At 44.0% G+C, this 144,179-nt stretch overlaps 1 protein-coding gene across 5 annotated transcripts; it reads right to left on the bottom strand.

Moving 5' to 3' along the window:
* Nucleotides 1-35,430: 35,430 nt before the first annotated feature.
* LPAR1 (lysophosphatidic acid receptor 1) lies at nt 35,431-113,686 on the bottom strand. Of its 5 annotated transcripts, XR_012584883.1 has the most exons (6): nt 113,560-113,686; nt 112,975-113,150; nt 89,564-89,732; nt 77,246-77,993; nt 36,858-37,214; nt 35,431-36,776 (listed from the first exon to the last, which is right to left on the bottom strand). XR_012584883.1 is itself a non-coding variant. In XM_074569613.1 (5 exons), exons 3-5 carry the CDS (start codon nt 89,621-89,623, stop codon nt 36,913-36,915), a joined length of 1,110 nt encoding a protein of 369 aa, XP_074425714.1. In that variant the 5' UTR covers nt 89,624-89,732; nt 112,975-113,150; nt 113,560-113,686; the 3' UTR covers nt 35,431-36,912. The 5 variants fall into 5 exon arrangements, 4 of the variants coding, with proteins under 4 accessions (XP_074425714.1, XP_074425715.1, XP_074425717.1 ...); XM_074569613.1 differs by having other exon boundaries at nt 35,431-37,214; XM_074569614.1 differs by lacking the exon at nt 112,975-113,150 and having other exon boundaries at nt 35,431-37,214; nt 113,560-113,632.
* Nucleotides 113,687-144,179: the final 30,493 nt, after the last annotated feature.

The raw sequence follows: 144,179 nt of genomic DNA, 5'->3' as shown, positions 1-144,179 counted from the left end.
GTATTGGATTTTGCTTGCAAGAAATAAATCCTGCCAATGAAAGGGACACACTGCCCATTTGGAAGCATACTCTGACTCAGCAAGACTTGCACAAATATTTTTCTTGGACTGCTACCATGCAGTCAAGTAGCTGCTACTACACATTTGCCCTTTTATGCCACTCCAGACAAAGGATTATCTGTTAGGAAGAAGATTTTCAAAATAACTTGAGATACAATGTTAGATTAAAATCTTACACATGAGATATCTCTGTGTCTACAATAAAGTATCTCTGTCTACAATAAAAAATAGGCCCAGTTCATCCTTTTGGGGGATACTCTCTGGCTTACTAGCAATCCTTCTAACTTTCCGCAGAGTTTAGAGCGGCTGATAACTGTTCACTGCTCCTCCCAGCACAGGAATGAAGGGGCATCCAACTTAACAATGAAGCAAAAAATCTTACACAGTGCACAATTACATGCACAGGAGGCTGCAGGTGGTAAAAAGTATGAACAAATTTAAAGAAAAAAAAAAGGGATTGCACAAATTCACACAAGGAAGGCCCACCAATTTTCATTAAATTTGATGGTTTCAAGACTTACAGCGCTGTTTTCTAGAAGCTTTTAGAGGAACACAGATCAAAAACCTTACTTTATGGATGTAGGTGTGACCTGATCTGATGCTTTTCTTAAAATATCTGCTGGCAACTGTTGGAGTCAGGATACCAAATGTCTGACCTTCCGACGCCTGATTTATGACTTCTATTGTGAGATTCATTTGCAAAAGGGCATGGGTTGTAAAATCTGGGTTCAAATCACAGATGTCTCCTACCTGAAGGATATTTTGTTGGTTCGAACTTGACAGGCATGCAACTGGAAAAAAACATACATTAACTTTCTGTTCTTCTGTGCAGTGTTTTGGTGCCTCTTGGATAACACTGACGGATAATACCTGCCGAACCAACATTCGAGCACCCTTCAATAGGCAAATGCATTATGTGGATTTGCAGGGCCAAGGGGATCATCAAAACTCCTCCTGGTGTAACTTGACGTGTTGCTGTCCACTGACTTGTGTCAATGATTTTTGAAGCCTTCATCATGTTTCCAGTTGACAAAGATGCAACAGTACTAAAAACTGAACGGAAATAACTGTGGGAGCCGTAATGAAAAATAGACTAGAATCATAGAATCGTAGAATCACAGAATGGTTTGGGTTGGAAGGGACCTTAAAGATCATCTAGTTCCAACCCCCTGCCATGGGCAGGGACACCTCCCACTAGATCAGGTTACTCAGAGCCCCATCCAGCCTGGCCTTAAAAACTTCCAGGGATGGGGCATCCACAACTTCCCTGGGCAACCTGTTCCAGTGTCTCACCACCCTCGCAGTACAGAATTCCTTCCTAATATGTAATCTAAATCTACCCTTTTTCAGTTTGAAACCATTACCCGTCATCCTATCATTACACTTCCTGATTAAGAGTCCCTCCCCAAAGATACTCCCCTCCCAAAGAGTTCCCTGTGTATCTCTGTGAAGATACAGTGCAAGGGGCCAAGCTTATCTGCAGAGGCAACTGCTAAAGGCCAGGGCTGAAGTCCTACAGCTGCCCGTGTAGTGCCTGTACTGCAATGGGGGACTCCGACATGGAGATCCCACTGCGCCGGCTGGGATTGCACATGACCATTTTCCAAGTTAAAGCAGAGGTTTGGAGCCCTCTCCTCTCAGCCAGCCATAGCGGAACATGTCCTGAAAGCTGGATGCACACCCCACCGGCTTGTGGAGTCTGGTCCTGTCCCTAAGGTTACCCCTGCCATGGACTGATTTGGTGCACCGACATTTCAGGATCAAGTGATTTTCTTCCCATAGATTTGGCAACGCCGTTGCTTGTAAAACACCGACACAGCATTCAGCAGTGGCATTTCTCAGCAAGTGCTGTTTCCATTCACTCACAACCAGCTATCACTCCCTGCTTCAAATGGTTGTGGCCAACTGCGATTCTTTTGGTTCCAAACCTCAAAACCGTCGACATAAGCAGCTGGCTGCCTCGTCTCCCCTGGGCAGGTCTTTTTCCAAGGAAATCCATGATTCAGATGCAGATGTCTCCCTGGATCGGCAGGCAGCTCCACCCACAGCCAAGAAAACCGGCAATCCCAGCGCTCACTGCCCCAGCGAGGATGTGAACCCCAGCGCCGGCACGGACATCCCCGTGTTTCCAGAAGCCTCTTCCCATTCATTTTGGGCTCATCGCTTGTCTGAGCTATAGGAAGGAGAATGGCTTGTAGGCATGCCATTTTCGTAGTGAAACCATTCTGCTGCAAACCTGCCTTGCAGAGACGCTGTGATACTGCAGGACGACACCCGCGACGCACCCCAGGACAGGGATGACTACTCTTGGGATAGCTTTTCTGTCCTTCCAAGGGAATGTAATTTGTCCTGGCTGAGCAACAATACACATTTTGATGCTGTTACCAAGTAACAGGCATGGTGGGATACAGCCGGGATCATTTCCTGATCCACTTCATTTCCTGGGGAAGGAAAAGTGGGGCAGAAGTATGAGACTCGTCCTTCGCCCTTCCCCTGCACAGCCAGTGCTGCTTGCTGGCCCTTGACGCCGAACTTCCCTTGATTTTAGTGCCAGCAGGAGAATTTTTCTTGCTCAGGGCATGCGTGAAAATGCCACCCTCACTGTTGACAGCGAGATTTTCGTAACGTCAGTGGTTATGCAAGGCAAAGATTTGTAACATCTATGCTGATGTGAATCCAGACAGTTTTGATCACGTTAACACTGCTTTTTGAGTTGCTCCATATTCCTGCTGGAGTTAGACAAGAGTGATCTGTGCCTGACCTCCCCTGGTAGCTTCCCGCCTGTAATTAGAGATCTCCCGGTGACAAATTTGTGCTCAGATCCAAGCAGTTTGACAAATTCCGGATATAGTAATTTCTGTCAAGCTGGGAATCCAAATAGCCCCATGCTGCCCCTGGAATGTCTTTTGGGGGATGCATACTTTTGGTGGCAGATGGGCAAGGAAAATTTCCCTCCTCCCTCTTTGCCCTTTCCCCTTGCCTCAGAGGTACTGTCATAAAGAATAGACTCCTGGCATTCACTGCCTCGCTGAATTAACAGGTTACAGTGAGGTCTGGGGAAGAGCCCTTCCTGTGAGGTTTGTCTTCTTTAAAATCAAATGTATGTTTTGATACAGTCAAAACACTGCCGTCTGCCACCTACACCAGAGCAAGTTCACGCTGTGGGGATCCCAAGCCAAAATGACAGGAGGAATTGCATGTCCCCTGCCTCCCTAACGCGTGTTACACAGCATTCATCCCTGCAGCAGATGGGGAGCAAGTGGGAAAAACAAGGAGACCTAAAGCACCTTTCTAGGTCAGGTAGTTGTCGCCTAAACCTGCGGTGGTGAGAAGGGGAAGCTGGAACCTGTGGCTCTTATCAGGCAAACCATCAGTCCCACGACCTACTTGAAAGCCAGTTCTAGGACAACTAGAGGTATAGTGCTGGCCCCATAGGAGACCTGACAGACAAAGGGTGCTGGGGCCATTGAGACACTTTTCCCTTATTTTTACCTAGGACAATTCCAGCCTGAATGAACAAGCAAACGGGTGGCCTTAGAGCCATGGTGAGTAGCCCAGCAATGTTCAGTGAAGCATGGATTTGTCTAAAAACCATTTTCCTAATTCTGTCCAAACAGAGGCATCAAACATACACCCACAGTAGCATAATGGAAATATTGCGAGACCCACCACAGCCAGCTCATTATTTGAGGCTCATACAAAGCCGGATAGTCTGTCTGCTGGTGAGCAAAGAGAAACTCTCTACTGCTATTGTGAATGGGTCGGGATCAGCTAGTAATTAATCCCTGTTGTGTGTTTTGTATGAGCTGCTGAGAGCTACTTCGGTGGAGCCAATAGGTGAGAATATTTAACGGAGCTTGCCATAGGGGTGTGTGCAGTTTATCCCTTTCCGAGCACAAAAGTTCAATGTTTGACACAGATACTTGCCCATAAATATCTGACTAGGAACGAAAAACCTCTTACCAAACAGGATAGCTTTCTGAAACGTGCTCTGCCATATTCTTCACTCTGGTCTTGCTTCTCCCCTTCACCCCCCAGTCTTGGGTAAAATACAGGCAAAAATAGGGTACACGTCGTTAAAACTATCTATTATAAGTAGCATAATGGGATCTGATCCAGCTTCTATTCAAGTCTGTTGAACAATTACCATTGACCTCACTTGGGAGATGGCTACAATCCACAGCAAACTGTAGTTAAGTTGAACACAAACCCAACCATTCATAAAACAATGAGGAATGCCACGATGGCTGTTTTTCCCTGGTGTTGGCATCTTTGGGGATGCAAGACAATAAACGTGCCTGAACCTTTCTGGGAGAAGTTATTTCACAAAGAATTAGGCCCTTTCATGGGCTCCTTCTTCCAGGAATGAGCCAGCTTCTTCCATAGAGGTACTGTACTAAATCAGCTAGATTGAGCCTGTGCTAAAGCAGTGTTTGGGAAACTGTCTTGGAGGCAGAGGTTGAGGATTTCTGTTGCTCTCTTTCACTCCTGCGTATATCACTTTACTGGCAGTTGGCACTGGCTGTCCCCTGGCTTTCTCTGAACAAAGCAATGACAAATTTCTGCAAGTGTCCTGGGGTGCAAAGCATTGCTGTTTGATGAATAGTGGACAAAATTAATATTGCTGCAGACTTGGAAGCAGTTTGGACCACACAGGTTGCAACATTGCTAACAGGCAGCGCTCCTGGCTGGGCACCTTTGTGCTGTCTCTGGTTCAGTGTTACTTGTCTGAAGGAAAGAGGAGAGGGGTAGGGGGGGACTCAACTCATCGGTTCTCACAGTGATTGCCCAGAATTTTCACAGTCCTGACTAACGGAGACCTTCTCCCCTCTCCTCCCTTCAGATCCTGAGAAAACAAAGCAGTAACTCGCATGACTCAATGCCTCCTCGAGTCAGGCTGCTTCCCTCTCCTCCCTACCCTCATTGCAACAGTGAATTGAGGACAAGGCAAGGCTAAGCACTGCATGCAGTAGCACTGAGGTTTGTGGAGGCTGAGACATGAGTAGTCACTAGCTCTTGGCTGTATGTAAAGCTACAGGTCGCATCTCTGTCAGCTGGAAGCACAGAAAGTTAGAAACTCACAGAAGAAAAAAAATCCAACCAGAAATCACCTGTGGCCCTCCACAAGGTATTAAGAAATGCCAGGAAGAAATAAGTTCCCCCTCCCTCCCCGCCTCCACCCTAAAAAAAAAAGACAAACATCCGAACGAGAGTGTCTATAACTGCTGATCTCCACGGCTTGTGCAGTGGAGTGAGCAGGGGGTCAGATGAAAGAGAAAGCCATCCAGGTGTGAAGAAGAAAGGTCTGGGAAAGTGACAACACGTTTGTGGAGGTCGGATGTTTTGGCAGGGGTGTGTGTCTGCTCTTTAGGGCATGCTGCTCTGCCAAAATATGATGCACACTCAAATCGCAGCCACAGACTATGCTGCCACAAGGGAGAAGACAGCACAGCATATTTTTCTGGGAGGAGAATCGAATCAGAAGAGCCAGAAAAGCAAAAGCCATGAGGTAGGAGCTGACTGAAGGTCATTTACCAGTTCCCTCAGTTCAGTTCTCCTTGCACACACCCTGCGGAGGAGACAAAGCTGACTGTCGGCTAGGCGGTACCGCTTCCAGGAGGGGAACCATAAAGGTTTACAGCTTTCATTTCATGCTTTGTTTATGGACCACAGTTTTCTTTGCCAGCACATTTCGTGTGTCTGTGTGTGTGCTCGCAAGCTTGAAGCAATGCCTGCCAACTCGAGAAGACTTGGGCCACATGCAGCATCTGTGGGCTCTCAGAAATAACAGCCATTGCTCTTCGGAGCAGGGAATTAGCTCGCAAATATTTACAAGACTGTCAGTTACCGGGACGCAGAGCTGTTAGCGAGACAGTTCTGATCAAAATGAGGGAGGCGGGGGTTCAGCATCCATGGCTAATCTAGACTCATAATTGCCAAGCAAAACCATTTATGAGCACAAGGAAAGCAGTTTCCCTCCCTCTGCTTCACAAATAAAGCAACAGCGTACATTGGAGGAGGGCTGCAAAATCCAGCACTGCTTGAAACATGACCCTTGAGACTGCCTTTTTCAATTTAAGCATGCCTCTTTTTTAGAGGGGCTAAATAACTTCTCCCCACACCCTCATGCGTTTTAGGAAATCAAGCCTGAATACATCAGCTTAATCATCACCCAGCATCACAGATCACACATCCCTGTCCCCACTCAGGCCAGTACCAACAGGAGACACCCGAAGGTGACCCTGGTGTCCTGACTCACTACCCTTCCTCCTAACGAGGAGATGTGGCCATGCCGAGCATCTCCTGTAGGGGCAAAAGCTGCTCTCACCCTCCCCTTGGAAGGGTGGTCCAGGGACTCAATAGCAAGGCGTTTGTATCTCTGGGCGAGGGCTTGCTCCTAATCTCCCTTGGAGCTCTCTGTGGCTGGGTCACATCTGCAGGCACTAAATCAAGCCTCTAAAGGCTACATTGGCCTTCACAGCACCAGAAATTTGCTGCTCCAACCTGGATGCTGTCCTTGTCTGAAGGAGCCAACTTGCACGCTTGGAGGATAGGCCCTTGGAAAAAGTAATGCTTGCTTCAAAATTTAAATGGATTTTTATTTTTAAGAGGTCATGGATTTTTTAGTAGAAGTTTAGTGTTAAGAATAAGGAGGGGTTTTTTTGTATTTTGTTTTTTTTTTAATGACCATGTGGTAAAAGACCTCAAGGCTTGGCACAGTGTTTTGAACTAGAGTACTCCACATCAGTAATCCAAGGGATAGAAAGGAAAAGAAAATATGAGCCACAGTGGTTAGGTGAGAGACTCCAGCCTATGAGGAAATGAAGGGGTTGATATGGAACATCTCATCTTCCCTGATCCAATCCACAGGAGACACCAGCAGAACCCAAAGGTCCAGGAGTGTGGGCTGGACGGGACTGCAGGAAGCTCAGCAACAGGGATCAGCAGGGACTTGGAGCTCCTGGTTTGGTCAGAAGTTCACAGCTTTGTCAGACGTGGAAAAGCCTGAGGCCTGTGACTAATGAACGGCGCTAAGGTCCATCGCTCCATTTCCAGTTGTTTCTCTTCTCCTGCTTCTTCCTTAACATGCCTTTTGGCCCAGCATGTGGCAGTGGCTTGGGCCTTGTTCTGACTGACCTATTTTGGGGCACCTTCCCTTATGCAATGCTCCAGGTATAACCCTGGAGCACCCAAGGCTCCACCCACATAGATTTAATTGTGGGGTCAGGACTTGAAGACAAGATTTCTTGGAGAGAGCCAGCCTCTTACTCTGTGTATTTGCAGCGCTCAGCTTAGTAGAGCTGTGATCCCAGTCAAGTCTGGGCATGGGATCATGCAACAGTGGTACGAGAGCAGCAGCCTCTGGGTGTATATTATCCAAAGGCACTCTGTAGAGTAAATCTCTCCACCCATGGCTCATGTTCAAGAAGTGTTTTGGTCTGTACTTCTGCACATTTTTGGGTCTATGTTGAAAGACTTTCAAGTCACGCTCTCTTTGCTCGTTGTTTGGCTCTCAGCTGTCAGCTACATTTAAAAGTGGGGACAGATGCAGCTTTTTTAAGTTTCCCTCTGGCTCTTGCAGGGCACAGAAACTCAAGGTGTGCCGGGAACAAAGAGACTCTGCCAGAGGAGGCTGAAAATCCTGAGTCCTGCTTAATTTATACTGCCACATCCACCCTGGGGAATTTGTGAAGCTTCACCACATTTCCTCTACCCAGCCTGTTGTGAGTGAAGAGCGACACTCACACTCATTGCACCTGTGACCACACAAGAGACTCTGATGTCCAGTGAGACGAGACAAGAGAGATGCCCAGCATCTCCAGGCTGTCTGATGCAACAGGAACAGAGGCAGCCGGTACATGAGATTTTTGCCAAAGATGTCAATAATGTACCTGATCTTGCCCATGCTGACCACCCCTGTGGCAACTCACAAAAAGCCTGTCACCAGCAGCTCTGCTGTCCTACCAGATGCTGCAGAGGTGAACATCTGCAGGGCCAAGTCCTAACACAGCTTGAGTGACGGCACGCAGTTCCCTACCTCCTGTGGCATCCACCCCTCCAGCCTGGACGCGAGTCCTGAGGGCATGTCAGCCCCTCACTTCACCACTGAAATCTTCCTTTCCAAAGCTGTGTGCACACTGTGCTTGCTCTGATCTGGCGGTGAATTATAGACACCAGTAATGACTGTTTTGTTGGAGGTCAGGATTCTCCAGGAGGAAAACGGAGGATGCCGAATGATGAGACAGACGCCAGCACATGCTTTTCACAGTTCTTGATTTGCCTCACACTATAAAAGGTGAATAGTGGGGGACTAATGAACTCCGAATTTGATAACTGATTTGGGAGATAAATTTAAAAGTGGGAAAAATAATTGTGGAAATATATGGAATATATGGAATATGTGGAATAAAAGTGGAAAATAATTAAGTTATGATAAAAAATGTGAAAATATTTTACAAAAATCAGTGCTGCTATGCAAGGATTCACTAGAGTGTTACTTCTTTGCTGAGGGACAGAGGAAAAAATACTACCATTTTTGGTGAGGACTCAGCCTTTTGAAGTGTAAAACAGCAGGTCTCTTTACAATGTCATCTGCATTTGCAGTGTTCTTGTAGAGACAGAGAAAGATAAAACTATACACATGAAGGATAAAACTAGATGTCTGAGAAAACTGCTGAAGAGCCATGGTGAAAGCAACAGATATTTTGCAAAAAGAAGAAATACCCGTAAGCAAGATATGCACTTCCTTGAAGGGATGCAGCCTAATTTCACTACTGTGTGAGGACCTACAACAAAACAAGCAGGGCAAAATGGGACTTACCAAAGTGCTCTGGGACTAGAGGCTTTTCAAATGCATGCTCATGTTTGTCTCGATCACATGTAAATAAAAGTGCTTTTCTGAAATGAAGAAGCAGCTTTATAACCCAATGACCTAACGTAACCTTTACATTATACTTCAAAATATCACCATTTCCTTATCACCGGCCTCAATTCTACTGCCCTTCCCTACTCGACAAAACACAGAAATGCATGTTTATTTTCATCCATGTGCTTAGATGCTCTGCTGGAGCAGTACAGAGCCTTAACTGCTGGGTTGAAGCTGGCCTGCACAGGGACTGCTGCGACACCCCGGCACCAGGGAAGCCGGCAGGGCTTTCCCCATCGGCTTTTGCAGAGATAGGAATTCTCTCCAGCGCCCCATGGGAATCACTCAGCGTGTGAGGGATCAAGCTCTTTAACAGAAAATGGGAGCTGAAACGTGGTGCTCTGCCCATTTGGTTCCTGAGCACTCCGAGGAAGCTTTTGTGCAGCCTTTGGCCAGATCTCCTCCATTTTCCCCGCAGAACAGCAGTCGGATCATGAAACTGTTGGCAATATTATGTCCCTAGAATTTGCAAAAGCTTCCCTGCCTGCTCTCTGGAGGAGGAATGCCTCCTGTAGGGTGAACTTAAAACTTTCACACGACAGTGTCAGAAACTGCAATATATATTCTATTTAAGGCTGTATTTGTACCAGGTTAGCTTTATTAAAGGGCTTAAGAAAGACAAGGTAGAGGTAAGAGTCCTAAGAGGACAACCTGGTGTCACACAAGCCTTACTCCCCCTTTCTGCACCAGTAACTTGCGCTGACTTCCCAAAACAGAATAAAAACCAGAAAATAACTGGTGTTCAGCCAGTACTTTTCCCCTAATTAAACCATATCTACAGAGTATAGAGGCACTGTAGGATTTGTTTAAGAAACAGGATCTCCTAAGGTCTGTTGCTGAAACACATGTTTCTGAAACACGTTTCCATTACAGGTCATCATCTGTGTGTGTAACTTACAGTGTCCCGCTTTGTCGGCAGGCAAAAACTCGGGAAGATACATGCTTCCCTTCATTCACATGTATCTGGTCAAGTTCTTCCCAACTCCTTTTTTTTCATTGAAGATGTCATAGAAATTTCCAGATCAGCTCCTGCTACAGGTGGGAGAGAAACTCTCACCGAAAAACAAAGTCAAGATCTTCCTGCATTATTCAGTGCAAAAAAGAAGGACCTCTCCCTGCTCAACACATGAAGCACTGGAGTTCCTGCAGGCACCACTCCGAGAAGCACAAGGCCTTGCAGTCCTTGCTCAGCAGGTCCCACATGTGGCCAAGCGATGGCCATGATGCCAGAGGAGGGTCACAGCCTTTGAGACATGACATGCCTCAAACAATGGGGACAATGTCTTTTGTGCAGAGGAAGTACATCTCCCGGAGGGGAACACGTATTGTTTTTCATGACACAGAAGATGGAAGCTGTTACAAAGGTTTGGCTGCTGAGTTGCTCATGTTTGCAGCCCTGGACGCCCTCCGTTCCTCAGCTCCCTAGCCGCTGGCCAAGGAAGGCTTGTGAATAAACAATTAAACAATATTGTTGGGGGGAAATTTTCCAGGAGTTCTGTAAAACATTGTGGTCAGCTGAAAACAAAACAAGGCCCGCTCCCTGGCAGGAGATGTTCAGGACATTGGAGGATTGAGCCTGGGCTGAGCCAAAATAAATCCCAAGGAGCAACAATAATTCAGCAACCTCGACACTAAACAACAGTTTCCTTGAGTTTATCCCCTTCTGTGGTGTTACTGCCTTGGTGTCCAGGTCCTGAAGAAAGCATTTTCTCAGAGACCATAGTTCAAAAATATTCTTCAAAAGTAATAGACACCTCTTCACCTCTCACAGCGTTCAGGACCACACACTACTGCAAGCTATTGGAATGCCTCCAAAGACAGGAAAGAAGAGCTTCGGCAACGCTGTTAACTGCAAATTTTAAAGCTTTGCTGCTATTACCTTAAGAAAACAGTAATAAACACCCCATCTACAAGCTGCAGAGAGAGGTTGCCCCAAGCCAGCGCTTTAGGAGAACCCTCTTTGCTGCTCCGTAACAAACCCCAGCAATGCAAGGGCAAGCTAGTCTGTCCATAAACAAGTCTGTGAAGGTACGAGTTGGGTCTGGGAGATTCTTCTGTTTGGCTCTGCAGACTACCACAGAGCTACCACTGATGTGGGGATAGTGCAACGAGCTCAGTTTAAAAGCACAGACAGGGATTTTCAAGGCAGCTTGCAAAACCTGACCGCCTAGCTCTCTGCAGAGGACAGGGGATCCGAGTGAGCAGGGATCAGACCATGGAGCAGGTGATGAAGTAACCTCCCCATCTGGTTTCAAACACAAGGCTCCCTGTTCCTTCCATTTCAGATTACAAATTTAGGAAATGCTGGTGTTTAAGTCTTAAAGCCTGCATCCTAGATATCCCTGGGATAGATCCCAGCATTTGATTCAGTCGAGACATGAGCTCTGAACCTTCTTGTGACTGAAAATGCTGGAAGAATGCTAGCATACCTGGAGGAGGGTCAACCAGGAGGCAAAAGTGCCCTAAAGGTATTTTTTTTAACTGTTCATGGCTTTTAATGCAATGTCATGACTTGTGCATGTTTGAGTCTAGAATTACCGCTAAGCTTTGATACCAAAGCAATGCATTCAACCCCTGGTCTTCCAAAAATATTGTGTGCAACAAGCATGGTCTTTGTTGCTTAGAAGCTGTCCTCCCACATCAAAGCTCCAGCATTTAACCACAGATACAGTTGCACGCTGCAGGGTTTTAATGCTGAGTTTCACACCACAGATTTTTAATGTCTCCATGTATTCCCTCACTCGGTTCTTGAGTACCTCATGGTATGCATCTACTGTTACACACGATCCATTACACACAAAGAGTCACGTCAGAGCAGCCATCAATATGAAATCACGAAATGATGGAGAAAGAGGTGACCAAAGATCCCTCCAAAAGTTGACACAACTACTTTGGGACAGAACAGAAGTGCACATTTATTTCCTTGCCAGAGGATTAAGTGAATCAGAAATAAAATCAAGTTCACGTCACACTTTAATATGCTGAATGATTTAAAAAGACGTAACAAGTTCACACACTCAAAGCCAACTTAAACTGCTGGGCTTATATTGACAATTGTGTTAAACTGAAACAAAATGTAAAAAGCAGCAGGTATGAAAGAAATTGTTTGGGCTACTGCTGAAAACCTTGAAGAGTTGAAACTTTATTCTTTCTGGAAATGTACAGCAATGACTGCACCTCACCCCTCCTGGCTCTGCCTGAAGTGTGCGTTATTTCTGACTTTGTGCAAGCTAGGAATATCACTGAAAGCTACTCTCTCAGATTATTTCATTCCATCGATTTCCAGTTTTAGCCATAAGCAAGCCTTGAAAATTAAGGAGAAAAAAAAAGAGAAGAAATTGACTATTTTTGATCCTGAATGTAGTGCAGATTTGGAGAAGCTGAAAATATTGGTGCAGTGCCAAAAGGGTCCTTATTTCAGCAAAAGGCACTGGTCCAGACCTGACCTTAAGGGCATTGGGCCCAATCCTGTTGCCACTTAAAAAGAAAGTGTCTTATCTTTGCCAAATGCAAGCAGACAAATCCATGGCAGGAGCACTGAGATAGGAGAAAAATAGCAGGATATGTTCCTGATGGAAATGGAAAATGGTTGAAAGTCTGTGCACACACATAAACTGATATCTTCCTTTTTTGCTTCTCCGTCTCTTGCCTAAGGCCAAAATAACACAATGATCCAACTGGCAAATGGATCCCTGCTCTGTCTTTCAGTGGCAACAAACACAGACATCCTTTATCCAGAAGGTCTGACTTAAACGATAGGGCAGTCAGCAAAGCCAGCCAGGGACAGTTTTTGAAGACTGTGTTACAAAATAAAAAGATGAATGTATTAAGCAGCTTGGGAAACTTCACAATTGGCAAACTCCACACAGGAACTTACCACATGTTTTCCAAGAAAGAAAAAATATACACATATCTCCCCCTACAAAAGCCAGCAGCTTTATTGCTGCCTGGCTGCGTTGCACCAAGCCGGCACGGGAACGAGCTACGGCCATCGATCTGCTCGCTCCGCTTTGCACCGCGCTTCCGCGTGCACAGTGTGAAAATGAAACAGGAGAGGGAAAGTGAAATCCAGAGGTAACAGCAAGGAGAGGTAAGATATGGAAAAGTTAATGGAGCAGAAAGGTGTTGAAAGGACAAATGGCAAGGGTGTCCTGTTCCACCAGGCTCTGTAACATGGCAGATGGCTCAGGATCTCTATTATATTATTACAAGCAGATCACATGCAAGGGCTGGATCATCCATCCTGAGCAGCTCGATGCTTCATACTCCTTGGCCTTGTCTGTGCAAAGATTGTTTTTTTTCTTCTCTTTGGGTTTCCTGCTGTTGCTTTTGCTGATGTAGTTCAATTTCTGACAGCAAGAGAAAACACACTAGCACATGGCATTTAACCATCGTCCCAGCTAGATCTTCACCCTAAAGATTTAGACAGTGACTTGTTGGCCAAATCCCAGCTTTCACAAGACATAAGTCACGTCAGAGTGCATCGTTTGCCTGATGATTTGGATGTATTTGGATGAAGCACCATATATGGTGAAAGTGGCAAGAGAAGACGCTACCATTTCCAGGTTCTCCAAGCCCCGAAAAGCTTTACTGGGAAAAATACAACTGGAAACAAAAAAGACCATTATAACCCAATGTGGAAGTTAATGGTCTCCTGTATCCCCATGATTTCCAGGTGCTGGTGCACCAGAAACGTGTGCAGACCGAAGGGTGACGTGTGCCTGCTTTGTGGCTGGAGAAGCGGGCAGGGGCAGTGTGCAGCTGACACACCAGGGTCTCCTTCTTCAAGGTCCGGATGCAGAGACTGACCAGCTGTGGATGACGAGTGACACGCAGTGGAGGGGTCCGTGAGCAGAGGGGGGATGAAAGGCATGGTGTGGCTTAAAAAAAAAAAAAGCACCATGCCTCGTGCTGAACTTGAGAAAAGCCACACTGTGCAGCTGTGGGACCACTCCTCAGCAGTGCCCCTGAGCTTTCAGGGAGGGAAGGGACGGTGAACAAACAAAGGAGTCAGAAATAGACGGGGGAAAAATCCCCAATGCCTTTCTCAAGAGGAATTTTAGCTGAGAGCAGCATGAAACAAGAGTCCTCTCGTCAGTTTACAGTTGAACGCAAGACAAGTAGGAGGAAAAACCTGTCCCTTGCCTGCTCCCCAAAGAGGCCCAAGCACACCTCTCCTCCCAAACTGCAGCCCCCGTGCCAGATGTGCTATTAACTTCTCCCTCACCACAGTGGGTCTCTGAAGGTCCTCCCTGGCCAGCTGCATCCTTGGTGTTCTGCTGTGCTAACTCAAGATAGCTAGTCCGTAAAAAGCTGTAGTGCACCCAGCTGTGCATAGAAAAAGGTGGAAACTAGTTTACCCCCAAACACCTCTTCATGAGCTTTCCACAGAGAGTTTTCTAATAATCTGAACTGATGTGCAGAAAATCTGATGTCCTAATTGTGTGCTGGGGTTTTTCCTAGCTTTGTGAGCCAAGCTGTGAAAACTACCTTGTTGCCTTCTTTTATGTTCTTTCCTTCTGCGAAGATGGTCAGTCTGCTTTTACTTCACTGCAGAGGAGTGACTACAAGGCAGGGTAGGTTTAATGAGTTAGTCAGAGTTCAGATGCATTTTCCAGCGGCAGGGGCAGCTGGTTTTGTCATCTGGAGGAGAGTGTATCTGCTCCTGCCTCGGTGCCTGTCGGGCAGAGCGCCCCACCACTCCTGGCTCCGCGTTCTGCATTGCAACTGGCTGAAAACATCTCCTGCTTGCTGTCTTCTCATGACTATGTTGCCAATTTTCTCTTTCTTTATGGAAATTTTTTTTTCCTCTTTTAGAATAACTGGGGTTGTGAGATCGATTTTGCCTTCCTTGATCAGCATAAATTGTAATTTCCTTGGAGAAAGCTCCTTTGAAGTCAACGAATTGTGCCATGATCTCCAAATAAGTAGAGGCAGCAATTGCTTGCTGCAAAACTGGGAGTTTTGCAGATGAAGAAGGTTCAGAACTAAAACATAGGTCACCGTTTTCATTGAGGCTTACATACAAATAACTTACAAAATGTTATTAATGGGGGCTTAATAGATTGCCTTAGTCACTGGCAATCAATTTTTAAGGAGTCCAAAGGGGAACTCGTTGCCTGTAGCCATCATTAGTTCAGACTTACCTGAAATCCACCATGACATACATTAGGCATGAAACATTTAAAATATTGCATTAGCCTACAATAAACCTTTTCCAGCAGAACTTTCATGCAAGTTATGACTGAAGCTGTTCCAGAGTGCATGGTGCCCTTCCTGTCTGGACAAGTATTTAAAGTGTCCTGCAGAATGGACCTAGGCCGCTAGGATGACACAGGAGAAGGTGAGCTACCTTTCCTGTAATGTTCTCCAGGATAGTACCTCAGGTTTGGGAAACTGAAAAGTGACTTTGATGGGGCTGTCTTGATTTATAGGAATTGTGGTTGTAGCCCTGTAGAATTTTTTCACTAAGAGGAATGGGGATTATTATTAAACCTGCTAATGATTTCCTCAAGTTTTAATTTCAAGGCATGTGGCTCTAAGGAACAACTTGGTATGGGGTCATTCTGGTTTTTTGCCTTCTTCAGAGTCACTTTGGGAACAATTTTTCATCTCTGCATATGGTTGTACCACTGTAACATGATAAAATTCCCATACCAGTTCTTCACTCAGAAAATTTATTTCTGACTACAGGGCCTCTGTGACTAGTCAAAAATTCCTCCCAGAACGGTTTTGTGGAAAACAGTTGCCAGCTCAGAGAGTTTTGATTCATTAACCAGACTGTTGATGGAAGTAGGCTGGGAATAGTCTTGAATGAATTGTATGAAATAACCCCCAAACTTTCCATATTATTTGAACAGTCCCTGTGTGCACACAGACACCCTTCTTCTGCCTGGGACGGCAGGAGTGACTCCATATCTGCAAACAGGACAAGCTGGTTCTCCTTGCCCATGTCACAATTACCAGCTCGTTCAGTCCCACTAAAACCAGTACAACCAACTGCCACAGATGACCAGGCCAAAGGAATCTGATAAATGGGAGGATATTTGTATTAGCATTTACACAGCTATTTCTTCTGCTGTTGCTGCCTCTTTGTTAATAGCATACAGCTACAGAAAAGGAAAGTTTATGAGCTAGAAAAGGGAGAAATTCTGATGTGCGTGAACAAAATGAACAGAGCACTGTGAAAAAAGGGGAAAAACAAATGGCCAGGAAATACACATCTATCATGTATCTTCTCAAACTCATGTTAACTGCTCCCCACAGTCCTAACTTTGTTTTTTCCAGCAAGATTATTTCAAGTTGTGGAATCCAGAGAACACCAGAAAACATCTTGCCTGATTCATGTATTCACTGATCCAATAGACGGTTTTATAATTGAATCAATGTCCTTGGAGGAGTAACTGTATATTTGTCCAAATGCATTTTAAAGGGCTTAGCAACAGATTGAGACAAAACTTCATATGCGACGCTCCACACCACCAAGTATGCAGCTCATGAGTTTAGCATGCCATTTCTCTGACAGCAGATTTCTTCCCTCACTTTAACATGCAATGATAGGCAGATCAGAGCCTCCCAGATATTTCTTTCTGTAGGGTGGGTTCATTTAGGAAAAAAAAAATATAAAAATTCTGCTATGATCATTACACATGTGCAAAAATCCAAACTTCTATTTTTTCCTGCTGAAGCAAATTCTCAAAACATATCCCTTGACTCTAACCCAACAGATCTAAATTTGCTGCAAAATTCTTAGTGGTGCCCAGGGGCTTTCTGTAAACTTAGGACTTTATGGTGCTAGGTGCTTCAGAACCATGCAGAAAAGAGGAAGTTTTTGCCCCACATCTATGACAACATGCGACTGGTGGGGGGATACAAGAGGGCAGGGAGAGAGAGGAGAGAGCAAGATAGCAATATAAGTGTGTTTTCATGCAGACAAGTGCAGCTGACTTGTTGAGATTGCCATCAGAAGTCAACTTTCTGCAGATGTGTTTCTTCCTCGTCACGCAAACTGCTTCTGCTCTCCTCCTGGCACTTGGACACAAAGAGATGCTGAGACTGGATGTTCCTGAGGAATTAAGCTTGGGACATCCAGAGCTACAGTCGAGAGCTTCTCTCACCAGCCTGAGAGGTGAGCTCAAAATGGAGAGAGGTGTACCTTAAGTAGAAGTTCTGAAAGATAGTAATATTGGGTATTGCTTCATCTTCAGGTCCTGCTCTTGCAGATGGTGTGACCCCAAAATGGAGGAAATTTGCTAAGGGGAAGAAACATGGAGGAGCATTGGTCAAAGCAGGTAATGCAACACGGAGCAGAACTGACTGGAAGAGCATTGCTAAGTCAGGAAGCGCTTGGGAGATGAGAAGCATGGTCAAAGAGAGATGAAGAGAAGGTCAGGTGGAGAGGGAAGGGCCTTGTTATTTGGCAGCAGAGATGAAGCAATCAGCATCTCCAGCTCGTGGAAAGTGAGGAATTCTCCTCTGTCTTTGTGGAGGACACTTTGCATCTGCGATGGTCAAGCTACCTTTTAGCTTCCTTGAGTTTTTTCCAGGCAGTTAGATTTTTCCAGATCACCCCTAGATATTTTTCAGAGAAAAGGTCACTTAATAACACCCCTTCTTGCAATAATCCATCCCACAAGAATTTCCAATAATCCCTTGGCTGTCGCATTGCTGAAATATGGATTTTCCAGCCGCGGGAAGACTTGTTAAGGCAAGCAGCCCCAAATCCTGGGATAGCTTTTTACAGCACAGCTCACACACCTATGGTGCTTTGCACAGTTTCCTCAGAAGCACGTTTTGATTCACTTCAAGATAATTTAGAAGATAGGCTAGATGATTAATATGCCTGTTCTGGACACAGAGCTAAGATATGCAATGTTAATGGATTTCCAGACTCCCGTTTCACCACAGAGACATGACAGCTGTGGATGAAGAGATCCTCCTGCACCAACACACAAGGTCTGGTGTGCTCCTCACAAGCTCTGCAGGCATTACCATCTAGGGTGACTGGCATCCAGAAACATGCTCTATAAAGTGCTTTGGGCCCCCCTCTAGGGTGCAAGGACTTCTCATTGGAAGAGGGTGACATTTTCTCCTTGCTGCACTGAGATCTATTTTTTCCTCTTAGGTGCCCCAGGACAGATGCCTGCCTGCATTTCCCCTTCTTCATTCTGCTGGTAGATCAGATTTCAGTTGGGATTACAAGCATTTCCCGACCACTGGTGTTTGGGTTGTCTTCGCATAGGAGTTAAAAGCTATTTCCATCCCATAGTAGCCAATGAATGACACTTTTAAAAAAGAAAAAAAAAGAAAAAATAAAATTCATTGTGCTGGTTTTGCTGTTTTCCTCTCCTGTAGTGGAAACTGTCATTCCTTCTAGGGAAATGCAGCTGACACGCTGTTTCCATGCTTTTGTTTGTTAGTCTTTGTGTTTATGGCTTGCAGAAAGGGCTGGATCTTTGGCCTTATGCCCTTAAACCCTCTTGTTTCTCCTGCATGGTGCAGACCAGTGCCATGGACCCTGGCATGGCAGAGATGGAGCAAGGTCGGGTCCGGCGGGTGTGCTCTTGGGGCCCCCTCCTCGGGCAGGGAGATCAGCCCCCAGGGACACGGCATCCAACCAACAGTACCACATCTCCAGCACTTCCACCCACAGGGGCATCAGGAGACCTGTGACCAGCGGCTCACACAGCTCCTAGAAATGCTGCTTCTGGTTCACCCACAGCGATGTATGAGTCTCCCAGCTCTCCAAGTGCTACTGCTTTTAACTACCTTTTAGCCACCAAAAGCTCTTTTTCCAGCCAAACCTTGAGAAGTGTCATTCTGAAAGGGATTGCTGTGTCATAAATCATTAGAAAATACAGTGAATGAGACAACCCCCCCAGTTATCCACGAAAAGGCAAATGAATGGCACAATCAGTATTGGCTGCTTCTTTTTTCTTCCATTTGTCAGGTTTTTTTCTTTTCTTTAGCTTTTGAAAAATAGTGTGCTGCTTGGATGATCTCCTCTAGGCAATGATCACATAATACTTTTTAAATTGGCTAGGTGTAGGGGTTTATTAACAGTGTTACACACCAACACATAAGAACACTTTAAGGTGAGTTATCGTATCAGCTGAGGTTACCAACAGGATTTTGGTCTCAACACATTGTTTGAGCTCAAGGAATTCTGTCAAGGCTTTGTATATTGCCAGAGGCTCAGCACTGGCAGACAACCAGCAGGACGGGATTTGCTTAAAGATCACCAAGACTTAGGAGTGATGCCTACAAAGCAGAGTGGCACAAGAGTGATGTGCATGAAGCAGGAAGACAAATGCTGCCTTTCAGCAAACAGTGGAGCTATTCATCTTAGACACTGGTTGGTCCCCTCATGGTGAAACTGCTTGTACCTATCTGCTCACCTTCCACTGAAAGACTGGCTCTGAGTAGGATTTTGAGGGGACATCATCTCCTTTTTGGCAAACCAAGAAGAAATGGACCAGCAACTGCATTTTTGCTGCTGTTTGGGTTTACATTAGTGAAACCTTGGCTTTTGTGACTACCACTGAAGCCTACAGCGTCATAACATATCACTGGCTACAGATAATCAGAGCATGGAGCATGGGAATTTGAGAACTGCCCAGGGTTGGGCTAATTCTTTTTCTGAAGCCATCGTGAATTTTAGCATCGATTTCAGAGACAGTGTTATGGAAAACGACACCTCAGGAACTATAAGGAAGTTGTTTTAAACAAATGCATGAGAAAGACATTCACCTGGGTGCAAAAAGCATATGCACTGGTTTGGAATATCCAAGGCAACAGTTCTCAAACCACTTTGTAGTAACACCACTCCCTGGATCAGACACACAGAAAACTCTCTGTCTATGAGGGCTCTGCTTTCAGTTTCCATTTCCTCTTTACAGCCCCCACACTTCCTTTTTCCAATAATTTCTCCCTTCCTGCTTTTAACACCTCTCCATACTGTGAATGTTGTCATGCCATCCCTTTCCTAGAGTCATCATTCAGCTCAGTTCTAGTCTTCCCACATCAGCTACTAGTGCTCATTCACAAAATAATAAGAAATGCAGTCAGCGCTCCTAGCGTGTCTGTGCTAACATATGATGGATCATTTCTGGAAAGACCTCCAGCAGCCCGTCCTCATCCAACTACGTTACTTCTATTCACTCTCAGAGTTTGCTGTTTGTTGCTTTGGAGTTTGCTAATGGCCAGTGGTGAGAGCAGCTCTGGCTCCTCAGCCCTCCTGCTGCAGCTGGAGATGGGAGAGGCACTTTCTGAGATTTGTAAGGGCTGGCGATACACTGGGTCCTGCCTTGCAGCTCCTAGGAATAATCCTTGGAGGTCAAAAATGCTAGGTATTTTCTAACGACAGCCCTGTCTTCATGCCTGGAGCTGTGAGCATTCCCCAGCTGTTTAAGATCATCCCTTTTGGCCAATAAAGCATATGCCAAAAGCATCCTTCAGCTGCTCTCCTATACATTCCCTAAGCTTTCCACTCTCCCCACCACCCCATGACCTCTGTTTATTATAAACATCACAACACAGTGAGGATTTTTGCACGAGGGAGTGAGTTGCCCCTTGGCAGATGTACAAACTTTGCAAACACCTCCTGAGAACAAAGACAAATTGGAGGCTTTTTTTGAACAGGTGACGAAGGGACTTACACGTCAAACACTGCACCTATATTTCTGGTTGTCCTCATTTTCACTCTTCTTTTGGATGTCAACTTATTTGCTGAAAAATATATATCCTAAAGAAAATCACTTTGTCTACCAGTGTAAAATTTATAGTAGCTGGGTACCCAGTTAGGTAGCAGATAAAATCAGCAGATATGTAGTTTTATCCTCAGTTCTTTTTTTGATTCTGAGAAGAACAATGGATAGTGAGAAACCTTTGAGAAATTGTAAGGTAAATGCTTTTTAGTAGTTAGCTTCCAGCAACATGATTTTTTAAATGTCCATAGGGTTTAAAAGGAGCTGCAGGAAAAGCAGGTTGCTTCATTTACACTGAAACCCTACCTTTGAGAATATGAACAAGCCACGTGTCTCTTGCCAAGGTTACCCTCGGGTTGCCAGGTCTCCAAGCACTCACACTTGCTTCTACAGGCAGGATAATGTGCCAGGGAACAAGCATTTACCCCACTGGGTATGGATCATTACCTGAATTCAGAGCTTCAGTTTTTCAACAACTAGAAAACTGTCTTACTCCTGACCCTGAGAAGTGTCCGAAACATATATGACAGGAATGGCCCACAGATTTTAGTGGCAGGTTTGTAGGAGGTGATGGTTGGATGGGAATGTGCCTCTGAAACACATTTACAGAGTCAGTTTAGGAGGATTCTTACTGGTTGTGAAAAAGATTTAGTTTTTCCCCATCATTAGCTCCAATTCTATCTGAGATGTTCAAAATAATGTGGAAGCTTTTGTTTGGAAATCTCAGCCACTGCATCAGTGTGATTTCAAACTAAGAACATGATTTTTACCGCAAAAAAAAGCAAAAGCAAAAGTGTTATGAGGAAAACGATAAGGACAGTAGGAAATCCAGGTTCAAAGCCAACTATTATCAGTGTCCCGCAGTCACACTTGTAGCCCTCCATGCCCTGATCACTTGCTGTCACAGAGACAGCCCAGAGACTTAATATCAGTCCTTGTCACAGGGAAACTTCACCCCTGACCTGAATATTAATATGGACTTTAGCCTTTGTTTTTATTTTCAGGGATTACACATTGTCACAGGCAGGTTTAACTCCAAATTGAAAGAGAGTAGAAGCAGCGCCAGGTTTTGGTCCTGGTTTTCTAGACATGCATCTGGAGATGCTTTTCTGACTGCAATAGACATTTACAGAGAAATGAGACCAGATCATGATTGTATAGATAACAGTAGCACCACTTTCAGTACTGCATCCCATGTGGCCCTGGAAGCAGCTTAGATGATCTATTTTAGTAACAATTGAAAACCATAACCTGCAACATCTGGTTTTCCCAGGGTATGCCATCTGCAAAACTGCAAAAAAATTAATGATCTTATTGCAGAAGTAGTTCCCACCAGTGTACTGAACACTGTAGCCAACCTGACAGAAACTTCATGCAAGAGGAATGCTGTTGCCTGTCTGAAGAGCGTTTGTTTGCTCTAATGGACAAATGCTCTTATGAAATGGACACAAATGGTTGGCATTGTGCATTCCAGTTAAACCACTGGTGTGGCACCTTCTTTTCTGCCTCCAAGGAGATGTCCAAGGACTGACCTGGTATTGGCATCCTGAGCATCCTGAATCATAGAATCATAGAATCATAGAATTGTTGAGGTTGGAAGGGACCTTTAAGATCATCGAGTCCAACCTTTAGCCTACCCTGACAAGAGCCACTTCTAAACCGTGTCCCTCAGTGCCCCATCTACCCTTTTTTTAAACACCTCCAGAGATGGTGAATCCACCACCTCCCTGGACATCCCGAACATCCCACCTTGAGGCGTTCTGCTGGGCAGAGTGGGAAGATCTGTGCTGGCTTTACCCAAACCTCTCTAAAGTCAGCAGGACATCCTTTCCATCACCTTTAGAGGCCTGGGAGAAGGCAGCAGACTCATAAACTCAATGATTTTTCAAAATTACTAAAATGAGAAGGCTTGCTTGTGCCCTGAGATGACTGCACTCTGTAACTTCAGTTATTGTAGAAGGAAGGCCCTTCCAATTGCACCAACCTTGTCACTCTCGGATGCCATATTCCCAATTCAGTTATGCTTGCACTTGCAGGGGAAAATTCATGCTCTCTACACAGAGATGTGAGCACTCTGCTGTGAGGATGATTTCAAGCCACATCCTTCAGCTTGGCTGAACTTGATTGTTACAACAAAATTCAGAAAGAGAGTGTCAGGCTGATTGTTTCAGCAAAACACAGCTATGGCCATGGCCTTGGCTCTGGTGAGGGAAACCAGAAGCACATTTCCAGCTGTCATAAAGGGGAGGAAAGAAATAAGCCCAACTAAACCCAACACAACAGGAAACAGAGGGACTGGAAGCTGGATGGCTTGGGTACAAAGTCCAATGGAAACCAGCCCCAGCAAGCTGGCAGCTGGCCCACAGAGGGTCAGTTCTTCATGGTCACCGGAGCCCTTCTCCTCCCCGGATGAGACATTTCATCTTGATATTTATGAATGAAATCTCTTAGTTGCCCTTGGGGAATTACCATGCATGAAAGGATCATAGACCCAGGAGAGAAAGCCAGGGAAAATGGCCAGGGAAAAGTCAGGTCATGTTTTTTCATAGGGTGTTGTGGATTTATGCTCCCATACAACAGCTGTCTCACCCGCTAGTGAATTTGATGCTGTAGGTTCCAGCCAAGATCCTCCATAATGGACCTCTTGTTGTCAAGTCAGTCTGCTCTAACAAGTGTCGCTCTGTGCTGTTAGTCATATTTTAGAGCTTGTTTTTCCGGCAGAGCCCATTCCCTCCTCTCTCCTCCCAAGCACCACAGGCTCACCTTTAACAGCACTCCACAGGTCCACGTGGTCCCATGGATTTTCCATAACCCTCCTCAGCAGCTGTAAGGGTCTGGGTTTGCTTAAATGATAAACCTGCTGACTAACTCAAGCCTTCCAGATTTTCAGGAAATACAGCCATTTCCTGCTGGACACTACTTCAGCATCCTACTTTTCAGCAGGTCCTTTGATGGCTTCCTCATCTCCAGTCCTGCAGAAAATCAAGCCTTGCAGTCCCATTAGTTTTTTGGCTGTGCTCCAGCAAAGCTTAACCGCTACATTTAACTTTTTCTACATTTCTCCGCCTGGTTTATCATCACTGAACATATATTTCGCCTTCTTCCTTCATTACTAGTTTCTGGTGTCCAACTGCGTTCTGATGTAATTCCCTCTTTCTGCTTTCCTGTCCGAACTCTTCTCCAAAGAATGAGGTAAGTACATTACTAACGAGCTCACGCCTGAGTTGACAGTGAGTCAGCTGGGTGACTGAGTTACTCAACTGAGGGACTCTTGAGTCCTGCCCCAGAAATGGCCTCATTTCCTAGTGGAAATGCTCTCCCATGGTGGTGTTCATTTATTGCTCTGGGTTCTGCAAAAACACATTACAAAGAGGCATTCCCCATTCTGTGGAATTCAGGGTGGAAAGGGAGCAGAGGGAATAAGCCTATTACCTCTCACTGAAATGAAAAACTTAGATACTGAGGAAATTGCCGAGTCATACACAGCCTGTGGCAGAGCCAGGCATCATTCCTGTCTTCGGAGTCTTGGCACAATATTTTACTCAGTTGGCTGTATTTCCTCTCTCTTTTGATTATTCTTTGCAATTGTTGACTGTGTCCTGTGTCCCCGGGTTAGAGGCAGGACCAGAAGGGAAGGCATAGGATGGAACAGCGACCGGACCGCTGCATCATGTCGTGTGGTGGCCTCGTGTGTGAGCACTGAGCCCAGGGAGAGGGTCACGCACCGGGACCACAGCCATGGCGTTCCATGGCCGGCTGCGAGGGCACATCCAACCGCGAATGGGCTGGGGACGGTTAGGGAAGAAGGAGGAGGCAGAAGCCCACAAAGCCCGGTGGTGTGATTGCAAAGGCTCATGTAGCTTTATTGATGAACAACTCTTTGATGAATGACTGGGTCTGCTTTGTTTTTCATTGCATGCTTGACTTGTACACAGTGTTAACTAATGAAATCATGGTTTTCTTTATTAAAATCACACGTATGTCACTGTTAGTTCATAGCAAACAGCACGGCTTCATAGTAAATTTATACACCGTGTAATTTTTTTCCACTCTTAATGAAAAACACACTGTTTTGTTTGGATCACCTCCAGACTTATCAGTTATGGAGTTACACATTGAAGGTGGAAGCATGTGGGAGGTTGCCTTAACCAACATTACTAGCAAATCCACTTTCTCTGAATATTGGCTGCTCTTTTACTTTGTTTGGATGAAGAGTAATATTTTCAAAAGTGTCTGAGCTACTTAGGAGCCCATGGCCTACACCAGAAAAATTTCACTGGTGCATGCTGGACTGGATGTGATGTTTTTCCTTCAATGGTTGCACCTTCACACAGTAATACAAGGCACTGGAACAAACGGGTCTTTTACTAGTGCATTTTCTTTTGATTCCTGGACCAGAATAACCTGGACTGGCACAAGAAATGGTAGACTAGTACAGATACATTGACGCAAGCGGAGTTGTGTCTCTTCCATTGTACCCAGCAAAATGAATGCAGCCACATTTGTGAGTGACTTAGGCCACTTGGGAAGAAAAGTCCTTTTGGCTTTCAGCCAGAATATTCTACCAAAACACTACGCTTCCTCAGCTATGCAAACACTTTGGGGAAACGCTAGCCTTGCAAGTAGACAGAGCACTAACATTAAAAAAAACCCAAAAAACTGTGCTACAAAGGTTTTCTTTTATACCACTGTGCACTGAAAAATGGGTAGAAAAAGCAGGAACTTGAATTTTACATAGATGACTTAGATGTTTTTTCTTCTGCCACTGCCTGGTGTCTGCTCACTAATAAAACAGCTAGCTTGGCTAGAGTTGTCCTGCAGGAAACTTCCAAAATGCTATTCAAACATTGGAGAGAAAGAAAACCCCAAACCCTGCTGCAATGGGTGGGATGCATACATCCTGCTGGTAGTATCTGCTGCGGGGCAGATTCTGTTGCCACAGCTCAACCTCCCGGCCAGGCAATGCAAGCCAGAAATGCCCACTGGCCAGGAGCCACTGGAGAGGCAGAGGGGCCATCAGGCTGTCATTTTTTCCATACTCCTGGCAGACCCCCTCATACTGACGAAGCCATATATGTTCTTTGACACATCGTTCTTAGCTTAGCTATAGCCATGGAGCATCAGTTAAAGCTGGTGCCGAGGAGCCCATCCTGAATTCACTGTGGAGCACTGCAATTGACATCTCCTGACAACAACCCTTAAAGCCTTGGCCCAGACAAAAATTTATATCCTTGCTCTCTGGGACAGGTCTGCAATCATTATGATCCACATCATGGGTCCATTACAATCATCATTCCTTCCATCCCAATCTAGTGAGGTTCTGCTGTATCCCAACAGGGATTTCACCTCTTTACAAAACGCTAAAGACAGGGGAGAGGGTAGTCCAGCCTGTCTCCATTTCATATCATATTGCAGCCGTGGCCAGGTAGAACCGGGGGTCAACAAAACCTCCCCGACTGCGTCCCCTTCCCTCAACACACTGGGGACAGGGCAGATTCAGAAGCTTTCAGTTTTCAAGGACTACAATCCTTTTTTAGCAACTAGCTTTACATGGTGTTTTTAAAAAGGTAGCTGTCATCTATGGATGGCGATAAAAAAAAAAAATAAAATCGTCATTTCTCCCTTTAGATTTGCTCTTTGGACATTTCCAAGACTTTGGAGCACTTACTCAGATTCAGGATGTGTTCTCCTTAGAACAAAATAAAGTAACACTGCCCAGTGTCTGTCAGTTTTCTGTACACAAATATAAAAAATAACAAAAAAAATACACTGTTTTAAGTGAAAGTCTTCTAATCCTGCAAGTTTTCATGGAGTTCGTCTAAGCAAAATCATTGCCTGTGTCTTAGTTGTGTTTTATTTGTGCACTTAGAATAAGTCATTATACATGCCTGATGTTCCCAGACCAAAATAGACATCACGGCACAGACACTAAGCACGTGTCCAGCTGATGAGAAAAAGAGGTCTGACAGCCAAGGGCCCCAGTTCCCGCTTTACTTTCCTGTGTGCTCCTTCTAGTAGATCAGGTGTGGATGGCTTGTGCTTTTAACCATGTGGACTGAAGAGAAGGATTTCCACTTTATAGAAAATTTGCTTTTTTTTTTTTTTTTTTTTTACCCCTAAGCTATGTTTTTGAGGAATGATAATCCACAAGGAAGACCGGTACTTCCGAACCACCAGCACCTGCCATTTTCAGCATGCTCCCCTACTGCTGTGGGTCTGCACAAGCTTGATGTGGTTGTGCCAGATGGCCCAGCCCGGCTGCCCCTTCCCTGGCACAAGGCTTCCCTCTATCACAGGCATGTGCCGTATAGCCACCAGCCCACTTGCACTAGCCCCCAGAAGCTCCTGCACCTGGGGTCTCAGAATGACCTTTCATAGAATCATAGAATTGTTTAGGTTGGAAGGGACCGTTAAGATCACCGAATCCAACCATTAACCTAGCACTGCCAAGTCCTCCACTAAACCATGTCCCTAAGCACCACATCTACACGTCTTTTAAATACCTCCAGGGAGGGTCACTCGGCTGCTTCCCTGGGCAGCCTGTTTAACAACACATGCTTGACAACACTTTTGATGAAGAAATATTTCCTAATATCCAATCTAGACCTCCCCTGGTGCAACTTGAGGCCATTTCTTCTTGTCCTATCGCTTGTCACTTGGGAGAAGAGACCGACACCCACCTTGCTACCCCCTCTTTTCAGGTAGCTGTAGAGGGCAATAATGTCTCCCCTCAGCCTCCTCTTCTCCAGGCTAAACAGCCCCAGCTCCCTCAGCCTCTCTTCGTATGACTTGTGCTCTAGACCCTTCGCCAGCTTCATTGCTCTTCTCTGAACAGGCTCCAGCACCTCAATGTCTTTTTTGTAGTGAGGGGCCCAAAACTGAACACAGTATTCAAGGTGGGGCCTCACCAGTGCTGAGTACACAGGGACAATCACTTCTCTAGTGCTACTCACTATACTGTTCCTGATATAGGCCAGGATGCTGTTGGCCTTCTTGGCCACCTGGGCACACTGCTGGTTTTTATTCAGCTGGCTGGTGATCAACACCCCCAGGTCCTTTTCCACCAGGCAGCTCTCCAGCCACTCATCCCCAAGCCTGAAGCGCTGCATCAGGTTGTTGTGACCCAAGTGCAGGACCCGGCACTTAGCCTTGTTGGACTTCATTATCATTGGCCTTGGTCCCTCGATCCAGCCCGTCCAGATCGCTCTGTAAAGCCTTCCCACCCTCAAGCAGATCAACATTCCTGCCCAGCTTGGTGTCATCTGCAAACTTAATGAGGGTGCAGTTGATCCCCTCATCTAGGTCATTAATAAAGGTATTAACTGGAATCAGCCCCCAGTACTGAGCCTTGGGGAATGCAACTCGTGATCAGACACCAACTGGATTTATCTCCACTCACCACCACTCTTTGGGCATGGCCATTGAGCCAGTTTTTTACCCAGTGAAGAGTACTCCTGTCTAAGACATGAGCAGCCTGTTTCTCCAGGAGAATGCTGTGGGAAATGGTGTCAAAGGCTTTACTAAGGTCCAGGTAGACAGCATACACAGCCTTTCCCTCATCCACTAAGCACATCACCTTGTCATAGAAGGAGACCAGGTTAGTCAAGCAGGACCTGCCTTTCCTCCCCCGAAATGTGGAAGTTGTCTCTCTCTCTCCTGGCCAAGAAGGGATGAGGGCATGAGCACACTAGGTCACTGTTTCCTGAATTGGCACCATCATCGCCCCTGCTTGTGAGTGCATGACCCTTTGGCCAAGAACTAAAAAAGCCTCATTTCACTGCAGGACCCCCATGTGCTGGGTACTTTACGCCCCCAGAGGGATGTCCCTACCTGGACATCTGAGATAAAATATGTGATGTGGGAAGGGGAAAAGAGCCACAAGTACAAGTAATGCCAAGAACCAGGCTTCTGCAGATGCCACAGGAGCACAACTTCACCCTTCACTTCTTCAGGCATGGGCTGGGAACCCTCCTTCTCCTCCTCTTCTTCCTCCTCCTCCTCCAAAATGAGTGGTCAGCACTGCCAAGCTTGGGGTCCAGGAGCCCACAGGGCATTGCTGACACCAGTGGGTCAGTGCAAGCCTGTGCTGGCCAGACCTGGACCATTGCTGAGCCCTTTGACAGACCCTCTCCTCCTTCTGCTCCTGCTCCTGTCCCAGGTTGAGCCGCCCTTGTCCCACCACTGTTTCCACTGACACTGCTGGGGGGACCAAGGCCACAGACAGGAGTGGGTGTATCTATCTCTGAACAACAGGAGAAAGGACAGATGATCTGAAGACTGAACAACAGCTCACCCCCAAGCATGCTTATGCAAAGGTGTAGGAATGAAGTTTCAAAAATAAAAAAAAGGTCGGTTATCTTTTTCAAATCCTTTACCCAGTCCAGCTCCGGAAACTCTGTTTTCCTGATGTCCCCTCTTAAGAAATGCCATAGGGGAAGCCGGCTTGCCTGCAGCATATTGCATTAGCTGTAAGGACTTGTACATGATATTGGCATCTCCCCTGACAGAAGAATTTCTAAACAAAATAATTGTCACTTGCTAGCATCTAGCTGTGGCTTAAAATCAGACCTCACTGTGAGCAAGCAGGAGAGGGGTCTGGAAGGCAAGAGCAGCTGGACTAGCTCAAACCAGGCACATTTTTGAGTAACTCCCTTGAACTAAGGAGTGTTTACATATTTTGAAAAAGCAGGATTGCAAAGAGACACTTGAGAACAAGAAGAATGTACAAACTTCAAAATCTGTGGCAGAACAAGCATTAAAATATCCAGATATCATGAACCTTGGAAAAACAGAGAAGTGAAAAAAAAATAACCTATGTCAGTTCTTGAAGCATCCTTCAATCTTTCAGTGGTAAAACACCATTTATATAAAAACAGTTTAATTTTGTACTGAGTGTGGGTGGGAAATGGGAAGGCTTCTCCTTGTTTCAGTTGGCCTTTTGAGCTCTTAATAAATGAAATACACCTAAAACAACAAAGTCTTCCATCAGACAAAAAAAAAAAAAAAAGTAATGCCATGGAAAGGGCATTATTTTTTCCAAGAGAAAAAAAACCTCACAACCCAAAATCCTTTCCTGAACTAGCCAGAAAGCCTTTGAAAGGATCATAAACCAAATCCTGCACAGGAGATAGGGGGTTCTCTCCCATCTTGTCCCTCCCTCCCCTCAACTTTTCACTTCTCTGTTCTCTATGTATTGTATTTATCTCCCATCTCATCCTCCAGGGAACTGCAAGGAAACTATATCTGTGGTGGAAAGCACCTGGTGTTCACCTTGCAGCTTGATTCTGAGACGGTTTAGGCTACCTGGAGGAGATGCACAGAAAAGTGACACAAATGACGAACTGGAAGGGCTCTTTGGAGTGGCGACAAGAAATTCCTGCAAAAGGTTGAGCGTGCAATGACTGGAGGAGGGAGCAGCAGATCCATAACCACGTGAAGGCTAAACAGTTACGAAGAGGCAGGCTTTAGACAGAAGTGTAAGAGGTTGATTCACATGTGCTCCTGCTGGGACCAGCTGATCAGCAGCACTCCTCTCCACCCAGCCACACCTGGCCTGATGGGCCAGATCTCAAAAGGCACAAAGCAGGATGGTGGAGTTGGCCCATACGATGCTGGGGGAGTGTGCTGAGGGCTCTGGGCATCATCATCCCAAGCGTGCTGTCTCTCTGAGCTCCTGCTCTGCCTGCTGCGCGCTGAGGCTGCGTCCCGCGTCCCTGCGAGTGTTGTGTATTTAGTATTAACAGACTGCCATATAAACACTGCTGACTTTGCCAGCAAATGGTGATCCAGGGCTTAAAACAAAAAATCCCAGAGGCATTGCAGTGCGTTTTCATGAGGTGTGATTTATTTAGCAATTGTGTATTTTGGCTTTCTGCTCGTTACGTCCAGCAATCAAGCTCTATGGGGCTGCTTTACATTACACGTGCCATGTCATGGAAAGCCCAGCACCAGGGCATTAGTCATGAATCACCAGGGTTTTGGGAGAGTAAAAAATTGAATCCTTCCCTTTTTATATTTTTGCACTTAATAATGCCCCAAGTGATTAGTACTGCAATTTTACCTTAGGAATGCTAACTTTATTTTCTGTTATTTTGCTGAAGCAGACACTTGGGTTTTTTAAAGCATACAAGTCATTAGCTTCTCTAACAAAAGGTAGGGGATTAATCAACCCTTTATCTAAGACCTCTAAGACCTCTTTTCTTCAAAATGTAAAATAGGAATTAGAATAAAAATAAAGTCTTAAACCAGCTATGCTCAAACAGCATTGAAATACTTTTTTTTCAGTTCTTCCTCCTTCCTCTGGCATTGCAAATTTGTGTGTGGACACATTCATTTCTACATATAACCCAACCAGCTTTGCTTTAGTCAATGTATGACCTTCCATGGTTAAATCAAAAGTAGGGACACATTTTGTGACAAAAATGTCCATGTACATCAAAAAGGGAAAGGAAGAGGAAGAAGAAGGGAGAAGGTAAAAGGGAGAAAGGAGAGGGAGAAAGAAGAGTGAGAGGGAAAAGAAGCAGCAGGTTTGTTTTCTCTGTGCAGTAAAATTTTTCTACGTAGGAACAAGAAAAGGCCTGAGGTTAAAAGGCGCAAATGTGAACTTGAAAGGAAGGAAGGTGGGCAGGCAGGGGTCAGGAACAGGACTGATTATTAAGTGATTTACTTGAAATAACCTGCCCCTTTATTGTCGCTGTGTTTCAGGCCTACGCTATCATCTCCTGGAACAGACCAGCTCGTGCCTCCACGCAGACATGCTTTTTGAATAATTCCCCTCCACACCCAAAATACCAGCTCTCCCGACAAAGGCTATTTCTTGCACACTCCATATCACACATGCTAAATACTTTATTGTACTAGATACAACCTCCAAACATTTACAGTAAGTGCACTTAATAGCAAAATTGTTTTCCAAACCTCATTGGCTCTCTCCATACTTGTGAGTTATAAACATGGTTTCGTTTAAACAGGAAAACAAATGAACAGATTCCTGAGTCTCCCACATACACTTCTGGTTATCAGAAGTTTATCACAGGCAAACAGGAACATTTCATGAAGGCTCTTGTTAAAATGCTGGCAGCTTATCAGTGGGTTGGATTTCCATATACCACAGAATACAGCAGCATAGCTTAATATCCTTTTTTGTTTGTTTGTTTTTGTATTTTTTTTTTTTATATCAACCTCTTTTTTTCTCTTTGATAGTCTTAGAAAACTGGAGCTGGGTGAATAACTTATTGGAAAACCCTCTAAGAGAAGAAAATAGGAGGAAAGAAAAGGGCAGCTTTTCTTGAGGAGGCATGGCCGGGCAGGTGTGAGAGTTAATATTCTTTAAGCTATCTACCTATTGTTAGGTAGCCCTATCAATCAAACAGTAAAGCCTGGGCAATTCGGCTGAACAATTGAGATTGCAGTTGCAAAGCCCCTCCACACAGACGTCAGCGTATAGCACAGGCCGATTGCTAATGGCAAGAACTGATCAGAAAGGACATGATAGGTAGACTCTACCTATGTACATGATGGGTAGAACAACGGCAAATTGCTCCACAGGAAAGCCCTAAAGAGGACCAGAAAGGAAAAGCCTATATCTGGGTTATGTTACTTCTGCAGCAGGTAGAAAAAAGTGAGTCCGCCAAGGCTGACCTCTGCCAGCTCCTCCTGTCTCACGGTCAGGAGAGACCCAAAGGAATGACAGGTACAACAGGGACAGGGTCATGCATGGGGTGGGGATAATGGCCTGGAGAAACACCTTTGCCAGCTCTGCTTTGCATCACCCTGATTCACAGTGATTGAACGACAGACTACGGATGTTTGCCTCAAAGCCTCTCCAGCTGGTGGTGTCCTCTTTAATCCCACCTGGTGGGCTTCCATTTCTTGTACAGAAAAAGCTGCACGGTTTTAGTCTGTGGACACCTACTGCAGTGAGAACAGAGCTGGTGGTGGCAGTGTCACAGAGAGGAACCCCAGCTGTCTTTACAGTAGTTAAGCCTGGTATCCGGTAGGATACTTCTGGGGCAATGCAGAGGTCAGAATAAAGTTCAAAACCTGCTTCAGAAGCAGAGCCCACTTGAGTTTCCCGCAACAGATTGCTCCTGGGACCCAGACTGGCCACGGCCAACCCCCTTGACCACCACAGAGGTATAGACTAAAAGACACGCTCCTCGGAATGGCCTGAAAAGTTTCACCTCAGTGCAATGCTGTATCGAGAGGAATTTATGCTGACACTGAAAAGTTACTTTGGAGGGGATGCATAACTAAGATACTCAACATAAAAATATGTCCTTTCCTCTTTGACACCCAAGTTACCGAGGCTTAGTTTGCACCATGAACATAGCACGTCCTTTCTTTTTCACCACGTGACCTACGCCAAGCCTTTGCTGCCAGCTTGTTTAAGTCACAGCTGTGACTAGCCAGGAAAGACAGAGTTAAGAAAAACAACAGTGGATCTTGAGGCAACTACTTAAAAAACACAGTTACTGGTGCACTATGGACAGACAGGTGTGCTTGTTTCTGGGAATCACTGAAAAAGCTAATTGGTCTGCCCTTTCTCCGTGTGCCAGCTCTCTGCCCAGCTTAGGGCATCCCAGTTAGCAGCCAGCCTGAAGCTAGCAAGAGATCTCAGAGAACATGGAGCAAAAAAGAGCTTGACAAGAAATGCAAAGTGTATCAAACACAGAATACATTTCCAACTTTTCACGTAGGTGCTGTGATTAACAGCTCTGTGGACCAGTGGGTCACCCAGATTCTCTAAATGGGATAGCAATAGGGAGTTAGAACTTTACTTTGTAATTCTTCACTCAAAAGCAATCTTTTCAATTAGTTTTCAGATTTTTGCTCCACTGAAAACACGAAGTAGGAAAAAAACACATTTTCTTTGACCCGCAAATGATTTCATCAACTGTACTTCTTTTAATACACAACTCCCCACCGCTACAGCTGCTGAAACAAACACCATTACATTTTAACTTCAAGAGGATTTACTTGGACCAGAGGCAGCCAGCAACAGAAGAATTTTAATGACTGTGGGAGGATCGCTGGTATTTTAAGAAGTCTTCTAAAACCTTTTGAAGGATTTGAGATAAGTAAAAATAAGTGGAGCAATTTTTTTCCCCTAAGTACTTTGCACCATGTTCTCACATAGCAGAAGTGAGTTCTACAACTGCACAATGAATCTGGAAAATCTGAACAGAGAAGTAAAAGTTAAAAAAAAATCTGAGATGAAACCAAGTGGCAAGGGAATCACTCTAAAAAAGAGAGCAAATGAATCCTTCTATTCCAAGCTCTTGTTTTTATTCTCTTTGCTCACAGCAGCTTTAATTTCATTAGCTTGCAAAGAAACACTCAATCCACAGATCAGATTTCTCAAGGATATAGGGAGATCATGTCAACCAAACAAAGCACTAATTAAGGTTTTAAACAGCAGCCACACGCTCTGTGAGTTCCTCTAGTGGAATCGTACAAGCAACGCTTGCATCCTGTTGCCTTTGATCCAAAGCCCTGCATTTCACCTTTTAGAAGAAAAAGCCACCTGCTGCCAGAAGTGCTCCCAGATTAACCTACCCCACGACTGAAATGTAACTGCTGTTCAGAGTTCTAAAGGTCCAGCTTCCTGAAGTGCCTCCCTGGAGAAGGGCTGGTCAACGTACTTGGGCAGCAACCGCCAGCTGTCGCAATTACAATGAGAAAAGAAAAGCCTCCTTGGGCATCCACCTTCACAAGGGGCCTCTGGACCCACCTGCCTCTCACGAACGATTGCACCCCTGGTTTAAAATTATTCACCCACGGCAGCTTCTCCAAAACCACAATACTTTCAGCACGCTAAGCTCGGGTGAATGATTGGCTGCTATTTCTTAACATCATTCTCCCACCCCTGTGCAGGAGAGATTCAATAAAGAGCACACAAACAGAGTAAAAAGGACACTTGCAAAGGGCAACTGCCCCCACCCCCGGCTTCACCCCCCAAATAAAGTGTCTATGATATCCTTTTGTGGGGAAGTTGGGGAAGGGAAAAAGTGCCCTCCCTGGATCTAGGCAAGAAAGCAACTCCAAGCACCCTTGAGAAAAGGAAATTGTTTTTCAGTCAGATGTCCCCTCTTTTTGGAGGCACTCTTACCTTCTTCATTCTTCTGCTTACCTGCACTAGCTCAAACATCAAGCAGGCACTAAGAAAAAATGATGAGAGGCTTAGAAAGCAGATGCTTTTCCATGAAAAAGTTCATACAGTCTGTTCTTCTCCTTCTCAGTACAGTTACGTGGATAAAAACCAAGCCAACATTTACATTCACTTGCTCTCAAGTACAGTCAGAAAAAAAGAGCTGTTTTCTCCAAAGCAAGTGTGACATTCAGTACCTTGGTCAACTGGCAGATGATGCTGCGTTTATCCCCTCTGCCCACTCCACATCTTCCACAGTGTCCACACAAATTTGGCTTGACAGTACAGGTTAATTTCAGTTTTACTGAAAGCAGTGGCACTTTACTCAGTGGAGACACATTTTGCTCGCTTCCTGCTTTTCCCTCCCTCAGCAAGGCACTGCCTTTTCCAAGCAGTTTTATGCTTGGAAGCATAAAATCCAAGCATCTCTTCCAAGCGAGAGATGCTAAAAACTCTGCCTTTTGCTGGGCTAACCCTCTCCCCTCCATTTCTTCCCTGCCCAAATGGGAGAATATTGTCCCTTATGTTACATTCCAGAATGTTACATTGACAGATACACTTCCGATTTTTTGTTTGTTTGTTTGTTTTTTCCCATTATAGAGGCAAATTACAACAAGGAAAACAGCCCCAGGAATTTACTGTTGATACATTTTACATTATTAGGAGAACACACAGCTTCTCAGAGAAAGGTCCCAAGTTTTTTATCAGCAAGATCCCATCTTTGCTCACATTTACACCTGTCAAGGAGTTTTGATTAATGTCACTGATTCTTGGTGACTGAGACTCACATGAGTGCCATTTCTCTTCGGAACAGCCATATAAGAAAAAAGCCATCTACTACCTTAGCTATTCATAACAATCTGCAAGTGTGGCTATTATATGTAGCACAGTCCAGTCATCTGCAACAGACTACTATATATGTTGTCTCAACTTTACAAAATGAAGTTGTACCTTGGCTTTTAGTAGCCCACTGCTTTTCAAATGAAGGGTACAACATACTCCCCAAGATACCCTACAAATATTTCTCAGTGCAAAAATGCAGAGGGTGTTTTGTTTCCAATTACAAGAAAGGTTCCACAAAAATGTATATTTTTTTCATGTTAAAAATCCCTTTGCTTTCTGCCATCAACAAGAAAAGCATTCCAATGCCATAAATACTTTTTTTTTTTTTTTTAAAATCTACCAACTTGACTGTAGCCCTTTAAGAGCCTTAGGGATGTGTCCTACTTTAAGAACTTGTCCATGAAAAACTTGGGACCCCTCACATGTTACACATTTCATACCGCACTTCAAAGAAGAACGTTAAATACCTTATGACTAGAGTACTGTTTATTTCATAATCTAAACAAACACTGGAATACAGTCTATGCTTTTCTACTTTCCTGTAGACATTACAACGAGCTTTTTTTTTTTTCATAATTAAAACAATCTGCATACACACAGAACATGCATGCTTTCTAACACCAGTAATGAAGGTAAGAAGAGCCAGTTTCCATCATCTTCCTGATGCCTGTATTAGAAAAAAAAAACTTTTGTTTTTACTGTAGTTATGGCAGTGTGGCTAAGGATATGAAGACTAGAGCACTGTTTTACTCCCTGCACAGAAAATGTTCATCACAAGCATGCTGATGGTGATAAATATTACATGTCTATTAAATGATAGGCATACTTTTATCCCCTTTACTCCCTTTTTAAAAAGACTAAGTGGCTACATGTAAATGCAGTGAAGCAGGTATAAGCTTAATTAATCAGAGTTGATTCAGACTGGCACCAAGATGCAGCGAAGTCCGACGAAGTCTCAGAGAGGCTTTCCATGGGCTACCAACGACCTCCGCCACAAGGCATCTGCCTTCTACTTTTTGAAAGTAGAAATCAAAGGCCTTGCAGCACAGCCAGTCCTGCGGAGGGGTCGGACCGCGCCGGTGTGTCGGGCTCCCTGCAAAAGAAGCACTTGTAGTCCATTAGTGTTTGAGAAAACCTTGTGAGTGGGTTACCTTCCCCGGGGCTGAGCACCCACCCCGCTCTGCGGCACAGCCCGCCGCTCTTCGTCGGCCGCACGGCTGGCTGCGATTTTACACCACCGAGTGGTCGTTACTGTGGACGCCAGCCAAGATGGTGTGGTTGAGCGAGGATGCCGACCGGTCCGAGCCTTCGGTGGGGCCGTTGGCGCTCTCGCTGCGCTGGCAGCAGAGGATCTGCTTGAAGGTTGCGCTCATCTCCTTGTCCCGGTAGGAGTAGATGATGGGGTTCATGGCGGAGTTGAACTCCGCCAGGAGCAGGAAGAATTTTTCATAGGCCAGGACGTTGCACTGGGGACAGCAAACATCGAGGAGCAGCAAGACTAATCCTGGGGTCCAGCAGATTATGAAAGCACCTAGGAAGAGAAAGAGCAGACAAAACACCACAAAACACACAAATATACTAATGTACTGTTATTCATCAAGACCCTATGAGAACCATCCAACTGAAAGCGGCAATGGTTAATTTTCTCTTTCAAGAGTATCTTTCCCACACTATTTCTTCACTGACCTGATGAGAGTGCCGCCCTTCAGAGATCTGTAAATGGTCATGGGCAGAACATCAAAAGAGCAAGGCATCCCCCCCCGCAACCCCTCGCCATCTGAAACGTTCTCTGCTTGGCAAATACATTTGCATTTGAAGTTGATAATGAGGAACATTTTTTCTCTTCAGCTAGAGACCTCTGACTAATCAATCTCTTGATCAGGAGAAACAATGCTGCAATTTACTTCTCAAACTAATAACAACAAAGAAAACCTTTTTGTGAGTGCTGTGACTGAAGCATCAGTAATAGAAAAAGAGTGGCGCAGGCAGCAATTCTCAAGAAAAAGAAAGCCTGGGTCTTGTTAATCCATTTCAGCCCCATTATGTAATGGAAAGTCCTAAACACATGTCCTTCTTGCACTGAAATGTCATCCTTCAACAGATCTACTTCTTTTCTTAGGGCTCTATTCAACAGAAATTCAGAGGCTCCTCAGGCTTCAATAGTGTAAATGCCAAAGAGCCTTCCCCTGATTAAAATGCTTCCCCCTCCTTTCTCTGCTTTGCAAAGCTCTGAGGGGGATAAAGCCTGGAACAAAATTTGGAGTTCAATGCAGAAATGGAATCAAACGCCTTGCACTTTATCGGGGGTACCGAGTTAAATGAAGATGCTAACTCCTCGCAACGCTAAAGATGTTTTAAATGTAAGCAGCACTGGGGAAGCCCTTACATACCATTTGTGTCAGAACGAGGATGGTGATCCTGAGATTTTCCAGGCTGACATACTTGGCTGAGGTGGAAACCAAGGTCTTATCATCAGCAGGCAGGCTTAGCGCAGGCAGCAGCAATAAGGGCTTCCCAGCGCTACCCAGTGATTGCTGTTTTCAAACAGGTTCTCCTGTCCCTATGCTATTTATTTGTTAACATACTGCCTCCATTTTTTTTATTATTTTTTTTTTGTGCAGTGATGCTCTGTGCAGTTCTAGCAGCTGACTACAGTCAGTCTCCGCAGCACGCAGCCTTTTTGCCGTGCCTGCCAAGAAGATGCCAGTTATTTCTAGCTTGGGCTGTGGCGGCTGTAAGCTGTGCAGACACCTTTCTGTTTGGATACCAAACCCACCTAGATCAAACAGAAGAACATTTTCCAAAGGACTCTGCAAACACGCAGGGTGTGCCAGGCTACAGGCATTCGTTGCCAACCAGGCAACCACACACAGGCTTCCTACATACCAAAAAGCATCCCTAAACTGAGCTTGCTCGCGACTGATGGTGCCACAGTGCCACTCAATCCCTATTGCATTGTTGACCAACAAAGCTTGCAAAGCGAAAGAAGCCGGAAAGCGCACTGCCAGCTCCCAGGACAAAGTGCCAACGACTTCGGCCAAATGACTTTGTTAGAGGCTGACAGCTGCTTTACAGAATACGGATGAAACTCTCCCACGCCGAGGTGGCATCAAACGTATGAATCCACTTCATAGCTTTTGTCTGCAGCTCTTTCATATTCCAGCAGTCCTAGAAAAGAGCACTTTAAAGCCATGCAAAGGACTTTGGCCTTTTGTCCCTTCCTTGTACCTGTTCCCAGAAGAGTAGAAAACTGCATCTCTTTATTTGCAGGATTGTCCGGGTAAATACAGAGGCTGCCCTTTGCACAGAGCAGCTCTGCTGAGCTGATTCCTGCAGAAACCAAGACAATCTTTCAAATTCAACCACTCACTGCTGAAACTGTGAGTGCTGTGTTCAGCCTCCTGGCTAGTGAGGCAGCGGTGGACTTTGTTCTAGCTTGAACATATATTTTCTTCATTACAGGCTGCCTCGGGAGAACAACATCAGAGATGGGAACACTGCAAGTTATGGGATTTACAGTCAAGGACAAAAGACGATGACAGCATCCTCACCAGGCCTGTAGCAGAAAAAGTCCAATGTGGGAACAATGGAGCTGACAGGAAAGCTCTCCTAGCGTTGTTCAAAGTTGCAATTGAAAGCTTCCAATTTTCCAACATTTTTTTTTTGTTGTTCTGTTTTTTTAAGTCCCTTGTTGAGAAACTAAATATGTCAAACAGAACATTCCCTTGCTATCACTTTTATGTATGTTAAAACCAGCAACAAGAAGAAGCAGTATGGTAAGGCAGGCAGGTGTTTGCCCCTGAGAAAGCCACAGAATTCCACATGCAGCCCACGGCACTGAACACTGGTCTCAGGTGGAGTTTTTGAGCCTCTCTGGGCTCCTCAGCTTCTCGGATCGGTCCAACAACCCACATACTGAGGCTTGACATGGCTGCACTCAAGAAAAAGTGGACTACGGTTGAGCAAGCAACTAAATGCTCTGTGCAGCTCATGCTACACTGAAAAAAAGGTAAAAACAAAGGGTCGCCTTCCCACCCAGCTCTGGAAGAAAATGGAAGTCATTATTCTGCAAGTTGCCACCCTGCTGCTCGCACCAGGCCTGGAGCTGGGTCAATGATGCGAGGTGTTGAGAGGAGAAGGAACCCATGCTCCCCAGCTCCAGACCCGCTTGGGTAAGGTGGGCTTTCTGCTGCCCTGACCCCCAGACACAGTCTCCAGGCTGACTTTCCAGCCCCTGACCTCCATGCAGCAGTGGTGGCAGCAGAGGAGCACACAGCATCCAGGGCCCCACCTTTGCGCAAGCAGGGCTAGCCTCAAGCTTCCGAACCCACGGCTCATTTGTGATTGGGAAGTAAAAGCCATTGAAGCCAGCCCCATTCAGTCTAGTGGGTTTTGTTTTACTTTAGCCCCTGGGATTTTCCTAGCAAAACTTCCCACCATGCTAATGGCTCCTGTGGCTTATTAAGTTAAGTGCTTGCAAATGGTGACACAAACAATGCCTCGGGTTTTCTCACTTGTTATTTAACTGTCAGTACCCTGGAAAATACTGGGAAGCATCACTCACCGTAAAGGCATGTTTGAGTTAGGTACAATGCAAAGAACATAAAAATGTCAGGCTCCTATTACTTTAGATTTAGGAAACATCATCTGTTAAACATGGAATTCTTTCCCTGGAAAGAAAAAAAAGCTTGAAATTTATTTTTTCTACTTCTTACTGGGAATATTTGTCAAAGTAATGTGATACTAGGCTAAAAGTGAGGTTAAATTCTTCTCTTTCCAGAAATCTGCTGTGCATAGATTTCACCAAGAACAAAGATCTAAAAATATCACATCTAACAATACAATGAGATCCAAAAGCTTCCTGCTGCCATACACAGAAAAGCCTTAAGCACACACCAAAATCTTGATCTATTTTTCTGCTCAGGAACAGAACCGAGAGCAGACCAAAGCACAGTGTGAGTAATTTCCAGGTGCATCTTAACATTTTCAAAACTCGGCCAAAGCTGTGTTACAATGACATGCAAGGCAAATCTGTTGCATTCAGCGAATCAAATCTGCTCATCTTCGTGGACATGCCATTGCCATGCCATGGCAGCGGGAAAGCCCAACACACGTGAATAAAATCGCTGACAGTATGTCCTTGGGTGGCTGAAGAGCACGGTTGCCTGGACAGACAGCACCTTGGGGTGACACCTCCAGCCCTGGCACTCCTTAGAGGCGCTGGCACCACATGAAGTTGACCGAGCTGTTCCATTGCGGCAGGAGGAACATCCCTATGGTGCATGGCCAAAGTCTGCCCTGCAGGTCTGGCAAGAGAGGGCTGGGTGAGGAAGAAACGCCCATGAGGCTGAGGGGCGAATGGCTACCCATGAGACAGGTAAGCTTGTGGGAACTGGAGAAATGGCACTGCATCTTTTAAAAATATTTAAGGAGACAAGAGGGGAAGGGTCCCTATTGACTAAGAAGCATGTTTTGCAGCAGGAAATCTAAGGTACAACAAAGTAGTCATGACATGAATCTCATTTTCTGTTGCTGCGCGATACCGCGCACCCAGGGCTGAAACTCCAACTCCTCGTGCATAGTCTGTATTGCTGACATGTGGCAGAAGTCCACTGCAGGCTTTCCAATGACCACAATACGACTACACCACACGTCTTGAACCCTCGTCTGGTGGACCAGTGCTGATTATGTTGTCATGGTAGTTGCAGGCTTGGAAAGTTCTGGGTAAGCGTGGCACAGCCTCACAGCCAGATTGATTGCAAGAGAGTAAAAACTGTTGTGGGCAGTAGGCATATGAAACCAGCCATGATAAATCACACAAAAATGTGGGACTAGAGACACAAAAGAGAAAACAACTCCAAAAACCATCAGCAGAAAAGAAACAAGCTACATGAGAGTAAACACTGACAAACTAGTCACTCATTACTTGCTCCTCTCAGGAATGTTTACAAAATCAACACAACAAACTGCAGACAGTACAGAAGATAAATCAGGAAAAAAGGATTTGCTAGAAACAGCCTCTTAAAACATAGAAGTATTAAGTTAAGGCTGTATTTGAGTGACAGATCACCTCTGTGCTACTGCACTCAGCATGCCCACTGGTTTAGTTTATCACAAAGCACTGACCATTTGGGATGACTTTTTGTCCTGCCGGTGGAGACTGTCTTAAATGCTTGAATTTACAAAAACTTGGTAAGGACCAAAGCAAGTAAGAGCCCTGCTTCTGAGACGCAGACATACCCGACGGGCTTGACATAATTAGTGGAAAAGAGGTTGAAGAGGGGGGAAAAACACTATCAGTTTGTCTCGCAGAGCTTTCTTTTGTTTTTCAAAGGCGGACACTGCACAGATCCAAACCCTGGCTTGGAGAAGTGACTTCCAAAAGACCATCCCTCTACATGCACAGCAAGAGCATTTTGTCCAGCTTTATCCTAGGGCTGCAGATTAAATTGTTTTATTGCTGCTGCAGGTGGAAAGGGTGTCTTGTTTTAGCAGGACACCGATCAACTGCAGTGTACTTTTGTGTTAGGCTTTGCTCCAGGGAGGATGTAAGAAGTTCACAAACAACATGCTGGAGGCACACTGGCTCCCAGTCCCTGGGGACCACTCAGGGACAGCCTTGGCAGGGGGTGGCGCGGAGGAGCACCCCGAGGCTCACCTGTTGTCCCCCTCCCAGCAGCTCCCTGGGGCCGTGGTGTCCCCCTGCCACCCTGGAGGTGGGCAGTGGGTCAAGGATGCAATTCAACCTCCAACGCCCAGCCCGTACACCAAGGACCCACCCATGGCCACCTCCCAGTGACCAAACTGGATGGCTACATGTGAAACTTCCCAGGTTAACAGGCGAAGCATATCGTAAGCAGCACTTTTTTTTTTTTCCTTTTGTCTTTTGCCTTAGACAGTGTAAGTCTGTGTTTACTCCACGAATGTTTATCTTCCTCTAACTCACAACAGGAAAATAAAAGAAGTGCTTCTGCTCCTGACAAGTCACACACCGCCGTCCCTCAGAGGCTCCAGTGGGATGTGGCTCTTGTCAATGTACACCTATTCTGAAACACCCGTTTTCTTCTGCTTAACCGTATTGTGTCCCCTTTGTGTGCCCTCTTCCACCCGTCTTGGGTATTGATCCTGACTTTACTGTTTTCTGGCGTGGCCCCACACTCACCCTGCAAATTCCTCATACAGAGAAGTATGAGGAATACTCTTTTAGGGAGTGAGAAGAGATAAGGGGGAAAAAAGGTCTTATTTGCGGTTGCAGTTTTTTTAAGATTACAGAAACAGGATAAGGCACTACCATAACAAAGGCAGAAAACACTCACTCCAGCTGAACTGCAGGGACATTTTTGTGCTGCTGCTGTTGCCCACCTCCCCATGTCCACCCGCTGTCCCCTCCAAATCCCCTCCTGTTCTCAGAGTGGCACTTGTGACGGGTGGCTACACCACCTCTTCCATTGGGACAACGGTGACCGAGAGAGAAAAGGACACTGAGCATCACTGCCAGTTGCCAACAGGGAGAAGGGTCTTGCTGCACTTTATGCAGGCTGAAAGCAATGCTATGGGTAGGCAATTTGCTTTATTTAACAAAACCATAACCAAAAAGGGCTATAGAAATGCCTGGCATTTTCCACATCCTGATACAATCCCACCCTCAGCAGGGAAAGGCACTTGCTGTGCTAGCTGAGGAACAAGATCATCAGCTGCAACACAACTGCACTTCTTCATGCCCTAGCCATCTGTAAGCTGTATCAATAACCCTCCTTATCACACCGTGTATTATCTTGTGCATAGCATGACTAGAGATAAGTACTGCATGAAATAGTGCTTATTTGTAGCTATGTATTGTTTTTCCCAGATACAAATATTAGAGAATTAAATCTAAAATGAATGTTGAATTATTACATATGCAAAAGATCCATGAAAATAATTTATCATGCTGTAAACATACAGAGTGTAGGAGTAATTCTTCTAATTCTAGTCTGACATCATTTTCCCCAATTTTGCCACAACATTACTACAACATAGCTTACAGTTCTTGGTGGATGAAAACACAGTTGTTACTGTTTGTTTGCAGTTACTGCTGGAAATAGGCAGCATTGGGGTAAGGTTTGCTTCCACCCATGGAATTTTTATGTGAAATACAGAATGTGTCTACCACATATGGACCAGATTAACAAATGTAAAATAATCCTATGCTAAATCTGGCAAATTCTGCAGAACTTCAGATATTAAAAACTTGCCTCTCCATCCACAGGCTCCAAAAGGCTCATGGAGGATGACAGGGAAAGATGGTCCTTGAAATATACAGGCAGGGGACAGCAGCACGCAGCATGCCAGTAAGAATGGTCTTGTTGAAAAGGTGCTATCAAAGCCTCTTCATTTATTTAAGGAATTTTGAATGAGTGAGAGATTCGTAGCACAATCCTCCTGCAGTTTTTGATTGAGTGCAAAACGCTGCTTTCATAGAATCACAGAATGGTTTGGGTTGGAAGGTACTGTAAAGATCATCTAGTTCTAAGCCACCCTCCATGGGCAGGGACACCTCCCACTAGACCAGGCTGCCGAAAGCCCCATCCAGCCTGGCCTTGAACACCTCCAGGGATGGAGCATCCACAACTTCTCTGGGCAACCTGTTCCAGCGCCTTACCACTCTCATAGTGAAATATATCTTCCTGATATCTAATCTAAATCTACCCTCTTCAAGTTTGAAGCCATTACTCCTCATCCTCTCACTACATGTCCTTGTAAAAAGTCCCTCTCCAGATTTCTTGTGGACCCCTTCAGATACTGGAAGGCCACTATAAGGTGTCCTCAGAGCTTTCTTTTCTCCAGGCTGAACGCCCCGGCTGTCTTAGCCTGTCTTCCTAGGAGAGGTGCTCCAGCCCTGTGATCATCTTCGTGCCCTTCCTCTGGACTTGCTCAAACAGATGCATGTCCTTCTTGTGCTCAGGACTCCAAAGCTGGATGCAGTACTCCAGGTGGGGTCTCATGAGAGCGGAGTAGAGGGGCAGAATCACCTCCCTCGACCTGCTGGCCACGATTCCTTTGAGGCAGCCCAGGATGCTGTTGGCTTTCTGGGGTGTGAGCACACATTGCCGGCTCATGTTGAGCTTCCCATCAACCAACATCCCCAAGTCCTTCTTCTCCAGGCTGCTCTCAATCCATTCTCCACCCAGCCTGCATTGGTGTTGTCGGCAAACTGGCTGAGCGTGCACTCAATCCCACTGTCCATGTCGCCGACAAAGATGTTGAACAGCTCTGGTCCCAGTACCAACCCCTGAGGAACGCCACTCGTCACTGGTTTCCACTTGGACATTGAGCCATTGACCACAACTCTTTGAGTGTGACTGTCCAGCCGAATCCATCCATGGATGGATTTCATCAGGTCCCATGGACTTGCATGCCTTCAGGTTCCTTAGATGGTCTTGTACTTATCCTCACCTACAGTGGGTGGTTCTTCATTCTCACAGCCCCTGCCTTAGCCTTCTGTGACTTGGGTGGTGTGGTTAGAACCCTTGCTGCTGAAGACTGAGGCAAAAAAGTGGTTGAGTACCTCAGCCTTTTCCAAATCCTGGTTGACCAGGTCTCCTGTTTCTTTCTGGAGAGGGCCCACATCTTCCCTAGTCTTCCTTTTATCACTGACACACTTACAGTTTTTCTTTTTGCCCTTGATACCCCTGGGCAGATTTAATTCTATTTGAGCTTTAGCTTGCCTAACCTGATCCCTGGCTGCTCGGGCAGTTTCTCTGTATTACTCACAGGCTGCCTGTCCTTGCTTCCACCCTCTGTAGGCTTCCTTTTTGTGTTTGAGTGTGTCCAGGAGCTCCTTGTTCATCCATGCATGCCTCCTGGGTTTTTTGCCTGACTTCTTCACTGTTGGGATGCACTGCTCCTGAGCTTGGAGGAGGTGATCCTTGAATACTAACCAGCTTCCTTGGGCCCCTCTCCCCTCCAGGGCTTTATCCCATGGTACCCTACCAAGCAGATTCTTGAAAAGGCCAAAGTCTGCTCTCCTGAAGTCCCGGGTGGTGAGCTTGCCGTGCATACCCTTCGCTGCCCTAAGGATTTTGAACTCTACCATTTCAGGATCACTGCAGCCAAGGCTGCCCTTGAGCTTCACATTCCCCACCAGCCCCTACTTGTTGGTAAGGACAAGGTCCAGCATAGTTCCTCTCCTCATTGTCTCCTCTACCACTTGGAGAAGGAAGTTGTCATCAATGCATTCCAAGAACTTCCTGGATTGCTTGTGCCCTGCGGTGTTGTCCCTCCAACAGATATTGGGGTGGCTGAAGTCCCCCATGAGGACCAGGGCCTGTGAATGTGAGGCTGCTCCTATCTGTCTATAGAGGGCATCATCTGCTCTGTCATCCTGGTCAGGTGGCCTGCAGCAGACCTCACTGTAATGTCACCTGTCTCTGCCCTCCCTTTAATTCTGACCCATAAGCTCTCCATCAGTCCTTATCCATCCCCAGGTGGAGCTCCATGCACTCCAGCTGTCATTGACATAGAGGGCAACACCCCCTCCTTGTTTCCCCTGCCTGTCCTTTCTAAAGAGCCTGTATCCTTCCATTCCAACACTCCAGTCATAGGAGCCATCCCACCACGTCTCCGTGATGGCAATGAGATCACAGCCCTGAATGTCTCTAACTCCTCTTGCTTGTTCCCCACGCTAGGTGCATTTGTGTAGAGGCACTTAAGTTGGGTCTCTGTTGAAAACGTCTTACTGGCTGGAGTGGCTGCAATTCCTTTGTGCTGCTCTCCAGGTGGTGTTCCTTTGAGGTGTTTTAGCCCTGTTTCCCGTTAGCTCCTACCAGCTCAGGAGCCCCTGGCTCACCTCTGTAAGACTTTGAGTGTTCTGCAGTCTACCCAGCATATCTTGGAACAACAAGCTGAGGGTCCTTGCCAGCACCCCATCCCTCTAACCTTGTTGTGTTGTCCCTTGGCTTGTCACAGGCAAGCCTGAAAACGCCCCTCTACTCCACCAAGTCTCATTTAAAGCTTTCTCTGACATGTGTCTGGGAGACGTTGACGCAATGGCCCCTTTAGTTTTCAAGCCAAGCATTTCTTTGGTTGGACTGTGTGGAAAAGGAGGGAGGGCATACCTCCAGTAGTGTAAAATAGGAAATGAGAAAGAAAGAAATCTACACTCATATTCATGCAACAGTATCTTACATGTACTTCTCATAAGATGATTTGGAGCAAGAGAATCCAAGCATATAAGAGAAAATACATGACTAGGGGGCATACGGAGTGGTATGAGCTATCAGCTTGTCTTTCACAACACTGTAAGTGCCCCACCCTGGGGGACCCCCATTCTAGTCTCCCATTATCTCAACAGCTTTGAATGTGCAGGTGCTAGATAAAATCTTCACCTCAGCTTTTCCAAGTATCTGAACTCCACAAGAAAATTTGACTGGTTTGACAGATTTTTCAGTCTGCTGCACCCATGGTTTGTAAAGGGATTTTAAAATAAACTGTTTCTGCTCATAGTGCATCCGTTCCCTGATTTCCTGTCTTCTCCACAGCTATATGCACATGCGTACTCCAACCTCTTCTGAATCCTGTTCTGGGATTTTGAGCTGTATTGCACAAAATAATGTCTGGATCCTGTACGAACACTAAAATCATGCCTTGCTTCAAAACATATTTCCCCTTCCCAGCAGGAATACAGTATGTGTCTGCTTCAAACACCTGTCTTCACCTTTGAACTCCTGTGCACAGAATTTATTTGGTGTTTAAGGCATGGCTATCTTTGTCAACAAATCTCCCCCTCTCTGAGGAACCTCTTGAAGCATTTATCTGGTTTAAAACATCCTAGTGGCTTAACATGAAAACTCCCTTGGGGCTCTGCCTGTGTCCTAGATGGGAGGAGCAGCAAGCCTTGCCCACAAAGAATGAAGTTCCAGCGTGTGTTAGCATCACCTTATTCTGGGACTCTGTGTCTGATAACCTTCTTTCTTTTCAGAAAAAATAAAGTAAAAAACTCTTCCTAAATGGACATACAGTCTTGATCACAACTGATACTCCTGCTGGCATATAGACTCCTTTGCTACAGGCTGGCCTCTGCTTTCCCTGTTCTCTTCCAATGACCACATCACCACATTGCTCCTGACAATTTATCATTTAAATACTCACAAATTCCTCAGTGAAATCTTTAGGTCAAAGCTCTCCTTTTAAACCAGACACACTCTTGTGTCTACACCTCCTGCATGTAGGGCCAACTGAAGATACACCTGACCCACTCCATCGTTTCACAGGGTGCTGACAACAACCATTGGCCAACAACGCCATTGGCACCACTAGCCGCATGACCACCATCTCTGAGCATGGAGATTCTCAGACAGAAAACGCCTGTCGTTGGTGGGGCTGCATCTACAGCCATCACACCTTCCTGTTTCTTGGGGTGGCCGACACCTTTGGTCTTCTCTTCCTGCTTCGGTCTGCAAGCCCAGACCAGAGGAAATGAAGAGCAGGTTTCAAAATGAGCAGGACTCATAATGGCAGCCGTGGGAGTTCTTAAGAGCTTGATCTCTGCAGCACGTTGAGCTTGCCTCCCCCGAGTGCTTGCTGCCAAGTGTTGGAGGTAGGGTACACTGACACTCGGTTCCTGGCTTTCTTCTGGAGGTCCTATCTGCTGGGTGTCTTCCCACCTGGACCCTGGGTGGCCTTTCCACAGAGCCTGGCACCAGCTGTGGATGTTTCAGATACCACATGGCTCTCCAAGCCCTTGCGTTTCCCTGAAGTATCTGAAGCTTTTGAAGTTCGAAACAGCAACAGTCAGAAAAGCCTGGAGACGACCGATAACAAAACAAACCAAACTGAAGAGAAAATGGGATGTGGGAAGACGCAAGCCCTCAGAACTGACCTGTTTATTTCATGAGTGCTCATTAAAGTCTAGCCCGGGTTAACACTTGCTTGGAGTCATTCTCTGCCTGCTGCTCGCAGTCCTGCAAAATGAGTTTGCTGGTCTCCGGCCAGCTGATCCAGCCACCCCCAACTATTGCTTGGCTGACATCTCTGAAGGAGAAATCAAGTGCTAATGCAAACGGAGGAGACCAGGAGTGTTTTTCAACTGACACCTGCAAACCAAAGGTGTTTGAATACCTCCTTGTTTCAAACGTATGCTTGTTGTGGTTTTAAAGAACGCCTTGCAAAGACGGCAAACTGGTTTCCAAAAAGGAAAGCAAAAGCTCGAGCCCATGGCAATTTGTCTGCATCCATTTGGATCCCTCAAATCAAAAGGTTTTTAAGGAAAAGTGGAATTCGCCACTGATCTAGTGACTGCAGGAGAGAGATGGTGCTCCCCTCATCACCCCCGACAGAAGAAGAAAGTAAGCCTTTTATCTGTAAAAAGCATTTTAGACAAAAACAGGAAGTCATTAAACGCCAATGGTCAGGATTCCAACTGATTCTACATTCATAAAGATATGTGAAGCTAATTTCTGCATAAAAGCCTGGCTGTTGCCAAAGCAATCTGAGTATTTATCTCTGTGTAAAGACAAACAGTAGTCCCCATGGAGTTTCACTGTTGCCAAAAACCTGACACACAGAGGAAATTTTGGTGTCTTTTTCAACTTTCAGGCATTCTAGATGAGCCTTTATGCTCTATTGTGGACACAAATGCTCCTACAGCCCCAAATCAGTGGCAGAGGCCTGGCTGGAAAAAAAAGCACAAAAGCCCAGCTGATAAGAGGCTCCTGAGGCTCATGGTACTGGTCTCCCTGGGTCATGATGACACAGGACAAAGAAAAGCAGGCAACAGATGTCTTGGGAAAACTAGAAGGAAGAAACTGCCTTTCAGTCCATACATGGCAACCTACTTCCATCCCTTAGTCCAAGCTCAGCCAGGATCCTCTCTATATGGGCACTGATTGCTCATGGTCACGACTTGGCATACCGGGTGGGGGACAGACCCGTCCCTAAATGGCAAGAGGACCCTGTCCTAGGGGTCTGGGTGAGGCTTTCAGGTCCTAGATGTGGTGCAGTTGGATGTGACCAGGTCTGGTGGCCACGCAAACGTGCCTACGCAAATGTGAAGGCTCATTGCAAGAGGTCATCTGAGGCAGGAGTGGGACAGCTGGCACCCCGCAGGCAGGGTTCACAAACCGGGCTCTGTTCTGCCTGCCTCCGCAAGGTATATTTAGCATGCTTGGGACCTGGGTGTTTCACCGCTTCTCTAGTACCTGCAGCTTTCAATCACAGAAAAATCACCCACGGCCATGTTGAAAAAACCCTGTTTTGCCCACTTTTCCTTTGGAAATCCATATACCCCCTGTGGAACTCTGGTACTTTCCCAGGGACAGTCACAATGCTACACTCAAACAATACAGTTTGTTTAGCAGATGTCGAACAACTTTGGTACAAGAGATTGTTTAATTGTATTTTCTTTTGTTGTTAAGGACATTAAACGTTACTGGTATTATGTTTGGATAAGCTCCAGTTGCAACACAAGTTTCCAAATGAAGCATGGGTGGATGCAATTTAATATGTAAAGGACTGCTTTGATTCTTACATAAGATGAAACTAATAATATTGGAAGAAAAATATTAGCCTCTATCTGCTTCCTTAATAGGAATAAAATTTGTTTCTCCCTTGCTAGTACTAGTCTGTGACTAGGAGAAAGTGCTACTAAAAGGTAGAGATACTTAAAGTGACTGTATATACCAGCTCCATCTCAACTGCAAGAACACTGTGCACTTTTATTTTTATATAGACATACTGTGATTTATCTGATTATAGCTAGCTGGTTAAGCTGTGGTAGGTACTCCTTGAGGCAACTGCATTAAGTCCAGTTACAGAAAACAGCTTTAAGAAGCAGAATTCACCGTGACAGCTGTGCTCCTCTGGGAAAACCAAGAGCACAAGCTCCAGAGTGAAGTGGACAATAGGGGAAAAACCCTTTTGGTTAAGGGGATGTGACTCCAGAATAAATCTTCCTGGGAAATCAGGCTGTCTTTTGGATACGTTAGGATAGCTTTCTCCCCCAAAAGACCTTCTAATCCTTCTCTGACTGCTTACAGATCAAAATACTGCCGTAAAGCAGAAGCAGCCTTGGACAGACTGTCCATGAACAACAGTGCTATAGTAAGTCACCTGCACACCTCACCACTCAAGCAGTGTCAGGTCCACACAGACGTTGCTCGGGCTATCAGACGACCAGCGAGGTGTTTACAAATAGCAACGATAAAGCAGAGGGAGGATGAAGCCTCACGAGAGAAGGGAGATGCAGCATGGCACTTCACGAGAGAAGCACTGAGTGAAGAATCGCCCAAATTCTGCTTGTGGTAAATATATACTGACAGCTTCTCAGTAAGGTAAATTCCAGCTTTTAGCGTTTAATTCTTTATGTACTCGTTTAAACCTGTCTAGATGAGGCTGTTAACTTGGGCAGAAAAAACAGCTTTTGGTCTATACTTCTATGCTGCAGATGAGATGTGGTTTAAAGGGATGCAGCTACCTATCGGTTCTCACAGGTGCCTCTGATTTCCCTTGGAACATCGAATTTTCCCTATCTGGACAAGGTGCCGTTATACTGTAACTTATGTCTTGGGTGTCAGGGAGTATGAAAGATTAGTATTTTATCAACTTCTATTAATCCTGTCTCTGGATTCATTAAAAATACTATCATGCAGCAATAAGCACTGCAACAGCATACTGTAGGCACTTCCCCCCCACCATCAGAAGGGTGTTTACTGTCCTGCAGCATATAATTTTACTGCGGTAATGACAGTATTTCCCATTAAATGGGAATTAAAATGGGAAATACAGTGAACAAATCTGGAAATGTTTCATTGCTGGTGGTAAATATCTGGATTCCAGTGGCAGCTTCTCTGTGATTTTCTTTGTATTTAGCATCACAGAATCTATATTGATTTAAAGTCTTCAGGCAAACATAGAAGACAGCATTGATAAAATTTAGCCTTTATTTCCACTCATAGATTCAAGAACCACATTGCCAAACCATGCATTTTATTGGGGAAAAAAAGTGTGCATCTTCAGCTAGTTCTTTCTCTCACCAATACACAGCTGTGGAAAATTCTGGGAAGGCAGCAATTGGGGAAGCGATGCTTTGCACAATTCTGTTTTATGTCATTAGGTCTGGACAAGCAGGCAAAAACCAAAGGGCAAGGGAAAAAATCAGCATGCATTAGACACCCTCATCACTATTAACGAGGGAAACCCAGCCTCATCCACTTAAAGGGTTAGTCATTAAAACTGCTTCTGGGTTAGAGGAGTGATGCGTCCTCTCACTATGACCGAGCTTCCCCACATCTCGTGTGTTTAATCGGAGATGTGCGTTTGATTCTGCACGCTGAACTGATCCTGGTGTTTCAGATGGTTTTCGGGAACAGTGCTGTACCTTTGGCAGTCTGCTCTCCTGTTCTAAATTTAACCCCTGCTAAGTTAAGTATGGCAACTAAAAGTGTCCAGGAATAATGCTTGCCTTCCAGCTACTGCGTTAGTACCACATCCTGCGTCACTGTGGCTTAAAGATTTCTACATAAATAGCCTCTGAAACCACAGAAAAGAGCACTATCATACTATTTTGAAGGTTGCTCAATCTGCATGTTTCTGAGGATGTGACTCTTTTGACCTCTGGCACACAGTTTGCTCCAGTGTCCTCATAAAAGACTGTAGATTTTGGCTATGATAAAAAGGAACAATAATAATGCACTAAGTCTTCTCTTTCAGTTCACTTACTCCCACCTACTCATGAAAGAGCAATTGTATTGCAGCGGAATACTGAAATACTTTCAACACCAAAACAGGGCTGATTCCCAGCCACCTTCATCTCTTTCAGAGGTGTTCATGAGAAGTGCCAGACAAAGGTCATTTCAACCCAGCCCCTATCTACCAAGCAAGGAAGGAAGAGGCGTTAACATTGCTGCTTTCTCTACAGCATGCCTTGACTACAGCTTCGCTTTGTCCTGGGTCTTCTGCTACTGCGCATGAAAGAGCCGTCTCTGTCCCCACTGAGCTCTTGGCCTCTCTAATGAGACTGCCAAAGACGACAGCAATTATTTTCTACTGTCACCTGTCTTCAGACCAAGGGCGAAGCCAACTCGTCTCTCACGGGGACGCGGAGGAGGCGAGCTGCTGTGAGGGCAGAGCTCGTGGCTGTGCTCACCCAAGTGCTCCCCACGGACCTGCCGGGGAGCGCGCTGCTTCTGCAGGGCAAGAACCTGAAAATTCTTCCCGTTTAGCACTCTCTGCTTGCCAGGGACGTCAGTCCTCGAGGGACAAGGGATTTAAAGGCCGTTCAATGTAAAATTTCTGGCAGCTGAAAACAAAACTATCTAGAAGTTTTCAAAATACAAAGGACATCTTAAACAACTCTCTGAGATGCAGACTGAGCCAATCTGGTAATAATTCACATCACCATTATGTACGGCAGGGCAGTACTTTGATTTTTATTATAGCCACTAATAACAGATCAATCAGATGTGGCAGATCAGATGTGTACAGATGTGTACAGGCCACACCAATGGCTTCCAGAGGCAGAAGATACCTGTGAAAGCATTTCCTTCCCACTTGGAAAGCCTGAGGCTGCGTGCAGAGAATGACAAAGCAGTGGCATCCCAAATGCCAGTCTGATTTGCTCTGCATGCTCTGAATGGCCCTTAGATCCCTCTAACCCCTTCCCATTGATCCCGTGGGCTATGCCCACCGGCCACATCTGGACGGCATGCTGCTTTGATGACTCCTTGGGAACAGGTTCTAGATGCAGGGTTGAGCTGTGTGCTCAAAGGGGCACGTAAGCATGGAGCCAGCCATCAAAGGAATTGTAACCCCACAGACTTCCAGAAGCAGTTGTAAAAACAGTCGCAAATGGTACAGCTGCATTGAAAGCAGGCCTCTCAAAGAAAAACAAAAGGCTCCTCCGTACTCTCTCTGTGGAAAACCACTGGAAGTTTCTGTAAGGTTATCAGTCCTCAAAAGAAGGTCTTGGTACATTGAGGCCATCTACTCTATTGCATCTTTCTGCTTTAAACAATACAGGGTTGCGAGCATGGCTATGGGCTGCAAAATAGAAAACCTAACCAGCCATTGCTCCTCAATGAAAGAGGATTTGAAGGACCAAGACTCCTACCAAACCATAAAGGTAATTTCCAGCCGGATTACCTTCAGCAGCTGCACAGGTCTACAGCCCACTTGTGGGGCTGAGGACGCATCAAGTTGATGGAAAAAGGGTGAAAGAGAGACGTGATGATTAAAAAAGACACCTCCTCAAATTCCTGCTGCCAGCTTCTGAATTGCTCCATGTTAAAAAAACCCAGAGCACCAAGCAGACAGGCTGTGCCCACTGGCATTGCTCAATGGTACCAGCACATGTGCAGGAGATGGAACCTGGGGACACGGGAAATAAATTTTATTGCAATACTGGCTAATTAAAGTACCTACACCGAGTACTCCTCCTCCAGCACACACTCCAAAGAGTGCCTGCAAGATCATCCAGATACTTTAATTCAGCACCGCTCCCAGTAGTTTTAAACCAGATTATTTCAGGACAGACACACTGATATATAAATTCACAAGATTTCTGCAGTTGCTTTTTCTTTAGCAGATATTTGCGGGCTTGCACCTAAAGCAAATGGGAAGCTGCATGAGATAAACTGAGACCTTTGAGGCAAAAGGCCCTCCACTGAGGAATTTTTGGGTTAAAAAAAAAAAGGGCAAAAAAGCAATTAGTACATTGTAAGCAAATTGCTTGCAAAATCCTTCTGCTCAGCAAAGTATTTGCTTCTAAGAAGTAGCTCTGCTGCTCTAAATGAAATACACAGCTTTTTTTTCTTCTTCAGAAAAGAATAAAAGCCTCTAACTATTCAGCAACATACTGAAGGAAGCCAATCAGAGCTGACCTCATTTTCTTTTAAAATGTTTTAACAATGAAAGGAACATTAAGGCAACATTGAGGCAAACTCCAACAGAGCAGCAGTGTGTAGGGGAGGTGCATAAAGGAGGAGCCCTGATGAAAACTCAGATCAGCCTTTGCTGGACTTCATTTAAAGCTCCTGGTTACTTGCTGGCTTCTCACCGTTTTTTGACAGAGTTCAGAGCAGTGGTCATAACAAAGCCAGGCTAGCAAAATTAGGGATGAATGCAGCAAGGCAGAGAGACCATTTCAGTGCTGCAGAAAAAGTCCATGCCCCCAGCTGCTTGTCTTTAACAGGCAGGCTTTGTAGCCTGGGGATTGATCGATCGCAGATGTGCCTCAAGTAATAAGGAGCCAAACCAACCAGCACAGCAAGCTTCAGATCTGCTGGGTTCTTACTAGCTGTTCTGCAAACTATGAGGGGTGGAGAAGAGCACAGATTTTCTGTCTCTGGCACCTTCTTGGAGAGGTGAGCAGCAAGGGATGAGTCCACTTGTTCCTCCTCCAAAATTAATCACCATTCAGCTTTCTTAGTCATCTGGTGATGCTACAGGCGTTTTTACTGGCACCAGTGCTCTCTCTGCTGTCCTGCCATCTGAACCCCGGTACTGTAACTGTTCATTAATGCTCCATATCTATACACGTGAGAAACAGGGCTGGGAACAGGGTAATGACCAGGCGGCTTTTCCAGACTGACCTACTGCAAGTTTGATGAGCCCACGGTATTTCCAGCAGATAGTTTTCCGAAAACATTTCACTGTTTATATTTATCATTGACTATGCTCCTGCCTTAAACAGTATTAATCAAAGAAAGCACATGACAAGTTTCACCAGCTCTAATGCTTTTAAGGATGCAGCGTTGGCGTACGCAACGAAGCTGAACATGGCTATGGGTGCAGGGCAGGTAGCATGGTGTGGGCAGGACAGAGTCCTCACTCCCTGCTAATTTCATTAGTGTTTGGCCGTTCTCATGTCTGAAGCTGGCTGAGCACCTTGGGATCCCACCTGAGCTGCTTGGGTTGGTGAGCTCTGTGCTCCAGCGCATGGTATGTTGCTCCCGGTTGCAATTCACCCGCCCTCCTCCCTTCCTGACATGACTTACGTGTGGACTTTTATAGAATCATTTAGGTTGGAAAAGACCCTTGGGATCATCGAGTCCAACCATCAAAAGTTGAGTGAGTCCAACTCTACAAAGTTCTCCCTTACACCATATCCCCCAATACCACATCTAAACGAGTCTTAAACACACTCAGGGATGGTGACTCCACCACCTCCCTGGGCAGCCTATTCCAGTGTCTGACCACTCTTTCTGGGAAGAATTTTTTCCTAATGTCCAACCTAAACCTACCCTGCTGCAGCTTGAAGCCATTCCCTCTTGTTCTATCGTTAATTACCTGTGAGAAGAGACCAGCACCAACCCCTCTACAATGTCCTTTCAAGTAGTTGTAGAGAGTGATGAGGTCTCCCCTCAGCCTCCGCTTCCTCCAACTAAACAGTCCCAGCTCCTTCAATCGCTCCTCATAAGATTTATTCTCCAGGCCCTCCACCAGCTTCATTGCCCTCCTCTGCACTCGCTCCAGCACCTCGATATCTCTCTCATATTGAGGTGCCCAGAACTGGACACAATACTCAAGGTGTGGCCTCACCAGTGCTGAGTACAGGGCGACAATCACCTCCCTCCTTCTGCTGGTCACACTGTTTCTAATACAAGCCAGGATGCCACTGGCCCTCTTAGCCATCTGGGCACACTGCTGGCTCATGTTCAGCCTCTTGTCAATTAGAACCCCCAGGTCCTTTTCTGCCAGGCAGCTCTCCAGCCACACTTCCCCAAGCCTGTAGCGATGCACGGGGTTGTTGTGGCCCAAGTGCAGGACCTGGCACTTGGCCTTGTTGAAGCTCATACCATTAGCATTGGCCCATCGGTCCAATCTATCCAAGTCTCTCTGTAGGGCCTCCCTATCCTCATGCAGATCAACACTCTCGCTGAACTTGGTGTCGTCTGCAAACTTGCTGATGATACACTCTATGTCCTTATCAAGGTCATCAATAAAGATGTTAAACAGAAATGGTCCCAACACCGAGCCCTGAGGGACACCACTTGTGACCGGCTGCCAGCTGGATTTAACTCCATTGACCACCACTCTTTGGGACCGCCCATCCAGCCAGTGCTTGATCCAGCAGATCGTATGTTCACCCAGGCCATGAGCCGCCAGTTTTTCCATGAGAATTCTATGGGGGACAGTGTCAAATGCTTTTCGAAAGTCTAGGCAGACAATGTCCACAGCCTTTCCCTCATCCAGTAATCGGGTCATCTTGTCATAGAAGGAGATCAGGTTCGTCAGGCAGGACCTGCCTTTCATAAACCCATGCTGACTAGGCCCGATCCCCTGCTTGTCCATTATATGACTTGTAACGGCACTTAAGATGATCTGCTCCATGACCTTCCCTGCTATCGAGGTCAGACTGACAGACCTATAGTTTCCTGGATCCTCCTTTCTGCTTTTTTGAGGATGGGTGCTACATTTGCTACCCTCCAGTCCATTGGGACCTCCCCAGTTAGCCATGACTTCAGGTAGATCATGGAAAGTGTCTTGGCGAGCATGTCTGCCAACTCTTTCAGCACTCTTGGATGTAACCCATCCAGTCCCATAGACTTGTGCGCATCCAAGCAGTGTAGCAGGTCACTGATCACTTCCTCTTTAATTGTGATGACCTCGTTCAGCTTCCCCTCCCTGTCTCCTAGCTCACGAGGCCGGGTGCCCAGGGAACAGCTTGTTCCACTGCTAAAGACTGAGGCAAAGTAGGCATTGAGCACCTCAGCCTTTTCCTCATCCTTTGTGACTATGTTTCCCTCTGCATCCAATAAGGGAGGGAGATTTTCCCTAATCCTTCTTTTGTTGTTAATGAATTTATAGAAACATTTTTTGTTATCCTTAACAGCTGTAGCTAGGTTGAGCTCTATCTGCACTTTGGCTCTCCTAATTTTCTCCTTTGTTCTCTTCCCGCCTGACCCACAGCTGGAGAAGCCCACATCAGCGCCCGAACCTTGGGGGTTCTGCAAAACCCAAGCTGTGTGTGTCTAGGGAAGGGAATGAACAAGAATGGGAAGACGCAGGAGCACCGCTGGACCCCACTTGCCCTCCCCAAACCATCAGAGTTTTACTCCAGTAAGTCATAAACAGTGTCACTCTTTCTCAGACAGTGTTGGCTCTTGTTTTTTCTCCAAATTGGCCAGGGAAGCTCTCCGGAGATTAAAGTCTGCTACTGTTGCCCGTCACTGTGACTGGCATCGATGCCCTGTATGTTACTGCAACTGGCCGCTCATTAAATTCATAAAAGAAAACAGGGTGCGTGTAACTGATCCACAGCCTGGATATTCCTCATCTCCTCCTCCTTATCCTGCGTCACAGAATAATACCTGTACTGTATCCATCAGGGTCACTTTGGGCAGGAGTGCAGGGTTGATGGGAGAGGGTTGAATGCAGACATCTCCCAGGGTTCAGCCGTGGCTGTCAAACCCTGCTGGTCTGGGCTTGAATGTTGCTGCAATGCCAAGCATCTTGAGTGGAAAATTCACTCCTTTACAGTAGGTGGTGCAGGGTGCAGGCAAGAGCAAATGCGTCAAAAAGCAAGGAAATGAGTTTGTCTGCAAAATGCAGTACACGCTGTCAGGGGGCTTTGAGATAAGCAGCAAGATGACACATACAGTACAACGAGCACAGCGAAAGGGAAAGGTGGAGAAAAGTATACCAATGCCTGTAAGAGCATTGCACATCACTGCAACAGACACATGTAAACATTTATAGACGCAATTTAAAACAATCTTTTCCCCAGAAATGTTCTATCGAGACATATGTAAAGCAGATGAAAAGAGACAACCCCAAAAGTTGTTTACAGCAGAAAAGGGCCATACATGACCTGCCACCTCTCCATCCTTCTCCCTGCTGTGCCTTCTGAATTTCGTGACACTACGGAAAGTTGTCCCATGAAGCCGGCATCACAAGGGCATGAGCTGTCTCCTTCCTGTGCGGAATAATCAGCAGCAAAAACTTGCTGACAAAACCCTTCCTTGCCACAATTCTTAGGTAATTTTTCTGGGAACAGTCATACTTAAAGCAATCCGCAACATGCTAAGCAGGGAGAAGGAAAGGAGTGTGAATTAAGGAATGGTACTGACGTCTCTCTCTTGCCCATTTAGCACTATTGTTGTCACAGGGCCAGAAATTATTTGATGCCACTGTGGCATTGTGTTTGTGTTGCCTGGCTTCCAGGACATCTAACTGTTTTGATTTTTTTTTTGTTTTGAGGAGTGGTGAAAGCAAAAGCTTGGGTGCGCCACTATGCCAAGGGAAGTGATGGGACTCTCTGTGAGTCCTTGCTGGAAGATGCCCTGGGGTGATCAGAAGAAGGAGACAGAGCAGCCTCCACTTGTGGCCTCCTCAGGGAAAAGGGCTATGCAGTTCACAGTGTTCCCCTAGGGAGAGTCATAGCCACCCTCTGTAAAGCTCCCTGACATCATGGCATTGCCAGAGAGCCAAAAACCTTGCTCAGCGGAGGCAGACGCAAGCCCCAACCCAAACTCTCTGCCCTGGCCATCTGTTGGGGTTCAGAGGCAGCTGCTGTGACCAGAATTTGAGGGCTCATATTCCCAGTGCAGACCCACCACCGAGGCTAATGTGTTTGTCACTCAAGCATTTGTAGTAACTCGGGGACAAGACACAACGGGAGGCAGTTCCTGCCAACGCATCACGTGCGGACCAAAGGCGCGTTTATCAGCTCCTGAGCACTCACGAACTCTAAGCAAGTCCTGGAGCCAAGAGCTGACACTGCCACAAAGAGGGCAGCTGCAGTCACAGCAATGAGGGATCCCCTGGAAAAAAACCTCATGCCAAGGGCACAAATTGCAACATGCATGCACGCCCTTTAATCTCCAATGATGAAAATAATCTAATACAAGTCCTCTCTGTCTAAATTAAAGAAGAAGTGAACTACCAAACAATTACAGATTTCCAGATGTTTCTGTTACTGATATCTCTCATGCTGGTTCAGGAAGTTTCCAAACCTATCGCTAGCCTAGCAACTCTTCTCTCACAGCTCTTTAAAATGCTGGCAACGTGCCTGTCTTTTCCAAGCACTTTGCGTTTTATTTTCCTGAGGCATGAAAGATAGAGGTGTTTAAACAAAGAAAATATACTTCCAAAGCTTCCAAGCATGTGGACTTTTTCTTTTTTTTTTTTTTTTTTTTTGAAAGTGGCCAGTCCATGTCACGGAAGTGGAGGAGATGGTTTCAAGATGTGGCGGCATACATCTCTTGTTATCACAGATTTCAGCACATGCAGAACTCCACCGTATCACTCTATTGCAAAATGCTGTCTGCAAATCGCATATGTGCAGCTTTACAGGCAATTATATCAGGATACGAGTGCCTTTTCTATGCACTGTTCTAGGACTACTTTCTTAACAACAAAAAACTTAACCCTTTAAAACAGTATCAGAAGCCTTCTGCTTGTGCTGACTCTTTTCGTTTGTTGTGGTTTCTGCTTTCTTACGTACATCTGAAGAGATGTTCAGTGAAATTGCTGCATCCAACAGACATTTTTCTTCCCTGTTTGGAAGGCAGTGAACTTAAACTTCAAATGAAAAGAAGGATGTCAAAGTCTCTCTAATAAAACCTCTGGCAAGTATAATATTTTCTTCAGTCATTTTTGTTAATTTTTTGTAGACCTGCACTCTGTAGCGCAATATGCAATGGAGATACATTTGCTCTACTGAATGAATCAAGGGCAACTCTCAAAAGTCATCCTGCTGATGCAGGAGACCACTCTTAAAACTTTTGGAAGGAAAGCATATTGTTTCAAAGTGAAGTGCATCAGGTACAAAGCCTATGAATGGACCACGCTCAGAGTTTTAATACATTTCATCGCCCCTTTTTAAGGTCAAGGCCAGGTTTTAAAATCTGGTTCATTTTCCTGCTAAGATTTCATCAACTTTTGCGGTGAAATCTTGGTGTTAACGCAGCAAAATGCAGAACTTGTGCTTCAGGCAGCTCTGGATCTAGCTCCCTCTGCTTGTTTTAAATGGAGAAGGAGATGTTAGATATTTGAGGCATTGCCATATGCACTGGAAAATTGCCACATCTGTGGTTGAACATCCCTTCTGAAGGGAGATACTCAAATGAACACAATTTCCTTTTGGATCAAGCCTTGACCAGTCATTATCTCTGTGCAATCTACTTTTTAAATTATTGATGCTCAAGCAGGCCCTGAGCTTAGGAACTGGAAGTATGTGGCAACCAGGTTAAAATAAAATAAAATAATTTTAAAAAAAAGTCTTTTTGGTGTCAGGTTTCCCAGAGCACTGAGGAGGGTTTATAGTCTTCCTAGAAGAAGCAAAATTTTGGGGAGCCTCAGAAAAGAAGTGTCCTCTGCACCTGTAACCACTGTGGTGCAGGAGGACCTGCCCCAGCGCTGCTCAGTGTCTGTGGGCTTTGCTGGACCCAGAGAGGGGTATTCAAGGCAAGAAACCCCCCCAAAACCCCCAAAATCTCAGCAGCAACAGTAAAGAGGCCCGTGCCAACCAGTGGCCAAGGGCAATGGGCTCTGTCGCACCCCTGTGGACCTGCCCAGCCAGAGAAGTTGGGAGGCAAATGCCTGATACCCAGCTCTGCATGCTCCTTCCAGTGAGGTGGCTTCTCCTTCCATCAGAGAGACAAATCAACAAGAGAGCTCAATGATGAATATTTAATTGTACTACTGTCTAAACTTTCCAAGGGAAAAACTTTAAAGTTCCATATCCAAAATTAACGGGGAGATTATTTATTTATTTATCTTTAATTCTTAGCAATTCAAAGTTCCTAGGGAACTCCGTATTTCTTCTGAATGTAAGCAACTTGCAGATGGGCTGCAGGGTATGAAACAGGCAATTTCAGCTAAAACAAAAAAAAAAAACAGCCCTAAAACATTTTAAAAATGTGAAAAAAAGTTAAACAATTCAGCAAAAGCATAGTGAATTAAGAGCTCCCTATTAATTAAATCATGTTTGCTTGTAAAATCAACTTCCATACTCATCAAAGAAAGGTAAGAGGTTAAATCCTCAATGGATGGTACCAATAACAGTTTGATTAGATCTACTCTTACAGTTTAAATACAGCTGTTTTTAATGCACACTGGAAAAAACATGGTATTGCCACTGGCAGGCTAAAAATACAAGTGCTTCTTCCATTTCACAGCCAGCTTCCAAAAACTCAGGAAAAGAAATGTAATTTACTCTTCTTCCAGGAGTAAATCTCTACACGCTGGATATTTATGCCTATGAGAATGGTTTGCAAGGAAGGGGCTACATTTTGCTTTCTGGAAATAGGCCTGGAATCGCTTTTCTCTGCTACGCCACGAGCCAGGAGAGCCCAGCAGCCCGGTCCGGCTCAGAGGCAGCCGAGATGTGGCCACCGGTGCTGTGGGACAGGGCGGTTCGTGCTGCCGTGGCCCCACAACAGCATCCTCCCCCAGCCGATGCTCCAATGTACACCACCCAGCGTTTGGGCTGGCTCTCAGAGGTGCTGCTCCTGCCTGCCAGCCCAACGGGGGCAAGGCCAGAGACATAAAGTTATAAATAAAAAAAGGGAGTGGAGAGATGGGAACAGAGGGAGGGGAAGGGGAGGCGGATGAGGAATCGAAAAAATTTAAAATAAAAGGAAAAAAATCTCACAGGAAACAGCATCAGTCACTACTGTGGTCTCTGGAATGTGCTCAAAAGGTCACATTTCTTGAGCGTATACGGCTTTACACACACCTCTCGCTTACTTGGTGGGGCAAGCCAGGCCAGCGCCGCGTATCTGAAAGCCTTCTGCTCTTTAACTCCACCACACAGCAGCACACGGTGAATGCAGCTCTTGGGTATTTGATGGATTAATAGACTGAAAGCTGAAGTGTTCGTCTAAAGAATGCTACGTTAATTATTTCCAGTTAATTAGTTTGCTTTGTTTATTTAAATTGACACTTCCTCACTCTAGACCGAACCAAGCCAAGCTTTTCTACTGGAAAGACAGAAACCAGCACAACTCATTTCATGCAGAACGATGGCTAAACAGCCAAGGATTACACGCTGATTATCCTCAGTGAAGGACCATTTTTAATCCCCATAGTCTACAGAAGCCATATAGGCTATTAATCAATATGCGTTCCCTTTACCTTGGGGCTTTCTTTGTAGGATTTTTTTTTGGTGTGACAACCATCAGAAAGACGTTGAGCTATAACACACTCTGATATTACTCTCTCCTTGTTGAAGGACAGTAAATCCAAAATGCAACTGGAAGGCAAAGCCCATCCACAAGGCTGAGCACCAGGCAGCAAGCAAGCAGCAAGCGATGATCCCTCAGTGCCCAGCACCTCTACACCTACATCCCCCAATGTTGCTTCTACACCTGGGGCAAGGGCTCTCTGGGAAACAGGCTACAACGTGCAAAAACAGGCAACAGGGACAGGCAGAGCGACGTTGAGCGTCTGAGCAGGAGAGGGAGTTTTTGCAGGTGGCCATTTCGTACCCCTGTGGTGCAGGGGCGAGCACCCTCCCCCGGGATGGGAACTGTGTGGGCACGGGACCCTGCCAAAACCTAGGGAGCAGAGACCAGAGCCAGCTGCCGGATCAACTGCTTTCTCAGGGAGTCCGCATCTTCTCTCCCCACCTGGGGCTTCTTCAACAGAGATCTCATTAAGCCCATAGTGTGCCTGAGAAAGAAAAAGGAAGACCCCTGCCCGGTGTCTTTATGTCTTCAGGGCTAAATCCTGCAGATCACCCTATATTCTGTCACTAGAACAAAAGCAGAGCAAGCAAAAAGCCAATTTCCTTCATTTCCCATTTCGCTACGTTACGTAACAAACACATATACTGAAATAGTAATAAAAAAATTGTGATCTCTTGAAGGAACAATGAATACTTTCCACTGCTGTATACAACAAAAGATACTTCCAAAAGATGCTTTATTGAAATAAATTCATAAATCTTCACAGAGTACTCACACAAACTCCAGAAACTATGGCAAGCATTATCAAAAATGCCAATTTCTTCTGTATTTCACAATGCAGACAGTGTATCAGCTTCAGTGACTAAGGTACTGCATCTCTTCCACTCTCACCTAGCAGTGAGTGTTATCTTCTTTTCTCTAATATGAATTATTGACTTGTCGGCTTCAGAACACGAATTTTAGTCAGCACATTTTCTTGGGAAATGATTCTTCAGTTTCCCAAATGCCGCTTGGTATGAACCGGCATACAGGTGAATAAAATAAACACCTTGCAACTGCGTGCTTCACATTAACCTTATGGGTAGTCAACCTCTGAAACAAAATACAACACAAATGAAACCCCAACCAATTTACCTATTAATCTTGCCTTTAGTCTTTTTTCTTTCATCTTCACTTTGCCATAAGTCTTTCCTTCCTGTTACTGTCAATCTTACAGATTTTTTTTTTTAGCCTTTAAAGCCTGTGCACCACCCCACCACATCCATCCTGCACATTAAGATGGGAAACCCTTTCGGCAGCCCACTGGTGTCTGTGTGGCCTCTACCAGCACAACCTACATTTCAGGTGATTTCTGGCAAATCAGGTTGAAGACCTTCTTCAAAAGTATCTTCCATTGCACTGGAAAGGTACATCCATCTCAATGCAAACCTCCTTCTGTTTCCAACACTCACACCTGCAACTGAGGTAACTTAAAAGTTTCATTAGTGGCTAGTGCAGTTACCAAATGCAGATTGTGGCTTTACTACGGCACAAACTCAAGAGCCTACAGCAGAAGAGATATTCTGAAATTTACTGTTCTGAAATTATATAAAACCCCTCCACATCTAGCTGACAAACCCTACACTTGAAGGGAAGCAGTAGGTACAAAAATAGAGGCTGAACTATCTAAAACAGGGATCATGACCTCTCCATCTCCTTCACAGGTAGAAAAGATGATAGAATTTTCTCAGTCTCACATGGAGGATGAGATTGAAACACCTGGGGGTGTCAGCAGGACCACAAGATACTACGTTCACCTGTCCCCTTAAGGTAGAAGAATAGCTTGTGGTCTCCTCAGACGCACTCTGCCATTCCTCCAGAGAGCAGGAAGGGCAAAGTTTTAAAGTTGCAAAGTGTTAATATGTGTTTGGAAAGCTAAAAAGGTAGTTCAAATGAGAACTCCAATAAATACATAGCAGTTGCTTCTGTGTGCAGCAGCATGTAAACGAGAGAGCTGCTGGGGAGGGGAGACTGGCTAACCTCAGTAGGAAACCCAGACAGAGCAAAGCCTTTTGATTCAGAAATTAAAGAGCCAAATATCTCTATGCATTGATGTTACTCCAGAAATCACCCACTGGACACTAAAAATACACTTGTTTTTACAGGGTGAAAGGGTTGTTGCAGCCTTCATATTCCTTGGCTTTCATGCAATCCTTAATTTTCTTTTTTTTTTTTTCCTTCGTTGTCTTGGGCACATGTATGGCAAAGGCAAGGGATCTGCTGGAAAATGAACTGGTCAGCACTGAACTCCATTTCATTATTTGCTGCCAGAGGAGGAACCAAAACATGATGGTGTGCCCTGCTGACACGACTTTGAACATCAAACGCTAGCAGAGATGCTTCGCAGCTCTGACAGCTCAAGACAAACAATTTTCTATCACAAATTTCTGTTTTGACCCGCGCAAGCGGGGGTTTGAAACACCCACACATCATTCCCACCCTGCTTTCTACAGCATGGTACACACAGACAGGAGTTGTTACGCATTTCTATTTGCAAAGAAGACACGACTTTACTCCTTCAGCCTGGGCCCTTCCCCATCCACGAAGCTCTTCACAGCTTGGAGTTAAGTAGCCCCTTTGCCAGCTAACTGAGAGAAAGGCACTGTTTTACACATCACTTAAAGTTGACAGTTTCTTACTATGTATTGAAAGAAATGTATTTCCCCATTAAATGGTTGTAACCTGAAGGTAGACGCCTCATTGCTTAACGTATGTACACAAACTCAAGGCTATACAAGTAAAATTTTAATTGTAACCCTCCTATATCAAAAGTAGAACTTGTAGCACCAGCTGCTGATTAACAGGCACAACATGATTGACTTTAATACTGTTATTCACCAGACTCTTCACTCCTCACTCTGCATGCCAGCTGAAGAGAGAAATAAAAAACCAGCCTGTTCCTCATATGCTCAAACTCTGAAATAAAGCTTCTTTTTTTTTTTTTTTTTTTTTTGCAATTATGTAGAAATTTTTCCTCCCAATTCATGGGAGCTAACCGAAATGCACATGCAATGGCATCGTCAGAGAAACCGGCAGGCTACGAGGGGCTGCGTGTCACACAGGAGACCGGCAGCCGATGCCTGTTTTGGGGTACAACTGCTCCACGTTGGGAACAGCGAGCGCAGTTTCTACTGCACCCTTTTCTCTTATGTAAGCAGGATGCAGTTATGGTAGAAAATATGTCATGAAATATGTTTATTTTGAAAATTAATGAAGGTAACCAACTTTAAAAAAAAATTCAACACATCATCAAGAAAATCCAGTTACATATCTAAACCCATTTAATGTATTTTTAAAACCTTCCTTCAATCTTTCTTTTATGAACTACAGTTTTCACTTTCAGTTTGTTTAACAGAAGAAAGTAGCAACAATTCTACAAATACGCAATAGATTTACACCGCTTTTTTTCTTTCCCTCTATATACACAGCTTCTGCTTGGAAAATTTATCTCTGCATTACTCCTCGTACTTCTAGAAAGTAAAAAGTGGACACTTAAAAGCAACTTCAAACAAGGGGAGACAAGAATTATCAATGCCATATGTCAGAACAAGTTCTTTCTGAGGTTACATCAATATCAGAAGATGGGAAACAGCTCCCAAAACTGCTTTTAGGAGAACAACGAAAGTACTGAGTCCAGGGTCAGAGGAAACGATTTCCATGAACAGAAGATAAACGCAAGAGCTTGGCATCTTTTCCTGCTTGTAACAGCTAAATTCCCTCACTCCTTTTCAAGAGACGACTGCTTCTTTCATGAAGGAAGATATTTCAGAAATCTTAACTGTCCTTGTGTATCTATGGTTATATTAGCAAAGTTGTACTTCAATACCAAGTACTTTATTAAAGCAGAAAGACCTAAGCATATAGCTCTTACTCCAACAGAAAGAAATGCAACAAAAGTGTGCTCTCTCACTCCCCTCAAATTCATCTGAACCTTTGTGGGGTTTTTTTTAAAACCTCATAGGCTTTTAGTGCTAACATCAAGGAATTACTATTTCAACCTACTGCAGCACGCCAAGGCTGCTCTCCTAACACCAGCCCGCAGCAGCAGACGGCCAGCCCTGTGGTAGGTATGTCTGGGACAGTTTTACAGACCACATTCTCACTTCCCCAGATGCAGAACTTAAGGTCACCCTGCCCACAAACTTCAAAGCAGTCATGCTTGGACATGTGAACACCTCCTGTTTGCCAATGGGCCTGGAAACCAAGTATTTTCACTCATGGTAGCTCCCCTTGCTCCAGTACTTCATTAAGCAGCACAGATTGATGGACAACACTTGAGCGCGGAAAAGAAATGCTTCAGATTTAAACAAATGATGTCCTAGCTTCTGATGTCTCATGCATAGAAGCTGAGAGTCCTTCTATCTGCTTTCCAGGCACTGAGGGGAAAGGGTGTGTGTCCACCAGAGGACCTGCCACATGCACAAGAAGCGCACTTGAACACAATATCAGTGTTTCTCCATGTGGATACAAGGAATATTAACTTCAGAGACTTTTTGAAGCTGGGCATGCCAGGGTGGCACGAAGGTTTGGTGAATGAGAACTGGAAAGCATGAGGATTTTCTGTTGCTGTTGTTGCTTTCAGCTTTAAAGAAGGGCATCAGATGTGTAAGTGTGGTGTGACAGAAACTTACTCATAGAAGGGCTGAAAAGAAAAGTAAAAAGGAGAGAAAAAAGGAAAAATATCTTTGTCTGAAAGAAAAAAGAAAAAGAAGCAGCCCACCTGTGAGCTCAGTGACAGCAACCCCAGCTCAATGAAACAGGAAAATCAGAAGCTGTGCTGCTAGTAAAGCCAGGACCAGAAGAGCTCAGAATCAAATTTTTCTTTCACATTTAGATTCAAAACACCTTTATTAAAAAAATGGACAGCCTAAGCCTTTTTCTTGAACACGCTTTTCATGCTGAGGCTAGAAGGAGGGAGGCACAAAGGCTCTTGTCTCTAGGATATCACTTACTGCTGACCATTTCCCACCCCACTGATCAGCTGCCGCACCTCAGATATCTCAGCAAGCTTTTCCACCGGCAATAACTTTGTGTTTTCATGGTAAAAGCAATAGTTTCACTGAAGCTATAACAGCAAAAATAATTTGAGGTTTAGAATTGTATTCTGTTTTCATGGATTACCCCAGAAAAACAGAGAACCCAGAGCACTTACTCACACTGCTCACGTGCGATGAAGCAATGCACGAGAAGAGCACCACTTCTCCTCTCCCACAAAACAGTCTCTTGTTCTCAATGTTTTCCACTGGTGAAAACAAATGATTGTTCAGTGCCTCATTGAATGCGGTTTTGCAGTGCGACAAGTGAACAGCTGGCATTTTTGTTCACGTAGTTTCTCAAGTAAGTTTGGCTTAGCATTTGAGCAGTTTTTGCTAAAATACGGGAAGGACAAACGGTATCTCAAAGATGAAAACACCAGCCAGTAGCTGGATGTGGACATAACCCCAGATCTTCCTGACTCAAAATGCTTTGCTTTAACAGCTACCAAGGTTATATCAGTTTTAGCTGAGGACGCAAGAAATTTATCCAGGGAGTCAGTGAAGAAATTAAGCGTTCATTTAGAAGCAAACTCCCTATGCAACTATGTGCTTTCTAGAGAACAAAAATGTTATCTTGCAAGCAGCCATTTTGTAAAAGCACTCTTGTTGCCTCTTTTAAAGGATGGATTCCCATCTTCTGTTCCAAAAAATTCAGCTCAAAAAACCCGAGATCAGTAGGTCTTGGTCATGTGCTGACATTTTATATCTAAGTAAGTCTTCCTGCACACACTGATTTTGAATTTTTTTCCCTGTTAACAATTTCTACCCCAGGCCTTCAGCTTTTCTCAAAGTTTAACGAGAATTCTGTGTTAGAGCAAATGTCCCACAACATGTCCCCATCTCCACTATTTCGGAGTGGCCCAGGTTGATGAGTACTCACTCGCAGATGTAGCACTGCTAAGTGGAGTCAGATGGCAGAGCGAGATATGGTACTAATTCATTTTGGTTTAGTGTGGATTTTCACTAAGTCAATTTCACTCCTTAGCCAGCAGTTTGTTATTTCACCTGGATCCAACAGAAAAGGTTGGATTCTATTGCTTGGGGGTAAGGGTGTGATTTTCAAATCCTACTATTCATAAAGAAAAATAAAAATCAATTCCTTTGACCTTGTTCAGAAGGATATCTACTTTTGTCATTGCAATTCAATTTTAGAAGCCTTTTGGAAACAAGAGACAACCTATGCAAGCAATTATAAATTTTTATTTTTATTTTTTCACTCAAAAGCTGAACAGGAGTACAAACCAAGAACTACTCAAGGTTTATCCCTCTCTGACCATTCTTGGAAGAATGCAGAGAGCTTTCCTTTGCCCTTTAAAATTATTTATTTCCTGAAAAGGTAATAAATTGTACTGAAGTCAGGGGAAAGACTTTTATTAAACAAGGCCTCATTTCCATTGTATGTAAGGGAATGGATTTACTAGAGGAATTTTGCCCCTTCAAAAATAAAATAACATAAAATCACATTCTGGCCTTGGGAAATGATGGAAGTTCCTCAAAGCAGAGTTTCAAAGGATCCCAAATGAAACTAAATGATACTTAGCTGAAGGGGGAAAGAAGAGGGAAACTTCCAAAGGGTTTGTTTCCCCAGGGTGAAGCAATGAATTACACAGGGATACCTGGAATACTTTAAAGAAAAGACAGTTACCAGAGACATATCATCTCTAGCTGGGGGTGCAATAAATTTGATTGGGAGAGTCAGTGAAGAAATTAAGCAAAACATTTAGAATATGACTCCCAACACACTGGACCAGGCTTTGGGTTCAGAGAAGGAGCTGCCTGGATCCAAGGCACTGATAATTCTGCTTCGGCAAGAAGAGCTTGCATTGAGCTTGTTTTGAAAACGAAAGCCACTTGTGAAGTTTATCACACAAACAAACTGACCACAGTGTCATTTCCAGATGCTGTGCTTCCTTAGTCTTTTCCCTTTCCGTATCCTCGCCAGCCAAGTAGTACTGGGAAGAGATTTGGTTTGGGGCTACTAGACAAATTTCAAAAAGATCAACTGGAATTCATTTGCAGGACTATGAATGACAATAAAAATGATCAGTGAGTGAGACTTAGATAGATTATGTGTCAAAGAGCATACATAGTATTGCTTTTACTAGCAGCATGAAAAAAACAAGCAAGCCAGAAACATCCTATGTAAGTCCAAAGGGTCTTAAATTTAAGACACAGTCCAATCACGGCATAATTACGTACAGATTACAGTTTAGATCCTTAGCAAGTTTTCATGCCCCCATTATTTTAACCGAAAGCAGAAATGCATTTTGCTGATGAAATGCAACTGATTTTAATAGTTGAGAAAGTTTGATTCTATGATTTTCTATGGTAAGTTTGTCTTCATAATATAGAACAGTGCCAGATCTGTCTAATACAATAATCAAGCTATATTTACCAAGAAAATAAGAACATGGACATTTACATGTTCGAACATAAAAATATTAGTCCATTTGTTATGGATAAGAGACATCATGAAAATTCTGTTTTTTGTTATTAAATCTGAATGATTTCACAATGGCATCTTCTAACAAATTTAAGTAATAAGATAAAGACTTCCATTCCACATCACCTACTTGCAAGCTGAATGTACAATGTATTTTTAAGTCAATACCAAAATGTCATTAAGATGCATGGAAACAAAACAAACAAACAAACAAACAAAAACCAAAACAACCCCCCAAACCCCAACATTATAAGTAGTAACAGCAAGCCCTGGAAGTCACCCCCATCCCAAACTGTATGTGTGAAGGAAGCTTCTGAGGAGCAATCACAACTACTCCTAAGGAATTCCACTAGGAAAGAGAAAGAAATCCAAGGTGCGCTATGAAAAAAATCGATCTTCTAGAATAATTTTAATGACGTTTTCACGTCTTCATGCAAATATTTGACTGAAAGTACTTGACAGCTTGAAAGTACTGCTGTCACACTGCAGCTCTGAAAGCACTTATTATAAACCTTCCCCCTCCACACAATGGTAATAAGAATACATCTTATAAACTCTATGAGGAGAGCTCCATTTAGACTACAGTCATCAGCCACAATTTCCAAGTTTACTCGGCTGTGGGTTAAATTCATAGTTTATGCACTTTTAAAATATACTTATCTAAAAACACTGGGACTGCACATAACTGCACCCTGTGTGCTAGAACAGAAAGTCATTGATACTCAGACTCGTATTGCCAGTGCCAGTTCCAGAGTTTATTGCCCTGTTTTTCCGTCAGGACTAAATCAATACACAAGCGACATTACTGTGATGCAGGGGTCAGGCAGGGTTGGTGACTCTGAACAAGCCCCCCATGCTGGCCACAGGGTGACCTGGTATTTATGGCTTCACGCTCCCCCACTTCTAGAGAAGCAGCTGTGAAATGTGCTGCTGTCATCTGAACTCCAGCCTGATCTCACTGCCCAGCCCAGCTCTCTATGGAAAAATGTAGTAATGTCAAGGAGAAAAAAAAAACAACTGGATGCTGCTCTTCTCCAAATGGAGCCATTGCTACCTGGTGGGAGGACATCTCCAGACTAAGATGACATCCTCATTTTCAGCTCTCTTGATGCTAGCAGGACTCCTCAGGGAGGAGCTGAATAGGTGAAGTTGTCTTCTTCCAGCCACAGGGCTCAGAGTTAAACCCTGGCCTCTCCAAAAGATCCACTTATCAGTTGCATTGTGCTACCAGGGCTGATTTTTGCTTGGGCTCACCAGAATGACTTTCCATGGGCAGGGAAGGTCTGCCGAAGTACAAGTGATGCCATAACCAAGCTCTGTTTAGACAATATCATCTCCACCTCAGCTCAGGACCACTCGGTAACGGGTGAAACATAAGTTAATAAGGCTGAGGTAGGTCAAAGCCTTACGATTTAGGGGCTGATGAAGATAGGCCAGGCCAGTTAACCACCCAACACTGCCTGAGGACTATGGAAATAAAGACATGCCTCTGGCAAAACACAGGGTGCTGTCATTCCGGTTGTAGCAGCATTTCACCATCTTTTTATTTTCTACTGAAAATCAAGTGCTCTTACTGCATGAGGGGAGGAAGCGGGAGAAGATGCAGACTGCATGCCAGAAGAGACAGTGTAGATATTGAAAACATCTTTTTAAAAATGTGCCTCCACACAACTGCATGGTTTTGATCTTGGAATGAAGTGCTACATATCAATCAATCAATCACACAGAAAAGTTAAAAGTTATCAATAATGCACTTTATTTGCTTTAACTGTCTGGCTACAGCGTACGTTGACACTCGTGCATTACCAGTTGTTTGCTGCTTTCCATCCCTGCTTGGTACCTAGTTGTGAAAGAAAAGCTACAAAAGTACAAAAATAAGTCTGTCATGCAATTCATAACTGTGGCAGAGACAGAGGGCAGGAAAAAAGCTGTTGCTGAGCAGTTCCATCCTTCCAGATGCTTACACAGAACTTCCAGATGTTTTCCTTGCATTTATTGCTTCTTTATAATAAGTAAGGGACTGTCTTCAAACACAGTGAGACTCCTTTAAATCAAAACAGTTTATACAAAAAGAACCTTCACTTTTTTATCTGTGCCCACATTAGTTTCCAAATTTTACAGAATAAAGCACATTCCTCCAAACAAAGTGGATGGCCTTACAGGCAGGAAAGGCCTAAATGACTTTTTAGTTCCCAGGAATATAAACGGTAAGCAATCATGAATTCATTGTTTGCTCTCCCTATGTCCTGGGGGCTGGCTGCGGTGCTTGGCTCAAGAGGCATGCCTAATTTTGGCCAAACACCATTGAGAACTCACCCAACACAGAAGGCTAATTGGCAGGATTGGTAAAATACACAAAAGAAGGGTTGTTGCTATTATTGCTATTTAAAATTCAGTTATAAAATCTCAGTATCATAATCTCACAGTCTAACGTCTAAACAGAGAATAATGCCCAAAGACATGTATGGAGGTCTACGGAAGAGTTATCCACATTGTAAAAACAGGGACTGACAAATTAAGAATGGGTGTTTAATCAGCATTTAGGCAGGAGAATATACAGGTTAACTTTCCAACAGAAACAATATAAGCCAGTAGTTATCTATAAATGTGGGTATATAAGAACCCCTGAAAGACCTTAGGCTTTCATGACTTATTCCAGGCCATGGAAATCCAGAGCAGAGCTACTTTTTCCAGCCCTGATCTCCAAAATCCTTCTTCAATGCTTTCACCACTTCTTAAAACAGTAGTTAGATATTCATGACCATTTTTGGGCCAAACCTGCAATTGGCCCAGCCAAATGCATTCATAGCCTAACTATGACTCCCACCAGAGAAACAGTTTAGCTTTGTCCTTAAATGTAAGATAAGAAAATGTGGAGGGTGGAAGAGAGGATGCCAACTTTCAGCTGTCGTATCTGCTAGGTTTCCGCCTGTTCCCTTGATTGCGCATTTAAACGTAACACGTGGTGGTGGTGGTGAAAGGCAAAGTGTCATTGAGCTGCAAGCCAAACCAGACATGATTTTATGGCTATGTGCGGTACACAGATCAGTCCTGCCTTACCCCCAGCGCAAAGGAAAGGCATGCTCTAGAGAAAGAGCTTTATGTTCCTTGTTACTCTCGAAAGATTTCAAAAGCAGCCTTGTTAAAAGAAAAAAGGGCTCGACTATGAAATCACTTCCTTCTGTTTAAAATATTTTACTCACGAACAACAAAAAAAACCCAACAAAAGGGCATGAAAAGGGAAAAAAAAAATAATAAAAAAATCTGTTCTCAGCTTTTGACTTGTTCCTAGGACTCAGCATCCCACCCGCCCTGTGGGATGACGCAGTGTGCCAGATCCCGACCGCTCCAGCCAGTGCGTCAAGCGGCCGTGGCCCTCCCCGCACAATCGCCCTCTTGTCGGAGGGGGCTGGTGTCCGCCCCGCGCACGCTGACAGCATCGCCAACGGGAGGCCTGCACCCCTTCGGAGCAGCTCTCCTCCTCCTGCGGCAAGGCAGCGAGGCGTGGGGAGGGCAGGCGGTGTTAGGCAGCGAGCAAACAAGAAGCTCTTGTGTTAATCCCCTCCCGCTCCTGACCCCCCAAAACACAGCATGGATAGGGAAAAGAGGATCCTCTGCTTGCAAGCAGCGGGGCTTTGCCTGGCAGCACAGGCAGCAGGATGACTTCAGGAAGACCCGTTTATGAAAGTTTAAAAGTCAAATGAACAGTTCATTGCTGCCCCAAACACAAGGGGGTTACTGACGGCTCAGCAGCATTTTAACAAAGATCCTAAGACGAGGAGTGGTTTGCCTCCTTCTGCCAATGTTCATAGGTTTACTCAGACTCCCAGCTCTGTTTTCCCTTGGTTCCCAAGGCATCCTCCCTCTCCTCCAGAAAGAACTGCCTCCTCCTGGGTAAGTGGGATGACACACAGCAGCTCCCTTCCCCACTCGGCTGCGGGACAGGACAGGGATCTTAAAAATAAACTGAAACACTTCCTTTCCCCTCTCTAGCAAAAAGCTGGTTTCTGCCTCAAACAGCAATGTATTACCCTGATCTGCACCATTAAGAAAGGCAGGGTGTCTTTTCCTCTGTATTATTGAGGTTCACTGATGCAGAAAAAGCCAGATCGCATGAGATAAATGTTCTGCAAGCTGCTCCAGGCAGCCTGAGACACCCACCTTTCCTGCCTTCCCCAAAGCTGAAGTAGATAAACTTGCAGCACTATGCACTGACTACCTTTGCAAGAAGGCACTCGGGCAGCGTGACACTTCAAGTTAAATCTTCTGCTTGTGAAAATTTTAAGCCAGACTTGCAAGCAGACTGCAATCAGTGCCAGAGCACCAGGACACACGCCTGATCAACAGGCTGATCCCCACCGACTACTCCGAGCTGAAATAGTGCCTAATCAGCGATTCGAAGAAATGCTTAGCTTTTTTTTTTTTTTATTAGAACCACAGAACAATCCTCCATTGGAGGTGCAAATTCAGGAATATGGGACGGCACTTGTCAGCTGATGGCAACTAATGATCTTTTCTCATGGTTCAGCTCACAGGCCCCTTAACATCCTGAACATTCAACCTCCCAAAAGTCTCTGTGGTTGCCCCCACGCCTCATTCGTGGCCACAGGCTACTTTTTTTAATTATTATTATTATAAAAAAAAGAAAACAAATCACAAGACCAAGGTCCACAGGTGTTTCCCAGCCACTTTTATCTTGCAACTGTGTCTCATAGGTGATAGAGGGGTGAAAGCATTGCTGCTCCTTTACACTATAGCCATAGGACTGATCTCCTCCAACCAGAGAAACCACACTGCTTTGACAAAAAAACCAAAACAAAACAAAACAACAAAACCCCGTTTCAAAATAATACTGAAGTGGGAAAGGCAAATACAGAATGAACAGTGTCACAGGCTGGAAGTGCTTTTGTTGTCTTCAAACAGGTTTAATAAAATAACACATTACTTCTCTGTAAAAGGTGTTATATGCAGATTAAAAGAGGTGCTAAAGCAGAGCATGCGCAGAACACTTAGTGACTTTAACTGTACCAGTAACAAGAAATAAGGTCTGGTTTGAATTCTGAAGAAAGCTTCAACATGTGCTACCTGCAGTCCTGAAAAATCTTACTTCAAATAGCCCCAATGAAGAATTAGATATTACTGAAATACATCTGCAGCTAAACTTGAGTCATCTGCAATTTGGCTAATGCTACCTAACCTCTGGAGTTGTTCCACTCTTTCCAGAACAATACCTGGAAAAAATAAGATACTTATTAGGGAGAAAAAAGGGCTACTTTATGGTCCTTGTTAAATCTCAAACCAGGACATTGTGGCCACACTGGGTGGCCAGTACATCTTCCCCGTGACCTCTACTCAGAGCGGAATGGAGGAGCCTGCAGACACTACCCAGCCTTCCAGCTGTGTACATACCTCTAGTCCCTTACATGCTTGGTATTGGCAGCCATGTACTATTTATTCAGTGACTATTTATTTATTCCTCCAACTCTGCATTGCACTGGTATAAGCGTTTACTATGTCCCACCCACCTTATTATTATTATTATTATTATTATTATTATTATTATTTATTTTTTTTTTTAAAATCTGAGCCAGTCTTTCACCTCACAGGAAATACTCCACTGATGTACAAACACCAGTTCCTTCACGAAGGAAACCAAGGTCTAAAATCAGGACACGTAGAATATGACTTATCAATGGCTGAACAGGTTTGTCAACTACACAGCTTATATTCTGGTTACAAAGCTAATCACTAGGTCAGAGAGCAACACATACATTCTTAATCTAACATAGGAGTTGACACAATGACTCACATCAAATCTCTGCAACTATTCTGCCCTGTTTGTGCAGGCAGTAACTGCTACAAAGCACAAGTCACAGTGTAAAGCCATGGAAATCAGGATGTCAAAGCAAGAACAGGGCTAAATTTTGGGCTTTGCAGACTGTATACAGTTGCATTTATGGACTACTAGGGCAACTTCACAATACTAGGATCCCAAGAGACTTGTGTACAATCTGGAGGACCTCATGGGTGGGAACACAGGTTGGGACAAGGAGACAACTGGTACCACCTCTGCCTTCCTGCAGCTCACTATCATCTGCAGCAACAAAGAACAGAACTAACTGCAAGAACACCACCAGGGAATGGCACCCAGTATCCAGGCTGCACTTTTGCATAAGAAAACTGAGAGCTCCAGACAAAAACCAAATACAGCCATTCACAAAAAGACAGGAACCTTTTGGCTGCAAAGTGCATCATGATATTTGCCTCACGTTTCCCTGTTTTCCAAGCCCTGGAGCTTAGGCACCTCCTGAGCAGTGTGCTGAAGCACGGCAGTGCCTCACACGCTACTTTTCTGTACTGGCAAATTGGCAGATACTCAGATGTGCCAAACGTTATAGACCTGAGCGAACTGTACATGCAATCCTGCTTAACATGCAAAATCTTTCCATCAATAGCCTGTTAACCCCTCATTGTTCTCCAGACATGGGATTACTGCCTGAATACACACAACACCTTTTGGGTGGCAAAAAGGAGACTAGAGGTACATCAGTGGAAGACTGAGCCTTCCCCGTACTATTTTAAGGTTACAGCCATTTGGCATCTTCAAAGGCAAAAGGGCGAACACTGCACAGGACAGGCTGCTACAATAGGTTTTAAACCTGCATTGCTGCAAAACCCCCCACCACCTTACATCCCGAGGTCCTGGATTTTCATCAGTTTCATGTTATAAGGCTGAGTGACCAAGTCTTTTATACTCACTTTCATAAATAAGCTTGATAGTCCCAACACAGTAATGAATGCTGGGGGTTCTTATTGCCCCCACCTCTTCTAGTGTCTTACAAATGCTGCCACCCTCCCAGGAGCTGGGCATGCATGACTGAAATCATCTGATAAGAAACTGAGTGGGGAGAACAGAGGAGGCAAAGTAAGCACTTACCAAGCACAATGACCACAGTCTTCAGGAGGCTCATCATGGTGTCCCGATTCCTGCGGGGTCCAGAACTGTGTCTGGACATTCTCATAGTCCTTTGTCGGACGTACCCAAAGATATGTGCATATAGGACCACCATGACAACGAAAGTGACCAGGTTGAAAATAGCCCAGAAGACCAGGTAGGAGTCACTATAGAGCGGTGCCATGTTGGAGCAGTGAGTGATATCACAAATACAGTTCCATCCGACACTTGGTATGGCGCCCATGACGATGGCCATAGTCCAGATAACAACAATTACGACCACCACTCGCCGGTTGCTCATTCGAGTATGTAGCTGCATTCGGAAAACTGTAATGTGCCGCTCAATAGCAATGGCCAACAAATTGGCTACAGAGGCTGTCAGGCTAGTGTCAATGAGACCCTGACGGAGAAGCCAGGTGCTTACAGTCAATCTTCTAGTGTTGGGTCCTGTGTTGAACATTAAGTAAAAGTAGGCCAGCCCTGCAAAAAAGTCCGCAGCGGCTAAGTTGGCCATTAAGTAATAAATAGGAAAGTGGAATCGGCGGTTGACATAAATAGCCACCATAACCAAGAGGTTGGCCAGCATTATGAAGATGCAGACGGTAATCCCCAGTCCCATTACAAGCTTGCTGACAGTGTTCCATTCAGTGGCTAGATATTTTCCACTTCGGTTATAAAAGAAGGCAATGGTTTCATTGTAGTAGCACTGTGGTTCGCTCATGGCTGTGGACTGAAAGAAGAGGGGAAAAGAGAGAAAAAAAACCCAATGACATCAGAACTGAAAACATATGATTGCCTCCACAGACAAGACATGCACAGAGAGTGGGGAGGGGGACAGGAAAGGAACACGCTTCAGAACAAATTTATTTTTTCAGACTAAATGGCATTCCACAACTCGCAAACAATTGCTCTGAGGAGTCTCATAATAGCAACCAGCTTAGCAATGACCAGAAATGCTTCCATCTGCTCTGGAAGCTAGCATGATTTTTGACGTAGTTGTAAATTGCATAGCAAATGAGCTTCCAGCCAAGCAGACCTGCTGAAAAATTCACTTAAAAGAGAAGGGCATGCAATTGGTAATTAAAAAAAGTTAACTCTGTTACAGGACACGTTATTTACATTATCAGTGCATAAATCTGTTCTTTGTCTGTAGCAGCGTTAAAAGAAGAGCTCCTCAAAGAGGAGGAAAAGTGGATTACATTTCCCAGCAGGTGTTGACTCATTCAGGTCTCTATCAGGGGCATTCCATCTTGTCCTACCTTAAAAATTGGGAAGCATACCTTTAATTAAGATTGTCAATATGCTCTAAGACTGTGAATTGCCAGGGCCAGGGACTATGTCTGTCCATAAAGCATGAAGTGCATTTATAAACAATAAAAGAAGCATGCCACTGTATTTCTATGACCATTCTTCTTTTTCCATCAGCCGCCTTTCTAAATAGGGTTGGAAACAGACCATGCTTTTATGTATAACTCATCTGCACTGGCTTATTCCAATTTGAAATAGAAGGAGTGAGGCAAGAAATCAGAAAATCAATATTTGACTTAACTAGTCTTAAAAGCTTCAAACCTGATTTCTTGCATTAAGTATTACTATGGCTATGTCAGGGAATACATGATTAATTTTCCGTGCAGAGTACTCATCTGAACACAGCCATGGAGGCAAGAAAAAAGCCCTACGCTTCACCAGAATGTAGAAGTTTTGCATAAAACTGTTGGCTAACAAGAAAATGCTTAATGAGTTTCCTTCCTCAGCCATAATCAATTACTCAAGGTGCAATTCCCAAAAGGCAAACCTTGGGAAAAGAAACCCCTCTGAATAACATCCTGGTTCCTTGTTTAGCATGGCTTAACAACGAGGATGTAAAAATAATACTAAAAAACCAAAATAAAACAAGAAACTCGTGTCAAAAAAGTCTCTTTAGAAGGAGACTCAGGAGACCTGGCTCTGACACCTTGCTTTTATGGCTGTGAAACCCTACTGGCTCTACTGTTTTAGCAAGAACCTGGGTAATAAGCCCAATCAAAGAACAGATCAACAACACTAAAAGATAAGAATCTCTGCCCATTAAAACATGCAAACAAATGTCCCGTGTTTTGGACAGCTCCAGCCATTCAGGAAACACTGCAGCTGACCTAACCTTCATGTTAAAACCAAAAATGTACAGAATTGGTAAACAGAATTAGTTACTGGACTCAAGTAAAAATAGTACCTGATAAAGATTTCCTTAGAATTACCCAATGCTATTGCTGTTTCATTTCCCTCTGTTCATCAACACAATTCAGCTAATTCCAAATAAAGCAACATAGAAAACTTTCCACCTATATCCCAAATGCATTACATGACATTTAGATTTACGTGAAAGAAAAAGGTCTTTTTAGAATGATTTTACCTCCAATCTAAACATTGATCAGAACATTTGCAGACCCAGGATAATAAAAAGCTAAAGTAAGTAGTATTTCTCAGCACAGTGACTATAAAACTTTTATTATTCCTCTAGGATACATCAACTCTTAGGTTAGAAACCTTTCAGCCTTAATTATTTAAGAATTTTAAAAAGTTCTCATGTAGGATCTCTCTGTTGCATAGAAAAAACAATTTATAAGGGATATTTAACAAAGGGAGACCTAGCTACAAGACATCTGGCTTTAATTCTTTGGTTAAAGACCGTGTGCTAATGACAGGTCAAGTATAAGAAACCTTGAAGGAGAGAGGAAGTCATACGAATGAATTAGTGGCCCTTATAAAAGCTTGCCAACATCCGCATTAATTATGTGAATGCTCTGTATTTTTTTACTCTCTGTAGGAATATCTGGATGCAGTCTTACAGTCTGAATTACAGAGGTTAGGACTCCAGGATCTAGTGCACTTTTGTGGTTCTCAACTAATTCTCTTTGTCTATATATTTGTTGATCTAAAATTTTCTTTCAGATGGCTGCTACCTATATGTAACGATTCCTGCTCCACTGTTGCTCCCGTGGAGGGAGGCCAGCTACACCTGGCAGAACACATATTTTTGATTCAGAAATTTAAAATGTGGAAGATACTTTTTGTTTTTTTGCGGGTTTGTTTTGCACATGGGATTAGGATGTGAATTATCCCTCATTTTTGTAATATCCTACCCAGCCTCTTCATGTGAAATCTGAAACAAGAGATGATAAAAAAATTTGTCTTATTCACAAAATGCCAAGCCAGGGCAACACACATAAGAATATGTAAAATGCTACAGAGTCAGACTTGTTAAGTTTAAAAGCATGACAGCACTCGAGCAGTCTCAGAGGAATAGCATGAGGCTCAGTGTCTTCTCTCCTTTTGAAGACACAGTAACAAAATGCTCTGTTCACATAAGGGATTTGGGAGAAGTTTTGTTTTTAGGGTGTGCTATCTAAAACCCAGGATCTCCTTTAGAAGCAATCTTTTCAGTCCCAAGGGAAAGAAAAGCAGGAGAAGGGAGAGTTTGCTGACAAGAGTTCAAACAGGAGACTTCCAGACGATCAGGTTTCTCGGATGCCAGTGTATACCTTACAGGAAGGTTTTGACCTCGCAGGTCAGAAACATACAAATCCCAAGGCATCACATTTACCTGTGATGCTGCTGTCTCACTGGAAAGGCTTAAGCAGGAGGGAAATATAAAGTATCTCTGAGTACTGAAAGTGTTAACATACCATAATGGCTTATGCAAGCAGGCAGACCCGTCCCCTCTCCTGCCCTTGCAGGAAAAGGGGCAGGGAAGTTTATATTTTAATTTCCTGAAGTTTCACTCAGTGTGTTTCATTGCCTGGGTAAGCCAGATGTGCAGTGCCCCGGGATTTACCTCATCCATTTAGTATATCTCAACAGAAGTTTAAAACAAACTGAGCTGCAAATTGCTCATGTTAACTAAACCTCTAGGACACATCTGTGTAGAAAGAGAAAATGCCTGAATTATAAACCAACATGACAGATAAAGCAAAATGAAATAATAGCAGGCTAAAAGAAAAGCCGCTTCTAACCACGTGAAGTTGCTTTAATACTCAAGACACAGTTGTCTCAAACCAGAGAACAAGAAAATCCTGAGTACGTGGAGTTAAATCTCTTAAAATCATGAGATGTAGTTATAACCATAATGCAGTACACACAGACCAGGAAATGTGGGCTTTAATAAATACAATTAATAAATACAATAAATACAGATAAATACAATACCAGGGCTTAATAAATACAATTCAGTCTGCTTCTACAGTTAATATCTAGTTATCCTGTGGCCAGAAAGTCACCTTGGGTGACGAGCCACTATCTGCTATACTTGTCCTCTTGGTTCCTGTCTTCTGATGGTACAGGACCATGCCACTGGGGTGGCAGTGCGGAGACTGAGAATAAGAACCCATGTAAGCAGCTTTCGAGTGTTTTGAGCTTGATTCACCCTGCTGCTGCCCCACCTCTCCATCAGCGCTTAAAGAGTGGGCTGAGGATTTGGATCCAAGGCATGGAGCAGCTTGCTTGTTCTCGGGTGAGCAGCCCGTTACCCCCTTCCCCTCTCAGGGAAGAGACCAGCGTGGAGAAGGCACTGCCTGCCTGGAGCGTGAAGGTGAGACAGGATCTGTGGATCCTGCCACCATGGTGGTGAGTGACAGCCCACCTGGTGAGGGCTGTGCATGGAGAGATGCACAGGGTGGAAAACAAACACCAACAAGTTTTCAAACACCGCTGATGGATACTGTCTAAACGAATCATTAGTTAGCACAAGGTGCCCGATGGGCAAATGATCAGAAAACCCACTGCAATCCAGGCGTTTGCAGAGTTACACAGTCCACCTAACAAAAAAAAAAAAAAAAGAAAAAAAAAAAAAGGACTAAGCCCACCAGCAGGCATGGGTGCATTTATTTCTTGCCGAGAGAAACAGAGCTGAACATTCTTAGAATACTAAGGTCTGACTTTTACAGAGCTTTTAAAACTTGGAAGCCACAAAAATGATTCCATATCCAAGAAAACTCTTAAAAATATTTTAACCCTTAGCTCTCCAAACACAGTCTGCTCTTCTCTTTTTTCCCCTTTACTGAATTAACCTCGACATGCTGCTGTTTTCTTACCCAGGACGAGACGAAAAGCAATTTATTTAGCAAGGAAGTCTGAGGAAGATGACAATCCTGCATAAAACGCAATGCCAAGTACAAGCCAGAGACCTCAATTTTTCAGCAGTCATGCAACTTCTTGAAGTTTGTGAGACTGAGAGGAGACTCCTATACAGGATGAGCTTTCAGTTCTGAAGTTGCTCCCCTTGGATCCCAAACCCAATATTTATCATTCTCAGTGCTGCCCAGAAATCCAAAAAATATTTCAGAGGAAATGCAGAATTGGGAATGGTAGGCTAGGACTCCAGAACAGCAATAGGTGTCTTAAAGTTTTTAGTGCAGCAGCAGCGAATCAAAAAGCAGTAGCACTGCCTTCAGTTCAGCTAAGTACTCTAACAACAGGAAGGCCAGAACTGAAAAAATGGGGGAAAAACCACCAACTTTAAAATCCCCAAATAAGGGTGTCAATTAAGAATATCTTTAAAATAAGCATAAGCAAGTAAGTAGAGGAATAATTGAATCAATGTGCAAATACTTTCTCAACCCACAACTGCAAAACCATGGGTTTTATGAAAGTAAAGTTGTAACAGATGAGAAAAAATTCCAATTTGCAAGAAAAACTTCTCCATTACCTAATGAAAAGCACAAACTGTTGTTAAAACTGCAGAACGCAAAAGAAACAAGAAGTTTAAAAATAAAGGGGAAAAGGTGGCATTTCCTTTAAAGATAAGAGTAGAACTTGAGGAGGCATTTATGCGAAATTTAAGTGAAAAATAATATCGGACCTCAAGGCAAGGGTCCTGATTTATTATAGCTTTATGCATACTGTGCCTTATGTACAGACATAATTTAATCTGCACAGTAAAAGTACGAAACCCTACTACCAAGATACAACAGACCCTTTTCAGAATTGCATCTCACAACATAATTGTTCAACAGACTTAAAGAAAAACTTGTATGCTAAGATGTGGCAGTTCAGTCACAGAAGGCCACTTCTTCATTTCACTAGGCTCATTTTACCCTTCAGATAGCTGAAAAGGAGCAAGGAAAGGAATCTCTTTGCAAGGGGATCCCTTTAACTCTGCTATAGCATGATAAAGCATAAAGTTACTTACAGATCCTGTGGCAATAGCTACCATATCTATTCATTTTTAGGATGCTTTTGTAGTAGACTGTATTACCATACAGTCTCAGAACTAACAAATGTTCTAACTACTAGAAACTGAATGGAGAAGTTCTCTGCATCCTACAGTTTATACCTGAAAAGGGTAACCCAGCATACCTAGATATTCAGTGTACCAAAGAGACCCAGTCACCAGCAATACTGAAAGAAGAAGCAATTTTACTGCTGGAAGGTATAATTCACAAGTGACACAGATCCTGTTGGAAACTGTGATTACAACCTCCACAGATTGATTATAAAACCAGGGAGGGTGTTGACCTTCCTTAGTGCTTATTCACTGTTGACTGTTAGAAAAGCAAGTTCAAAAATAGCTTCCGTGGGCTAAAAAAGGAATGGGCGAGAGCAGGAAGTCCAGCTAACTCTAAAAATGTCTTTCTTCTGGAAGATGCCAGATTTGCTAACTATCAGGTGTGAAATACCTCGACTCAGCCCTACAGTTTTCAGGACAGATAAATCAGGAGCCATGCAATTCACTACTCAAACCCAAGAGCATTAGTGAAGAGCAGCAATGGTCAGGAGCATACTGAGCTGGCCCAACAGGGCCCCAGATGGCCAGCTCTGTGGTTTCAACTTCTTGCACTTTCTACTGCTGCAGAAAGGAAGCATACATGCACGGTGTACATGCACGTGAAGTCTCCTTCACTGCAGAATTCTGCAGGCAAAAGGAGATTTAGGAAAATAAAATGGTAGAATTGGAAAAAAAAGTACCCAAGGAAGGGCAGAGAGTGAACTCATCCCTCCAGAAACCTACCCAATAATTCAGACACTCCTGTATCGTCATTCCTTTTACACAGATCTGGCATTTTCAGATGAGCTGCATCCCTCGCAAGCACTACCTACATGTTCTGGTGAATGCTTTCCCATTGAGGAGGAAATGAAGGGCACAGTCAGTCTGAAACAGGGCATAGTCTGAATCAGGGCATACTTCTACATCAACACTTCCCCCCCTTACATTGCTAGGATGGCTTGAACACTTTTATTACTAAAGATTTGTTCCCAGACCACACAGAGGTTCTCTGCTGCCCTGTTCCTGCCTTCCAAGCTCCTCTCAAAGGGAGGCCACCACTGCAATGGGGAGGTACTGCAAAAATAAGCTAACTGGCTTTGCCACTAGGAGAGACATGTTTGGGCATGTTGAGCCCAAATTGGGTAGTTGAGCTCAAATGTCCCATGCAGTGTCCCATGCAGAAGAGGTTTCTGCAAAGCCCTTCAAGTTTCGTTTTCTTCTGGGGAGCTTTCATGACAAGCTGAGATTCACAAACATTAGCCAAACACGGGTACAGGCTCAACACCTCCTGACTTTTGTGGTGCAGGACAGACCTTCCCCAAAGACTGCAACCCCGGGAAGATCTTTCCGGAGGGAGATGCAGCACGCAGTCCCCTATCTGTGTCACTTTAGGAGCCGTCAGGGTGGAAAAAACAGGAGGAAAAAAAATAATGTGCATCTCTAACATCCCAAGTGAGTTTCCACGCCTAATGAATTGCAACATGCGTCCTTTGGGCACAGTTTGGTGCTCAGTGAGCCAAGCTGGGAATTAATTCTTGGCTCCAGCAGCTGAAAGACTGGTCTTTTATGCACAAAAAAGGCTGTAGGCTATTGGGGCTACTTCTGTCTCCAGGGCACACCTTCCATCACTCCTCACCAAGCAAACCAGCAAAGTGAGCACTTGGGAGAGTTTAGCCTATAAGCAAAATGCTTATTGAAAATCATGTTAATGAGCAGAGCAAGTTTCATTTTGGGCAGGAAATTGAGATTTCCAAATAGAAATAAAAAGACTATCCTGTGTTTACCATGGCAAATACATTTTTTTTTCTGGAAATATACATCAGACAGTTCAGTAACTTGTTCATACAGTATTGATCAGCTGCCCATAAGGCAGAATTGCTCTCCTTTGAACACAACAGAGATGTATTTTGAACCCCTGATAATCTCATCTCGTATAAGAATAATAAAAAAAAAAAGCATGCTGGTATTTAAGTTTCTGCTATCATGTCTGTAACTGGGTGGATATACCTGTAATCACAAACTGTTTCTTTCAGTCTCACAATTTGCTTTTGTTCTCTTATTCACCACCGCCAGAGGTCTGTTTTGGTAAAGAGGTTAATTTGTTTACTCACCTAGAAGGGGAGAAGAAAAATCCACACATTTGTTGGCAGCAGAAATTTGGGCACCAAATCCAAAACACAAACTGTGTTGGGCTTTACTGGGGAAAGGGGTGACAACAGCTGTGCCACCCCACAAGATTTGGTTCTCAAGCACCATTATAAAGAGGAAAAACCTATTGAGGGTGACCATTCTGTGGCAAGGATAGGTTAAATCTCTTCCACTCTAGTTCAAACAAAGGAGAAGGAAAAAATAGAGAAGTATTCAATGGCACAGAGTGGGAGAAGTGTTTTTTGGCTCTGCTAACCACACAACCATGAAAAGCCACTATAATGGAAACTGCTCTGGCTTTCTCTTTGGAACAGCTGCAAGGCAGCTATTTAAATGTACTCATTTACTTCTAGTGTTTGGCGGGTAGGATCCACTGCTGGCAAAAGCAAAGAGAGAATGATGAATTTTTGTTGTTTTCTTATTTTATGCATTTCTGAAGCCCTGTTGGAAGTCCCTGGTTCATTAAGCAACTGGAGCTCAAATCACTTCTTCTTCAAAGCTTTTACTGTGGAATTCATCTCATGCCATTCACAAAGAGAGAAGATACTAATCACTCCACGGAGTACATTAATCAGTTTAGATCACCACTTGTTACGTTTCCTTTTTGCAAACAGCAAAACCCTCTGGGATGCTAAATGCTTCTTACAGACTTATTTAACCTTCCGCTTACTACATTATCCAATTAATCACATTTCTATGACAGAATTTTGCTTATACATAGCTGAGGTATGAAGTCTTCACATGTACCGCAAAATATCCCCAACGTAAAAATTAAAAAGTTCTGTTACATTTTGTTTCTCTCTCTTTAGGAGCAGGATGGCTTACCTAATCTGAAATCGCTAGATTCTGCCTTACAATAAAATCCCGTTGCCAAAACCTCAGACACTGTTCTGGAAATTTTTCATTTCATTGACTTCCTTGACATATTGTGAATATTGTTCCAGAACTAGTTTCTATTCCAGATTTCAGCTATGGATAGCTGAACTACCCTGAAACTTTATTTATCCTTCACATTTAAATATGACCAACACGCTTTAAGTCTGTGCTCTCAAATGATGCCTTAAATCTCACTCTGTGTGTCTGGTAAGAGGATGCTGGAGGGGAAACCAGATTGCACCAGAGAGCTTCAGACAGGTCAGTGCATATGGATTGTATGAAAAGACATGACTGTGGAAAATGTGTTGCTTCAGTAGAGGGTTGTAGAGAGCACCAAAAGCAGTTCCTGTATTGACACACTAGCGATAAGAATATTTTAGAACAGTAACAACAGTTTCACACCTGGCATCAAGAAGTGACTTTCAAAAACTTTTCTGAAATGTGAATCTTTTTTGTTAGCTGGTTCAGAAGACAAATCTTGAGAAAGACAGTATTTGCAAGTAAACTAGTAGGAACTTCCCTCGTCATGGTGCCACTACAAGAATCTGTAGGATTCAAGTCCAAGCAAAAACCTGTCAGGGTGGGCTCTGGATTGCAAAAGGTCTTGCTGAGGTCTCTGGAATTCTCCCCTGTGGTAAATAACAGTCTATTCTTGTTTGTCCTCTGCAGTTAAAGGACTGATGATAGGCAGAGGAATATTTATTACTGACATACATACACATACATATATGTACATACACATGTACGCATGATAAATAATATTTATTTCTAAGACTAAATTGAACAAATGTGAAGAAAACCAACTATCCTGGCAATGCTAAAGGAAAGTTTAAAGATAAAAGATAAAAAAGATTAGAGAAAGTTTAAAGTAAAGTAGCAAAACACTTCTTTTTGTAACTGAGATGCCATCTAGCTCATGCAGAAGGCATGCAAGGCTACTTCCAAGTTTTAAAAAAAACCCTTTTCTTAAAACATTAGTCTCTAAATGTCTTCTGCAGCACACTGTGGCATCTGCTCAGTTTCAAAAGGCAAAATAATGTCCTCCAGAAAAAAATGTATTTTAATGACTATAGTTTTCTAAACTATATCCAAAGTTCATTTGTATGTCAACACAAATGTTAAAGGCAAGCCCATGCAGTCCCAGTCTGAGAAGTGCTTTACTTCCGTACTTCCATCTAATGATTCGTCTCCTTAGCTATGTGTCTCACTACATCCCTGCCTGTTAAAAAAGCTCTTCCTTACCCTCAGAAACATATACATGGCTCCCAGCTGATTGTTTGGAGCTGTTACACCTTTACATAGGATTGAAGCCTTATATCAACTATCAGATCCACAATGTTTACTGAAGTCTGTGGGAATTCATGCATGCCCACATGAATATCAAATTTGAGTCGATTTTTACAACCCAAGGTTGACAGAATGATATTTTCTACCATAATCTCCCACACTGAGACACTGACACTCCCACATCTTTCCTTTGCTTCCTGATGCCATTTCTTTTCAGCTCCCAAGTCAAATTTCACTGTACCACAGTCTCTAAAACCCAAGCGTGGAGCGAAACTGTCTGGATTACCAGTCAGTGACCAGAATCATCCATTTATCTCTAGTCTTTGATATAGCAATGTAAGTCCAGGTCAGGATTTGTTCAGTAGAAACTCCCTGCAAACACAGGACACGTATGTTTCTTTACCCGTAATTACAACAGAATGGTGACTATGCTGATCAAAGTCCTTTACAAGTGATCGCTTTTCTTCCACTCATTCTTGCACCACACAGTTAACCTTGTTTTCCCTTTGAGAAGGCATTTATCCTGAATAGCAACCCCTAGATACACAAATTTCTCATACATAAAGAAGACTATGAAGAGAGAACCCATGACGACAGGGGTGCAAATGCCTTTCAGAGCACACAAGGAGATGACCTGAGGGAGCCTTTCTCCAGAAAGGGAGAACAGTCTGGCAGCAGCCAGGCAGGCTGGGATGCAAGCATAGGGCATCCACCTCCTACCAGGTATTCTGTTCAGGGGTAAAGACACAAAATCCTTCTCTGACCCTAAGAGTGACAGAGACTTGAAAAGCAACAAACGTTCTCCATTTGAAACACAGGAGGAAGAGGAGCACAAAGAAGTTTCTCCAAAGCCGATTTCAGATTTAGCTCGTTTCACATCACTGCCCTTTAGTGGACCTATTTTTTGTAACTTCACAAGGTCCAGGGATCTCTGAACTACTGCACTTCTAAGTGCACACTGCTAAGAGATGCAGTCCCCTAAGCCAAAGAATCTCCAGCAAACAAAAAAAAGTGCAAAATAAACATTAGCTCTCCCATTTTCTGACATCTACCTTAATCAATTGTGGTGTCCTCTTCAGTAAAATACATGTCTTAAAGGCTTTAAGTTGTAACAGATACTTGGGTCTCTATGAAGTCAAAGGGACTTTGAAAATGCTTTTCTGAGATGAAATCTTGACTAACATCTCCTTTTCTGTTTGTAATATTTACTTCATCGGAAAACACAAGTACTTGGTGTTCAGTACGTAAAGCTGTAGAAATCACTTAGGTATTTATAAATATTAAGTCTGAAACACACACTTTGATTCCTTAAAGCAAGATTAGTCTGTTAGTAATTTTAAGTATATTATTAATTTTATTGCTGCTTTTGGCAAAAACTTTAGCTTTTCTGATAAGAACACTGAACCTGAAGTTTCCTGCCATACTATTCCAACTGAACCACATTATGACCTCCTTCTACTTTGTATTCATTAGGCACAGTAAAAATCAAACCATAGTGCAGGGACCACCTACGTGGAGTCAATAAAGATCATATTTGGCCGTATATTTTCTTCTACAAATAGTAGTATAACACAGCAATGTTATTTCCCAAAGTATAGCAACATGATAAGTGTCTATAATACAATATTTAAGGAAAAATTCCCTCGATGACTCAGAAGCGAGACAGGAGAAAAAGCCAGGATGCAATGAGGAAGTAAGAAAGAGGTTCAGTCAGTTCAGCTGCCAGAGTTTCATTGGGGTCTACTCACCTCAATCACCTCAGGTTGGGACATCATGGAGGACGGCACCAAATCGGTGGGGATATCCATGGTAGCTCAGAGTGTCCCTGCTGTCCTTGCACCCTTCCTCTGCACCCACGAACCCTTGGTCGGAACACAGAAGCACTTCCTCAGACCCTAGTCATGCTGGCATTTGCTCCTAGTAGGAAGGAAAAAAAAAAAAAAAAATAGTTGAGAAAATAAGAGAGCTGGGTATGCAATCAACACCCAAGCCCCTCAGCTGCTGCAAAACCAGCCTGTAAGTTTGCACAACCCAACCCGCTTACATGGCCATTCTCAACAGATTTGCAGGAGAAGTTTCAAAGGGCACATTAGAATTTGGTTCAGAACAGCAAAACAATTCACTCGACGACGCAAACTAGAATTCATACAAACTGAATACCGCAAGAAGGCTACTGCATAAGCCGCGTACACATTTGCAAGGAAATATGGTCACCTACAGAGCACTGGAATCATGTTACACCAAAAGAAAAAAGCCCTCACAGAAGAGTACTTGTAGAATTACTTGCTGGAATTTAGGATACATTTATTTCCTCAAGAACTATTGTTTTACAGTTCAGTGATCACATGAACTTTTCTTCTGTGTTAAGAAAAATAACTTAAACATTATGACATCCTTACTCTTGATTTATTTTAACCGTACTTATTTTTGTGCTAGTTAGGCACAGATTTGCTGTAGGTGAACAGACTGAATTGCCATGTAAAGTTTGATCAGAGGATCCAACAGAATGAAGTTATTTCTGTAACTACCATGTTTATCAAGGTTAGATCAGTGTTTGCATATGTTTCTATTCTTTTGTGCAAAGAAAAACCTAACAAAAGGGGAGAAAACTCTTAAGTGTCCAAGAAATTAAGCCCATTTAAAAATTTCAGTCAAAGACTACTGTAGTTTTTTTTCCCCAGACATATACAACACAACCCACAAATTAGCAACCACAGAAAGGATTTTGGAGAGACACCTCTTGGTCTCTGTATCTACCACTTCCTATTCTGTCAATTATGTCAGAAAACCACTTGTGCTAAGTGTATTCGGCGGCCAACAAATATACCAAAAATGACCCCAAACCTAAATGGTATTTTTCAAACTGAGACAACGGTGTAGTCATACAGACAATGCTAATAACTTTCCTGACCTCCAGTTCATTTTTTCAAAGGCAACGCTTAACTTACCAAGCCAAGAAAGAACAGATAAGTGCTGTAGGAAAGTTGCACTCCACATGCTTTTCTGAGTCACTTGTGTCTTTTTTTTTTTTTTAAATGATCATTTAAACTCAGCCTTTGCACGCCACTGTGGAAATTACTCCTCCTTAAAAAGCATCATCTCGAAATGCCTGCTTCACATTTCAACACATCCCCACATGCCTTACGTCACATGTAGCTGTCTCATCTTCCAAGCTCTTGGATCACTTTTTCCATCTTTATATGGCTTTCCAGTGACCCCTATTCTTTCCTGCTCATTTCTTGGTAGTAACCTTTCATTCTTTCCACTCCTTGCTCCAAATTTCTACTACTATACTCACAGAGAGGACAGAAAATGGAGATTTCACATTCCTCCAAGACAGCCTTCACTGGAAGCCAACGAACCGAGCTACACATCCTTCAGACTTTCTGTTTTCTTTTCAAAAACAGAGTTTTGCCTGTTTTCCGAGATTCGCTATTTTTTTCACTCTGCATGACAGATGAAGGAAACAAATAGCATCAAGTTGAAACTACGGCTTTTCTGACTTAGGGAAGCTTTGCTACTTGACCAGTAAGAGACTGATTTTCAGTAAAACCCCATGAACAGCCTCAAGATCCTCAACTAGCACATTTCATCACTGTCTCATGAGCTGTCGCAAATGTAACTTAAATAAGATCTCATAAGACCTTTGCTTCTGTTCTTCTCAAAGCACGCTTAAGAGCGGCAGGGTCACTGCACCTACTTTACATCAGTGCATGATTAGTTTCTTTTAAAATCTATTCTCTTCTCTTAATCCTGAAATGCTGCCACTCTTGAATAATGGAGATGGGGAAGAAATTACAGAAGCAGCGAACTTTAGGGAAGACTATCTAGACCAAAAACCAGAGGTATGCTTAGAATCTTCTTTGCCCCATATAAAAAGGAGAGAAAATGATCATTTTTACTAGTGACCGTCACAGATCACAAGAGAAAAACTAAGGAAAAATAATAATCTTAAATCTGTTCAGCCTTTAACTAGCTCTGTGTACTCCAGATAGAACATAAACGTCAGAAAAACCTCAACCCCATAAAATCCAACTAGCACTTTAACACTGATTAGTGTTAGATTAGATTAGTCATTTTTTACCACCTCTCCAAGAAACAGAAAATACAGCATTAGGTAAAAATTCCTAAGCCTGTGACCATTTCACATTTCTCCTTCTGCGCTGAGCTGCCTTGTCGTTGCTTCTATTGCACTGACCCCTCAATTTGGCTAGGGAAAAGAAGGCTCTTCTGCATACACCTCGCTTCTCCACCTCCTGAGCACAGCGTACACAATGATTAAGACTTTCTGCCAACGGGTTAGGCTCCTAAAAGCATTCCAGCTGAAAATAGGTTGGTCTGTACTAAAGGACTCTCCTCCCCCGCCCCCGGCTCCCAACCCGCCTCATCTTCTTCAGCAATAATAAAGTACAGAGGGGACTGTGCTTTCACAGCAGAGCAAAAACAGGCCGGCTCCATTCAAGCAAACAAAGGTGGCTCCTAACTTAATATCCGTGTGAGTTCTGGGTGCAGCCTCGTGTTTTTCAAGAACTGCAAATAAAGGGAACAGGATCCTCAAATGAACTTTGCTAAAGGGCACTATGACAGAAAACGTAATCTCTACCAAAAAGAAAGTCTGAAACACAAAAGCACAGGAGTGGCTTCTTACTGATGAGATTTTGATGGTGCTGCATTACACAGTGTTGAGAAATATGCCCAAATTTGGAAGCAGATTCACACATATCCTTCCCAAACACTGGAACTGCAGGTGTCACAGGCAAATACCGCTCTACATACTCTTCTCTTGATGCTGCCGTCTTTACTGAGTGCATCTAGAGGACTGCGAACGGGGGAGACGCGTTGGATCTGTACCTAAAATTTGTAAAATGAAGATTATAGAATTTCTTATCCTCTGTGAAGGTGACATCTCTAAGAAATTATGTTTTACCACAAACTACAACACATTTGGTAACCAAAACATTGAGATTTTGATTAACTGAGAAAAAAAATAAAATCAGCTGACACTTGGCAGAGTAGCACATATCTAACATGCGGAGCAGGAACATACCCTCCCCAAATAAAACATACTGCTCTCCGAAATACTATGATTAAGCATCATGATTTCTGGATCAGCTGTCTGAGACCACAGAAAAGAGGAACCATGCAGTTTTGACATTACTTGGAGTAGTCAGGAGAAATGCAATCATGCATCGCAGAAACCTCATCTTGAAGGAACTGCTTCCGGAAAATCCATTACAATGACAAAAATTATTACCCTTATTGGTCCCCAGTTTCTTGGGGGGGGATTTGCAGGAGTGATACAGCAATACCGACAACTTCTGTATCACTGCGTATCTTGTCTGGGCCCGCAAAAGCACTGTGCCTCTGCTAGAGCGAGGTGCTGGGACTGAAAGGCAAATTCAGTTTTCAAAATCTGTGTCTGTCTCCTGTGTCAGACGACTTCAGGTGTCCTGCATTGTTGCTGCCTTTCCACTTTGTTTTCCTGCATGCCTATCAGAGCATCTTTTAGTACCACTGCCTGACTTCACAGACTTCAAGTTTCTGGATTACATGACTCTGACTGAAGATGCCGATTTGGTACGACCTTAAAGCTGTGAAATGTGACTTAGCTAAACAAAGCTACTTTCCCTGCACACCTCCAGTGAACAAAAGCCTAACTTATAGTTTCTCGGAGGACAGTTTTAAGCCCTAATTGATCCCAGATGCATAGGGCCCGTAAACCCGTCAAGGAAAATAAAACATTCAAACAACATGTAAAAAGGCAAGAAAGTAAGAAAAAGATTTCTCATAAGGGTTCCACTTCCAGATGTCACTTCAGAGACATTCCAGATTTCATGTGGCATCTAAAGTCTTGCCATCCAGAAGGAATCATTTGGCATCGCTCACCTCCGGCAGCCTCCTTCACTAAACAACCGCTGCTTGTAAGCTTTAGTTTCTTCAACACACAAATAAAAACATGAGCCCACCACAGCAGTGGTACAAAGGCAAAAAGGCAAACAAATGCCATGCAGGGAAGAGCAACAGCAATAACTTGACCTGCCTATTGCTTCATTTTACCACTTCTCACAGTGATGGTGAGAACATGAATTTTTGGTTACCTTTATGGACTCACGAAGGTGTTTTTCTGCTCTCTGGTAATCACTTGGGTAATAAAAGAACAACTACGGATATACTTTCTAGCACATAAGAAAATAAACACAAAAGGCAGAAAAATTGGTTTCAATTTCATGCTGCTAAGAAGAGAGAAGAGACCTTCCTATTACACCTTCCTTTGCTACAGTGACTGCTAGGAACTATTGCAAAAAATTTGGATTTTCTTTTGCAAGTTACAGAGCACTAGATCTTCTTCCTAACAGAAAGATGTTACCTCTTTTGAGTCCTTATATTATTTTAGGTAAAGCCTTCACCACCTCTGACGTTGTCACTTTGAACAGCAGATGTGCAGATTCACCTACACAAATTCAATTCACCAGCTTAAAACTGTTCTGAAAAAGTTATTTAATAGCAACTCTTCGAGCAGCGAAACTTCTCTTGACATATACTTGAAAGCAATTAATAAAAAAAATCCTAAAAAACCGCAGGATATGTCAACATGATTCCGCAGGTGAGCAGAGGTACCTGCAACTGCGAAACAGTCTCAGCAGACTGGCAAAGGGGACACCACACCACAGAAACGCAGATAAGCAGCTCTTCGTCTCCATGAAATCGTGAGGCGATCCGAACTCTGACGTTCTTACTGACTTCTCTGAAACAATTTCAGCAAGCCCCTACATAAGCACAGTGCTCTATTTACTTTTTTTAATTTTTTTTTTTTTTTTTTTTTTTGCATTCATCAGTTCACTACTGGTTTAAATGAGGGGAAAAGACACACGCCAGCTCCCTGTCCTGTCACCTCGGTCTCTCCTCGTGTGACATGTCTGGAGTGGTGTTTCAGCAAACGTCTTGTTTACTACCAGGGACCAGACTGCCGAATCTTGAAGTGAATTTGGTACATGGTGTACTATAACAAAAAAATATGCAGAACGAGCTGCAAACAGCGTGTGAAACTTTACTGGATGACCCGCCAAAGGATAAGGACAAGCTGAGCTAATTTAAGTGGTTATGATCTCTACAATACATATTTCCTCCCAGTTCTGCCCTCCCTCTCTGTTCCAGGGTATGTTCTGCCTGCGAATGAAGATAACCTCCTGCACCCTGCATTAACTTGCTCAGCAATTAGTAAGTTAATAGCTGTGATTCAGTATTGGGCAAAAGAAACAAAAAAGAAACAAAAGAAGAGATTTCCAGACAGATGGTGTGGCCCATTGTTGTACTCTTCCCTTAAAGTCCTTCTGAGCAACAGCAACAAGTCTTTTTCCACTCAGTGAGACTTTCCCTACCGTCTCCCCATCAGATTTGTGGTATCTCAGAAAAGAGACCCCCCCCCCCCCTTGCCTCAGCGGATGCATCAATACAGTTTGGAAGTGAGCACAAAATTAACTGTCCCTGTCAAACTTTGTTGACAGTGCGTGTATTTCAATACAGACATTTTACTGTACAAATTCTGCAGCTTGTTTGGTATCAGCCTGGCTCTTTCACCTGACACCCCTCTCCTGAACGCAGGATAAAGGCTGTCATCGCACCCACTGTCTCTTACTGTAGCAATAAGTATTGGAATAGATCTAGCATCGAGTACTGATTAGACAGGTTTAATAGCAGTGAATCTCGAATTACGCTGCTGGAGTTGGAAATTATTTTGCCAATAATAGCCTGGGAGAGAGTTACCGATTTCTGATGTCACAGGGACTGATGTGAGCGCTGACCGGGTTGTACCACTGTTCATACACATCCTTGTAGGAGGGAGGGGATGCAACTATCCAGCATGCCTTCAGACCAGCTGCCAACAAATTGCACAAGTTACGCCTGTTACTACAGCCCACACAACACTACTCTCCGTTGTCCCAGTAAAGACCAGTTATACAGACATGCCTCCTCCCAAAGCCTGCCTGCCTGTTCCTTCTAGTAACTGGACAGACTGCTTTAAAGAGCTACGGAGCTATAGCATTTCGCTCGTTTGGAAGCTCTTCATCAGAATGAATAAATTCACTGTGAAAATGGATTTGTGAGGTTTTACTGAGGGGTCGTGGAAGTCTGGAAGGGGAGGGGCAGAGGGAAGGGACAGTGTCACTCTGTTGGCTGTGCGGGCCGTACCGTCGCTCCCCTGGAAGCAGCCTCTGCCTGTAAAGCCAGACATTTATCGAGTCCAACTTCACTGTCTAGAAAAATAGATTTTACTGGAATTTGCTAACATATGGAAAGGTTCAGACACAACAGGAAATCTCTACCTTGCAAACACTGCAAAAAAAAAAAAACCAACCCAAAAAAACCCAACAAAAAACTCAACCCATCAACAACCAAACCCAAACCCCAGAGTAAAACATCCTTGATGGTCTCTGCCCTTTCCTACTAGCAGGAGTGAGTATCACAAAAGTTACAACCAGCCTTACGAAACTGGCCAGATTTATCAGTCCAAGATCAATCACAGACTGAAGAAGCAACAAAACCGAGCTTGTCATTCACTTCTGCAGAAGAAATTGAGATCCTAACAGGAAATGAGGTGAATTTTCCATGCTTCTGTTATGCTGGCACATCACACAGGGGCAAAAAAATCATTTTTCACATACACCAAGACAGGTAATAACTACACAGAGTAAAAAATACTTATGTAAGTAATACCTCAACCCCAAAACACAGCACGCACATTTGCCCAAACGCCAACTGGAAACCAATCCGTACCCAGAAACATTTTTCCATCAAATCTCTATCCTTACAGAGAAATCACCAAGTCATTTCTTTGCAGCAATCAATGCTTAATTCACTTTGACATTAAATTCAAATTCTTTGCATATATTGTTTAAGAGATAGGACCTTTTCTTTCGCAGGCTGACTGCGTTAATCCAACGGCATCGACTTCTAGCCAGATAATTTCTGCTCACAGAACTTCTGTTATTGGTGAAGTAATGCACTGTTTGGGCACAAGCATTTCCAGAGCAATTATTTTTTTAAAAAAAGGATAATTTCCCAACCTGACAGAACAGATAAACAATGAAGAAACTGTCTAAACAAAATATCATTAAGGCTTAAAAGCGAGGGAAGAAGGAAGGGACGGAGACATGCAGCAAGAATAATGCAGTATTTTAAACGTTTCACTGTCATCAACAAATGGCTTGTTAATAATAAATAAACTGGCAACTACAATGGACAATTGAGCTGTTTGGCCTGAAAACCAGAATTGGTCTGTACTAACCCCTCTCTCCTGCCATCACTGCCTGGCTCTATGGTAGCGCAATGAGGTTTTGTAATATTCCACCCAACAAGCTGGGGGCCGCATCCCAACACGCGGAGCTGCAGGAACACTAGCAGGGGACGTCCCGTGGGATGGCGAAGGCTTACAGACATCTGCAAAAGGGTTGGCAGCGAGGTGGGCTGAGACAGCTGAGAGCGATCAGGAGAGCTGCCTCCAGCGAGACCTCTGGACAGCAAGTGCCATCCCTACCTGCCACCTGATCTCCAGTGTGCTGCCTGACCCTCCTCAAAACCTCTGGGGAGACCAGGGTAAATGAACATAAATATCCTAAACAGATTAGATCACAGGAGTGGGGATCCCCTCTTCTGGCTGTTGAAAAACATCCTCCTCTCATCCCATGTGCATCATCTGCTTTCCGGCTTTTCTCAGTTTTGTTTTGTTTTGGGTTCTTTTTGTTCCCCCCTCCAATCTGAGCACTTGTGACTTCGATGGCCAAAAAAAGCAGAAGGACAAAAACTTTCCCAAGTTCAGATCTAACACAGCCACTGAAGATGTCAACGCAGGTACTGTCTACCCTACTGCTGCTCCAACTTCAGAGTGGCAACGTCCTAAACAACTGTCTTGGAAATGATTCAGTGTCACAAAGATACACCACAGAATCAGGGATTTTATTATTGCGATGCTCTCACATACATAATACATCTGCTTCTATGTTTGTATGATGCCTTCTTCAATTGCAATTTGTCAGCCAAAGCATACATTCTGCATAATATATAACATAACCTCCTCTTAGCCACCAACCGCATTAAAAGCAGGACAGCAGCATGTTCAGCTGCGGATCACCTCGCAGATTGCTTTACTGATAACAGCAACAGCTGGCCAGAGCATTTAGCTATTACTTAAGCCAAACAAAAGCAAAATACTAACAAACACCACCTTGGGAATTTTAACCTCAACTTGCTCCGCCACCTGAAAAGCATCTTAGGAAAAAACATCAGAAATAAGAGAGCTAACTTAATGAGATCAAATAAAAATGAAGAAGTCCAGAGGTGTATTACTAAAGAAAAAACAAACAAACCAAAACCGAACTCATCTTTCCTACTTTCCCTTCTGCCCTCAGCCAACTCACACCTGTATACCTCAAAGAGTTTTTAAAAGGTGCCCCAGGGAAGTTTGCAACTTCCTGAAGCCAGAAGAGACTTACAGTTTCCACTGCCTCAGTCTTCGCTTTCAGCAGTGCAATACAGCTCTTAGCTCTCCTTATGCAAGGAAAAAAGATTAAGTTTTCAGCAGTAATCCGAAGCTAGAAAGAAAATGATTTCAACACAAATTTAAAAAATTGCCCTCGCATTCAGTAGGACTCTTCCACAACACAATAATCAACAGAGGATCTCAAATTTATGTCATTTGCATTCACAGCGCAGCCTGTGCTTCCAAAAAAAAAAAAAAAAAAAAAAGAAAAAATGACATCAGGCAAACCTTTTTGAATAGGAGCTCTGTGGCTAGTCAGGGAAAGATCATTGTTCTGGCCTCAGTAATTAATATGAGTACTACAAGACTGCTGCTAAACCTTCCCATGACAAAATACAGCCCACAAGGAGTTCAGCGAAGACGTGTCAGATGGAGCGTCCTCACCCAAGCCCCCAGTTTCATGAACTCTGCAGAGGCACTGCTGTGTCAGATGGTCCCGTCTTCCACACTGCAAGATTAAGGAGACGCTCTGTCACCTTATTGATTTACCATGCACTGAACTAATTTACAACAACGAAATAGTACCTCTGTGCAGCGGCACTGCCTCTGAGAAATCACCTGCTCTCACGTGGGTCAGGAGAGACATCTTCACAGTCATCCCACCAGGGCAAGACCAGTGCCCCTGCCCACCCCCCTGAAAAAGCACAACATCAGTCTGAATACATAAAAGAAAAAAATCTCTATTCACAGATTTTCAACGCAAAAAAAATCAGTAGATAGTACACTACCCTGAAGTGTTTATCTTGCAGGGAAATCTTTTCCATATGCCACTCTATTTTGCCTGTCATCATGCCTCATGCCCCTTTTGAGGATGACAAAAGCAGGCAGACCACAGTTATGCACTGGGTCGAACCAAAGGGCAGACAGTTCAAGCGCCTGTAATTAACCTATGCATGTCTGCCTTTCTCCTTTGCCTGCTCTGATGTTTATCCCCAGAAGGGACCTTCAGATGTTTTACTGTGGCCACTGTGAAGGCTCTTCAGTGAGTAGATTATTCCCCAAATTACAAGCTGTTCATTCTTTCTGGAATTGTTTTTGTCTTGGGGTTGTGTTTTTTGTTGTTTTGAGTTTGGGGTTTTTTTTGTTTGTTTGTTTGGTTTGGGTTTTTTTTTGTTTATTCTGGCAAACCAAGGGTCTGATCCTGTGCCCATGAAGTTCATATGCATTTTGTTGATGACCTCAGTGGCAGGCAGGAGGACTCCCACTTCCCCAGGCATTTGCTACAGGTCCAACCCTGCTGAAGCCTGAGAGCCCCAACACAATTCTTTCTCCAGCACGTATTCTCAAGATTTCCTGTTGTTGGTTACTCATGGCAAAAGGTATTTGAGGAGATGATGACGTTACAATGTTGATGGAAGCAGAATGGATTAATTGTGACACTTCTTTTCTCATTAATGGAAGTGACCAGGAACATCTTGAAGGGAAAATAACAAACATCTTTCCTCCTCTGTGTCAGCAGTAGCAAGATGCTCACTTAAAAGGTCTTTTCTAAGGCACATAAACATCTCATCATGAAGGCAGGAAACTAAACATTGCCGTATCTGATTAAAAATAAAAAAGATTTTTCTTGGCCTTTCTAGTCTTCTGTGTCCAAAACAACTCCTTTGCCTCAGGATGTTCTCGGGGATTTGTACATTTACTATTTCTTTTACTGTCTGCTATGAGAAGAACATGCCACATTTTACTAATAAGCAGAAAACACATTTTGAAAGGACAAACCCATGGTATTTGGCATTGTAACATGTGAAATCATGAACACGCTCACCCAAAGTCACGTCAATTATGGTACACACTGGACACATATCAGGAGCAGGCTAATGCACAAGGCATGGAGCAGCACACCAGGTTTCTCTGCCTACTGCTTGGGTGAGATCTTTTTTTTAAAAAGGCACTCATTATTATCTATTCAAATCTCAACATTTTTGCTGAAAGTGCCACCACAGTGCTGTCCATAACTGAATCATGCTCCTTTTCCCCATTAAACACAGGATACTTTTTCTCTCTCTGCTAGACATTGAGGGACTTGAAATCTTATTTACCATTGGATAAATCTGTAGTTGTCCTTTTTAGGAATCCTTTTTGTACTTCCCCAGCCTAGGTCGGTTTGCACCATCCAGTGCAATCCTCTCACTTGCTCAACCTCTTTTCCTGATTATTTCTGTATTGTATCTATTCCATACCCATCTCTTGGGCAGCATTTTCTTGCTGTTTTTTAAATCTGAAATCATACTTCATCTTCTCTTGAATCCTCCTGCTTCTCTAAATCTTCTTCTGAGCTTTGTCTGAAAAGTCCAAAAAAATACTTCATGGCTTCCTCAGTTTTCTCATTTTCCTGCAGTTCCCCCTTTAAAGCCAACGCATCAGGTTGCCTTCCCGTTACCATCCAGAACCTCTAGACTTATTTCAGTCATTGTCTATCAGGAATGTAGCTTCTCCTAATGACCTCCATTAGTGCTTGCTCGTTAAGGATTGCTTGGAGATGATCATTGCTTTACCACTCAGCAAGGCTGGAGAACCTCTTCCCACTCTCGCTTGGGGGAGTGAGTGAGCGTCTGCCTTAATGCAAAGGGTGACGGCTGGTAGATGCATGTTTCTTCAGATGTATTAGGAGCTTCTTCAACAGAATGGCCAGGTCAGCATAAGATAAAATAACCAAACCCACACACAAAAATTGCTTTAATGCATCTGTACTAACCACAGCACCAGCTTCAAGAAAGAACTGCAGCAGCAGCTTCTCTGGGTTTTTTTTTTTTAATTAGTGAGTGGTAGAACAATAAGATATCCCTGAAAGTGAATTTCTAATTTCTCTGTTTCAAGTAAAAGCAATGTGAACTAGGAAGACTCCAGAGTAATAGTTCATGCCATCATCTAATTTCAACCTTCTCTCACTACTCTAAACTGCAAGAAAGAATCACCAGACTATAAAGAGGAAAAATACAGCTAGACACTGACTGCTGGAAAATAACACCAATCTGCTCAGGTTTATGTAAACAAGTAACTGCAATGTGGATGGTCTTGCATAGCACAACCACAAGGAAGCTGCTGTCATATGACAATGTTTTCATAATCTGCACTTTCATCGTAATGGCTTCTAAAGTACCGAATACTTATAAAAGAAGTAATTTCAAAACAGTTTCTTAAACTCCCTTAAAATTATTTATTTCTACCGACAGACATTAAATTTGAAGACGTTAACTAACAGGGAGAAAAGTTCAAAGTCACCATGGATAGCTCATCATTTAAGATGCATCATTAACTGTTGCCAGCACACTGCGCGTGTGCGTGTGTAAAAGAACCAAGTATGGAGCATGCTTTTGTCCTCCTCTGTTATAAACAAAAAAAAAACAAGCAAGGAGCTGCTCATTAAAATTATTCTGAACACCGGGACTGCAAGAAGCAGTTTTCACAACACAGAGGCAAGACGGAGGCATTGCCTCACGCTGGTAGTGGACAGAATTTAACTCTTAGTGCCTTCCCCTCACTATTTTGCTTACTAATCAGTTTCATTAAAGGAGACAAAAATAGGCCAAGTCGCTTGTATCAAGGTATAAACCACCATATAAGATATCAGGATGCTTTTCTTCAGCTATTGCACCTCAGCAGGAAAAGCACCAGAACTTATCTTCTCAACAACTTACAAACAGATATTTAATATTTATTTCCAAGAAGAAAAAACACTGATACAATTCAACACTTCCATGGGTCAGCAATAGAGACTAACCCTACCTGACGTGATTCACCTTTTGTTTAAAACTCATAATAGTAGTAGTAGTAGTACGCTGGAATTCTTCTGAAACAAGTTTATATTTAAACATTCAGGCAATATCCTTTTCACTAGATACAAAACATCTGGATGATAACAGAATGTCACAATTCTCTAAACAGCTTTGAGGGGGGCCAGCACTAAACTAAATACTTTTCCCACCCCCACCTCCCCCCCATCCACAAAACAGATGTTCAATCTTCAGGCAGAATGAACCACCACGAAATACAATGATCTGGAAATGCTGAAGCCAAGGAAGTCCGCAATTAAGCATGCCAAACCCCAAACCCTAAATCACAAATGTACCATCCTAACATAGATCTACACAGACCCTGACCAACAGTGCAGAAACAGGAGTTTAATGAAGTTTATCTGAGACAGAAATTTGCCAACAACCCCCCACAAAAAAAGTACATTAAAAACTGCAAGGCATCAGCTTAACAAGGTTCAGGCGAGCACCAATGCAGACACAGTAACTGTTTATCAACCCCTCAAACTAGAAATAACAGTCATGCTGCTTCAGAAATATTTTTGTAACATCTGCATCAGTTCAACTGACTGCTCTCCAGGCAACTTCTGCAGTGCTGTATTTTGCATAGTTAAGCTGAATGAAGTTTGAAAGAATTTAGAATTGACAATAAGAAAGAATTATCTTAATGACAGGGTTTAAATTCCCTATTCTCACGTCACTGCTTTTTCCCAAGGCCACAAACAAACTTATCTGATGGACAGCAGTGACCCAGAAATAAGATCTTACCTTTGATCTTGCCAGGACGGAGGGGGAGCAAAGCCAGTAGCCCAAGACAACAAAAATCCTAATGTTGACAAATGAAAGGTAATTACTTCTTGCCCACCATGTGAGTCTCTGGTGTGCTCAGGACAATACACCCAGAATGTGAGAGTCCATGCTGTAAAATCAGGGCTGGTTACTAGTTTTCTTGGCAGAGACCAAAAGGGCTTCCTTATCCCCTCAGTCTGCATCACGTTCCCCACCGTCTACAGCATGCCAGTTCAACTGGTTGGGGTTTTTTTTGGAGGAAGAGTTTTTAGGGATGATCAGGAAGTAACAAGCTCCCCAAAATACCCTGGGAGCAGCAGCAGCTGTCAGGGATGCTGGGTAGAGAGCTGCAGCAGAGTACTGGGTTTTGGCCTCAGGTAGCTCATGCTGATCATTCCATGAATTCAAGATTTATAAATGCAAAGCAGTTCTGAAATATGCCCTGAAAGGAGATAGATGAAGAAAACACCAAGATTTCATCACCTTTCCCTCCGACTCTCCCCCTCTCAATTATCAAGTGAAGTTTAATGCAACTAAGGCTGCTGCCTATCTGAGTAAGCAGGTAAACACAGAGGATTAGCACGCAGCTTGACTAATTCACTTTAAGAATCGACTTGGATTAACTCCGAGTTGTGTTTAGCAGACAAGCTGTTAGTGCATACAAGAGGTCACATGAATTAAGTAGGTTGTTGTAAATTCACACCATACTTCAGTGATTACTCAGCTTCTCCGACTAGGTCCTCCACATACATGCTGCCCAACAGAAACAACAAATATGTCAATCAGAACATTTAGGAGATACCGAAAATTCAAGAGGAAAATGAAAAGCCAGGAGGCCGAATGCAGTCAGTGTCAGAACAGAACAAGAAAAAAAAAAAACTAACACATATGATGTGTTAGTGTCCAAGCACTAGTCTGTCTCACCACTTTTCAGATAACAATACTTTTGCACATCTTTTAACAACCAAGAAAGAAGAAAAAGCAATCCTATGAGAGAAAAGTGCAACTGAATAGCAATGGATTATTCTCAAAGGAAAAAGAAAACCAAAACTAAATAGCAGTTTGCCTCAAACTCTCCCCTTGGAACTCGGTGCACATTAGCATGGGTATAAACATTAAATGCACACACACTTCAAAGCCTCCTTAAAACAGTTTGTAACAAAAGCATAAGCCATAAAGCATTACTCGGGAACCACTAAAGACTCTTTTTTTTGCAACTACACAAATAAACTAAGAAGTCCAAGGGATCCAGGCCACAAAAGGAGAACGAACTGAAATCCACCCACAAACCAGATTTTTTAGGCATCCCACAATCCAACCCACCAGCTGTGTCCACGACACCAAAGCTGAAGGCCCACGCAGAGCTCCTCTGACCCCTGACAAAGCCCACTTAGGCCTGCTGGGTCTGATTTTCGGTCTCTCCTGCTGCTGAGCTGCCTCTCCTAGGCTGACCAACCTTACACAAACATGCTTCACGATGTGATGGCAGAATTGACACTGTTTTGGAGAAACCCAACTTGGTCAGCCACTGCATAAGGCCACTGCTGGGTCCCGTCTGCTGCCTCCTTCCAAGGATGCCACACTTAACCCAACAGGCAACACTGCCAGTGGGAAGGGCAAAGCAATATCGCTTACCAAATCCTCAAAAGTTTCCCAGTATAGCTATACTGGCATCCCCCTCTAGTGGAGACGCAGCTCACACCGCTACGAGTCCCCACTGCAGGGTCTCGGGGGGAAGTTAATCAAACCACAGGGGGAACCGTCGGGGGAGATACGGGGCACAGGATGACTTCTGCCCCCATTACGGGAGGCAGATGCACAGCAGCTTCGTGTTAACAGTTTGCTACCGACCAAGAAACACCACCTCATCTTGGTAGCTCCAAGGAAGGTCAGTGTTTCCTCTCCCTCCATTTCCACATGCCTGCCAATGCTGGAGCACGAAGGAGCAGGGTGTGGCTTCAACGCCAAAGCCTTTCCCGCAGTTTTGTGCTGCTCTCCTGAAGGAAAAAGTGACTCCTTTCCCACAATAATCGTAACGAGAGCCCCTTCACAGAGTCTTCATGGCATGTTAAGAAAAATTTAGAGAGGAGAACCGAAAAAGCTATAAACAAGTCTCTCAACCAGAACTTCACCATTAAAATCTGGGCAACTGGCTTCTGTTCATAAGAAACTTTGTGGCAGAGATGCTGAGGACAGAAGTATGCAGGACCACAGCAGAAGTGTTTCTTCAGGCGTATTAGTTTTAAGGCATTTGTGTGTTCTACAATCATGTAATTCCCTCCTGTCATCAGGCTGTCATCAGCTTGCGCATCTCTCCCTGCATTTTTTTTTTCTCTAGGCTGAACCTCTTCGGATGCTTCTGTGTGTGAAACTTCAGCAACCCAAGGCAGGGAACAGAAACCTACCGTACTTCTTGGAAAACCAGGCACTAAGCTATGCTGTTCCTATCAACTGTTTGCAAAATTGCAATAATTCTAGAGACCTGTTTTAAGTCTATTCACTAATTACCAGAATTCCTTTGATCACAGTAACACTCTGAAGTCTCGGCTTCCAGTCCGATTTGCATGGGGTATTTGAAATAGGACACTGCAACCGCTGTAAACAAGTAGCTGAAAGACTAGGGGAGCAAATGAGCAAACAGATGAATTTGCAAAAGTCTTCTCCAGTTTGCAAGGCTTCCGTTTGGGGAAATGCACTGCTCTGAGGTGAAGTTTTCATCAATTCCATCCAAAGCTTTAGGAGGAACAAAAATGAACCTGATGTGTTGCCAGCCGCATGAGGACAGCTCTCAACACCCCGCGTAGAAACCATGCACAGCGCAGGTCAGAGGCACCCTGGCTCATCTCCATGTCTGCAGCATTTTGGGAGGAAGAGCAGCAAAAGGGAAGACCACTAAACTCAACAGGCATTTATAATGGTATCTTTCAAGTACAACACACCACATGCAAGATGGTATTCCTTGAACACTGGGTACCTACACAGACATCAATTTGCTTGAAGTTGGTTACCCCACTGCACCATCTCAGGAAAACAATGTGTGAACCCCATTGCATGACAAGAGGAATGAGGGAGCAGTGACCCTGTTGGAGCACTGGCCTTGTGTCTGCAAGAACGTAGTGGTAAGCCAGGGGGGATGTGGATAGAAACAGCTGAATGCCCCAAAGAGTCCTTCACCAAAAGCCAGGGAAGGGTTTGCTCCTCGACCAAATCTAACGATTATGTGGATGGTAATCACATGCTCAGATGTGACTCCCAGCAGGTTCTAGTTGTTACCGCGGCATATAGGACAACAACATGCTCTTAGTACCTTGGCTATCTCCTCCCGACAAGACAGAACTGCCCAGGGACATTCCTGGCATGGACCCAGGGAACATTCAATTTATTCTCCCATACCAATAATTTGCCAATCAGACACTTCAGCAGAGCTGTGTCCACATTTGCAAAGACATTTTCCAAGTGCAGCAGTCAATGACATGCAACACAGTATTAATACCGAAGTTACTGTGCAGCACTCTCCTTTGGGACTTACAGACTTATCGTCATCAGTCTAAATCTATTATTCTGGTCTATCGCACATTCCCCTACCAATTTCCCAAATGCTTTTGTACTTCAATAATTAGTTATATATGTTCAAAACTTGCAGGCAACTATAGAAATGCACCACAAAATTTAATCCTGTAAGCACAACCTGAGGCAAAGTAGCCAAATTGCCCCTTTGCATCCTGCATTACAGCTTCATTACCACATCAAAACAACACTTCTCCACGGCAGCTCATCTCAGGACTGAACATACCTTGTAAAACTACTGACCCAATCTCTACAGGGAATGACTGAAAACACACCTGTCACAATAGGCATGGAAACAGCAACTACACAAAAATTTGTGCGTAATTTACTTCTACTAGCTGGACTGTCAATGAAAGTGCTCAGAAATGTCTGGATAGAAAAGCAAACACACACACACATACAACCCTGACAGCGTTTGCTACTACTTCATATTTGGTTACAAGCAACTGTGAAAATGGTTAGTAAAATAACAAAATCCTAAAGGTGCTAGGACGCAAGAAGTGACATCACAGCTGCACAGTAAGGGATTGGAAAAAACAAAGCAACCACAAGAAAAGGGATCCCACCAAGAAAGAGAGTGAGCACCTGATGCAGGCACGAGAAGTGAAGGAATACTGTGACCTGACCACAGTAACTACTGACACAAGTCCCTCCCAGTGCAAGGCAACTTCTTCTAGGAGCAAGATGACCTCCTCCGGAAATAGATGTTGGCTTGAGATATTAACCCGCAGTCCTTCACCGAGGTGTCCTGCCTTCAGCCAGCTAATTGAGGGCCAGCAGCTGTAGCTGGTGCCACTGCTTGACAATTTGCTTCTCCTTGCTCCAAAGCAGCAGGAGAGCCGAGGTGCTCACCACTCGCTGGGGTGCTGTGCTGGGAGCTGAAGGGACAGTGACCAGGGCACCGGCAGCATCCCAGGGCCAGGATCAGCCCTTCCACCTTGCTCACCGCCGGGGAAGCCGATTCAGAAGCGAGCAGCAAATAAACTTGGGATGTCTTCTGCACCAGAATCCTGATGACACCTGCAGTGTCTGTGGATGGCATGCTCGCTCCATCACCAGCAGCAGGTCAAGGCTTTGGGACACCATCCTGCAGGTCTGACTTTCCCGATGGCCCAAAAGCAGATTGCACTATCCGTCACTAAACATTTAGTGAAATTCAGCGGCTGCAGAGCCTTTACTGATGCCCCATTGCAACAGACAAAACAACACTTGCCACGCTTGCAAGGTAAGTAGCTATTTCCTTCTGAGAGGTTAGCAAACACCAACCTGAAGTATAAGCTCCTAACAAATAGACGTGACCTGTACAGCATCTCCCTTGACTTCTCAGATGCCAGTAAGTCTTTCCTGGAGTTCATGTTAAGCTCAGTGCTCTTAAATAATCATTCACACATCCAAAGAAGATAAAAATCTCTCTGTGCAGTGAGCATTCAATACTCATCCAACACTTTTTTTTAAAAAATTTAAACAGAGCTGCAGCTAACTTCTTCACAAAAAAGGATACTGCTGTAGTTATACATACTTTTTTTTTCCACCCAGGCTGAAAACAATCATCCCCAAATGGCCAAAGAACTTCTAAGAAAAGTCTCTGCAAACTGCTCCCATAAATAATGTCCTGGCACTATTTCGTATTTGACATACACGCCCTAAAAAGAGGGGGAGGAGGGAGGGAAAGGGGCTTACAATGAAAAACAGTATGCATTTCCTTTGCCAGATTTTTACCACTCTTAAAATCTCCAGCATTTTGTACAGAAAAGATCTTGCCTTTGATGTCAATCCAATGCTTTTTTGCTTGCTCCTGCAAGCACTGCAGTATGCAATACATTTTCTAGCTGGCAAAGAAACAGATATACTGTCTAGAGAGTGCCTGTGAAATTCACCCTACTCAGAAGGTCACTGTGGCATGTAAATTCCTACAGAAAATGCTAAATGGTGTGTAGGCCTCATGCTGGTGTATTACAGAGAGTTGAAGTTTATCATAAACGACTATCAAACTCATCAGCACTTTTCCCCAGCAGTTTCAGGAGATGTTTGCCTGTTATTCAGACTCAGAAGCAGAGAGATAGTATTAGGCTTGCATACTTGGCACCTTTGTATTTTTAAATAGAAGGTGAAAGCACCTCCAAATTTTATTTAGAGTATGCCACGTGGAAGCCAAAAAAAAAAAAAAAAAGCAGTTCCAGTGCCTTTCAAGTTAAAGTGATTTAAAATAAAAATAATCCAGTTGGCACTAAACTGTAGTGCAGTTCTCACCAACACAGTACCCGCACTCTCAAAACATGTTTTCTGCTAAGAGAGATGCAGCCTTCCCACTTCTGCACCTGGAAGTATTTCTCGTGCCGCCGCTCCATGCCATCCGCCACCACGGCAGCAGCAGACCACGCTGTGATCCACGGGCGAGGAGCGGCGAGGGGCAACGCTCACCTCCCGTTTCCCCACCAGTAACGACAGCCGGCTCATCATCCAGCTCCACCGGCAATAATCTTCGAGGCGTTTGGAAAGCAAAAACCCTCTCCACACACCAGACCAGGACCCCATCCAGGCTATTCATCCCAGGAGAGGCCTGAGGAGGAGGGACATGGTCTCCCTCCCCTGGCTGTGCCATGCACGCCTTACCCAGACTCCTCGAACCACTGCAGCCATGCAAGTCTGGCTGTTTTCCTCTGCCAGAAGCAAAGAAAGAAGGCTCGCGATTCTTTTGAGGAAGAAATGCTTCTTTACCCTGGGGTAAATGCGCCAGCGCTCACCTGCTTATGTGCGCTAACATTATTAATTAACATTATCATGGAGCCAGATGCAGTAGGAAGTAGATGCAGGACTAAGAAAAATGTGTTTAACAAACTACTCCAGGCTGTGCCTGTCAGGAAATGCTGGAGACTTTGCACCGTGCTGAGCAAGGCTGTTGTTCCTCTATATAGCAAAGCAATGCCTTACAGACCTCAAAAGGTCTTTTTCAAGAGCTCATGAGGGAAATGCAATGATCGTGGAGTTGCCGTGTGGGATAGGGACACACGTACACTACCCAAACTGGCATTAAATAGGCTTTTTTCCTTACCAGTGCTAAATGTTGTACAAATGGAAATTACATTTTCAAGAATAAGAGGCACCAGTCATTAAAAATGAAAACTGATCCTAGCATGCAATCTTCAGCCAAACAATAACCAAGACTTTGCAGGCCAGGTATGTTCTTCCTCAGCTCAGGTGTGGGAGAAGAGTGTCAGGCAGTCAAGAAACATCAATGGATGCGAGGAGGAGAGATCTGGATATACAAAGGCAGGCACTTCTCAGAATTCTTCCCTAGCTTCACTAAAAATCAAAACAAGGCACCAGACGCACTTCAGATGTTGACTGTCATTTGCTTCAGTGTGGCAATGAAGGTGCAAGAACGCACAGGGAACACTTCAACTTGTTTTAAAGAAACTAAGCTTGAAAGATAAATGAGGAGAACCAAAATTCAAGTCTCCTGAAATGTAAGCAGAACAGCAGCTCTTATTCCCTTGATAGAGCTTTCCTCTGCCTTGGGAATAATTTTGCATTTCTGTCAAAGCAGCACATCAACCTTGCAGCTGATCCAAAGCTCTTCAGTCCCTACAGGGATTTCACCATTGACCTGTATGAGCCATGGATGAAGCCTTAAGCTTCTGAGTTAGCTATGAAGGAATCTCAGGGAAAACACAAAATGTGCTGAGCTCAGTCCTAACGCACCACTGAGGAGTGTCACATTTCTACAGCATCACCTCGCGACACATGGAAAAGCAAAGGCAAAAGCACACACGGGATGCTACGTAATCGCTACCAGTTCAAGGCATTACCACTTCAAGTCCCTCACGATCAGATCTTTCTGGAGAGCAGTGGGCAGTGTTCTCCCTTCAAATTATCATTAAATACTAAGACTTCAAATGGGGACTGTACCTGAATGGAAAGCAACCTTAAAGCAAAGGACAGATGAAGGTGTAGGGAGGTGGGGGGGTGGGGGGAAGGGAAAGAGTGCAAGTAGGTTTTTTTTTCAGCTATTGGCATTGCCTTTTGATAACTCCCCTGTTTTTGTTTATTTATTTTTTTTTACAATCACACTGTTTACTTTTTTTGGAAGTTGTTTCCTTTTCTTTTCATACTACTAAACCGTTAAAAAAAAGAAAAAAAGAATATAACCCATTGTGAAGGAAGAAGCAGTGAAATACACTACATATAAAAAACTAATCCACAAACTAAAGATGCTGAAGGGATCAAATATTTTTTGCTCTATCCTTCTTTCAGTAAAACAGTTGTATGCTTCTTTTCCCTAGCATTACTGGTAGCAGCTGCAGTTCAAATAACCCATTTAGATGGATTTAAACTGAATTTAAGTGTCCCTTAAATTACGTGGACTTTTCTTTATGAAAGGGAACAAATCACACAAATGTAGAAAATTCCAATTTTGGGGGGCAAATGATAATGGGAAGGACAACAGCTGCACCGTTCAACCTGTTCCCACTTTCATATTCTTCAAGGTGTCCTTGGACATCACCAAGACCACAGGTAATGTCTGTGGGAGCTCCCCATCCAGCGCTGATGGCGACAGAGCTGCACTGGGTTTTCCCCTGTGCCCATGCAATAAAGCAGCCACATACACAGCAAATGACACAGTATGCGATGTCAAATGCTGAGCAGAGCTCAGCAAGTGCTGGCAGGTCACCACCTAGAGGTGCTCAAAGCCAGCTCTTCAGACATCTGTACCTCTAAGAGCTAATGCACAAACCTGCTGGGTACTCAAAGGCAAGATGGTGGTGGTCTCCCAGAGACAAAAGCTACTCAGCAGAAATACTTGCGTTTTGGTTTAAGCCTCTGAACATTGGACAAAGAAAGCTCAACATGGAGAGGCTACTGGGAAACAATTAAGGTCTTAAATTCATGAAGGTGTTATTAATGGCTTGTCACAGCAATGTAAAAGCCAACCCTACGTAAGTCCTACCTATGTTTCAGCTCCAGAGCAAAACGCTTTCTTCAGCACCCCCTCCCAAGTTCCCCGCATGGTTTCCCTATGTGAAACTTTCACAAGTTAAAAACAGATTTTTATTTTCTCCCGTTTCTTAGCAGAGAAGGAATTATATTTTAGTTACAATCTTCCAGAGTTACTGATGAAAACCACACAGCCATAAATATCTTTGCATACAGTGATAAGATTGTCTGCTACTCACATGTTAAGTTTGTGTATTAAAGCGGGGTACACAGCATAGCATTACTTTAACTTTGCATTTCCCATGTGTTTTGTCTCAAAAGCTGTTTAACCTTTCCACCCTCAATATTTGTTTTGAAGAGGGAAGGAAAAGAAAGCAGACACCAGTCAGTATTTTTATTTCTCCAGCCAGCACCATTACTGGTAACTTCTCAGAACAATGTTTATAGCAGCCAAGGGCTTAACTGGTGCAACCTGTAATAGGCACTGATAAGGACAACACCATACTGAGCATGAAACAGTGTTTCCCAGTATTCCTAAACGACATTTCCTTCATTATTTGCAGCTGAAAAGCCAGAACAAAAACAATTCATGTACAACTGCACAGGATGAGACAGTGTCAATCCTTTCTGGAGAAAGGCAGCATTTGATTTTGTGTAGTTAATATTTAATAAAAACAGGAGTCAAACACAGGCCTATGGAGTTGCTTTGTAAGTCCAAGCATGTATCAGTTAAGGAGAAACATATGGCATGCCTACAGCCAGTATTAGCGAGCGGCAGGACAGAGCTTCACTTACGCCTGTGCACACAGAACACCGCTTCAGTCTGCTGCTGAAATTGCCTGAATATATTATTTTAGTACTACAGTATACCCCATCCTCACACAAGAGTAACAGGCTGCATGGCACACAGTCCTGGCTGCCAAATTGAAACATGATTCTCAGACCTGAGAGTGACTCATTTTAGACGAAATGGTACAGCACACCAAACCTGACTTAGCATGCAAGAGACTTTCTTTGAAAAGATAGAGTTGCAGCAGTTTTTAGTAGTAAAAGACGGCAGCCACCCCAATTCCCCAGCACTTTGGGCACACAGATTGCCTACAGAGGCTCCTGCAAGCTATTTTATCTCGAATCTTCAAAAAAGCTACAGCAAATAAGGAAAAAAAAAAAAAAAGAAAAAGGAAGGAAAAAAAAAGAAGAAAGGGGGGATTTGAACAGCTTCTAATTTATTCACAGACAACTGAAATAAGAAAGGTGTGAGCTTGTTTCACAGAGAAATCCACCAGAAAAAAAAAGCACAGGCATGCCAACATTGATAAAGGGCTACCCAGAAAACTTCTCACAGGTTTCCATAGGAAGAAGCTCTTTGGGGGGGTTCCCATTGTGGAGCTATTTAAAAGGAACATGCAGAAAGGAGCGAGAGGAAGAAACTCGGTCCCCCGGGTTCCACCTCTCTCTTCTCACTTCAGTTTGCTAACGGCTTTTGTCCTAAAGCTTCGCTCGTGCTCCCCACCCTCCCGGCCTTTCTCTCATACTCTGTACCCTTGTGCTTGTCATTCATCCTCTCCCTGTCCTTTACCTTTGCAAACACCGCAGACACACGGACACAGCTCCCATCCAACTTTCGCAGGCTCTTCATCCGAAGGACTGAAGAAGTCAGGAGAGAGAGGTGGCAACCATTTTTTTTTTTTATTTTTTTTTTTAGGTAGGACTTTTTTCCACTGCCTTAATTTGGTACAAATAAATCCAAAGAGACTTCACGAAAAAAAAAAAAAAAAAAAAGAAGAAAAAAAAAGAAAAAAATCAGGACAGTAAGCGAACAATGGCAGTACTGTTAGTGTCCCTTAATCAAACAAGTGTCCATTACTTATTCCGGCCCAAGCTCAGAGATGTTAGCCCAGCAGACACAGCAGCCTGACCCGACACCAACAGCCCATTAAAGCCCATCCCTAACGAGCCCTTCGCCGGACGCTCCGCGCCTCCTCCTCACGCTGCTGCGCGCCCGCAGAAGTTTGCACCAGTTGCAGAAATGCTACAGAAAACACCCAAAAAGCCAAGGGAAGAAGGCGCCAGGGAAGCGGAGACCGCGGGGAAAGGGAAGCGGGCACCCTCTCCCGGCCGGGGACGGCGGGACCCCCCCAGCTCCGCGCCGCGCCGCGCTTACCTGCGGGGGCTGCGCGGGGCTGCGCGGCTGGAGGGAGCGCGGCGCCGCCGCCGGCGCCCACGGAGGGAGGGAGGGAGGGACCGGGAGGGACGGGGAGGGACGGGGAGAGAGGGAGGGAGGACCGGGCTCCCTCCGCCCCCGCTCCGCCCGCCCCCGCCGGGCGGGGGCCCAGGTGAGCCCCGCACCGCCCCGCCCCGCCGGAGACCGCGGCCGCCCCGCCGCAGCCCGACAGCATCGCCCCGCTCCGCCCGGCGGATTCACCGCTCTCCGCAGCTTGGGCCGGTGGCAGTGGCTACCTAGAACGAGGGCGGCGGGGGTTCGGGGCGAAGGCCGGTCCCTCTGGAGCGACCGAATTTTCCTCCTGCGAACGCCGTCGGGCCTCGCGCCGACGCCGGCCGGAGCCGTTGGCCAAGCCCCGGCTGTAGGAAGAATCCCTCTGTAGGTTCACCAAACCCTTGCAAAGGGGCAGGGTGGCACAACGGATACTTTTCCAGACTTAGAAGAGTTATTTCATTATACAGAAAACAGGTTGAAATTACTTCTTCCCCCACCACCCCCCCATCAGTTTTTACTGTGAAATAATCTGATTTAGTTGGATTGCAGTAGCATCTAGAGGCCACTTTTGCATGTGCATGCATCAAGTGAAAAGACAGTGTATGCTGCACAGCACTTAGTGTTCAGTGGCCGGAATGGCTAGGCATTTCTAACCCCTGTAGAGAGATTTCTAGAGAGGTTACTTACAGCCATAGAAGGCAGCAATGCCTCCAGCAGTACAAAAGTCCATAATGAAAGACCAAGCCCATTTACAGTACTCCTTGTGTTTCCCAAGGAACCAGAAAGCAGCAGAAATAGTTCTCCTCAAGACAAATCTTTGCTTATGTACTATGAACACAGTGATGACGCTGGCTTCCATAGCTGCTGACAATATCTGCTGTATCACGGGTATTGTTATTAGCAATGATGCTTTCAGCATCAGTGTGAGCAGATCTCCTGCTGCCATGGCTGATTAGGACCTCTTTCCCTTTAGGAAACAGTGAAATGGTTTTTTTTTGGTGTATCAAAAATGGCTGTGTATGTATACGTATTTCAAGAGGACAGATGTTTTGTCCCCACAAAACAATGGGCCTTGTTTCTGTACTCAGCACTGTGATTTAGCACAGGGATTAGGCTTCAATGTGATGAAAAGTCTTGTTAAGCATTCAGCAGGCCATTAACTTTCGAAAAAGCTTGATTTCATCTTCTACCTGTTTTCAAGGCAAGGTACCAAGTGTTTGCAAGGGGTGACCAAGAAACAAATTCTGTTACAAGCTCTATCTAATACCTGGTTTAGCATCCATACACTAAGTACTGTGACAGGTCTTAATAGTTTCCTGTCTATGTACCAGCTCCATCCAGGTTGGACAACAACTGCAGGCTTGAAACAGTGTGCTCGAACTGCACGTGTCCTCCCCTGGTGGTAGAAATGGGATGACTTGCATGACTCACTGGTTGAAAAGCAGGTCTTCAGAATGTAAAAATGGTTCCTCCAGTGCTATGGGTATATATTTTTTTAATGTAGCTTCATTGTAAACTGGATTTTACTCAGCTTTTTGGGACAGGACTGCCTGCATATGTCTACAATTCCTATCCCATGCTCAGCCAGTTGCACAGATACCACTATAACAATGAAGATTAACTTAAAAATAACCAAAGCTTCAAGCAAAGGATGAGCTGACAGGACTTGCATCTCCGTGGCGAGACCAACAACCCCAAGCATGCAGCAGTGTGTTTCACATATGAAGATGCTTGGTGGGAACAGCTACTGCATCTGCGAATTGGGAATTACCACTGCCTAGCATCCATAAAAACATCTCATCTAGTATGGTTACTCAGATTTGCTGGCTAGGACCTTCTCAGTAGTGACTGTAGCTACTGACGCTTGAAGGAAAATAGCAGTCCTGTGCTCACAGGGAAAGGCTGATCTGTACACGAGATGGAATTATATGAAGGCAAAATGATGACGCACATTAAAAAAAGAAGTATTTCAGAGTCCACCTTCAGTGAAGTGATGGAGTTAAAGCAGCAATGTTCAGTTGCTTTGATTTCTGTTAGTGACTTCAGACATGCTTGCTCAGCCCTGAAACAGTGACTTATCATTTATTCAAGGCTAATATAATTAATTCTCAGCCCTTCACTCTTGCTCTAACTAGAAAATATAGGGAATCTTCAGTAAATCCTAGAAACAGGCAAATATTGAAGGTCCAGGGGAGATCACGTGGTCCAACGAAGTTTAATGAATGTAACTTCTATGAGACTTGGCTGTGCTGCTCTGCGGTCTGAGACGTGTTTGTGTAATCACACACAGATGTGCTGAATCGCATTAGATAGGAAAGTAGTTTTCACATCCCTCAGTCTGGAAAAACGTCTGTTTTCAGAACAAACCCTGTAATTTCCATGTGCTCGATTTTGTGAATCGATTCAAATCATAAGTATGCCCTAACATGTACACACATTGATATATTTATATTTAATTCTCAGCGTTCATACAGTTTCAACTGGGTGTCTGCAAGATTAGTCATACAGACCCAGAAAAGTTAGACATCTAATTCCTCTTCAGTCTGGGGCTGGAAAGTACCTCTGGTGTTTTTAATTAAAAAATAAAAATTCAGGGAATTTACAGTTAAGATGTCTCTTCACTCTGCTACTTCTCTGTGCAGCATACTGTGGTGTTCTTTTAACAAAGGATAATTTAATTTCGGATTGGAAATATGCTGAATCTTTCAGTGCAGTGGATGCTTTGAAGGCAGTGTTAGATGAGACCACAATTAACAGTATCTTAGTTGGGGAGGGGTGTGGGGGGTGTGGGGAGGCAAGTTTCGGAATTATCTGAGATAGGAATAATTAGAGAACTTGAAAAATGTTTTCATTGTACACTTTTTATTGATCAGCTTTTAAGTATATTCCAATTTCCTACTATACCACCGTCAGTGGTGCATTGCTAGAACACGTGTTGTGTTACGTTATGAAGAAGAGCTCCAGCAATGTGTGCAGAATAAAGCACGCTCTGGCGTTTAACTTTTTTGCTCATTTGTTATATATGGACTATCCGACGCCCCGTGCTCATGTGTAGGGGATCTGAGGAAATGTGGATGCAGAGGAATCTGAGCAAATAACAGCACCCGCAGTTGGAAAACACGCTGTTCTCCACAGCAGCTTCAGACACATCAGGAGTCCCACAGAAAGAAAGCAGCCCTGCCTGTAAAGCCACGACATCTTTGTTCCATTGCAGAGCTGCTGCCCTGCTGCCCTCTCCTCTGGCCTCCTGCTGTGCATTTACAGCAGCAGCACACCACGTCCTACGAACCATCGACTCCTCTAGAAACCTGGAAACCTCTCAAGGCAGAAAGCAGCTTTTTCCATGCAGAGTCTCTCTCTGTCCCTGGCTCAGCCCCATGCTGCTCGGACCTGAGCTCGTCCTAATCCTTCCCCAGCGTAGCTGGATGCTGAAAAGCTAACATGACCATACTGCTCCTGCAAGCCAAGCTTTGGCTTTTCATGGCTTTCTGCCCATGCCCAGCCCCTAATAGCAGGGCTGCAAGGCCATGATTGAAGGAAAAGTGGGTGCCCATGCGTGCCTGAGCATATTGAGGGATAGGGATGTGCCCACAAAAGAAGAGGAGATGGTTGTTCCCCACACTCTCTGTGTCAAGATCTGGGCTGTTCAGAGCAGCCTAATGCCAGAAAGGAGAATGGCATCTGTCCAAGTGACCAGTGTGTCAGCTCTTTGTGAAAGGGGCTTTGAGTTTGTCCTGACTCTCAAACCATCCATGCTGCCCTGAGATGGTTGCACCAGTGTTTGTAAGATGCTTCAGGCAAGTTACTGGCGGAGGCACAAAGGAGTTCAATGCAATACTGGCAAATCCAGTAATAACTCATACAGGACCATTAAGCCTCAGCTTTCCTGTTAAAATCTTACAACCCACGTGGCATGATGCGCTGGAGCACACAAGAGTCGGTGGCTGTGTGAAGCGTATGGTGCTTGTTTGGGGGGCACAGGGGCAGGAGGGAACACCAGGAAACTGACTGTCATGGAGTCACCACTGTGGGGGAGGCAAGACAGTGAGGGGGAGCTATGAGTTTTTGGGTAAGGACAGAGACGGGGATGGGTGCAGGTTCCACGTGGGGAAAGCAGTGGCAGGAGGCTAGGGACATGCGCCTCCCGTGGGACGGCAGCAGCAATGAACAGCCCCGCGTGGCATCTGTCCTTAGGTCACTGCGGCTGTTCTGGGAGAGCTGTGCATTTATGCAAGATGCTTAAAAGCCCAAGTAGCCACCGGGACATTGCTGCTCGGTCGTTTTTTTTTGTTTTTCATGTTCTCTAAGAAACAGCATCTGTTTGTAGGTAGGGCGTTTAGGGAAGACTGGGCAGTGACTGTTGTTCTGATTTGTCTCTTCATCAACTGTAGGGCCCCAGTCTGCCATGAAAGGACTGAAATCCCCCTTCTCATGAGGATACAAGCAGACAAGGGAGAGTTTTACCCCCAGCAAGCGCAGCAGCAGCTGGTGGGTGCACAGTTTTGCACGCCTCTCCATCACCCACCCCTCTGGCTCTACATGTAAGGTCCAGTGGATGTAAAATTCTGCCCCAACAGAGATCAAAAATTATATAATTTTTCCTGTCTGTGCTGCCTTTTCACCTGGGACTGAATGATATTTTTCCACCAATAAACTGAATCCTCTTTACAGGATAAAAAGAAAAAAAAATTACTTGGAAAAAGACTGATGGATGCCTCTGTACTGTATATGACTTTGCACATCAGTTTGGCCCATTTAAATGTCAGATCTTTGAAAAGCTGCTGGAGCTATCAATTGAAAAAAATTAAATAATCATAGAATGGTTCAGGTTAGAAGGCTGAAAAACTCAGACCTACATTAGAATTGCATTTCATTTGAGCTACAGCATCTATCATTAGTGTCTAAGTGTTGCTATTTTCACTGAAATATAATTTGCCCCTTCTCTCTCTTCCAGAACTTTGGCACCACGAATCATTAGAACTTTTTCAAGTGGTACTGTGTCCACAGTGGGATGGGGACCCAAAAGAGATGTGGTGTGGGACTGAAGCTTCAACTGAACAAAATTGAAAAAAAGCCCCTTCCAAAACACAGGATAGGACCTGTAATATTAGCTGAAAGGTAAAGAATTTGGATATATTTAGTTAATGAAAGCTCTTGCTTGAAGGTAAGATTGGGTCATTTATGACTGCACAATAACAGCCCCAAAGCAGAACATATGAATGCCAGATGGCTGGAACTGTTCCATTAATGAACTGATGCTTTCATTGTTCTGAATTTGATTTTGTAGCTTTTTGCTTATAATGATTTGATTGCACCATTAAAAACCTTCAATAACCTCCTGATAAATTATTCAGTCCTCAGAATGCAGAAGAGGAGATGCCTCTCACCCTCCACTTTCCACTGGCCTTAAATGGGACCTGCAGGTGTGCAACACCTCTGGCAGTCAGGCTGATGAATGCATTTCATGCTGTTTTCTTAGTGCTGCCATTTAAATAATGTATGCAGGACCCACGCACAATATATTCTTCTAAGGCACAGGAAAATTCATTCCAGGTGACACTCCGTTAGAGTCAACAGGGTTATTCAGTGATGAATATGCAGGACCTAAAAAAGTCATAGGGGTGTGTATATATGGAGAAATTCCTTCCAGATATGTGAAAATACAGGAAAAATGTCAGGCAGTGGGAGATATTCCCTTCCGCGAGAGCACACACCTACTTCATTAAACATAATTCCTATTATAATAATCTTCCTGGTCTCCAGGTTTAATTAGTGAGTGGTCTAGGAATCCACTTCTTGTATATGTTACCACAGGCACGTTAATTTTTCTGGCTTACGCTCCTCCTCTGTAAACTTGCTCTCAGTTCCAACGCTCAACTCCAACACTGTCTGTGTCTCCACTGTGGCTCTGCAGCCACCCTTTGTCACACACAGACATGGTATAGTTAGGTGACAAACACATCTCTGTGGCTCGTTGCTGATCCCCATGTCTGAACAGAGCTTATGGACAGGGAGAATGGAAAAAGAAAAGAAAAAAGTCATAAATATTAGGTTAGCAGCAAGCAAAGGCTTCCCACCAAATCTGGGCTTCTCCTGTACACCTACTTTTGAGATGCTGGAGGGGCTCCAGGCCCTAGTGCCAGAAGTGAAGTCAGGTTTCTTATTTCTTTTGCTTCCATTTCAGTTCTTTTAAGGTTGTACTTACTGAGCAAGCTAAAAATAAAGTAAAATAAATCAAAGAAAACAGGGGGAAAAAGAAGGAAAGTAGAGGAGCATGGATGCAGACTGCTTACAAGACCCTTGGAGACACCCTCTGCTTTCCTCTGTTCCCCGGGGCCCCTGTGCCCACTTTTTCACCTGCCTCCCACAAACCTCCCCTGGTGTTGGTAGGGATTAGTTATCTCTGATGCAGCTTTTTGGGGCAGGGCCACAATGAGAAAGAAGCAGAGGTCAGGTATTTGGTGTCCACCCTCCTTAGCGTGAACTCAGGAGTACAAAGGCAAGCTGGGATGGGGAGAGGCAGGGATACCAGGCAGTGGAGCTGGCAGCCCGTTTTTTCTAGGCATTCCTTTTCCCTCAGCAGAACAGAGGTTTTTCCTGCGCTGCTCTGCAATTTGCGGCTCCTGGACTTCATTTTATCTCAGGGATACAACGCAGGGGCTGGCCTCCAGCCTGGAAACCAGGCTGTAAGGATGGGATTCTCCCCACCATCTCGTTCCACCTGGGACACTGTGGGGTGTCTGAGACTTGTCCCGCAGGCGTTCCATGCACAGGGGAACTGTGGGAAACCCTCCTGTGGCTTTCTGGAATAGGGGGACTGGACGCGCTGGGGCACTTCAGATGGAAAGAGATGGGGCTCTGAGCAAACTGATCTAGTTGAAGGTGTCCCTGCTCATTGCAGGGGGTTGGACAAGATGACTTTTGAAGGTTCCTTCCCAAACTATTCTATTATTCTATGTAGGTTTGGATCCAGTTCCCCACCAAGGGAGAGTGTGGAAGGCCAGGGTGATGGAGACAGCTCAAGGCTTTGCCCATCTCCATGGGTGCAAAGACCACATAATCCAGAAACCCAGCTGCTGCACCCTTAAAAGTGCTCTGCTGGCTGGCTGCCATGACGCCGCTTTCCAACCAGGCTGATGCTGCACACTCAGTGAAATGCCCCTTCTCTGCCTCACGCAAGCATGGAGGAAAGACTTGGGGTCAGTTTAGCCTTGTTAGTTAATAATTGAAGGCCTGGTTGCCTGCTACTATCTGTTGCCATTTAGGGCTGAATCACTGCTTGTTTTCACAAAGCCACACGTAATGTTTGCAGCATTTGTTTGCAAATGTTCTTGTAGTTCCTTTGTGCTGCCTTCGCAGGGCAGGCAGAGTAAGGGCTACAATGAAAAACGAGTAGAAAGCTATTTGTTTATTGCTAGTGGGGTAGGGGAACAGATGCCTTGACATCATCAACTAAAGCCACTTTAAACCTGATGAAAGTCTAACCCCATATTTTTGACAGAGGAGCACACCTTCCCTGATGTCACATCTGCTTTTTTGAGCAGCTGACAGAAGCTGGCTGTCTCGGACCTTGTTTTTCAAAAATTTCTGGATGTCCAATTCTCATTTCTTTTAGTGGGAAGAGGGTGTCCAAAGTGCAGAGGGAGGTCTGGTAATTTCCATGGTAACTATTTGGAGATGTAGTTGTCCTGGTGGTGACCTCCTCAGCACCAAGAGAAATCAGAAACAGCTCCAGTTCTGGCTTTTGAGCTGTGCCATAAAACAAAAGCGGGGCCCCATCAGCTTTTTGGGTTTGAATTTGGGTTTGAGTGAAAAGCCTCCCAGGTAGGGCAGGGCAGGGGCAGGGAGGAGGCTCAGGAAGGCTTACAGCTCTGAGGGGACAGTGGCCCATGGATGACCACATGCTGGGGCAGTGGAATCAGAAAGGGGAAGAGCAAAAGTAAAAGAACACAATGCATTAACCCAGTCCCCTGTGCCACCCGCCGCATTGCCAAAGGGGCTGAGCGACGCAGAAAAGAGAGCAAGAAGGGAGGAGGAAAAGCATAAGGAGCAAAGCTGAGATGTTTCTCTAAGTGTTTGTTCACTGGTTTTTATTTCTCAATACTAAAATCGGTAACTAGAAGCTTGTTAATTGGCAATAAATTAGATTGGTCGAAATTCCCTGACACAAAACTGTTTTTTTTGGCCTGTGACAGAAAGAAGTAGCTGTCTGATAGGCAGCTGGATTGCTGAATCCTGTAGTTCTGCTGATGGAAGTAATGGATGTCAGGCTGCTCAGGACAAGCAATACCTGAATTCAAGTCCTTGCTCTAACATGGCTTAAGATCTTCAAGCCAAGAGTATGTACATGTTTTTATGGAAAACATGCTTTATCAGTCATCAGCTTTGCACATGAAGGATGAGTAGCCAAGACAATGTCTGTGGCAAGTATTATACTTAAGGTCAGACTTAATTACTTTTCCCTGAGCCTTCAAATATGTAAGTTGAATGAAATGGGCCAGCCTGATTCTGCATCAGCCTGGGCCAGAAACATCCTGCCTTCCAGAAAGCAATAACTGTGTTAAATGGAAGGGCAAAAAGTGTTCTGCGTTACAGGAGCGAGGCACTGACCTTTCCAGAGGTTAACAGGCAATGCACGGAATGGAGGTTTTTTGTTCATTAGGAGGAAACATGAGAGTGTAATTAGAAACAGGCTGCGCTGTATGGTTTTGCCTACTACTACTATTCAACACAGTAGAATAGAGGAAGGTCCCCACTAGTCTGGGGACTGAATTAACAATTGGAAATTTAACAGTGAGTGATTAAAATAGGCACTAATTTTTTCCCCACAGGAATTAGGAGACCGACCTGCAATTGAGTGTTTGAGCTTAAATTCAGTTATTCAGTTGAATAATGGTAATTTTATAAAAATGTGGGGTTTTTTATTATTTGATATGTAGGTAATGAAGAGGGACAGGACCTGGTATATTCAAGTATATCATCAGGCGGATGCAATGATAAGAGGCAGCAGAAATACTATAAGCATACTTGCTGAGGTTGATCTATTCAAATTGTCCTGGAACCTTTTCACAGAAGATCCTGAGCCAAAATCCAGTCTCCATCTCACCAGCTGTGCATGAAGGCTGAAAACAAAGGCTTTTTCTTTCTTTGAGGTGGGCCCATACACCCTGTGAAAGGCAACGGGAACTGCACTCGCCCTGCAGGAAGGTGGACTTAGAAAAACCACATTACTAAAATGCTCGAACAGAGGTTTGGACTTTAGCACCTACAGCCTAAACGGATACGTTGAAACTACTTGTTCTTTTCCTTCTCAGCAAAAACTCTCATTAAAGTTGTAAAATGTTGAGGTTGAGGCGGAAGAAGTCGGTCAGGGTGCAAGGCAGTTCAACTTTATATACTGGGAGCCTTACAGCAGAATTGCATGTGCTTGCTGCCACATACTTAAGCTACTTAAAGCATAAGCTTTAAAAAATCTTTTTCTGCTGAAGGCCATGGCATTGTTGCTAGTTGGGAAGAACGTCTTAAGCCAGCAGTTTGACACAACCTCTGGGTCATAGAAATGACTCCTGACTCAGGTGGCATAATGCTTGAATCACTGGAAACAGAAGTGTCACTGCGCCTCTTTCCATTCAGCTGGCATCTACAGGACAAGATTCATAGCCTGAAAAAGACCAGAAATCCACCACCTTTTCAGAGAAAATCTTCTGGGTATCATTTTGAGGCACCTGCTTTATGGTCACAGATCCGTCATCCCAGCACTGTATCTTACTTTCTGACACACAGTAAAAAATATATATTTGAAAATACCAGACTGCAAGGACAGGAAAGAAGGATTTCCTTTATGTGAGTGCCAAGAATCATTCTTTCTTTTTTAAGGTACGTTTGAGGATTATGAGCAGGTGGATGAGCCAAGTGAAATCCACTCCTCACCCTGGGTTCTTCCCAGATGAGGGTAAACACAGGTGCATGGCAGCAAATCTTCTTGCAACTCAGATAAGGTGAATTTACCTGGTCCTGTAAGCATTGAGTAAGTGAAGTTACCTATTATGTGAGAAATCTGAAAAATCATGAGGCAAAATGCTTAGAAAAACTATTTATGAGAGGTCTGATACCATGTACAGAATCTACATTTTAAGTAACAATCTGTAAAATGTGCTAAGTAAGCCTTTTGAATACCATGATTTATTACACCTTCATGAACTTTGCTGGGATGGCTTTTAAATTTCATGCCTTAAAGAATATATTCTCAGCCAAACACTTCTGCACCCTATTGATCTTTTTTGCCTTTTGAACTGTGAGCTGTTCTTCATCCCTACTGTGATTCAGCCAAGCTTTTATTTACTGCAGTAAGTGAAAGATTACATTTTGTGGAGACCTAATACCTAACAAGAAGACGTCCATAAAGTCATTTCGTGCAGTAACACGCAAAACTTCCGTGAACTCCAGAAATCAGTTACTGCCCCAAAATACACAGGTCATGCAGGCAATGGTAAGTTAATGGTTGAAGTCAAAATCAAGTTCTTAGTGTCAGGAAAGGGGCAATGTAAGTTAAGCGGCTTTACATGAAGTGGTCCACGCCACTGCCTGCACACTGAGATAGCTCGACCTGTGACAGGAGTGTGACAGAAAAAAATCCCTCATCTTCAAAATAGGAATACATCCTTATATTTTGTCACATTCCCGGGAAGCCTGGAGCAATGCGCTCCTTGTGACTCGGGGCGGGTGATTTCCAGATGCTCTTTTGGTCAGTCAGTCAAACAGGGATTGTGCACAGTGCTGCTCCTCAAATTGCAACCCTCCTCACGCTGCTCGTTCGGCAGAACAAATACTCGTGCTCCCTGGGATGAAGTTTTAAGAATAAAAGGCAGCAGGACTTCCCCATTTTGCTTCCTACTGAGTCAGGAGCTTGTGTTTTGCTATGCCAAAGATTTATTGGCTTTATGTTGCTGGAAGTACGGGAAGATTCTGGGTACAAGCAATTGATTTTCTCTCAGAGTAAGGATGCTGCTTGTACGGAGCAGGAAGAGCTTCTTTCAGCATCCTTGGCATGATGAGAATACGCCTCTATCTCCCATCCCACTCCACTTTCCACTTTGCCTCCCAGAGTCTTCCAAGAATAATAAATCTGCTTCTCTTCTATCTGCACATGGATTTTGTCTGGAGGAGGATTATCTTCAGGCAAATAATAGGTGGTTGCCTGTAAAAAAATCATCTGTCTTCTAAAAAAACCACCATCCTTAGAAACTCCTGTCAACTAGGAGTGATGGAGACAAGAACGGAGGGAGGAGAAGTGGAGAAGAAGGGTGGCACATGCAGCTCTGCCGTCCGTCCATGAGCTGGGCACCTGCTGCAATCCAGACCAGCTCCCAGGATTTCTGGAGGAGCTCAGGGTCAGGGCTTTCGAGGAGGGTGAAACTGAGAAGAGAGTCCCTCAGGGTGTGGGGTGCAGAGAGAGGCTTTGAAAAACTCTGAAATCAATCTCTGCAGTCAAAAAAAAGATATAATGCCTTTTACTCCCCTTTCAAATGCTCCATTTGAAAGCATCAATGCAAAACTTGGTGAAAACAACACCAGGGATTGTAAACTCTCTGGGGCAGAGACTGGGTTTTGACAGGTTCTAGCAGAGTGAAACAGTTTTGAGTGGAACTCACGATGTTATAGTTTAAAAAAAAATAACAAAAATGCAGTTGATACACTGCCATCCCATACAACTTGGGCTGTTGAAAGCATGTGACTCCTGGGTTTGAGTTTCAAATAACTTAAAAAGTAGATTTGCATGGAGTATCATTACTACTAACCACATGCCTTGGTACCCACTCTTATTGATGCAGACATTGTCCTGGTTTCACTTAAGCTCTGTGTAAACTTGCATTTCACTGCCATAATGTCACGGGCGTGAATTAGAGCTCCTTGATGACACCGTAGCCACGAGACGTGCCCCTGTTTTGCGAACCGGCGGTGGAAACGTCACGCCTGACTTCCAGCGACGCAGAAGACAGTGTGTGTGGTGCAAGGATGCAGGACAAGGGGGTGAAACAGGAGCCCCTGGGACGAAAGGAGGCCAACCTCCAACAGCAAAATGAAGCCCGTGCCGGGATTTTAAAACGATCATGTCACAGCTTGGAGCCGCTCTCTAAAAGCTCCACCCGCCGCTGTGCAATGGCAGACTTGAGGACTCGCGGGCGGCAGAACTCTAAAAGCCAGGAAACCATCAAATAAGCACAGCTGTAACCCATAAAGTCCCCCTTCTACCCTGCAGCAAGTCTGAAAACAGCCTAACTTTAAACGTCCCTCCTCCTCTTGTCCACAGAGCGCGTGAGATATGGATAGCTTGGGACTGGGAACAGCAAAGATGCAAACCCGGTTATCAAACCCTCTTCTAACTCCAACATCATTAATTTGGCTGCCGCCATTCAGAAAAACTGTGCTAGGGAGATGCATTTCATTGAATTACACAGAGTGAAAAGACTGGGCATAGAGCAGAAAGCTTGGAAGGCTGTATAATGTTCTGAGATTATAAAGCAGAAATTGATAAAAAGACAGGAAGAAAACTGAATTTTGCAAAACCAAATATCTAGCATAATAAAATAATAATAAAAAGCCTTTTGTCTGCAGTATCATCCCCTGGGTTTCATTGTTTCCTCTTGCAAACGATGTTATCTGGAGAACAGATATTGCTGTTCAGTCCAAAGGCTGTGGCGCTCTCTCTTCATTTTACAGTCATCTATGTGCTACAGAAATAAGGGGGCCATACAGATGATCTGTATTTTTTTTTAAAGTTTCCTCTGTATCTGAAAACTTCCCCTAAGATGAATGTTTTAAAAGTAAGCATATTTCTCTTTCATTTTTGTGAAAACTACAGTCATCAGTGATGTCATCAATTTGGAAAAGAACCCCCCATCTCTCCTGCCAGCAGTAAAAGACATGTTTTGTCCTATAGCCGCGACTGATTTTAGGTTTCATGTTAAGATTTGATCAACACAAGATTGGTGTATCTGAGCATTTCAGTGAAAAAAGGCAGGCTAGCATTCAAAGGCTGAGGTGCTGAAGAAATGAAGCACCTTCTTGAAGCAGAAATGCACACGCAGAGGGACACACACTCCTCCTCCTCATTGGGGTCCCTTCCTTTCAAAGTACCTATAGTCACTGACCTCCTTTGTCTCCTCATTGGTGTCTACTTAAAAATGCCAGTCAGTTTAGGCTGTGTAAAAGACTTCTAAGCTAAGTCTGATAAACATCACTGTCATACTTAATATCGCCTGTAATAAGTTCTCCAGGGTGGTTTATCACCTTCTTGTGGCTTTGAGAGGTGTGCACAGGACAGAAGAAGGGAGCATCATCGGCACGGGTGGGAAAGCCATTATTCCTTTACTACAAATAAACGCATAAATAAAAACAAGCCATAAAAGTATTAAAGGGTGTGTGTCTAGGTTGAAAAAAAAAAAACAACAAACCACCAGGAAGTAATTACACATCTCTGCTATTTTGTTTAATCTTAAACCATATAGCACTTGCCTTGTGCTGAAGTGAGCAGTAGGTTGCATGAAAGCTCTTGTGACTCATGGCTACTCAAGTGCTTGTCTCTTGCCCACCCTTCACTGCATCCTAGTCCGTTACTGGTGGATCTGGAAGTTATTTCTACTCTAGGAGCACCTCCTATTCTCTCTGCAGCCTCCCAGGCTCCACCCATGGGGATCAGGACCGTGTTGTGCCAGATATGTATGCACTAGAACAGAAAATCATAGTCTCTACAGCTTGCAATCTAAATAAGCAAGACCTGCGGAGAGCAGGAGGGAAGGAAGAGTTATATTCCCCATTAAGAAATGAGGGATTTAGTGATTTGCTCAAAGTTGTGCATGTAATTGCTGTCAGAGCTAAGAATTGAAAACAGGACTCTGGAGCTCCCAAGTGCCAGAACGAAGAAACTAGACGTGTGCAAAATTTGCTCAGCTCTGACTAAAGAAAATAAAACTGTACCTTAAAAAAGAGACCCAAAGGTTTTATGTTTGACACGTATCAAAACATGCACAAGTAGAATCCTTCCTTTCGCAAACCCAGATTCTGTGTACAAACACACACGAAGACAAATTCAGAGTTTAAGTGGGTGAAGTTTAGTTTATTCCCCTGGAGCTATGCCTGTTTACTTATGTCTGAGCTAGAGGTATTATGTCTTTGACAACGTACTCCATTAATATTTTTGTACATATGCATCTGCACCACAATCTCCAACTGTTGTCTATTACTCTGTTTTTCAGTTGTTTAAACTTTTCACCTTCCTGCTGAGTTCCTAATGGAACAGATTCCTAATGCTCTGGTTTCTGGTTTCTGGTGTGGTTGGTGTTTTTTTTTTTTTTTTTTCTTAAGGTTTGCACAGATTGTCCAGCACTTTGAGCAAAAGCTTTAGGAATAAATATATAACAGTGGGACCAATCCTTTTGCCCTTCCTCATTCAGAGGTTCCTCTTTTGGTTTCAAGAGCAGAATCTGCCGAGCAAGACACTACTCAGCACAAATAAAGTTGGCAGGAGGAGCCATTAAGCAGAAACAGAACTCCTGTCCTGCAGCCAGAAGGCATTATAATTTCTGTGACAAAGGAGATCATGTTGCACTGTTGTTCCTACAGTCCCAATAAGAGGAACAGGCAGTTCTCAGAAATATGTGACTTTATTTTAAGCAGTTTTGAATGGTAAAGAGAGCTGAGCTAATGCTGCAGCTAGGCTCCTAAAAAGAAAAATCAGAAAAAAACCCTTGAGGATCAGATCCTTTTGCCCCTTTTGGTCTTGAAAAATACATCTGGAGGGGGCTGGGAGTAGCACACCAGCCAGCTGTGGCTGCGTGAGGATTGCACCCACACAGGTCAATCTGAAATTAACCTCCAAAAATGTCTCCACAGGACAGAGACATGGAAAATGCTTGATCAGATGCTTCAAGTATCAACATTCAGATTTATTCTAAGTTACACCTTCTTGTTCCTACACTTAACCTGCTTGGCACAGAGACAAAGCAGGTGGCAGCAGACCTGTGCCATGCTAACCACCTTCTCAGACCAAAGGTACGGACACACCTTGATGACTCCAACTTTTCTTCTGAAACAGGATCTAAACCTTCAGAGACAAGGGGAAAACACCATGGAAAATGCAGATTAAGATAAGCATGTGCTGGAAAAGAAAGACAGTGCTGTGAGGAGCTCCTACTTTACTGGAATGGATTTGAGAGGAAGGAGAAAAGGCACACTGGAAGAATAACTGACATTATCCAGAGACAACATAATTCAAGCTGCATGTGGAACAACTGGATATTGACCCAGCGAGCAAGAACCAGAGAAGCTGAGAGACACAGAAAACTTCTCAGGAAAGAAAACCACCACAATGAAAACTCCTGCAGAGGTCACCGAAAAACTGCAGGTGGGGAGGGGAAGTGCCCAAGGAAGCAGTCAAAGCAGAGAAAAACAATGCAAAAAAAGGTAAGTGAAGACCTAATGACTGAAGCAGAAACTGCAGTAAAGTGGGGAAAAGCAGAGCCGTCTGCCAAGTGACAATCTGCAAAAGAAGAAATGGGCCATTTGAAAGCAAAGATGGAAAACAGCCTCAAATTTGGGTAGAACAACGCAGAAAAGATTAAAGAAAAGTAAAAGGCACAGGACTTCCAAACAGAGTTAGTTCCACCTTAATACAATATCCAATGAAGTATGGGAACTTAGCCAAGATATCATTAATATCACTCCAATAGAAATGTCAGAAATACAAGCTGCAATTGAGAGGATGAAGATCAATAGAGCAGCATTAAAAAATGCCCTAACAGTAATGATAATGATATGTGACATCCACCACTTAAAAGAAACCGTGGCAAAGCTCGGCAGCAATGCTTGAGAAAGAAAAAATCCTCCAGCACACTGGAAACACAAAATTGCTGTCAAAACGCCCCAAAAATGGGATCACAGGAACCATGATGTCTGGAAATGAGTTATGAACTGTATTTAATCTGAAAAGTTTTCTGCCAGGGCTGTACCCCATGAGAGAAACTGTGGATGGAAAGTTTTGGGAGCAGTCTGGATGTAGACTGTATAGACCAGATACATCCACTTAGCCCTGTGTAGATGTATGCAAATCAAATCACTGGCTTTCAAAGCTCCCAAAATCACTTCAGGAAATCTTTGCTATGGAGTGTCTTTTGGTCCTAGGGAAGCTCAGCTGCTCTTATTAATAAGAGTAAGGAACAGAAAAGTGAAGTGCTGTATCGGAGACAGAGTAAATAGTGATTTGGCATTAACACTCCTACAAAAAATGGCAGCATTTCCCTTACATTGATATCAGGACTTGCCATGGGCAGACCATGAATGTGTGCACTGACAATACAAATCCTAGTGAGTGTGGATTGGCAGTAGTTGCTGAGATGATGGAGACTTCATTGCTGACATGCTACCGATCAACACCTCCAAGGAGTGACGAATAAAAGCTGAAAGCCTGAAAAAGAAAAAAACAGGCCAGGCAAAGCTCAGATTCAATTATACCAAAGAGATTATCCTTAAAAACTGCCTTCTCAGCAGATAACATCAAGAAGATAAAAATTTTACCTGAATAGTACAGTAGCAGCTAACCGGAAACACAAGAAATATCTGAAATCAAGAACAAGAAAGGTATCTGCAGTATTCACTCAGCTTGACATAACAGTGTCCCAGAGGCACAGGGAAAGGAGGGTGTGTAGAAGAAACCTTTAAGAATAATTTTCCCTGGGGAGGACAGATACCTGACCTCATCTTCAGAAGAGGAAGAATCAGTGGTTAAGGAGAAAGCAAAGCTGGAAACACAAGTTCCCACACTGAGCACCAACATTGTTTATGAGACGCTACCTCTCCACTTTTGATAGCACAAATGTCCCTAGGTTTAGCTCATTGCCACAACGTGTCACAGTGTCCAAGTTCTCAGGAGTTTTCAGAAAAAGAAAGAAAGGCTAGATGTTTGCATGGCAGCTTGGAGTGCATGCACCCTACATAGGTTCTTCTTTGGAAGATATAAAAATAACCATACTAAAATTTCCATCCTTTCTGGCCAGGTGATGGGTGGGAGTTGTTATGCCATGTCTGTGACTGTGATCACACCTATTTTATGTGTTCAACACATCTAGTAGTCCCCTGAAGGGTGTCAACCACGGTGTAACCCCAAGTTGACTGTGCCACACAGCCGGAACTAAGTTCCTGAATACTTCGAAAGGCCTCTGGGAAAAGCTGGGCACAGACCACCACCCAGACCACCACCAGAATGGGTGATGGGAGTCTGCTGCTTCTCATGAACATCCCTCCTTGATTTCTTCACCACAAGCAACTGACAGGTGAGCTGCCATACCTTCAAGGTGGCTCTTCAGGCTCACTGCCCTCTCAGCCACCTAGGGTGCAGAGCACCATTGGTGTGGATACACTCCTTTTGCATCCATCCCACTCCTTTTCCCACCTTTTGCAAGGCGGTATTTCTGGGTGATTTTTTGGTAATTCCCCAGAGCAGATTTTGGAATATGATGTTCAGCCTCTCATATTCATTTTGCAACCACTTCAGTGCAGCAGGGTAACTAACTCCTTATCAACACACTGGCACTTGCTGCAAGGTTCGTAGTCTTGGGGAAAGGTTATCTCAACCCTTCTGCTGGTGCTGCTTACCACTGGAGGTCTAAGTCAGCAACAGGCTGAGACTCTTGCAGAGTTTGCAGAGTTTGACTCAGGGATGCCAGACTCCACTGCCTCCTCCAATATGGACAGGAAACATTTACAGATGCTCCCAGTAGAGTCTTCAAAGGGCGAGGCAGGAAAACACGTGGTGAACATGTGGACTTGGGGGGGAGGGTGGTGGTTCTGCTGCAACGGATTTTTTTCCTCTGTCAGCTTGTTGTGGTGCGGACAGCAGACCCTGAGGGAATAGTGGGGCCGTGCCTAGGAGTGCAAGCTCTGCTCGCGCTAAAGCAACAGGCAAAGCTGCCATTGCAACTATTTCCATTACCAGCAGGTATAAGCCACAGATTGGCTTTGGTGGGACAAACACGGTATCACAAGGGAAGGCAAGTAAGTTTTCTAATGAACATTTCCTTGTCCTTGAGTTTTGTCACTTTGTGGAAGCTTATGCAGCAGAGGGAGAAAGAAAGGGAACTCCTCCTGCTTTGCTTCGCTGCTTTTTGCCAAGGGCTAATTATCACTTATACATTGCAGTTGTATAACTGATTATCCCAAAGTTAATTAAATCCTTGCAATCCTTAGAACCCCAAGCAGTTGGGTTGCCATACTTAACCATTGTATTTAATCAGTCAGTAGCGGAAGGAAACTCTTGTTTAGAACAGAATATGCTCTGAATCGCTCAGCCTCTCCTTGTATCTTCCAATACCCGGTTTCTTAAAGGAAAAACTTCCTCCAGCTTGCAAACAGAAGTCATGTAGAGATCCCTTCTGCTTGTCCTTCACGCAAACAGCACCACAGGAGTCCACTCTTTGCCACTCAGGAGTCTGCACGGACAGTAATATGTACTCAGAACTATTTTATGTGTCTGGCTCATCCCGCGCTTGAAGAAGCAAGCTCTTTCTTTCTTTCTTCCTCGATCTTCAGCTCAAAGAGCAAAGCTTTACCTATTTCATGCAAGCAGAACTATTTCTTATGTACTCACATGACCTCAGGTCCTTCTGCGCAACACAGTTTCACGAGGAAACTTTGTGCCATCGCTGAATTGAAACAGGATTCCAAGACACCAGGAAAATGTGAAAACTGCCCAAATGCCTTAGCACTATTTTCTATACTCAGGCAAAAACTGGGAGGGTTAGGAAGAGGCTGCCAGTTAGCATGAAGAACTGTTGTACCCAGCAGAGTGCTGCATGTCCTTCTTTAATGACATGTGTCATTTTCCTATAGCAAAGAAGCCATCCCTTTCTCTTCCTTTCATCAGCTACGAAGGATAGTATTTTAACAAGCATGTGCATTAGCCAAAATTGTCTCAGTATTCTCAGAAGTGAGAAGAGGAAAACAAGCCCAAATTTTTTCATGCACAAAAAAGTAAGAAGTCTGTTTCTCTGGATATTGTTTGTCTCAGTGATGCAGTCACTTTGGTATGAATCTGATTGATTTCATGAGCAAAGTAACAAAATGTTGGCTAATGTACACTACTTCTATTGTGTAGCAAAGTAGAGAAAATAATTGAAGATGGCTCCTTCTCAGTTACCCTGGGTGTCTCTTGAGTGCTGGCTAGAATGAAAGCCAACAAAAAATAATAATTTTGTCGCTAAAGAATCCAGACATGACTCTAAGTTCAGACCAGGGACAGAACAGGGAGGAATGGAGGTGACATATTTTTCATATTCCAGACTATAGTCACACTCCAAGAAAAGAAAGGATGGGATAGTCTTCAGACTCTGATTCCTTGGTAAGGGACAAGATGCCTTGTAGGAGCTGTGATATTCTGATATTTTGCATCTGGTCAACAACATTGTTGAAGTACTGGGAAAACCAGAGTTGCATGCAAGTAAAACACGTGGTGAACATGTAAAACACAGGGTGGAGAAGACTTGTCCCACACGGGAGGGTCGTGAGTAGAGTGAGCTGTATGCCTTCAGCACTGAATTATGAGCAGGTCAGAGGTAACAAGTGTAACAAATCACAGTTCCACAAGTGCTTTTCATGCCATTTAACGTCCTGCTGCTGCATAGTTCAGTGAGGACACATGGAGCAATTGCACAACAGGTGAATGCAGGAGGTTTCCCTCTGACTTCAGCACAGATTTATGTACAGCCTGGAGTAATCTGCAACCTCAAAACATTTGAGTTGTGTTTGAAAAAGCACTAAAGCATACAGATGCTTAATGGATTCTTTAAATCTGTGGAACTGGATTAGGGATGTGGCATACAAATCCTTCCTTGTTGGTCTTTTCTATAAGGCTAATTTGGCTGGAAGCACAAATTGCTTCTATCTAATGGAAACAACTCCCTTCTCGTTCTTCATATCCCCATCTTGAAGTTAGTCAAAAGATTCAGAAAACCCTGGAAGAATTCCAGAGTTCCAGCATGGGAAGTCTCTTCGAGTACATTTAGCCTCTTCTTCCTACTCAAAGTCCAAATCTCTTTCCTTCCCTGAGTCCTCTTCCTCCAAAATTAAAGTCTTGCAAAGTCTGAGGTGCGCTAGGAGCACATAATTGCAGCCTCTATCTAAGAAATGCTTCAGAGAGAGAAAGTGCTGAGAAAAATGTTAGTATGAAAGCAACAATATACCCACTCACAATCCACAAATGAGCAGCTTTATGACTAATATATTCTAGAATCTTTCTTTGCTCCCCATTTAGCCCTTAAAATTTATAGCCAGAGTTTCAGTTACATCAGTGCTTTTGCAAAAAGCCTTGTGGAAAAGAAGGGGTATTTTTAGAAAATAAAAATTTATTCCATTCAAATTCTCTTGCCCCATGGGTATGGCACAAACCTTTTCAACACAAATCTCTTCTACAAAACCAAGTCCCCTTTGGACTAGTCTGGACTCAAGTGGATGCTAAGGGCAAACAGTCAGGGGAACTCTTCCTTAAACTGGAGATATGGCCCCTCCATCCTAATCTCTAGATTAAGTTTTCTCTCAATACCATGAAAAAATGACTCTGAAGATCCAACTCACATTCACCATGGAGTCAAGAGGAGAATAATTTTCAACAGAACAATTGAATCATGCCAAATGAAGACACTTGTTAAAGAGAATGAGTTAGTTTCATGATGCTGATGTTGATAAGGGGTAAAAGCTTCCACTTTTTGTTGGAGTGAAACAATGAGAGAAAACAAGGGCTTCAGGAATGAAAAAATCTGAGGGTTTTAACCTGCTATGTTACACGGTAAAGGACATAATTGCTTGCAGAGTTGTTGAGTTGAAAGTTAAAGTCTTTGCACGTTTGATACCAGTGCTTTCAAGAAGGATCTCAATAAGTTGTTGCAGCCACACTACAGTGAAGAAGTTGGGAAAAAAGTACAGAAGAAATGCAAAGTCCACACCAAAACTTCTGGGTCAAAACAGAAGGCTGTATGAAAGACAGCATGCTGGAATCTGTGGCCTGTACAGACATCCCTCTATTTAAAGATGAGGATACCAGTAATCTCCACTGATACAAACCATATATGTAAATGATCAATCTCTAGGCATTCCTATCCTCTAGTATACCAATAACAATACTAAATGTCAGAGATATCTCAGTTTTCCTTTCATTTCATTTATAAAAATAACAAGGTTAGCTTTCAGAGAGGTGCAACAGAGCTTTCATGACTTAGCTAAATGTAAAGGTAAGGTAAACTTTTGCAGTCACAGATTGGCAGAGAGACAACTGAAAGCATTTTGCTCTGCAAATTGCATACAGACACATCATAACCATCTTAATCATGTTTGCTTTGGAGTGGTAAGACAGCTTTAGGAAACATAAAGCAAATGTTAGAGCCAGGTCTTTTGGGAATTATGCCAGTTTTGGGGTGTTTTTTTTTCCATGATGAAGCTGTGTAGCATTTTCCCACTATTGAGGATGTACTTCACTAAGGGCAAGTTTTGCCCTTGTGGAGTTACGCACTGCCATCCCTCTGGCTGCAATTTAAAAGTACTGCTTCAAATCCTAGAGAAGTCCTAGGAGTTCTTTATGGGGAGTACATAGTGTGTCCACGGGGTGCTCCATAGCAATCCATGTGTCCCAGACATGTTTTTAAAAAGAACATTTTGTCACTTTGTGAGTTTTCACTTTCCTGGGTGCCTCATGGCAAATAACTCCTTGTCAGACACAAATACACCACCCTGGAAGCTGCCACAGCTGAACCTTGTGGCTTTCTTAGAATACCTCCTTTAATTTTTTATAACTGAAATAGAAACTCAATTTCAAACGTACAATACCAAGAAACAACTTACTCTAAACGTAGCTTGAGGACTAGTCAACAAAATGAGTTTGGCAGAGAATTTTTTTCTCTATAGATCACTTTTATCTCTCATCCCAAGCCCTTAACCTAAGGGTCTGCCTTCCTAAAACATCCTTACTGTCATAATTCTGCTTCTGCTTTAATGCGCCTGGACTGACCCTAGGCTTAGACGTAGCTCAGTGATACCATGTAGAATTTTTATTTGTGTCACTTGGAAGCTAAAACCTACTGTCTTGAATTCACTGCTTGCTCCTCATTGCTGCCATAGCTCCTTAGATCCTACTGTAGTAGAACTAAAAATTAATACCAAGCTCAGCATTGCATGAGTGGTACCTTTGCATTGCACTGCACAGTGGTACCCTGCAGAATGAAGTTTCTAACTGTCCTATTTGAATGACCTTTAGGCCAGAGGTCTACATATACTGTGGCCTACACTTGCAAAAGCCACTCATAAATAAAACAGAGTTTAGACTTCTGTTTTATTGCACTCTCACTCCAACCCTATCCTTGGGTCAAGAGTAGATTTAGGAACCTCCTGGGGAGGGCTTTCCCAGTTTAGCCACTGAGAGGTCCTGTGGGTGTTGTCCCTTTCCTAAATTAATCTGGACTCCACTTTCCCCTAGCAAACATTTCTCAAGCATGAACTCAAACCCCAACACCTTGTTTAGGTTCCAACTTGCCTCAGTGGTAGCCGTAAAATGACATTCCCAGTTTTATTACCAACAAAGCAAACAGCTGTTGACCTAAATTTCCACAGGGCAGCTCAGAATGCCATAGTGAATACAACCCGTTTGCTCAGCTTCACTGAATATAACCCTTATCTTAACCCTTGTCCATATTCGTCGCCAGAAAACTATGAGAAGATTCTCAGAAACTGTAGAAAAGAAATGTACTGTCCTATTTTTTTTTTTGGGATGGGACTTGGGGGCATCTCAAAATGTCATTGTTATTATTTGTCTTTCACTTTTGATTTAAGGAGCAAGTTTTCTCACCCCAACTTTGCTAGTTACGAGAGTGAGACTTAACATTATTCCCGGGTATGTATTTCTGCCACAGAAAAATATCTCTCTGTATTCCCCATTTTTTTTTTTTGTTACATTCAGTAGGTTTTAATATAGTGAAAACTTAAACCTAAACTAGGGAAAGATAAGAATTTCAGGAATGTGGTACCAGCTCAGGCCAGTCGTTCACCTAAGCCAGTTTTTGGTCTTGAACAGTGGCATACCTGGGGAAAGCACGCAAGCCTGGCACCAATTTGCAGTCCATTCCCTTTGCACTACTTCCGCAGCATATCTGCTTGTGTCAGGGATGTTTGAGAGCACATCTCTATGCCTTATAGAGCCCACTGAGAAACCTGTCATTCGTGAATTTGCGCCAATCCCTTTTTGAAACTTTCTGTTGTTCTCACTTAAGGAACTTTTCAATTTTTTAAGGGCCTGTGTTTTCCTTTTCAAAGGTCCTCAACTTCATGGAAGGGCTTGAAGTGAACTATGAAGGGCTTGGTTTGCTTTATTAGATTTTTTTGAGTTGTGGCACACAGTTTACTTTGGCTTCAAACAGTATTTTTTAAAAGCTCCGTGCCTGCTTGTAGGCTTCTTATTTTTTTCTGCCTTAGATGTTTTCATTTGCTATGCGGTTTGCTTCATTTTCTGCAGTTCCTTTCTTGAAAGTGAGCTGCTTCGTGCTACATTGATTTGGCACACTGTCTTCTGCTGTAATGTTAGACTTAATGCCGCACCTTTCAAATGGAGTTCCTACTATAGTTCCTAATTGTGTTATTGTAAGACCTAAGATTTACTCTGCTGAGCTCGTTCTGTGCTGTCTCCTGATGGGCATGCTGATTGCCGCTTCCTGAACTCTGTTCCTAGGTTTATGCTTCTTCCAGAGCCAGAGATACAGTCTGGAACAAAATTTGTAATTTCTTTGATTGCAAAATCTAGTGGCTGCTCTCATACACTTAATGTGGATCTGCTTTGCAGTGGCACGCTTATTGTTGCTCTACAGCCCTGACCTTCACAAACTGCAAACTGATCTTAATTCCAGCCATAGCCTAAGTAATGACCCGCTCATTATTTCCCAGAGAAACCTAATGTAGGTTGCCTCAAAAATGCGCTGTGATTCACTTCTGAAGAACTGATTTTGAGAGATTTTTACTCGAAAAGATAATTGGGGAATACAACAGAATGAATACAGTTACTGAACACTGATATTTAATGAAAAAATAGCCAGGAAATATAATTTTACATACAGAATGAAAAGAATCTTAGTAATTAAATTCCTGGAAGCTTTTAAATATTAGGAAAGATCACTAGTCTTTTTACAGCTGTATCTTTCCCTTTCACTGAAAGGAAACAGGGGTCTTGATGTACTTGCTGGTGAGAAGCTCAGCTTGCAGTGAGCCTGAGGACAGAAGAATATTTTTCCAGATGAGAGGAGGCTTTTCATTGTCTAATCACTATTATTGATTTGTGTTATCACAAGTGGCTGTACTTAATTTGTTACTCTTTTTTTTTTTTTTTCCTAGGAAGTATGGATCTATGTTTGCCTCATAAAGACATTTTTTGTCTTTTCTGCTTATCTTCACTAATGTAATTTTGTTCTGTGGTCAGTTGTAGCTGGGCAGCTGCAGCTTCAGCCTCCTGGGGACTATCTGTGTGCCCTATGGAACAATAATCCTAATTTTCTCCCTGAGAAACCTCATGGATACAGTACTCAGTACACCTGAGGTCCATTATCCAATTGCAGTCTGATTCTCACTGTATAGCTGCTACTTTACTAAGCTGTAAACATATTGCTTTATCCATAAACCCTGCTTTTGTGGAGACAATGCATGGAACAGGTTTTCTAAAGTTTCTTGTTAACATCTTCAGGGATTACTATGCCCAAAACCACATTGGGATTTGTTTTCCAGCTGCCCCCTTACTTTCATCCAGACCTGCTGTACTTTGGTGGTGGTGTTTTCATGGGTGATGGTCAATCCTCTTGTGACTCACTTCTTTGCATTTCCACTGCTACAGCGCCTGAGCATCTAATGGATTTATTCTCCTACACTCTTATGAGATCCTACACTGCCGTGTTGAGACTTGAATTGCTTTCCCGTGGTTTGCAATCCACGGTCCCGTGGATCGTCTAGATCTAGGTGCTTCCCATCTTGGCCAAATGAGGTCCTTTGAGTGACATTCAGGGACAGCCAGCAGAAGGGGCCCTGGTAGGACTGTGTGCTGCACCTTTGTTACCAGGCACAGAGAAAGGACCCTAAAAGAGCAACTTCTCTATGAAATTTTGTTGCCTTTTAGCCAGTGCTCTCCCTTGGCCATCCACCCATTAACTGCTGCAGGAGCCTGTTCTGCAGCCAGCTCCCTGCACCCAGTGAACCGTTATCATGAGCACTGCAAAGATACCTCTGGAGCTGCCAATGATTTGATTTCATTTGATGGTCGCACTCGGTACCAGATTGCTGTGGCTAAAATCAACACTTGTGAGTGGCGAAAGCTTAAAGTGAATTTGTCTTTGTGTTTTTTAGTAGTGGTTTGTGTTCAGTTAACACAGCAATTTAACGGCTGAGATGGAGCATTATCGTGACCGAAGCATTACCAATATGGCAAACAGAAAACTCTATGCAGCCAACCTCAGTTATCTTTTCCTGCTCGAAGTTCAGTACTGTTGGGCTCAGGGAGGCAACCAGCTGCTTGGTGCTGTGCTGTGCCAAATAATGCTGTGAAAGAGCATAAGCTAACACAACCCTTGACACCTCTGTTGACTTTTCCACTGGCACTTTGGGAAGGTAAATTTGCCTGAATGTGAAGTGCAAGTAACTCCGTACTGCCAGGAAGCAAATCCTCCGGCATCACTGCCATGCTTTCATGCTGCCTGCTGAACGGGGCTACTGGGAGTGGGCTGGGACCCTCCAGCTCCGCTGGGCAAGTCACAGCCTTCCTGGGAACACCAGTATATTCCTGAATGCACAAACGTGTACCTGTGTGCACAAGGCAGGGCATTCACAACCTTCACATTCAAATAAAACAAAAGCATAACCAGCGCTCACAGAGTGAGCCTCCAGTGGAGTTACAACTCTGAGCTAAGAAGTGATGTCTCACGTCAAAGAGTATTTTGTTGCTTTCTCCCCTGCTTTTTAGGTGGGGATGTGACTTTAGGTACTGCACACATCTAGCTAAATTGCAGCCGCTCGTGTATTTATCCCTTTCAGTCTCTATGAGGCAAGATTCCCCTTAAGATTTTCAGCGCAGCTGACCTGTGTGAAGCGCTGTGACCTCTCTCACCACAGGGGCTGAGTGCTTTTATGCTGGTAACGTCACTCATCTCACAACCCCTCATGCACTAGAGCAGCACCACAGCCCCTCTCGCACAGGCAAGAGCTGACAGGTCCATGTCGTAGGCAAGCACCTTGGCCATATACAATCCACGTGTCATCTTGTTGTGGTTTAACACCAGCGGGCAACTAAACATCACACAGTGGCTCGCTCACTCCTTTTCCCTGCCCCTGGTGGGATGGAGAGGAGAGTTGGGAAAAAAAAGGTAAAACTCTTGAGTTGAGATAAAGACAATGTAATAGGACAGCAAAGGAAAAGAAAAAAATAAAAAGAATATACAAAATGAATGATGCGCAGTACAATTGCTCACCACCCACTGGCCAGTGCCCATCCCATCCCTGAGCAGTGGTCCCAGCTCCCTTGTGAACTCCCCCATTTTGTGTGCTCAGAGAGATGTCATATGGTACGGAATATCCCTTTGGCCAGTTTGGGTCAGCTGTCTGGCTTCTTGTGATCCTCCTTGCTGGCAGAGCATGGGAAGCTGAAAAGCCCCTGACTTTGTATAAGCATTCCATAGCAACAACTAAAACGTCAGTGTGTTACCAAGATTGTTCTCATACTAAATCCAAAACATAGCACTATACCCGCTACTAGGAAGAAAGTTAATTCTATCCCAGCTGAAACCAAGACACATCTTCTCTAGGTACTGGATGGAGACTCAGGATTACTGCAACAGCATGCAGCGACCAAGCACGCATTAGGTCAAGTTTTGCTGCAGTGGCCAAGCCTGGGATGGGATGGGAAGGGATGGCATGGTACTTTGTTGAAAAAGTGTCAAAGGGTTGATAGACACTTCTTTTCCTCTTCTTTCCAGGTACATGCATGAGGTAAGAAAGAACTGTGTGCTGGCAAGGCTGGTTTTGGGGCTCAAAGAGGAGCTCTTTGCAATTCAAGACCAGTAAAACCCCTTTATCCCTGTTTGCTTTCTTTTTTAAAAAAACACTGAGCTACTGAAAGGATGCATAAACCAAGTTTCCTCCTGCTATGTTCTTTTTTTGCCTTCACAGTTTCAAGATATTCTTCACAATACAATGCTTAATGACAATTAAATGCCTTTCCAAAGAAAAGATAGCAGACAGAGGCAAAGGCCTGGTATCTTCCAACTCCAGTGTGAGCTTTCAGACTGAGCCCCCTCTTCCCCCTGAAGCTCTGGGTTCCTCCGGTGTCAGGTTTGGAGCATCCAGAATTTATTTAGAAAACAAGAGAGTTTAGCCCCTGACAAGCAAGCCATACCGTATTACACAGTTAGATGCAACAGCCATGACTGAAAAGCTGGAAACCCCTACAGTGAGGGACCTGACCGGTGCTTTCAACACATTATTTAAAAACAATCTGTGTTGGTTTTGTAGCTTTTGGCTACATAGACAAAACACAGCCAGTTAAAAAAATAAAATCCAATAAAATCTGAAAAATGTCTGGTGGGGCTTAGGCTCTTTCCCTTCCATGCCTCACTCCTGGCTACCAGGACTAACTCACAAAGCATTTGGTATCCTTGCTGCTCTGGACACCAAGAGCTATTCCAAAGCCAAACTGTCTCAGGGGGTTTCTCTAGGCCCCCTGACACATCAACACAGTTGTTCTGCTAATGCAACTAGCCTAATTTGTTTCAAACTGGGATCCTCCTCTTAATTCTACTAATTTACTACCTACTTCTCTTCTTTTCACTACTGTATTCGGAAACCTTCAGGTTTGCAATGGTAGGGCCACTTTCCTCAACATATCCTTCCATTTCTTTGGCCACATGAAATGTGAATATTATTTGATCTGTCTCCTTCAGTATAACAAATGCTGCTCAAATCCCATGGCGGCCCTACAAAAACACCTGTTAAAACAGAAAAAGAAAGATAACAAATAAATAAATAAATAAAATATCTGTCATAGGACACAACAATATGGTCAGAGAAAAAGCAGCTTACATGTTTTTTTAAATAAAGACTTGTAGATGCCTAGTCCAGCAGTTACCTTCCACTGTCTGTCTGCAGGAGAGGCACAAATCCACTTACACAGCCAGAAGAAAAATATGCACAAAAGCACACGTATTAAGCTCGAAATCATTCTATGGTTGTTTTTGTCTATTCTGTCAGGTCCTATACTGTGGCATTTTGGGTTTTTTTATGCTATGGGGTAGTTCAATGAACTGTTGTTCTGCAGAGCTGTTCTGTCAGTTTGTACTCTTGTAAATATCTCTCTGAAATGGTGGAGAGCTAACTAAAATTAAAATCATATGTCTTTCCAGTTGTAGCCTGTAAATGAGGATAAAGGCATTCCTGAATCCCATTAAAGGATCCCTGTGGTATTTCAGACATCTTGAGGTTGCTGTCATCAAGCCTGTCCCTACTAAAGATCACTCCAGCACCGTAAGAAGCTCACCCTTACAATTGTCATTACTGCAGTACTAATTGTCCTAGGAGGTGGGTGGTCACAACGCAAGTGAGTGCTCTCTCTTGCTCCTGCAACCCTGAAAATAACTGCTCTCCTGTAAATAACCTGTGCTGGCAGACTCCTCGAGCCAGGTAGGCAGCCCATGGGTGTAGGAGCAAACCCTGGTGGACTCCCAGCTTGGGTGGAGGCTGCCGTGGAATCAGACCCGTGTAGAGGAGAGACCCCAGAGGATGGATGAAATACATCAGTGGGGACAGAGAAGCAAGGGGAACAGGCAACAGCCCTCAAGTATGAATTTTGGACAGACCAGTTTGGCACATGGTGTGAAGCAGGGAAGTAAGTAATTATGCATGGGATATTAAGCACATATAACCTAATGTATTAACAGCCACCACAAGAGGAAGAAAGTAAGGCTTTGACTGCAGTAAATAGAGATACATAACATCATGCAACTGTCTCCCTTAGCCACATCCCATGAATTTTGTACATTTTCTCAGGCTCCGTAGGCTACTTCGAGTTTCCAAATGTGCTAGCATCATCTGGTAAAACACCTGCCATCTCATTTGCTTACCAACACCAGAGAACAAAAATGGCTTTCATTTGCAAAATGAGGTATGACCAAGCAATTGCTTGTGGTTATTGCAAGGACACTGTGGATTTCCCACACACAGAGCTAAGCTGCAGCGTGAGACTTCACACCACACAAGGCAGCTTTGTTCGTCTGAGCCCTGAAGGGCTCAAGCCACGTTAGTTATCAGTTCCTGTATCAGTGTTGCTTCCATGGTCCCTCCTCTCAGGGCAGGCACGCTTGCAGTTGCAACCTCGAACCCTTGCTTCTCAACCGTGCAGACCAATAGAATAAAAAAGGTTGGTCAATGTGGGCAAAATGTTCCTCCCCACTCACTTCTAACTGCTTGACCTGGTGGGAGGGGAAGCATTTTTCCTGGTAAAACTGGATGCTGCAGCCGCTGAGAGCTCTAAGCCGTGGGTAAGGATGGAGGGTGAGCGGTGTTGGGGAGCAACGCCTTCCGTTCCTCTCCCTGCACAGCCCTTTCCAAAAGGCAGCTGTCCCCAGGGCCACAGATCTGCAAAATATTTCAAAAGAGTCAGTCCTCAGCCTGCACCCCACTGACAATCAAGCTTGTCAGAAATAAGCTTTTGGCTGTAGAAACACAACTGAAGGACAACACCCATCCCAGGCTTTCTTCTGAGATGTCTTGTTGAACATCTTTATACCAGAGGGTGATGGCTGCTATTGACGCTCAGCGAGTGGTTGTGTGCATGCAAGTAATAAAAAGCTATTATAAATATAAAGAAATAAGAATTTTCATTAAAGGGTGTAATGCTTCCTCTTTATTTTCCCCAAGGAATCCAGTGTATATTCTGGAACAGAAAAATGTTCCTTTCCTTCATTTTTTTAAACACTAAGCTTCAATTTATTTTTTTTTTCTTCTTAGCTGAAGACATTTTCTTGCCTCAACTTCTAAAAATATTCAGCTAATGATTTTCTCATTAGCCACCATTACCAGAGCTAAATGGATGCAGTTAAGCCTTTCACCAAATTGAAGTTGCAAAGCAAATGTATTGGTTAGTCTTTCATCGCCTATTTTGCCAAGCCTAAACAAGAGAGTGCTCTTGTGAAAGAAAGCCTGCGTGGCCGAGGTCACAGGAAAGGTAAAACCAAGGGCCACGGGGACTCTAGGTTACACACAATGTTAAGAACAACAACCTAACTTTTAGAAAATGGTGATAATCTTTAGGAATATAAATTGCTTATAGAATGGTGCTTCTTGAGGTAATACTTAGAAGTTACCTGTTCCCATTTGTGCATATTTTTCAACCAGATTGTAGCAGAAATATTCTTCAAGGAACAAGGTGAGAGAATTATCTACCATATCAGGATCTTGGGCCTCTCCAAGGCCATTAGCTAGGCCTGGGAGGTAGGACTAGCATCTTCTGTGGA

Source organism: Larus michahellis, chromosome Z (assembly GCF_964199755.1).
Source record: "Larus michahellis chromosome Z, bLarMic1.1, whole genome shotgun sequence".
NCBI classification, from domain to species: domain Eukaryota; kingdom Metazoa; phylum Chordata; class Aves; order Charadriiformes; family Laridae; genus Larus; species Larus michahellis.
The sequence above is the reverse complement of the archived record's forward strand: the minus strand, read 5'-3'. Positions and strand labels throughout refer to the sequence as shown.

What these genes read in the sequence shown, in the direction of transcription:
- LPAR1 (XM_074569613.1), bottom strand. Translation starts at nt 89,623, where the DNA reads ATGGATATCCCCACCGATTTGGTGCCGTCCTCCATGATGTCCCAACCT. An exon ending in CCCAACCTGAGGTGATTGAG is followed by an intron (nt 77,994 to 89,563) that starts GTGAGTAGACCC and finishes CTCTTCTTTCAG; the next exon opens with TCCACAGCCATGAGCGAACC. An exon ending in GACTGTGGTCATTGTGCTTG is followed by an intron (nt 37,215 to 77,245) that starts GTAAGTGCTTAC and finishes TTCTCTTCCTAG; the next exon opens with GTGCTTTCATAATCTGCTGG.